The sequence below is a fragment of the Tyto alba genome, unplaced genomic scaffold, assembly GCF_018691265.1.
Source record: "Tyto alba isolate M040663 unplaced genomic scaffold, T.alba_DEE_v4.0 Super-Scaffold_20000042, whole genome shotgun sequence".
NCBI lineage: Eukaryota > Metazoa > Chordata > Aves > Strigiformes > Tytonidae > Tyto > Tyto alba.
In genome coordinates, this window is record NW_024881293.1 from 1,018,855 (window position 1) to 1,133,327 (window position 114,473).

A 114,473-nucleotide genomic window follows, 5' to 3' on the forward strand; every position below is an offset into this window, starting at 1 on the left:
GCCCTATAGCCCCCATATGCCCCTGGTGCCCCCCATAGCCCCTATAACCCTACCTGTGTCCCCTATAGCCCCCAACCCCCCCCTGCCCCTGGTGCCCCCTATAGCCTCTATGCCCCTACAGATCCCATACCTCCCCTGCCCCTTGTGCCCCCCATATGGCCTCTCTGGCCCCTATAGCTCCCATGGACCCAGTGCCTCGTATATCCCCATCCCAGACCCCATAGACCCTGTGTCCCCCATAGCCCCCATACCCTCCATGCATCTGGTGCCCCCCCTCTGACCCCTATGGCCCCCATATATCCCCCCATCGCAGACCCCATAGCCCCTGTGACCCCCATAGCCCTATATCCTCAACGCCCCTGGTGCCCCCCTATAACCCCCTGTGCCCCCTATAGCCCCCATAACACCCATGCACTTAGTGCCCTATAGTCTCCCTATAAACACCTGTGCCCCCCCTAGCAGCTGTGACCCCTATAGCTCCTATATGTGCCTCCTATGTATATATGACCCCTATAGCTCCTTGTGTACCCCATAGTGCTCCATGGCCCTGGTACCCCCACGGCCCCTATAACCCCCCTGTGCCCCCCACAGCCCCCGGTACCCTCAGAGCCCCTATAGCCTCCTGCGTCCCCTATAGCCCCCATACTGCCCCACGTGGCTGCGGGCTGTGGGGTCCCATGGAGGCACCGTGTGCCCCATGGGGACACTCGTGTCACCCCTGTCTCTCCGTACATGTTCCCAGAGGTGCCCCCCATGCACCCCCCGGTGTCCCCATGCCCCCCCCCCCCCGTGTCCCATGGAAGTTCCCAGAGGTGCCACACGGTGTCCCCACCCCCACCCCCCCCCCCCCCCCCCCCCCCCCCCGTCTCCCCGTGGGCATGCACAGACGTGCCCCACGGTGTTCCCAGGCCCCCCCGTGTCCCCATGTAACTTCACAGAGGTGTCCCCACGCAATCCCATATCCCTGTAAAAGTTCCCACTGGTGCCCCCCTGACCTCCACGGCATTCCCACGCACCCCCGTGTCCCTGTAAAAGTTCCCAGAGGTGCCCCCCCCACCCTCCCACGACCCCATGGGCACACACAGAGGTGTCCCCAGTGTCCCCACGCACCACTGTCTCCCCGTGAAAGTTCCCCGTGGTGCCCCCCTGTCCCCCACGGCATTCCCACACCCGCCTCATGTCCCCGTGCAACTTCACAGAGGTGCCTCACGGTGTCCCCACGCCCACCCCGTGTCCCCGTGCAACCTTCCAAATATGCCCCACAGAGACCCCACGCACCCCGTCTCCCCGTAAAATTTCCCAGTGGTGCCCCCACTATCTTCCACGGCATTCCCACTCCCGCCCGTGTCCCCGTGCAGCTTTAGAGGTGCCCCACGGTGTCTCCACGCACTCTTGTGTTCCTGCAAAAGTTCCCAGAGGTGCTCCCCGGTGTCCTCACGCCCCCCCCGTGTCCCCCTGGGCATGCACAGAAGTGTCCCCAGTGTCCCCACGCACCCCCGTCTCCCCGTAAAAGCTCCCAGTGGTGCCCCCACTATCTTCCACAGCATTCCCACGCACCCTCGTGTCCCAGTGCAACTTTACAAAGGTGCTCCCCGGTGTCCCCACGCACCCCCGTGTTCCCGTGCAAGTTCACAGTGGTGCCCCCACTATCCTCCACGGCATTCCCACGCACCCCCGTGTCCCCGTGCAAGTTCACAGAGGTGCTCCCCGGTGTCCCCACGCCACCCCGTGTCCCCATAAAAGTTCCCAGTGGTGCCCCCCGTGTCCTCCACGGCATTCCCACGCCCCCCCCGTGTCCCCGTGCAAGTTGCCGCAGGTGCCCCCACGGTGTCCCCACGCAACCCCGTCTCCCTGTAAAAGTTCCCAGAGTTTCCCCGGTGCTCCCCCCCGAATCATTTCCCGCTCCCCCCACCCCCCCCCTCCCGCCCCCCGTGGGCGCGCTCTCGGGTGGCCCCGCCCCACGCGGGCCGGGGCGGGGCGTGGCGGGCGCGGCGCGGAGCGGAGCGGGCCGGGAGCGGAGCGGCGGGGCCGGAGCGGGGCGATGGGGCCGGGGGGAGCGGCGGCGCTGGGCGCCCTCCTGCTGCTGGGACCCCTCCTCGGAGTGAGTGACACCCCCCCCCCCCGCCACGGCCCCCCCGGGAATAGGGGTCCCCCGGGGGCGGGGGGTGGTGGTGGGGGGTGTCCCGAAAGGAGTTGGGGGTGTCCTAAAGGGGTTGGGATCCCCCCCCGCGGCGTTGGGGCGCTTTGAGGGAGTTGGGATCCCCTGAGAGGGGTTGGGGTCCCTTAAAGGAGTTGCGGTCCCCCCGCGGGGTTGGGGTTCTTTGAAGGATTTGGGGGTCCGGTCCCCCTCCCCCTTCCCCCCCCCCCCCCCCCCCGCCCGGAGTTGCGGTCCTCCCGCGGAGTTGGGGTTCTTTGAAGGATTTGTGGTCCCCCCGCGGAGTTGGGGTTCTTTGAAGGATTTTGGGGTCCTCCCAAGGGGTTGCGGTCCCTCCGCGGAGTCGGGGTCCCTCGAAGGAGATGGGGTCCCGCCCAGAGGGAATTGGGGTGTCGTGTGTGTGTCCCCCTCCCCGATCTACAGGAGGTCCCCGCTGTTGTGCTCGGGTCGCTAAGGGAATTGGGGTTCCCCCCCCCCCGGGTACTGAGGGGATGCAGGGAACCCAGGATCTCGCCCTGTCCCGTCAGGGAATTGGGGTTCCCCTGGGGAATCAAGGGGAGGTGGGGTCCCCAACCCCTGAGGGATTGGGATGTCCCCTACCCCGTACCAGGGGGATGCGGGGTCCCTGGCACGCTGCCCCAGTCTCTAAGGAATTGGGGTGTCGTGTCGTCGTCCCCCCCCCCCCCATACCGGGGCATGTGGGGAACCCCCAGCATCCTGCCCTGGCCCCTGGAGGAATTTGGGTCCCCCCGGGCACCGAGGAGAGGGGGGTCCCCATCCCCATGCCCTGTCCCGCCTGGGAATTGGGGTCCCCCCCGAACCCGGGGTGCGCGGGGGCTCCGTGCCCTGTCCCCTCAGGGAATCGGGGTCCCCCGCGGAGGGGGGGGTGGGGTGTCCCCATCATCCCCCAAAGCCACCCATGGGCCCCCGACCGTGGGGGGCGAGCTGTGCCGCCCCCCCCCCCCCCAGGGATCCCACTGCTCCCCCTCGTCCTGGGTCGGGGCCACGTATAGGGGCACATCGTGCTTTTGGGGTGCTGCCCCCCCCCATTCCCCTCTCCCATCCCGGCTAAATTTAAAGGGTGACGGGTGGCGCCGGCCACCCTAAAAATAGCTCTCCGAAAATATTCCCCCCGGGGGGGGGGGTGGCGAGGCTGCATCTAGGGGTGCCCTGGGGGGGGCCACACCCAGCTTGGGTGCGGGGGGGGGGGGGGGGGGGGGGATGGGACACCTCTGGGTGTCCCCCAAGAGGGTGCAGAGTGGATTTGTACTGTGGGGCAGGGCACCCGCTATTTGAGGGGGGTCCCCAAGCAGGGTAGAGGAGGGGGGGGCTGGTGGCGATATGGGGGGGGGGGGCACCCCCCGTGGCGGGGGGGGGCCAGGGGGTGGTTTGGGCCTGGGATGGTGCCCGGGGCTGAGAACAGAGGGGGCCTTGTTGCTTGGGGCCATGCTGGCAGGGCTGCCGCCCCCCCACCTCCTCCGTGGGGCTCCCACCCACGTCCCGGGGGGGGCTGGTGGGGACGGAGGGGGCGGGGTCCCCACTTTACACCCCCCCCCCCAACCCCTTTGCGCTATGGGACAGGGGGGATTTGGGGACACCCTGATGGGGTAGCACCCCAATATCACACCCCCCCCCCACTCGGGATGCTGAGGGATGTGTCCCCCACTTAAAAAATTGCAAGGGGGGTGTCCACCCACTCCCACGGGGGGGGTCTGGCGGGGGGGATGATGGGGTGACCCCCCCCGAAGGCTGCAAAGGGTTAAAGTTGGGGGGCGGGGGGCGAGGGCGCAGCAAGAATGTGCAATAAGATCGCCAGGCCTGGGGGGGGGGGGGAAGGGTGGGGAGACGGGGGAAGCCCACGCACACGCACCCCCCACCCCCCCACTCCGGGGGCGCTCCCGGCACCCTCCCGCTTGCACGCGCGCTCTTGCACGCTCGCGTGTGCACCACGCTCGCGCCGGCTTCCCCCGCTCCCACGCCTCGCGGCGGGGGGTTTGGGGTTGCGGGGGTCCCCCCGTAGGGGGGATAATTGGGGGGGGACACCCCCCCCCTCCCCCCATGGCCCCCAGCGCACGTGGCCCCGCGCGCTCCCAGCGCTCCTTTCCCATCGCCAAAGATGGCCCGGCCGGGAGGAGGAGGAGGAGGAGGAGGAGGAGGAGGAAGAGCAGGAGGCGGCCGGCCCGGACTCCCGGGTCCCCTCGGCGCCCCTGGGGCGTTCCCGCCCCCCCCCCCCCCCCTCCCGCAACTCGGCTCTTTGGGGATAAATTAGGCAATGCCAGCAGGGAGGAATGCAGCGTCGGGGGGGGGGGCACACACATAGATTTTGGGGCCCCCCCCTTTTCCCCCGGTGGAGTGAGTTTGGCCCTGCAGCTGTTTTCACGGTTTCACCCCCAAATCTCCACGGAGGGGTGGGGAGGGGGAGGTCAGGCAGCTGCCTGTACCCCCCACCCCCACCCCCCCCCCGGGACCAGCATCCCGCCAGCTGTGCTGGCAAACCACCCCCCCCCAAAACCCAGGGGGTCCCGGCCCCCCCCAAACCCGGGGGGAGCTCAGCACCGTAGCGGGGTCCCCTCGATCCCCAGGGACCCCCAGGGGAGGACGAAGTTTTGGGGGCGGGGAGGGGGGAAACCACCTTTTAGCCACGACCTTGGGGGAACAATAAGTCGGGGGGGGGGGGGGCCGGCTATTAATAACCCCCCCGGTTATTATTCCTGCTTTGCGTCACCTCCTCTTCCTCGTCCGGATGAAGTAAAGGAGGGGGGGCACATCCAGATTGGGGGGGTGGAGGGGGGCACTTCCAGAATCTGGGGGGGAAAACCAGATTTTGGAAGGGGGGGGGGGGCACACATCCAGATTTTGACATCCAAATTGGCAGGGCGTGTGTTGAGGTTGGGGGGGTGTCCCCCCCCCCGGTTTGGGGCGCGAGGCCGTCGAGCGAAGCCGCACGTGGGCCAGGGTGGTGCTTCCTCACCCTCCTCTTCCTCAGGCCCCCCCCCCCCCCCCCCCTGAAGTTTTCCCCAGGGTGCGGGGCAGGATTTGGGCCGGTGAGTGGAAAATGTGAGCGGCGGCGGCAGCGTCCGGCCGGGCGCGGTGCCCCGGCGGCGGGGGGAACCCGGGCGTCCGGGGGTGCGGGGCCGCGGCGCGGGGAGGCTTCCGGTAACAGGAGAGGGGTGACCGTCCCCTCCCCGGCCACCGGCGGGGCCAGGACAGGCGGCTGCCCTTCCGCCCGCCAGGATGGGGCCCGCCGACTGCCAGGGCTGAGCACCCACCCGCTCGGTGCACGTGTGGGGAGAGCGAGGGGGGGGGTGGGGGGTGGGGGTGTGTGCAGAGACCCCACACGCTCAGTGCACGTGTGGGGGAGCCGACGGGTGAGCACCCACACGCTCGGGGGGGGGGGGGGGGCAAACGGCAGAGCACCGATGCGCTCGGTGGATGTGTGTGGGGCGGGTGGTAGCGGAGAACTGACCCACTCGGTGCACGCGTGGGGGGGAGTGGTGGCAGAGCACGTACACGCTCGGTGCGTGTGTGAGGGGCAGCGGCAGAGCACGTACACACTCAACACACGTGTGTGTGTGTGTGGGGGGGGGGGGGGGCAGCAGCAGAGAACCCACGCACTCAGTGCATGGAGAGGGGGGGATGGTGGCTCAGCGCACGCGTGGCGCCGTCCGTGCCTCAGTTTCCCCTTCTGCACCCCCCACCACCCCTTTCCCCAAGCAGCCGGGGCTGCGCTGGCACCTATGGGGCCCCCCCACCCAGAGCTGGACCCCGTTAGGGTGCCATGTCCCCCCCTCTTTGTGCGGGTGAGCAGCCACGTCCCCCCTTTTGTGTTTTTTCCCCCCCCCCCCCCCCGGGTGTCCCCCCCCTCCCCGTGTCCCCCGTCCCCAGCGCCCGCTTAATCCCCCGGCGCTTGTTTGCACAGCAAAGTGCTGCCCCGACGGATTCCTCACCCCGGCGGGCGCCAAGAGGGGGGCGGGGGGCACCCGCCGGGGCGGTGCACACGCGTGTGCGCAGCGGGGGGGGGGGGCGTGTGGGGGGGTGTGGGAATGCAGGCGTGCAGGAGTGGGCCGGTGCACACGCGTGTTGGCGTAGCGGCGCGGAGGCGTGCACGCGCTCGCCCGCCGGCCTCTGCGGCGTTGGCACACGCGTGTGTGGGGCCGCGTGGCAGCGGGCGTGCGCGTTGCCGGGTTGGTGCACGTGCGTGTGCGCAGCCCCACGCCCGCCATGCACGCGCGTCGCGCACCGGGGTGCGAATGCATGTGCACGGCCACATGTTGGCGTGCGCACGTGCACCCGTGTTGGTGTATACAGGCAGCGGTGCAAATGCGTGTGCACAGCCACATGCCACTGCACGCACGTGTCCCCGTGTCAGGGCACACATGTGCTGGTGCTAATGCATGTGTGCAGTCCCGTGTCAGTGTGCACATGCATCCCCATGTCAGTGCACACGTGTAATGGTGCAAACACGCATGCACTGCCCCATGCCACTGTGCACACACATCCTCGTGGCAGTGCATGCATGTAGTGGCGCAGAGGCATGTGCACAGCTGCAGGTTGGAGTGCACACACATCCCCGTGTCAGCGCATGCATACAGCGGTGCAAACGTGTGCAGAGCCGCGTGTCACTGTGCACACGCATCCCTGTGTCAGTGCGCACATGTAGCGGTGCAAACGCGTGTGCCCAGCCACATGTCAGTGTACACATGTATCCTCATGTCGGCACATGTATGTAGCAGTGAGAATGTGTGTGCACAGCCCCGTGTCAGTGTGCACACGTGTCCCTGGGTTGGCACACACACGTAGCAGTGCAAACGTGTGTGCACAGCCCCGTGTCAGTGTGCACACACGTCCCTGGGTTGGCACACACATGTAGCGGTGCAAACGTGTGTGGACAGCCCCGTGTCAGTGTGCACACGCGTCCCTGGGTTGGCACACACATGTAGCAGTGCAAGCACGTGTGCACAGCCCCGTGTCAGTGTGCACACACGTCCCTGGGTTGGCACACACATGTAGCGGTGCAAGCGTGTACCCAGCCCTCTGTCAGCGTGCACACGCGTCCCCGTGCCGGCACACGCACGCAGTACTGCAAACACACGTGCGCAGCCCCGTGTCAGCGCGCACACGCATCCCCGCCACGGCGCCCAGGCGTAGCGGCGCACACGCGTGTGCCCGGGCCCCGTGTCGGCGGCCCCACACCTCCCCGTGACGGCACCGCGGGCCCAGCGGCGCGAAGGCGTGCGCGCCCGGCCCGTGCGCTCCCCTCGCACCGCACACGCGTGTGCCCGCTGCCGTGGCGGTGCCGTGGCGGTGCAGGAATGCGGTGGGTGGGCGGTGAGCTCATCCCCACCCCCCCCCCCCCCCACCCCCCCGCGCGGCGCCGGCCGTGACTCCACCGCGCAGCTATGCGGCCCCGGCCCTGCCAGCGCCCGCCGGGTCCCCCCCCCCCCCCCCCACTCGGGCGGTGACGTGGCCTGGCACCCAGCGGGGGGGGGTGACGGGTGTCCCCCAGGTCACCCGCGGCACCCGGGGCGTGGCCGAGACCTCCTTCCCCGAGGACACAGTGGCCGACCACGTCGGGGACACGCGGGGACGCCGGTACTACGAGCAGCTCTCCGACGACGAGGACCTGGTGGCGTCGGGCGGTAAGGTGGCTGCGGGTGGGTGGGTGTCACCGTGGGCGGGTGCCACCCTGGGTGGGTGCCACCCTGGGTGCCGCTCACGCTGCCCCCCTGGCAGATGGCACCGGGATCTGGTGGCATCTGGCAGTAAGGTGGCACTGGGTGGGTGGGTGTCACCGTGGGTGGGTGCCACCGTGGGTGGATGTCACTATGGGTGGGTGTCACTATGGGTGGGTGCCACCCTGGGTGCCACCAGTGCTGTCCCCATGGCAGATGGCACCGGGACTTGGTGACATCTGGCAGTAAGGTGGCACCGGGTGGGTGGGTGTCACCATGGGTGGGAGTCACCCTGGGTGGGTGTCACTATGGGTGGGTGCCACCCTGGGTGCCACCAGTGCTGTCCCCATGGCAGATGGCACCGGGACTGGGTGGCATCTGGCAATAAGGTAGCACTGGGTGATCTGTGCCATGCTGGGTGGGTGTCACCGTGGGTGGGAGTCACCCTGGGTGGGTGCCACCATGAGTAGGTGCCACCCTGGGTGCCACTTCTGCTGTCCCCATGGCAGATGGCACTGGGACTTGGTGGCATCTGGCAGTAAGGTGGCACCGGGTGGGTGGGTGTCACCATGGGTGGGTGCCACCGTGGGTGGGTGCCACCCTGGGTGCCACGGGCGCTGTCCCCATTGCAGATGGCAGCGGGGAGGATGGCAGCGGTGTCACCTGGCCGCTGGTGGGCACTCCCCACGTACCCAGCGTCGGGCTGGCACCCACCGGTAAGGGGACGCCGTGGGGTGGCACTTGTCCCCTGGGTGCCACCCGCGTGTCACCGCTCTCAAGCTCTGTCATCTCTTCATCCTCCTCTTCCTCCTCTTCCTCTTCTTCCTCCTCCTCCTCCTCCTCCTCCTCGGCGGGCAGCGCCCGGGCCCCATCCCGCGCCGGCAGGCATGGTGGTGGCTGAGCCCGAGGATGACCCCCCGCTGAGTAAGTGGCACATTTTGGGGGACACCCCTCTTGCTGCACCCCCACTTTTTTCCCTCACTGCCTTATACTGGGGGGGGGGGGAACCCCAAAATATTGGGGAGCTGGATGAGGGCTCACAACTGGGTGGGGAGTTGCAGCCGGATGGGGGGCACAGGGAGATACTTTTTGGGGGTGCAGGTGCCCCCCCTCCCCCATTTTTGATGGCCCCCCTATTTTTGACACCCCCCCCTCAGTTTATTTCCGGGCGCTGGTGAACTTCACCCGCAGCATCGACTACAGCCGGCAGCTGGAGGACCCCGAATCTGAGGAATTTCGGGAGATTTCCGAGGCGGTGGTGGATACGGTGAGGGAGGAGGGCACGGGGGGGGCGATTCTGGGGGTGGGGGGGCACCCAAAGAGCACCCTGACCCCCCATTTTCTGCTTCCCCCCCCCCCCCCATCAGCTGGAGTCGGAGTATTACAAGGTGCCCGGGGAGCAGGTGGTCAGCGTGGTCTTCATCAAGTGAGCTGGGGGGGCTTGGGGGGGCTGGGGGGTTTGGGGGTTTGGAGGGGCAGGAGGGATGGGAGGTGCAGAGGGGGTTTGGGGGGGGCAGGGGGAATTGGGGGGAGGGGGAAGGTTGGGGGGGATGGGGAGATTGGGGGGGGCAGTGGGGAGGTTTGCGGGGCTATAAATTGGGTTGGGATGATGGGGAGGTTTGGGGGTGCAGGGGGTCGGGGTGATGGGGAGATGTGGGAGGTGATGGGCAGGTTTGGGGGGCTGTGGGGCGGTTTGGGGTGATGGGGAAGTTTGGGGGTGCAGGGGGTTGGGGTGATGGGGAGGTGGGGGGCTGTGGGGAGGTTTGGGGTGATGGGGAGGTTTGGGGGTGCAGGGGAGGTTTGGGGGTGCAGGGGGTCGGGGTGATGGGGAGGTGGGGGGCTGTGGGGAGGTTTGGGGTGATGGGGAGGTTTGGGGGTGCAGGGGAGGTTTGGGGGTGCAGGGGGTCGGGGCGATGGGGAGGTTTGGGGCTGCAGGGTGAATTGGGGTGATGGGGAGATGTGGGAGGTGATGGGCAGGTTTGGGGGGCTGTGGGGCGGTTTGGGGTGATGGGGAGGTTTGGGGGTGCAGGGGAGGTTTTGGGGGTGCAGTGAGGATATTTTTGGGGTGTTGACCCCCCCCCCCTTCCTACCCCCCAGAGAGCTGGAAGGCGATGTCTTCGTGGAGCTGGACGTGGGCTCGGAGGGGAACGGGGACGAGGCGCAGCTGGGGGGGGTCCTGCGGGACCTGCTGGCCACCGGCTCCATTGCCTCCTACCTCACCTCCCCCCACGGCTTCCAGTTCCGGCGCCTGGGGGCTGGTGAGCATGGGGGGAGGGCCTGGGGGGGTTTTGGGGGAGCTACGGGGGTTTTGGGGGGGGCTATGGGGTGGGAGAGCTCATATCACCCTATATACCCCATCACGTTGCTGGGTCCCCCGTTGCAGCGTGTCTCAAATCCACACCCCCTGCTCCCCCCTGGTTTCTGGTGGGTAGATATTTTGGGGGGTGGGAGGGGTGGGGTGTCACCCTGATTGTGCCCCCCCCCCCCCATTTTCCAACCAGTGACCCCCCACCCACGCGCCTGCACCCCCTTGGAGTTCACCTGCGGCAGCGGCGAATGCGTTGCCGGCGAATACCGCTGCGACCGCCGGCCCGACTGCCGCGATGCCTCTGACGAGGACGGCTGCGGTGAGACCCCCCCTGCTCCCCCGTTCCCCCCCACAGCCCCCCACTGCACCCCCATTTCCCATTATAATCCCCCATAAATCCCCCCTGCACCCCCATTTCCCTCTATAACCCTCCCATAACGCCCCTACCCCCATTCCCCCCCCGTAACCCTCCCTTGTGCCCTCATTTCCCCCTGTAACCCCCCGTAACCCCTCCACACCCCCATTTCCCCTCCATAAGCCCCCATAACCCCCCCTGTACCCCCATTTCCCTCTATAACCTGCCCATAACCCCCCCCATAAATCCCTATTTCCCCCATAACCCTCCATAAACCCCCCCGGTAGCCCTCCATAACCCCACACTGCACCCCCATTTCCCCCCATAGCCCCCCCACTGCACCCCCATTTCCCCTTATAAACCCCCCATAAACCCCCTGCACCCTCATTCCACCGCCAGAGCCCCCATAGCCCCCCCACTGCACACCCATTTCCCCCTATAACCTTCCCATAACCCCCCCCACCCCCATTTCCCCCCATAAACCCCCTTATATGCCCCCATTACCCCCCATAACCCCCCCACTGCACTCCCATTTCCCCCTATAACCCTCCCATAACCCCCCCACCCCCATAACTCCCCCCTGCACCCCCATTTCCCTCGCATAGCCCCCCATAAACCCCCTTATACGCCCCCCATTACCCCCCATAACCCCCCCACTGCACCCCCATTTCCTCTATAACACTCCCATAACCCCCCCCACCCCCATAACCCCCCTGCACCCCCATTTCCCCCTATAGCCCGTCCCCACCCCCATTTCTCCCACATACCCCCCCCCACCACTGCACCCCCATTTCCCATCCATAACCCCCCCCCCCCGCCCCCATCCCTGCAGACCCCCCGACGCGGACGCCCCCCACCACCGCCCGCCCCGCCACCACCACCCGCCCGGTGAGCACCGTCACGGCCGCCGTCACCCCCTCCCTGCACCGCCCCTTCACCCCGCGCCCCCCCAAACCGCCGATGGGCGGGTGCCGAGCGGGCGAAGCCCCTTGTGCCGACGGGCGCTGCGTCCCCCGCGATTACCTCTGCGACGGCGAGCCCGACTGCGCCGACGGCAGCGACGAGGAAGCTTGCGGTGAGTGGGCGGTGGCGCGGCGAGGGGGGGGGGGGCACCCTGTGGGTGCTGACACCCCCCCCCCCCCCATTCCCCTTCCTCCACCCTTTCCCCCCCACCCCAGGCACCCCCTCGCCCTGCGAACCCAACGAATTCAAGTGCCGCAACGGGCACTGCGCCCTCAAGCTTTGGCGCTGCGACGGCGAGAACGACTGCGGCGACGGCTCCGACGAGACCGATTGCCGTGAGTACGGGCTGGGGACGCACACGCACACGCACACGCACACGCACACGCACACGCGCGCGCGGTGCCGCGGTCCCGGTTGACACGTGTCGCCGTCACCGCCGCAGCCACCAAGGCGCCCGGTGCGGCGTGTGGGCCGGCGGAGTTTCGGTGCGTGGCGAGCGGGAGCTGCATCCGCGCCAGCTACCAGTGCGACCGGGAGCCCGACTGTCCCGACCGCTCCGATGAGGTCGGCTGCGGTGAGTGACGCCGGGAGGGGACACGTTCAGCCAGGGGAGGGGACGCCCCTGCCGGGCGCGGTGCTGGGCGGGGGAGCCGCCGTCGGGGCTGCGTGGCCGGGGATGCTGCGGCCGAGCCGCGCTGGGGACGTGGTGCCGTGGCACCGGGCTGGGGACGCCGCACCCAGGGACCCTGGACTGGGGACACTGTGCCAGGCTGGGACCCTCTGTCATGGCAGTGTGCTGGTGACAGCGCGGGGGACACTGTCCCCAAGCGGTGCCACGCTGAGGGGACCCTGTGCCTCGGCACGGCGCTGGGTGCTGCGCTGGGGGCCCTGTCCCCAGGCAGTGCCACGTTGGGGACCCAGTGCCACATCCCCACGGTGGGTGACATGGTGGGGGCCCTGTCCCCGAGCAGTGCCACACTGGGGACCCGGTGCCACAGACCCACGGTGGTGGCCCTGTCCCCAGGCAGTGCCACATGGGGGACCCGGTGCCATGGCCCCACGGCGGGTGACACGGTGGTGGCCCTGTCCCCGATCTGTGCCACACGGGGGACCCAGTGCCATGGCCCCACGGTGGTGGCCCTGTCCCCAGGCAGTGCCATGCTGGGGACCCGGTGCCATGGGTACATGGGGTGACACGGTGGTGGCCCTGTCCCCGAGCTGTGCCACACTGGGGACCCAGTGCCACATCCCGGCGGCGGTGGCCCCGTCCGCAGGCGGTGCCGGGGGGGTCCCGCGGGTGGTGACGGGGGGGGCGCGGGCAGTGCCCCCACAGGTGGTGACGCTCCCGCGGGAGTCGGTGCGGGCGGTGCCGGGGCAGACCGTCACCTTCACCTGCGTGGCCACCGGCGTCCCCACCCCCATCATCACCTGGCGCCTCAACTGGGGCCACACCCCCAGCAGCCACAGGTGGGGGCGGGGCCTCGGGGGGCGGGGCCCCATGGGTGGGCCCGGGGGGGCGGGGCCTAAGGGCGCTGGCCCGCAGGGGTTGGCCATGGGGGCCTGGGGGAGGGGCTTGGGAGGAGGGGGGGTGTGGCTTAACGTTGAGGAGGGGCTTGTGCTTTGGGTGTGGCCTGCGATGGGAGGAGCTTCTACCGGGGGAGGGGCCTGGGGGGCGGGGCTTGTGCTTTGCGGTGAGTGGTGGTTGTGCTTGGGGCGGGGTCTGTAATGGTGGGCGGGGCTTGCGAGGGGCGGGGTTTGTGGTGAGGGTGGGGGTTGTGCGGGGGCGGGGCTTGCATGCTGGGGGTGGGGCTTGTGGCAGGAGGGGGCTGTGGTGGGAGGGGCTTGCACTAGGGGAAGCACTGGTGGGAGTGGCCTGCACGAGGGGGCGGTGCTTGTACGGGGGGGTGGCTTGCGGCGGTGGGCGGGGCTTTCCAGGCGGGATTCCCAGCAAGGGCCAGCGGTAAGGACCACGGGGAGCTGCGCGGCGGGCGGGGCTTGCACGAGGGGGCGGGGCTTGCACGAGGGGGCGGGGCTGCGCTCCCGGGGCCGGTGCCAAGTGGTGCCGCGCAGGGTGTCGATCGTGAGCGAGGCCGGGCAGGGCACGCTGACCATCCGGGACGTGAAAGAGGCCGACCAAGGCGCCTACACCTGCGAGGCCATCAACACCCTGGGCATGGTCTTCGGCATCCCCGACAGCATCCTCACCGTCACCCGCCCTGGTGAGCGTCCCCCCAAGCCCCCCCCCAAGCCACCCCCCCCCCCCCCCTCGGCATCTGTGTCACCCTCACCCACCGTCTCCCCCAGGGCCGTGCCCCGAGGGCCACTTCCAGGTGACGGGGACCTCCCGCTGCCTGCCCTGCTTCTGCTTCGGCGTCGCCACCGCCTGCCGCGCCACCGCCCGCCACCGCCACCGCCTCCGCCTCCGCTTCGACCGCCCCGACGACTTTAAGGGTGAGCCGTGGGGACAAGGGACGAGGGACGAGGGACACACCCAGGGGCTGAGCATCTCCTTTCAGGCGTCAACGTGACGGTGCCGGCGGCGCCGTCCTCGACGGTGCTCTCGGCCCCCCAGCTCCACGTGGACACGGGTGCTGAGGAATTCCAGCTCTTGGATCTGTCCCGCCGCTTCCTGGCCCTCGACGCCTTCTGGGCGCTGCCGGACACCTTCCTCGGGGACAAGGTGACACCAGGGTGGGGCCGGGGCTGGGGACGCCGGCGGCACACAGCTGCTGACAGCCCGCCGGTGCTGCCAGGTGGACGCCTACGGCGGAGCGCTGAGTTATGGGGTGCGGTACCGGCTGGGGCGGGGACCCCCCGAGCCCACCGCCCACCCCGACGTGGTGCTGCGGGGCCACGGGCGGCAGCTGCGGGCGCGCGCCGGGGCCACCCGGCCCGATGTCCTCAACCGGCGGCACGTGCCCTTCACCGAGGTGGGTGTGGGGGGGGGGCGGGGGGGTGCTGCTGGTGGGGGTGATGGGTGGTGCTGGTGGGTGAGTGATGGTGGGGGGGATGGCGGGGCAGTGGTGGGGGCGTGATGGCAGTGACAATAGCGGGGGGGTGGCAGTGATGGGGGGGCGGTGATGGGGGGTGGCAGTGATGGGGGGTGACAGTGATGGGGGGGCAGTGATGGGGGGTGGCAGAGATGGGGGGTGGCAGAGATGGGGGGAGGCAGAGATGGGGGGAGGCAGTGATGGGGCAGTGATGGGGGGGCAGTGATGGGGGGGTGGCAGTGATGGGGGGTGGCAGAGATGGGGGGAGGCAGAGATGGGGGGAGGCAGTGATGGGGCAGTGATGGGGGGGCAGTGATGGGGGGGTGGCAGTGATGGGGGGTGGCAGAGATGGGGGGGTGGCAGTGATGGGGTTGGCAGTGACGGGGGGGTGGCAGTGATGGTGGGTGGCAGTGATGGGGGGGCAGTGATGGGGGGTGGCAGTGATGGGGGGATGGCAGTGATGGGGGGGGTGGCAGTGATGGGGGGGTGGAAGTGACAGTAGGGGGGTGATGCTGGTGATGGCGGTGGATGAGTGATGGGTGGGTGACGTTGGTGGTGATGAGCGAGTGCTGCTGGTGAAGAGCAGGTGACGCTGGTGGTGGCCGGTGGGTGGTGGCGGGTGGGTGACACCAGCGTTGGCATAACGCTGGGGTGACACCGGTGTCCCCATCCCGGCAGGACCACTGGGAGGATGAGGAGGGTGCCCCGGTGAGCCGGGAGCTGCTGCTGCTGGTGCTGCAGGGCCTGGAGGGCATCTTCATCCGGGCGGTGTACGACGGGCGCATGGCCAGCGTGGGGCTCAGCGACGTGGCCATGGATGTCACCAGCCCCGGTGACACCAGCCTGGGGCCAGCTGGGGACGTTGAGGAGTGCAGGTGACCTCTGGTAGCGAGGACGCGGGCTCGGTGCCCCTGCCGCCACGATGCCACCGTCACACCGCTGTGTCCCCAGGTGCCCCGTGGGCTACGCGGGGCTGTCGTGCCAGAGATGTGCCACCCGCTTCGAGCGGGTGACGAGGGGACCCTACCTGGGGACCTGCTCCGGTTGCGGCTGCCACGGCCACTCCAGCACCTGCGACCCCGTTTTTGGGCACTGCCTGGTAAGGGGAGGGAGGGTGACAAGGAGACGGGGGTGTGGTAGGCTGTCACCACCCCCCGTGGTGCCACACGCGTGTCCCCCTCAGAACTGCCAGCACAACACGGAGGGTCCCCAGTGCGAGAAGTGCAAACCCGGCTTCTTCGGCGATGCCACCAAGGGCACGGCCACCGCCTGTCACCCTTGTCCCTGTCCCTACACCGAGCCATCTCGCAGGTGGGTGCCAACCCCACGGGGCCCCCCCATGGTCTTTCCCCCCCCCCCCCCCCCCCAAGATGTCACAGCCCCACTGTGTCACCGTCATTGTCACCCGCAGGTTTTCAGAGTCGTGCTTTTTGGACACGGACGGCCAAGCCACCTGCGACGCCTGTGCACCCGGTTACGCCGGCCGTCGCTGCGAGAGGTGGGCGGGGGGGTCCCTATAACCTCCCCCCCCCATCCGAGACACCCCCCCCCCCCCCATCACCTACCCATCCCCATAGGTGCGCCCCGGGCTACGAGGGAGACCCCATCCAGCCGGGTGGCAAGTGCACCCCGATCGGTGAGTGGTGGGTGCTGGTTGTGGGGTGCCCCCCCCCCCCCCTCCCAACCTCCACCCAGGGGTGCCCCCACCCTCACCCTCACTGCTCACAGGCCAGGAGCTCATCAAGTGTGACGCCCGCGGGGGCAAGGATGCGGCCGGTGGCACGTGCCGCTGCAAGGTGCGGGCGGGGTGCTGGGGGTGGGGGGGGTGGGGGGGCCGGGTGCTCCCATCTTCCACAGCACCCAGTGGGATCCCCAAAGCACCCAGTCTGAGCCCCTCCGTGGCACCCAGTGGGATCCCTCAGGGACACCCAGTCTGAGCCCCACTATGACATCCAGTCCAGCCCCCCAGAGCCCCTTTTCTGACCCCCTCAGAGCACCAAGTCCAGTGCCCAGGGTACCCAGTCCAATCTCCCCCCAGCACCCATGCCAACCCCCCCCATAGCACCCAGTCTGACCGCCCTCCCCCAGCACCCATTTCACCCCCTTCCCTCCAGCACCCATTCCAACCCCCCACGGCACCCAGTCCTATCCCTGGGGCACCCACTCCCACCCCTGCCTGCCCCCAGCGCCCATTCCACCCCCCACTCCATAGCCCCCAGCCCAACCCCCCCCCACGGCACCCAGTCTGATCCCCCCTGTGACACCCAGTCCAGCCCCCCGGCACCCAGTTTGTCATGCCCCCCGCCCCTTCATTTCCACTCCCCAGCACCCCCACCCCAGCATCCCATCTCCCAGCACCCAGCCGGTCCGATCCCCGCCAGCAGCACCCGCCCCACTGGCACCCCCACCCATGACACCCCCTGTCCCCCCCCCCCCAGCCCAACGTGCGGGGCCGGCTGTGCGACGCCTGCGCCGCTGGCACCTTCCACCTGAGCGCGGCCAACCCCGAGGGCTGCCTGCCCTGCTTCTGCATGGGCGTCTCGCGGCACTGCGCCAGCTCCGCGTGGAGCCGCCACCAGGTACCCCCGCGCTGTGTAGTGCCATGCCATGTTACGCCATGTTACGCCATGTTATGCCATGCTGTGCCATGCTGTGCCGTGTGTTACCGTATTACATCATGTCAAGCCATGCCACGCCATGCTCTGTCACGTCAAGTCATCCCGTGCCGTTAAATGCCGTGTGATGCCTTGTTGTGCCTCGCCGTGTCAAGCCATGTTGGGCCATGCTATCCGCTGCCATGCCACGTGGTGCCGTGCTGTGCCGTGTGATGTCATGCCACGCCATGCCACGCAATGTTGTGCCGCGCCGTGCCTTGCTGTGCTGGGCTGCGCCATGCCGTGCCGTGTCGTGTCGTGCTGTGACATGTCATGTAGTGCCACAAGTGCTATGCTGTGCCCTGTAGTGCCGTGCCATGCCGTGTGGTGCTATGCCGTGCTGTGCCATGTCATGTGCTGTGACATGTGTAGTGCCATGAGTGCTATACCGTGCCCTGTAGTGCCGTGCCATGCCACGTCATGCTGTGCCGTGCCACGTTGTGCTATGCCATGTCATGCCATGTAGTGCCGTGCCATGCCATGCCTTGCTGAGCTATGCCGTGCCGTGCCGTGTCATGTTGTGTTGTGACATGTAATGCAGAGCCATGTAACGCCGTGCCGTGTTGTGCTATGCCATGCCGTGCCACGTCACGTGCTGTGACATGTGTAGAGCCATGAGTGCTATGCCGTGCCCTGTAGTGCCGTGCCATGCCATGTAGCGCCATGCCGTGCCATGTTACTCTATGCCATGCCATGTTATGCCGTGCCATGCCATGCCTTGCCGAGCCGTGCCGTGCCGTGCCGTGTTGTGCCGCGACATGTCATGTAGAGCCACGCAGCGCCGTGCCGTGTTGTGCTGTGCCATGCCGTGCCCTGCTGTTCCACGTAGCGCTCTGCCACGCCGCACCATGCCATGCCCACCACCGATCCCTTCCCAGGTCCTCCTCACCGCCGAGGAGACGCCGCCGTTGAGCCTGGCCAACCTGGCCGGCACGCGGACGGTGGGCGACGGCGCCCGCTTCTCCTCCCCGCGGGAGCTGCTCTTCGCCGCCTTCCAGACGCTGCCCCGCGACGTCTACTACTGGGTGCTGCCCGCGCCCTTCGCCGGGGACAAGGTGCCAGCGCCGGGGCCGGCTGGGGGACAAGGTGGGTGTCCCCAGGCCGGGCTGAGCCTCGCCACATCCCACCCCCACAGGTGACATCGTACGGCGGGGAGCTGCGGTACACGGTGACACACCGGGCACCGGCGGGTGCCCAACTTCTGCCGCGCCAGCCCGACGTCCTGCTGCAGGGCAACGGCATCCTGCTGGAGCACTTCTCCGATGCCAACCCCGCCTCCGGTGTCCCCACCACTGTCACCGTGCCCTTCCGCGAGGTGAGGACCGCTGGGTGTCGTCGTCGTCCCCCCTCCCCCCCCCCCCGAGATGCGGCTGGGGACACGGCGGTCACCCCCTGGTTGTGCGCCCACAGCGTGCCTGGCGCCGGGCGGACGGGCGCGATGCCACCCGCGAGCATCTCCTGATGGCTTTGGCTGATGTTGACCTCTTCCTGATCCGGGCGTCCTACTCTGATCAACCGGAGGAGAGCAGGTACCAGGGCTGGGGAGGGGACGCTGGGGACGTGGGAACCCGGGTGGGCAGGGTGGTGGGGACGTCCCCTCTCGCCCCCGCAGACTGGCCGACGTCAGCCTGGACGTGGCGGTGCCACACGCCACCGGGCGCCCGCCGGCGCTGGAGGTGGAGGATTGCGCCTGCCCAGCCGGCTACCGCGGTGCCTCCTGCCAGGTGAGACCCCCGGGTGTCCCCTCGCTCCAGCCTCGGGGACGCCGCGAGCGGTGGCCCACCCTGCTCGTCCCTGTGTCCCCTCCGTAGGACTGTGACACCGGCTACACGCGCAGCACCACCGGGCTCTACCTGGGCACCTGCGAGCCCTGCCGGTGCCACGGCCACGCCAGCGACTGCCACCCTGAGACCGGCATCTGCCAGGTGAGCTGGGGACAGTGAGGGGACACCCCGAGGGTCCCCACGGCCGCGCCGCCGACGCCGTCACCCCCCCCCCCCCCCCCCCCCCCCCCCCTTCGCAGGGCTGCCGGGATCACACAGAAGGTGACCAGTGTGACAAGTGCCAACCGGGCTACTACGGCGATGCCACCCGGGGCACCCCAGCCGATTGCCAGCCCTGTCCCTGCCATGGACCCCACGGTGACACCCAGTAGGTGCCACCCCCTGGTCCCCTACATCCCTGGGGACACCGGCGGGGGCCCACCCATCCCTCTGTCCCCTCCACAGGGTGAGCAAGAGCTGCTTTGAGGACACGGACGGGCAGCCCACCTGCAGCGCCTGCGCCCCGGGACACAGCGGGCGCCTCTGTGAGAGGTGCCAGGGGAGCCTGGGGTAGGGGGGGGGGGAGGGTTTTTTTTGGGGTACAACCCCCCCTCATTGGCTCTTTTTTTGGTACCCCCACCCCGTAGGTGCTCGCCCGGGTATGTGGGGGACCCGCTGCGGGGAGAGCCGTGCCGAGGTGAGTGTTACGGGAAGGGGACAAGGCAGTGTCCCCTGTGGTGGCACTGGGGGGGGGGATCACGCCTAACTGCTGTCATCCCGTGTGTGTGTGTGTCCCCCCCCCAGAGCCAGGTGTCCCCAGCAGGCCGTGCCAGTGCGACCCGCGCGGCAGCACCGGCGAGGGCTGTGACGCCGAGGGGCAGTGCCACTGCAAGGTGAGTCCTGTCCCCCTCCTCAGCGTGTCCCCAAGCCCTGGGAGGGGCTGGCAGGGCGATGTCACCCACTCCGTGTCCCCCTTGGCCTGCCCCCCCCCCCCCCAAGGCCAACGTGGAGGGTCCCCACTGTGCCACCTGCCGTCCCCACCATTTCCACCTGAGTGCCAGCGAGCCGGCCGGCTGCCTGCCCTGCTTCTGCATGGGCATCGTCCAGCACTGCGCCAGCACCACCTACGCCCGCGGCACCGTGAGTGTCCCCCCCACACCCCAATGCCCCCCCCCCCCCCCGATGCTGTCCCCAGATGTCCCTGACCCCACTCACCCCTATCCCCATCCCCCAGGTGCGGACGCCCTTCGGTCCCGGTAACCCCCAGGGATTCGCTTTGGTGAACCGCCAGCGCAGCACCCGGGTGGGCACCGGCTTCAGGGTGGAGCCGGCTGCCCCCCAACCCCGACTGACCTACGACCGTTTCGGGGAGCTGCCCCCCGACTCCTACTACTGGCAGCTGCCGGCCCCCTACCAGGGGGACAAGGTAACGGGGTGCCCCCCCTATGGGGACAGGGGTGGCTGCAGGAGCACCCAGCCTGGTGCAGCACCCCTGGGTGCTCACCCCATTGGCTCTGTTGGAGGGGGAGGTGGGCGCAGCCTCCCCCCATCTCCTGCCTTATTTTTCCCTTTTCCTTTTTCATTTTTCCTTTCTCCCTTTTCCCTTCTCTGTTTTCCATTTTCCCTTTTCCCTTCTCCTTTCTCCCTTTTCCCTTTTCCCTTTTCCATTTTCCATTTTCCCTTTTCCCTTTCTCCTTTATCCTTTCTCCTTTCTTGTTTCTCCTTTCTCATTTCTCCTTTTTTCTTCTTCATCCTGTTTCCCTTCCCCATCCCTATTCCCATCCTATTCCCATCCCCTTTTTCTTCCTCTTACCTTCCACTTTCCCCATCCCCTTCCTTCTCCCTTCCTCATCCCATCCCTTCCCCATTCCAATCCCTACCCCTATCCCTATCCCATCCTCTTCTTCCCTTTCACTTTCCCCATCCCCTTTCTCTTCCTGTTCCCATTTCCCATCCCTGTCCCACCCCCATCCCATCCCTATCCCATCCTCTTCCCTTCCCTCCCCCCCTTCCTCCTCCTGTTCCTACCCCATCCCACCTCATCCTCACCCCATTCCCACCCCATCTCCCCATGCAGGTGGGCTCCTACAGCGGGCGCCTCCGCTACACCCTGACCTACACCCCGGGGGGGCAGGGAGCCCCCCTGCCTGACGCCGACATCCAGATCACGGTACGGGGGTGCCTGGGTGTGTGGGGGGGGACAGGGTGACACCAGGACACCCCCTGAACCCCCCCATATCCACAGGGCAACGACATCACGCTGGTGGCGTACCAGCCCGACCTGCCCCCGCGGACCCCCCAGGCCTTCGAGATCATTTTTCGGGAGGTAGGAGGGGGGTGGGCGGCTTTTGTCCCCGATGTCCCTCATCCTCAGGATGTGCTAAGCGGGTGTGTGTGTGTGTGTCCCCCAACTTTGGCACCCCCCTGTGCCCACAGCAATACTGGCAGCGGCCGGACGGGCAACCGGCGACGCGGGAGCATCTCCTGATGGCTTTGGCCGACCTGGATGAGATCCTCATCCGAGCCACCTACTCCACCAGCACAGCTGCATCCAGCATCGCCGACATCGCCATGGAAACAGCCGTGCCCCCCCAGCCCGGCCTCCCCCCGGCCCCCGAGGTGGAGGAATGCCGCTGCCCCCCCGGGTACCACGGGCTGTCCTGCCAGGTGAGTCCCCAGAATCCCCCCGCCCCCTCCCAGGGATATTTTTGGGGGTGGGGGTGTGTGTGTGTCACATCACTGAACCCCCCCCGCTTCTTTTATCCCCCTGGCAGGATTGTGCCCCCGGTTACACCCGCACTGGGGGGGGGCTGTACCTGGGGCACTGCGAGCTCTGCGAGTGCAACGGGCATTCGGAGAGCTGCCACCCCGAGAGCGGCGTCTGCTCCGTAAGCCTTGATATTAAGCAGGTTTTTTTTGGGGGGGGCTGGGGTCTCATCCCAGCCATAACCCCCCCCACCCCCCTTTTTGCGTATGCCCCCACCAGGGATGCTTGCACAACACGGCAGGGGATTTCTGTGACCAGTGCGCCCCCGGTTTCTACGGGGATGCCACCGCCGGTACCCCTGAGGATTGCCAGCCCTGCGCCTGTCCTCTCCCATACCCCGAAAACCAGTGAGCGCCAGTGCCGGGGCGGGAGGGTGCTGGGGAGGGGACAGGTCCCCACCTTGCCCTGTCCCCTCAGGTTCTCCAGGACCTGCGAGAGTTTGGGGGGCGGTGGGTACCGCTGCACCGCCTGCGAGCCGGGCTACACCGGGCAGTACTGCGAGCGGTGAGAGCCGCGGCGGGGCGGCCAGCAACCCCCCAGAAACCCACCCCGATGGGCTCACCCCCAAATACCCACCCCAAAGTGTTCACCCCGATGGGCTCACCCCAATATACCCACCCTGATATACCCACCCCGATGGGCTCACCCCGAAATACCCACCCCAAAGTGCTCACCCTGATGTGCTCACCCCAATATACCCACCCAGCTATACCCACCCCGATGGGCTCACCCCGACATACCCACCCTGATGGGCTCACCCCCAAATACCCACCCCAAAGTGCTCACCCCGATGGGCTCACCCCAAAATACCCACCCCAAAGTGCTCACCCCGATGGGCTCACCCCAATATACCCGCCCAGCTATACCCACCCCGATGGGCTCACCCCGACATACCCACCCTGATGGGCTCACCCCAAAATACCCACCCCAAAGTGCTCACCCCAATGTGCTCACCCCAATATACCCACCCTGATATACCCACCCCGATGGGCTCACCCCAAAATACCCACCCCGATGGGCTCACCCCGAAATACCCACCCCAAAGTGCTCACCCTGATGTGCTCACCCCAATATACCCGCCCAGCTATACCTACTTCGATGGGCTCACCCCGACATACCCACCCCAATGGGCTCAGCCGGAAATACCCACCCTGAAATACCCACCCCAAAGTGCTCACCCCGATGGGGTCACCCCAATATACCCGCCCAGCTATACCCACCCCGATGGGCTCACCCCAAAATGCTGACGCTGATGTACCCACCCTGACGGGCTCACCCCCATGTACACACCCCGATGTACCCAACTCGATGGGCTCACCCCAAAATACCCACCCAACTATACCCACCCCGATGGGCTCACCCCAAAATACCCACCCCAAAGTGCTCACCCCGATGTGCTCACCCCAATATACCCACCCAGCTATACCCACCCTGATGGGCTCACCCCAAAATGCTGACGCTGATGTACCCACCCTGACGGGCTCACCCCCATATACCCACCCTGATGTACCCACCCCGATGGGCTCACCCCAAAATACCCACCCCGATGGGCTCACCCTTATACCCACCCCCCAACACCCACCCTGATATACTCACCCCAATATACCCACCCCAGTATAACCACCCTGATGGGCTCCACCTCATACGCTCACCCCGATACACTCACCCTGATGTTCTCCTGCTATACCCACCCTGGCGTGCTCACCCCCCCTGTACCTACCCCGACCTAGTCACCCTGACGTGCTCACCCCAATATACCCACCCTAAGGGGTTCACCCTGATCCGGGCACCCCAACACGCTCACCCCAATGTACCCACCCCGCTACGCCCGCTCCAACATGCTCACCCTGCTATACCCACCCCCATGGCTCACCCCACTACATGCACCCCAACACGCTCACCCCAACATACCCACCCCGATATCCTCACCCTAATACGTGCAACCCAATGGGATCACCCCATTATACACCCCCCCCCCGCCCCCACTATACGCTCACCCCCTTTTCCCCTGCAGCTGCGCGCCCGGCTACGTGGGGGACCCCACGGTGCGTGGGCAGGCGTGTATCCTGGGGGGGTCCTCGCTCCCCCTGGCCGTCCGCGTCCACCCGCCCCGCACCACGGTGGCACAGGGCAGCGCGGTCACCCTGCGGTGCCAGGCCAGCGGCGACCCCCCCTTCTATTACCACTGGGCACGAGAAGACGGGCGACCCCTCCCCGAGGGCGCCCAGAGCCGGCGACAAGGTACCGGGTGGCTTTGGGGGGACACACACACACACCGGGCTGTCCCCAAGGTGGACGAGGGGGTTGTGGGGTGTCACCCGTGTGTGTGTGTGTCCCCTCCCCAGGCGAGGAGCTGCACTTCGCCAGCATCCAGCCCTCCGAAGCCGGCGTCTACATCTGCTCCTGCCGCAACCTACGGCACAGCAACGTCAGCCGCGCCGAGGTCATTGTCACTGGTAGGTCACTGTCACTGAGAAGGAGGGGGGGGAAGACACACGGGGGGCAGGGGGGAGGAGCGGGGTTCAGATCTCCCATCTCGGCGCAGAGACCCCCGGCAAACCCATCACCGTCACCGTGGAGGAGAAGCGGGTGCAGCGGGTGAAGCCCGGGGCTGACGTCACCTTCGTCTGCACCGCCAAGAGCAAGGTGAGCCGAGGGGGGCACGGCGCGGCGGGGGGGATGTGGGCACCCCTGGGTGCCCACGGGGATGTGCAGGGCACAGGGATGGCCTTGGGTGCTCACCAGGTCACACAGAGGGACACCCCTGGGTGTGCACAGGGACATGCAGGATGCACAGGGACACCCCTGGGTGCCCACAGAGATGTGCAGGGTGCCCAGGGACACCCCTGAGTGCCCACAGGGACTTGCAGGGTGCACAGAGACACCCCTGGATGTGCACAGGGACATGCAGGGTGCACAGGGACACCCCTGGGTGCCCCCAAGACCCTGCAAGGCATGTGGACACCCCTGGGTGCCCAGAGGGACGTGCAAGACACAGGGGCACCCCTGGGTGCCCACATGGTCCCGCAGAGGGACACCTCTGGGTGCCCATGGGGATGTGCAAGACAGAGGGACACCCCTGGGTGCCTACAGGGACGTGCAGGGCACAGGGTCACCCCTGGGTGCCCACCTGGTCACACAGGGCACGTGAGCACACTTTTGGGTGCCCATGAGGTCACGCAGGGCGGAGGGATACCCCAGGGTGCCCCTGGAGACGTGCAGGGTGCACAAGGACATCGATGGGTGCCCACCTGGCTGTGCAGGACATGGAGGCACTCTGGGTGCCCCCAAGACCCTGCAAGGCATGTGGACACCCCTGGGTGCTCACCTGGTCCCGCAGAGGGACACCCTTGGGTGCCCACAGGGACATGCAGGGTGCACAGGGACACCCCTGGGTGCCCACAGAGACATGCAGGGTGCACAGGGACACCCCTGGGTGCCCACAGAGACATGTAGGGTGCACAGGGACACCCCTGGGTGCCCATGGGGATGTGCAGGGTGCCCAGGGACACCCCTGGGTGCCCACAGAGACATGCAGCATGCACAGGGACACCCTTGGGTGCCCACAGAGATGTGTAGGGTGCCAAGGGACACCTTAGGGTGCCCACAGAGACATGCAGGGTGCCCAGGGACACCCCTGGGTGCCCACAGGGATGTGCAGGGTGCCCAGGGACACCCCTGGGTGCCCATCCAGCCCCCCCTCCCAAACACCCTCGGGCACCCACGTGCCTCTACGGGACACACCAACACCCCTGGGTGCCCACCGCTCCCCCCGCGGGTGCCCAGGTGGGCGCGCAGCCCAACCCATCCCCAGCAGCTTCCCCGGACGCCGTGTGCCCATCCCCGCGGCCTCAGGCCTCCTCCCTCTGTCCCCGCCAGTCGCCCGCCTACACCCTGGTGTGGACGCGGCAGAACCACGGGACGCTGCCGCCCGGCGCCGTGGACTTCAACGGCATCCTCACCCTGCGGGGCGTGCGGCCCGAGGACGCCGGCGTCTACGTCTGCACCGGCTCCAACATGCTGGACATGGACGAGGGCACCGCCACGCTCTACGTCCAGGGTGAGCCCAGGCGCCGGGGCGATGGGCACGCGCGGCGCCCAGATGCCGGGGTGATGGGCACCCCCCAGCCCTGAGCCCCGCGCCTTCTTGCAGCCCCCTCCAAGACGCAGATGTTTTACGGACCCGTCGAGTTTATGGAAGGGCACAGACCGGGTGAGTCACCGCAGACGGGGGGGATCCACGTGCTCCCCCCACCCGCTGCATGCCGGGGCTCCACCGCGCACCCCGCCACCAACCGCGCCACGCTGTGTGTGTCCTGTCCCCCCCCACCCCGGCTTCCCACCGCCTGGGGTCAGCGCCATGGGGAGGGGGGGGCCCCCAGCGAGCCCTGAGCTCCTCCCCGGGTCTCACCGCAGCCGGCACCGCCGCCGCCCCCACCGCCGCCGTGGAGCCGGCGCAGCTGAGCGTGGCACCGGGGCAGCCGGCTGAATTTCGCTGCGTGGTCACCGGCAGCCCCCCCCCCACCCTCGAGTGGCTCGGTAGGTGCCTGCTGGGGATTGGAGGGGGGTTGGGGGGGGGGGGGGGAACCCGGTTTGGGGACACAGCGGCTGGGGGTGACAGCGGGCCGCGTCCCCGCAGGCACGCTGCCACCGCGGGCGGTGGTGCAGGGCGGGACGCTGCGTTTCGGCACCGTCGAGCCGGCTGACGAGGGGCACTACGCGTGTCGGGCGCGCAGCAGCGCCGGGCAGCACACGGCGCGGGCCTTCCTCCACGTGCAAGGTGAGCGTCGTCCCCGTCATCCTCGTCCCCATCATCTTTGTCCCCGTCACCCCCATCCCCATCATCCCCGTCCCCTCCCATCACCCTTGCCACCCCTCTTGTCCTCATCGTCCCCACCCTTATTGTCCCCATCATCTCCGTCCCCCCCCCCGTCATCCCCATCACCCCCACTGTCCTCATCACCCCTGTCACCACCATCCTCATCACCCCCCCTTCATCCCCCATTGTCCCATTCACCCCTATTGTCCCCATCACCCCTATTGTCCCCATCACCCTCCTTGTCCCCATCACCCTCATTGTCCCCATCACCCTCCTTGTCCCCATCACCCTCCTTGTCCCCATCACCCTCATTGTCCCCATCACCCTCCTTGTCCCCATCACCCCCATTGTCCCCAACAGCCCCATCTCCTCCGTCACCTATCCCCATCATCCTCATCATCTGCCTCACTCATGTCACCCCCCATCGTCCCCACCACGCCGCTACCCCCACTGTCCCCATCCCCCCCCACGGCCCCTGTGTCCCCGGCACCACCCTGACCCCCCACTTCCCGCAGCCGCCGGCACACCCCAGGTGCAGGTGAGCCCGGAGCGGACGGAGGTGCAGGAGGGTTCCACGGTGCGGCTCTACTGCCGGGTCTCGGGGTCACCCACCGCCACCGTCACCTGGGAGAAGCAGGGGGGCACCCTGCCGCCGCAGGTGAGCTGGGTGCCGGCACCCTTGGGTGCTCCCGGGGGGTGGGGGGGTTGTGGGTGCACCGCGGGTGCCACTCACGCCCGCCCTGGTGCCGCAGTCCCGCGCCGAGCACGCCGACATCGCCACGCTGGTCATCCCCTCCGTGACGGCGGCTGACGGCGGCGTCTACCTCTGCGTGGGCACCAGCGCCGCCGGCACGGCCCGTGCCGCCATCGAGGTGATGGTGGTGCCAGGTGAGGGACACCGGCGGGCTTCGGGAGGGGGGATGGTTTTGGGGGGGGGGGGGCCCGCAACCCACCCGTGTCCCCCGCTTTCCCTCCCTCCAGGGACGGCACCACCCGTCCGCATCGAGTCCTCGTCCCCGTCCGTCACCGAGGGGCAGACCCTGGACCTCGACTGCGTGGTGGCAGGATCCGGCCCCGCCACCGTGACGTGGTACAAGCGTGGCGGCTCCCTGCCCGCCGGCCACCAGGTAGGGCGCTGGCAGCACGGGCAGCACCCCAAATCCTGCCCTGTCCCCCGCTACGTGACACTGATGCGTGTCCCCAAACCCAGGTTTCGGGGTCCCGGCTCCGTGTCCCCCACGTCACGGCAGCTGATTCGGGGGAGTACGTGTGCCGGGCGAACTTGGGGACCACTGTCCGGGAGGCGTCCGTCATTGTCACCGTGGTGGCTGGATCCGGCTCATCCTACGGTGAGACCGGGCTCAGTGGCACCGGGGGGGGGACACGCTGGTCCCAGCCGGGTGACCACAGCCCTGCCCTTCCCCCCCCAGGACCACCGGCTTCAGGTGTCCCCGTCCGGATTGAGGCGTCCTCGTCCACTGTGGCCGAGGGACAAAGCCTGGACCTCAACTGTGTGGTGGCCGGGCAGGGACAGGCCACCGTCACCTGGTACAAGCGCGGGGGGGCCCTCCCGGCCAAGCACCAGGTAGGGGACAATGGAGGGGGGATGTCCCCAAGGGGGTGGTTGGGGTTGATGAACAGCCTTGTGCGAGCCCAGGTGGTCCCATGTGAGCCCAGGTGGTCCATGCGAGCCCAGGTGGTCCCATGCAAGTCCAGGTGGTCCCATGCGAGCCCAGGTGGTCCCATGCAAGCCCAGGTGGTCCCATGTGAGCCCAGGTGGTCCCATGCGAGCCCAGGTGGTCCATGCGAGCCCAGGTGGTCCCATGTGAGCCCAGGTGGTCCCATGCGAGCCCAGGTGGTCCATGCAAGCCCAGGTGGTCCCATGTGAGCCCAAGTGGTCCCATGCAAGCCCAGGTGGTCCCATGTGAGCCCAGGTGGTCCCATGTGAGCCCAGGTGGCCCATGCAAGCCCAGGTGGTCCCATGCAAGCCCAGGTGGTCAGTGCAAGCCCAGGTGGTCCCATGTGAGCCCAGGTGGTCCCATGTGAGCCCAGGTGGCCCATGCAAGCCCAGGTGGCCCATGCAAACCCAACTGGCACTTTTGCAAGCCCAAGTGGCTCTGTGCAAGCCCAGGTGGCACTTGTGCAAGCTTGAGTGGTCCTGTGCAAGCCCAGTGACCCCTGTACAAGCCCAAAAGGCCCCATGCAAGCCCCAGCAGCCCCATGGAAGCCCAAACGGCCCAGGTGACCCCCATGTCCCGTCCCTGCAGGTGTCCGGCTCCCGGCTGCGGCTGCTGCAGGTGACAGCGGCCGACTCGGGCGAGTACGTGTGCCGGGTGACCAGCGGGGCCACCACCAAGGAAACCGCTGTCATGGTGACCATCCAGCCCAGCGGCGCCAGCGCCTACCGTGAGTGGGGACACGGGGGTGACAGCGCCAGCGGAGGGTCCCCATGGGCCACATCACTGAGCCCTGTCTTGCATGCTTGTGGTGGCGGCACTGCTGTTGTCACTGGTGTCACCCTCTTGTCTCGGTCCCCAGCCCCAGGTGGCACGACCCCCCTGCGCATCGAGTCCCCGTCCTCCGCCGTGGCCGAGGGCCAGACCCTGGACCTCAACTGCGTCATCGCCAGCCCTGCACAGGCCACCGTCACCTGGTACAAGCGCGGGGGGTCCCTCCCGGCCAAGCACCAGGTAGGGGACACGGAGGGGGAACGTCCCCAAAGGGGGTGGTTGGGATTGACCCATGGCTGTGGGCAAGCCCAGGTGGCCCCATACAAGCCCAGCAGCCCCATGGAAGCCCAAGTGGTTCCATACAAGCTCTGGTGGCCCATGCAAGCTCTGGTGGCCCATGCAAGCTCTGGTGGCCCATGCAAGCTCTGGTGGTCCCATATAAGCTCTGGTGGCCCATACAAACTCTGGTGGCCCATGCAAGCTCTGGTGGTCCCATGCAAGCTCTGGTGGCCCATGAAAGCTCTGGTGGTCCCATGCAAGCTCTGGTGGCCCATGCAAGCTCTGGTGGTCCCATGCAAGCTCTGGTGGTCCCATATAAGCCCAAATAGCCCATGCAAGGCCAGGTGGCCTGTGCAAGTCCAGATGGCCCCTTTTAAGCTCTGGTGGCCCCATGCAATCTCAAGCGATCCCATGGATGCCCAGGTGGCTTGTGCAAGCCCATGTTGCCCCATGCAAGACCAGGTGGCCCATGCAAGCCCAAGTGGCCCTGTTCAAGCCCCAGCAGGTCCATGGAAGCCCAAATGGCCCCGATGTCCCCTCCCTGCAGGTGTCCGGCTCCCGGCTGCGGCTGTTGCAGGTGACAGCGGCCGACTCGGGCGAGTACGTGTGCCGGGTGACCAGCGGGGCCACCACCAAGGAAACCTCCATCATGGTGACAATCCAGCCCAGCGGCGCCAGCGCCTACCGTGAGTGGGGACCAGAGGGGACAGGGGGACGTTACCCATGGGTGGGTGACACTGGCCTGTGGTGTCCCCGGCTCTGGGATGAATTGCTCCCTGGGGAAGCCACCCACGTGCATGCCCATTGTGGCTTCCTGGTGTGTCCCGTGGAGGCTCACACGTGGCGGTGGCCATGGCCTCTAACCTGTCTCGGTCCCCAGCCCCAGGCAGCACGACCCCCCTGCGCATCGAGTCCTCGTCCTTGTCCTCCCCCGTGGCCGAGGGCCAGACCCTGGACCTCAACTGCGTCATCGCCAGCCCTGCACAGGCCACCGTCACCTGGTACAAGCGCGGGGGGTCCCTCCCGGCCAAGCACCAGGTAGGGGACACGGAGGGGGGACGTCCCCAAGGGGGGTGGTTGGGAGTGACCCATGGCTGTGGGCAAGCCCAGGTGGCCCCATACAAGCCCAGCAGCCCCATGGAAGCCCAAGTGGTTCCATGCAAGCTCTGGTGGTCCCATGAAAGCTCTGGTGGTCCCATGCAAGCTCTGGTGGCCCATGCAAGCTCTGGTGGCCCATGCAAGCTCTGGTGGTCCCATTCAAGCCCAAATAGCCCATGCAAGGCCAGGTGGCCTGTGCAAGTCCAGATGGCCCCTTTTAAGCTCTGGTGGCCCCGTGCAATCTCAAGCGATCCCATGGATGCCCAGGTGGCTTGTGCAAGCCCATGTTGCCCCATGCAAGACCAGGTGGCCCATGCAAGCCCAAGTGGCCCTGTTCAAGCCCCAGCAGGTCCATGGAAGCCCAAATGGCCCCGATGTCCCCTCCCTGCAGGTGTCCGGCTCCCGGCTGCGGCTGCTGCAGGTGACAGCGGCCGACTCGGGCGAGTACGTGTGCCGGGTGACCAGCGGGGCCACCACCAAGGAAACCTCCATCATGGTGACAATCCAGCCCAGCGGCGCCAGTGCCTACCGTGAGTGGGGACCAGAGGGGACAAGGGACCAGGGCGTGGTGCCCTGGCCCTTGGGGTGACCCTCCCATCTCTGTCTCCAGCTGCTGGTGTCACCCCGCCAGTGCGCATCGAGTCCTCGTCCTCCTCCGTGGCTGAGGGACAGACCCTGGACCTCAACTGCATCGTGGCCGGGCAGGGTCAGGCCACTGTCACCTGGTACAAGCGTGGCGGGTCCCTCCCAGCCAAGCACCAGGTAAAGGACACCAGAGAAGCGTTTTGGGTTGGAAAAGGGATTTTTGGGGGTTGTGAGGGGTCTGTGTCTCCCTTCTCATGTGTGTCACCCCCCCAGGTATCAGGCACCCACCTGCGCATCCCCCAGGTGACGGCAGCCGATTCGGGGGAGTACGTGTGCCGGGTGACATCGGGAGGTGTCACACACGAGACATCCCTCATTGTCACCATCCAGACTGGCGCTGGCTCCTCTTATGGTACTGGGATGGGGAGGAGGTGACGTGGGGACATGATGGGGACGTGGTGGCTGCCCCCACTGACCCCATTGCCGTCCCCAGCCATCGGCGTCACGCCACCGGTGAGGATTGAGACCTCGTCTGCTGCTGTCACCGAGGGACAGACCCTGGACCTCAACTGCATGGTGACAGGACACGGTCGCCCCCATGTCACCTGGTACCGGCGTGGGGGAGCTCTGCCCCCCAACAGCCAGGTGGGACACGGGGGGAGGTGGCATCACCCCGCAGGACACAGCCCCACATCAGACACTGACGTGTCCCCAACTTGTCACCTCCCCAGGTGTCGGGGACCCGCCTGCGCCTCGTCCAGGTGGCGGTGGCTGATTCGGGGGAGTACGTGTGCCGGGTGACCCTGGGGTCCGTCACACAGGAGGCATCTGTCATTGTCACTGTGCCTGGCAGTGCCGGCACCTATTACCGTGAGTGCGAGCAAGAGGGCAGCGCTTGGGGACAGTCGGGTGCCACTTTGGTGACAAATGTCCCTTTTCCCTGTCCCTCCTCCAGCCTCCAGCGTCTCCCAGCCCCTCCGCATCGAGTCCTCGTCCTCGGCCATCGCTGAGGGACAGATCCTGGATCTCAACTGCGTGGTGGCAGGATCCGGCCCCGCCACCGTGACGTGGTACAAGCGTGGTGGCTCCCTGCCCGCCGGCCACCAGGTAGGGCGCAGAGGTAGGTCACCCTGAATTTGTCCTGTGCCTGGCTCTCCGGCACTGATTAGTCCCCAAATTGTCCCCTCCAAGGTGTCAGGCACCCGCCTGCGCATCCCCCAGGTGACAGCAGCCGATTCAGGGGAGTACGTGTGCCGGGTGACATCGGGTGGTGTCACACAGGAAACGTCCCTTGTCATCACCATCGATGACGGAGCCAACCCATCCCACTGTGAGTGCCACCCTTCGGGGGACGGGTCCCCACCGGTGGGGGGGACCAGTGGGGACATTTACCCTTGACTGCCCGCACAGCCACCGGCGTCACGCCGCCCATCCGCATCGAGTCCTCGGCGTCCTCTGTCACCGAGGGACAGACCCTGGACCTGGACTGCGTGGTGGCCAGCCAGGGACAGGCCACCATCACCTGGTACAAGCGTGGTGGGTCCCTCCCGGCCAAGCACCAGGTAGGTGGGGACACTGGTGGGGTGGGCGGTGGTGGCCATGGGTGGCTGGTTGATGCCACCACCCCCTGCCATTGCATCCCCAGGTTTCGGGGTCCCGCCTGCGGCTGTCACAGCTCTCGGTGGCCGATTCAGGGGAGTACGTGTGCCGGGTAGACACGGGCAGTGTCTCCCGCGAGGCCACCGTCACTGTCACTGTCACCTCCCGTGACAGCTCCAGCTACCGTAAGCGTGTGGACGCCGGGGGAAGGTGGGGGAACATGGGTGACCTCGGTGGCTTCCCTGTCCCTTTGTCCCTGCAGGTCTGCAGAGCCCCATCATCTCCATTGACCCACACAGCATGGCGGTGGCACCGGGCGAGGATGCCACCTTCAAGTGCCGCATCCATGATGGTGCTCAGCCCATCAATGTCACTTGGCGAATGGGACCTGGCCAACATCTCCAAGGTATGGTGGTCCCCAGGGCGGCCCCATTGTGGTCCTCAGGGTGGCCCTGGTGCTGACAGCTCCTCCTTGCCCAGACAACGTGAAGATCAGCACCAATGGCTCCGTGATCTCCATCGCTGGCGCCCACGTGGGCAACCAGGGTGCCTACCACTGCGTGGCCTCCAACCGCTTCGGTGTCGCCAGCAGCGTCGTCAACCTCCTAGTGCAAGGTGCGAGGTGGCCGGAGTGGCCCTGGCCCTGGCCCCATGTGCTTCAGATGCCCCCTGGGGTGGTGGTGTCCCCATCCCCATGTTAGTGTCTCCCACGTGCTCCAGATGCCCCTGGGGTGGTTGCGTCCCTGGCCCTGTCCCCATGCCGGTGTCCTGTGTGCTTCAGATAACCCCGGGGTGGTGATGTCCCCATCCCCGTGTGCTCCAGGTGCCCCCAGGGTGGTGATCTCCCCATGCCCATGGTCCTCTCCATGCTTCAGGTTCTCCTGGAGTGGTGGTGTCCCCATCCCCATGCCCCGTGCTGATGTCCTCCATGTGCTCCAGATGCTCCTCGGGTGGTGGTGGCCCTGGTCCCACCCCCATACTGGTGTCCTCCCCATGCTCCAGATGCCCCCAGGGTGATGGTGTCCCCATCACCATGCCAACGTTTTTAGTGATGGTGTCCCCTCCCCCACCCTGATGCCCTCCCCCTTCTCCAGGTGCCCCCACGGTGTCAGTGATGCCACCGGGCCCCGTGTCAGTGAAGGAGGGCAAATCCCTCAGCCTGGAGTGCCTTGGCCGGGGTGAACCGCGGCCGCTGGTGCGCTGGAGCCGGCTGGGCTCCCGGCAGAAGGTGGAACACCAAACGCTGCTGCACATGGACAGCCAGGCCATCCTGCAGGTGAGCAGGGCACCCCGGGGTGCTGCGGGGTGCCGGCGGGTGCCCGGTGCTCACCCCCCACCTTGTCCCCCCTCCACCAGCTCTCACCGGCCAAGCTGGAGCACGCCGGGACCTACGTCTGCACAGCCCACAGCGCCTTGGGCTCGGCGCAAGCCCGGGTGGACGTCAGTGTGGAGACGGCACAGCGGCACCCCGGGGCCCCTGAGGTCACCGCGCCGCCCGCCGTCACCGTGGTGGCTGGGGACACTGCCACACTGCACTGCACGGCCAGAGGTATGGGTGGAGGACGGTGGCGGAGGAGGGTTATCCTGCCGCGGCACCCTGATGCCACGGTGATGGGCACCTGCGTTGCCCATAGGCGAGCCAGCGCCCCGGATCGAGTGGTCGAAGCTGCGGGCGCCCCTGCCCTGGCAGCACCGGGTGGTGAACGGCAGCCTGGTCATCCCCCGCGCCGCGCAGCAGGACTCAGGCCAGTACATCTGCAACGCCAGCAGCCCTGCCGGCTCCGCGGAGGTCTTCGTCACCCTCGACGTGGAGAGTAAGGGGGGGGGGGGGTGTGGTTGGGCTGCCCCTAGGTCCCTCCTGCCATCTCCACTGTCTCCTTTCCCCCTGCTGTTGCCATCACCCATCCTTGGCTCCTCTCTGCCCTTCCTCCACACATGGCCATCTCCACAGCCACTCCTACCCTCCCATCCAGCCCTTCCTCCTGGATCCGTCTTCGCTCCATCCTGGCACTCATCCTCATCTCCATCTCCTTTCAAGATCTCTCATCCAGCCCTTCCTGTGGATGTGTCCATCTGTTTGTTCCATCCCTGCACACATTCATCTCTACTTCTGCTCTCTTCTCCATCCATCCCCTATTCCTGGATTTGTCCATCACTCACTCATCCCAGTTCACACCCATCTTTCCATCTCCTTCTCACCCTGCTCCATCCATCTCTTCCTCATGGATCCATCCATCTCTCATCCATCCCAGCACACACCCATCTCTCCATCTCCCCTCAAACTTCTCCACCCACCCCTTCCTTGTGCTCATCATCTCAGCTCACATCCACCCCTCCGTCTCCTCACACCCCTCCATCCATCCCTTCCTGGTGGATTCATCCATTATTCATCCATCCATCCCAGCATATGCCCATCTCTCCATCTCCTAACTCCTCCATCTGCCCCTTCCTTGTGGATTCATTCATCTTTCAGCCATCCCAGTACACACCCATCTCTCCATCTCTGCTCACACCCTTCCAGCCATCCCTTCCTGGTGGATTCATCCACCTCACCCATCCCAGCACACACCCATCTCTCCTTCTCCTCTCAAACTCATCCATCCATCCCTCCATCCCTCCATCCATCCCTCCATCCATCCATCCCTCTATTCCTCCATCCCTCCATCCATCCATCCCTCCATCCATCCCTCCATCCATCCATCCCTCCATCCATCCATCCCTCCCTCCCTCCATCCCTCCCTCCATCCATCCCTCCATCCATCCATCCATCCCTCCATCCATCCCTCCATCCATCCCTTCATCCATCCATCCCTCCATCCATCCCTCCATCCATCCCTTCATCCATCCATCCCTCCCTCCATCCATCCATCCATCCCTCCATCCATCCATCCCTCCATCCCTCCATCCATCCATCCCTCCATCCATCCCTCCATCCATCCATCCATCCATCCATCCCTCCCTTCATCCATCCATCCATCCCTCCATCCATCCCTCCCTCCCTCCCTCCCTCCCTCCCTCCCTCCCTCCCTCCCTCCCTCCCTCCCTCCCTCCCTCCATCCCTCCCTCCATCCATCCCTCCCTCCCTCCCTCCCTCCATCCATCCATCCATCCATCCATCCATCCATCCATCCACCCATCCCTCCATCCATCCCTCCCTCCCTCCATCCATCCATCCATCCATCCCTCCACCCATCCCTCCATCCATCCATCCATCCATCCATCCATCCATCCATCCATCCATCCATCCATCCATCCACCTCTTCCTTGTGGATTCATCCATCACCCAACCATCCCAACTCACATCCGTCTCTCCACCTGTCAAACTCATCCATCCATCCCTTCCCTCATGGATCCATCCATCTCTGGTCTGTCCCAGCACATTCCCATCTCTCCATCTCCGCTCAAGCTTCCCCATCCATCCATCCCTTCCTCATGGATCCATCCCAACACACGCCCACCTCCATCTCCACCCACACCCTCCCACCGATGCCCTCCTCGCCCCGTTGACCCATTTACTGCCCCACCCCGACGATGGCCGGGCACTGACGGTACCGACTGTCCCCACAGCGCCGCCGTACGCCACCAGCCTGCCGGAGGAGACCGCAGTGCGCGCCGGCGACGCGCTGCAGGTGCAGTGCCTGGCCCACGGCACGCCACCGCTGCTCTACGCGTGGGACAAGGTCAACGGCAGCCTCTCGGCACGCGTCATCCACCGTGCCGGCCTCCTCCGCATCAGCCCGGCGCTGCCCGCCGACGCCGGCACCTACCGCTGCCTCGTCACCAACCGCGTCGGCACCGCCGAGACCTTCGCCCACGTGGCCGTCCACGGTGAGCCCCCCCCCCAGCCCCGCAACGGGGACGCCGTGGGCCGGGGCTGCCCGCACCGCTGGGTGCCATCAGGGCTTTGCATCCCACCCAGGTGATGCCGGTGACGGTGGGGACGCCGGCGGCGGTCCCCTGACGGTACGGGTGACGCCGGGGAGTCTCGTCACGGGGGTGGGCAGCACCGCCGAATTTGCCTGCGTCGTCTCGGGGGACCCACGGGCACGTCTGGAGTGGCTGAAGGATGGCGGGGAGCTGCCCCCCACCCACACTGTGCGGGATGGGGTGCTGCGGTAAGGGGGGGGGGGGACACGGCTGGGACGGTGGGGTCCCCCCGCCTGTCCTCCCTGCCCCACCGTGGGGTCCCACACCCCGACTGTGTCCCCGCAGGATTCCGGAGCTGGCGTGGGGGGCGCAGGGGGTGTACGTGTGCCGGGCCAGCGCCCCGGGCGGGCAGGCGGAGGACAGGGCCACCCTCAGCGTCCAGGGTAGGGGCAGCACCCGTGCGCTGGGGGACGTGGGCACCCCCCCGACCCATCCCCCCCATGCCCATGAGCACCCTGAGACCCCCCATCTCCCCACCCCTACGGGCACCCTGGTAGCCCCCATTTCCCTCCACCCACAGGCACCCTGGTGCCCCCCATCTCTCCCCACACCCCCGTGGGCACCAATACCCCTGATTTTTTCCCCTGCCCATGGGTACCCCAAACCCCCCACTATTTCTTCCCACACTCACGGGCACCCTGGTACCCCCATCTCACCCAATGCCTGTGGGGACCCCCATACCCCAAATCTCTCCCCATGCCCACAGGCACCCCAATACCCCCAACTTCTCCCCATGCTTGTGGGCACCCCAGTATCCCCCACCTCTCCCCATGCCTATGGGCACCCCAACACCCTCAATCTCTCCCCACACTCATGGGCACCCCAGTACCCCCCATCTCTCCAAACACCCACAAGTACCCTGATACCCCCAATCTCTCCCGGTGCCCATGGGCACCCCAACACCCTCAATCGCATGGAGACCACAGCCACCCTGGTGGTCTCCCCATGCCCACGAGCACCCTGTTTCTCCCCATCTTTCACTCCTCCAGTTGGCAGCCCAGACTGCAATGCCTCCCCCATGCCAGGGGGCACCCCGAAAACCCCACTGTCCCCTCTAAGCTCTCCCCAGGGCCCTGATCAACATCCGGACAGCGGTGCAGACAGTGCTGGCAGGGACAGCGGTGGAGCTGGAGTGCGTGGGCTTGGGTGAACCCCGTCCCCATGTCACGTGGAGCAAAGTGGGGGGCCATATCCGACCTGGGGTGCTGGTCCGTGCCGGCACCCTCACCATCGAGCAGGTGGAACGGGCGGATGCCGGGCAGTACCGCTGCACCGCCACCAACGCCGTGGGCACCGTCCAGTCCCACGTCATCCTCCATGTGCAAGGTGAGGATGGGGACACGGAGCTGGGGATGTGCCACACGGTGTCACGGCGGGGAGGTGACACCCCTGTGTGTCCCCAGCCACCCCCCAAATCGCCGGGCAGCCGGAGGTGAAGGAGGTCTCGGTGGGATCGGCGGCTGTTTTGCCCTGCTTGGCATCTGGCTTCCCGGTGCCGGAGATCACCTGGAGCAAGGTGAAGTGGAGGGATGCAGGGATGGGGGTGCGGGGAAGGGGGGGGGCACCCCCTGGGTGCTGATCCCCCCGCCCCGCTCTGCCGCAGCTGGAGGGGGAGCTGCCGGCGGGTGCCAGGGTGGAGGGGAACGTCCTGACGCTGCCGGCCGTGCGCCACGAGGACGCCGGCGTCTATGCCTGCACTGCTGCCAACCGCCGCGGCCAGGAGAAGGCTTACTACGTCCTCAAGGTCCGAGGTGAGGACAGACAAATAGACAGACGGACGGGAGGGGGAGGGTGATATACCCCCGCCCCTCCTGATTGCTCCGTCCCCGCAGAGCGCCTGGTCCCCTATTTTGGGCAGACACCCCGCTCCTTCCTCCCCCTGCCCACCATCAAGGACGCCTACAAGAGGTTTGAGATCCTCATCACCTTCCGGCCTGACGCTGCGGACGGTGAGCACTGACGGGGCCCCCGTGTCACCCCAAGTGTCCCTCGCCAGGCCCCCTCCATGTCCCCTCCCTCGTTTCCTCCTCCCTTCCCTCTCCCTCCCTCCATCCTTCCCTCCTTCCATCCTCTCCTCTCCCTCTTTTAGCTCTCTCTATTCAACCAAATCCCCCACAACTTCTGAGGGTGGCTCTCCTCCATCCTGGAAGTCTTTTGGGGTCCCCCGGAGTGTGCCCCCCCCTTTCCCCGGGGAGGTCCCCATCCTGCCTGACCCACTGCCACCCCACAGGGCTTCTCCTCTACAACGGGCAGCGGAAAACCAGCGGCGCCGACTTCATCTCCTTTGGTTTGGTGGGCGGTCGCCCTGAATTTAGGTGAGACCCATGAGTGGGTGCTACGGGGGAGGGGGGAGCAGGTGGGTGCCAGCACCCACCCACCCCCTTTATACCCCCCCGAAAATAAGGTTTGACGCCGGTTCGGGCATGGCCACCATCCGGCACCCGACGCCGCTGCGGTTGGGCGAGTACCACACCGTCCGCCTCCTCCGCAACCTCACCCGGGGCTCGCTGGCGCTGGACGGGCACCCCCCGGTTAACGGGACCTCTCAGGTATTTTGGGGGGGGGCGGAGTTGATGTGTATTGGGTGGGGGTCAGGGTGCTGGAGGTGGTGCCCACCCGCTTGTGCCTGCAGGGGAAGTTTCAAGGGCTGGATCTGAACGAGGAGCTGTACCTGGGCGGGTACCCCGATTTCGGCGTCGTGGCTAAGACGGGGCTCAGCCGTGGTTTTGTGGGTGAGTGATGGGTTTTTGGGGGGGGCACTGGGCTGGGGGTGGGGGGGCTGAGCATCATGTCACCTTCCCCCTCGCCGTATCTCCATCCTTCCACAGGCTGCGTGCGCCAGCTCCGCATCCAAGGGGAGGAGGTGGCCTTTGGGGACATGGACCTGCAGGCGCACGGTGTCACCAGTTGTCCCACTTGCCAGGACCGGCCGTGCCAGGTAAGGATGGGGGGTGTGGGGGTGTGGGGGTGGTGTGATGCCCACCCATCCCCACCCATCCCCACCCATCGTTGACACCCGTGTCACACCCCCCCCAGAATGGTGGCGTGTGCCAGGACGCCGAGAGTGGCACCTACATCTGCCGCTGCCCCCACGGCTTCACCGGCAGCAACTGCGAGTACTCGCAGGCTTTGCATTGTCACCCGGGTAGGTGCCTGTCCCCCGGGGATGTCACCCCAATGTCCCTCCCCAGATGGGTGCTCATCACTTGTCACCCTACAGAGGCGTGTGGGGCTGATGCCACCTGCGTCAACCGGCCGGACGGGCAGGGCTATACCTGCCGCTGCCACCTGGGCAAGGCTGGGGAGAGGTGCACCGAGGGTGAGCTGGGGGACACGGGGACGGGGCTGGCACCACCCTGGGGACACGGGGACGTGGCCGGGGATCGCCCTGGGGACATGGGGGCAATGTGGGGACCACCCCAGGGAAATGGGCGTGGGGCTGGGACCACCCTGGGGACAGGGGCGTGGGGCTGGGTACTACACCAGGGAGATGGGCACAAGGCTGGGGACCCCGCTGGGACACGGACGTGGGGCTGGGGACCAGCCTGGGGACACGAGCACGTTGGAGACAGGGGATTAGGTACCATGTGGGGAGACGGGCATCGTGGATGTGAGAGAGATGGGCCTTTGGGTGCCATCCCGGGAAGACGGGCACGCTGGGGAGGGAGGATTGGGGGCCACCCTGGGGACACAGGCTGAGGACCACCCTGGGGAGATGGGCGTGGGTCTGGGTGGCACCCTGGGGACACAGGGGTGGGGTTGTGGACCACCCTGGGCGGATGGGCGGGGAGCGGGACACCGTGGGGATGGAGGGTGGGGTCCCACCAGCCGGGCACTGACTCGGGGGTGCCACAGGCGAGGTGGTGAGCGTGCCATCCTTCGGCGAGGCGGGCGCCTTCGTCTCCTACCCACCCCTTACCAACGTCCACCACGAGCTGCGGGTGGAGGCCGAGTTCCTGCCGCTGGCACCCGACGGGCTCCTGCTCTTCAGTGCCGGCAAAGCCGCCCCCGTCGAGGACTTCGTCGCCTTGGCCATGGCCGGCGGCCACCTCGAGTTCCGCTACGAGCTGGGCTCAGGTGGGCTGGCACGGTGACGGGGGTCCTGGTGGCACCGGGGTTTGGGGGGTGGTGGCACTAGGGACCCCAGGGTATTGGTGGGGTGGCCTGGCATCACCAGGGTCCCTTGGGATGCCGCTGCAGCGGGATCCCCTGGCAGCACTGGGGTCCCTTGGTGTCATTGAGGTCCCCAGGCATCACAAGGGTCCTTTGGCACCACCGGGGTCCCCAAGTGTCACCAGAGTCCCTTGTCATCACTGGGGTCCCCCAGCATCGCTGGGGTCCCTTGGTGTCATTGGTGTCTCCCAAGTGTCACTGGGGTGTCTTGGCCTCATTGGGGTCCCCCGGTGCTGCCAGGGTTCCCAGACATCAGTGGGGTCCCTCAGTGTCACCAGGGGGTCCCTTGGCATTGTTGGGGTCCCCAGGTGCTGCCAGGGTTCCTGGGCATCACTGGAGTCCCCCTGGCATCCCTGGAGCCCCCTGGTGTCACTTGGGTCCCCTGGCACCACATCACTGGGATCCCTCGGTGACACTGGCATCCCCAGGCAGTGCCAGAGTCCCCGGGCATCACCAGGGTCCCCAAATGTCACCAAGTTCCCCAGATGTCACCAGGGTGCCCTGATGACACTGGCGTCCCTTGGTGTCACTGGGGTCCCCTGGCATCATGTGGCACCCCAGGCACTGCCAGTGTCCCCAAGCATGCCTGTCACACCGCTGTGGTCCCCTGGCACCACTCCGGTCCCGAGACACTTCCAGTGTCCCCAGACATCAGTGGGGTCCCCTGATGTCACCGGTGTCCCCCATCACTGCTGGGGATCCCCCAGCATCACCCAGGGCACCCCTCAGGTCCCCAAACATCCCCGGGGTCCCCCCCTTGACGCCACCATCCCAATCCCACAGGCCCAGCCGTGCTCCGGAGCGCCGAGCCGGTGACCCTGGGCCGCTGGCACCGGGTGACGGCCGAGCGGGTGCACAAGGACGGGACGCTGGCAGTGGATGACGCCACCCCGGTGAAACGCTCCTCGCCCGGCAAGAGCCAAGGCCTCAACCTACGCACCCCCCTTTATCTGGGGGGCACCGAACCCCCGCTGCACCCCCCAACCAACGCCTCCTTCCGGGGCTGCATCGGAGAGGTGAGTCCCCCCCCCCCCACCCCAAACGGGGTGCCTGGGTCCTCTTAGTGGAAATGGAGGGAGGGTGGGGGGGCGGCACAGAAGTTTGACACCACCACCCCCCCCCAAAACTCGGTGTCCCCTCAGGTCTCCATCAATGGGAAGAAGGTGGATTTGTCCTACAGCTTCCTGCGGAGCCGGGGCGTGGGGCAGTGCGGGCAGAGCTCGCCCTGCCCGCAGGCTGCCTGCCTGCATGGGGGCCGCTGCCTGCCCCTGCCTGCCGGGCCCCCCCACTACCGCTGCCTCTGCCCCCCCGGCTACGGCGGTGAGCCCCGCGGGGGGGGGGGGGGGGGGGGGGCAGGGAGCAGCAGGCTCACACGCGTGTGTTTGCACGTGTGCGCCGTTTGCTGGGCGTGCGTGCCGGGCAGACGTGCGCCAGGCACGTGTGGGCGCAGCGGGCGGGGTGTGCTGGGCACGCGTGTGCAGCGCTGGGCGTGCAACGTGGCCCATGCGTGCACGCGCGTGCGGTGCAGGCGTGTGCGCCATAGCGTGGGGTGGGGTGGGGGGGGCGTGTGCCCTGCGCACGCACGTGGCCGCACGGTGCGTGTGTGTGTGCGTCTGTGTGGGCGTGTGCGCGCCGCGCGTCCACGTGCCCCGTGCGGGCACGCGCGTGCTGTGCAGGCGTGTGCTCCGCGTGGCGCGGGTGCGTGCACAGTGCACGCGTGGGCGCGCTGCGGCTGCGGACGTGCTGGGTGCTGGGTGCGCGCGCACGGGGTTCGCAAGCGGGTGCATCTGCTGCACGCGTGCGTGCCCTGGGCGCGTGCCCGCCGGCTGCAGTTTGCACGCTCTGCGGGCGAGCGGGTGCGTGCGCTCGCCTTGCTCCTGCGTGGGCACGCGAGGGCCACCCTCGTGCCCACCCGTGTCACCCTCGGTGTCCCCAGGGCCGCGCTGCGAGCGGGAGGAGGACCGCTGCCTGCACCACAACCCCTGCCTGCACGGTGGCACCTGCAAGGGCAGCACCTGCCTCTGCCCGCCGGGCTACACCGGCCCCTACTGCCAGCACAGTGAGTCGGGGGACACTTGGGGACACCTGGGGACACTTAGGGATACTTGGGGACACCTGGGGACACTTGGGGACACCTGGGGACACTTAGGGACACTTGGGGACACCTGGGGACACTTAGGGACACCTGGGGACACTTAGGGATACTTGGGGACACCTGGGGACACTTGGGGACACCTGGGGACACAGGGATACTTGGGGACACCTGGGGACACGTGCCACCCTGTCCCCAACACCCCTTCGCCTGCAGGTTTGGCGCTGGCAGAGCTGGAGCAAGACTGGCCGGAAGGCAGCGGGGGAGGCGGTAGGTCCCTGCGCCCGTTTTCCCCCTTTTTTGACCCCAAAAGCAGCGCCGTGGGCGTGGCCGCCCCTCACACCCCTCCCGCTCCCCGCAGACGCCCCCGGACAGTTCAGCGCTGCTTTTCGGGACGGCTCCTACCTGGCCCTGCCCGGACACCTCTTTCCCCGTGGGTGAGTGACACCAGGGACAGGGCACCCTTGAGCAGGGTGCTGCACCCCCACCCGTGGCACTGCACCCTTCGCGGGGTGCTGCAACCTTCCTGGGGGAGTCGCACCCTTTCCCACGGCGTTGCAGCACTTCCTGCAGTGCTGCACCCATCAGCGTTGCACCCATCGCAGCATTGCACCCATCACAGTGTTGCACCCATCAGCGTTGCACCCATCGCAGCATTGCACCCATCACAGTGTTGCACCCATCGGCGTTGCACCCATCGGTGTTGCACCCATCGCAGCATTGCACCCATCACAGTGTTGCACCCATCAGCGTTGCACCCATCGGTGTTGCACCCATCGCAGCATTGCACCCATCACAGTGTTGCACCCATCGGTGTTGCACCCATCGCAGCGTTGCACCCATCACAGTGTTGCACCCATCAGCATTGCACCCATTGCAGCGTTGCACCCATTGCAGCCTTCCCGCCACGTTGCACCCCATCGTGGCGTTGCACCTTCCCAGGGTGCTGCACCCCTTCCAGCAGTGTTGCACCCATCACACCATCGCGCCCTTGCCACGGCGTTGCACCCACTGCAGCGTTGCATACTTCCTGGGGTGCCCCCCCACCCGTCCCACTGCGTTGCACCCTTCCTTCCTACAGCACTGCACCCTCACAGGGTGCTGCACCCCTTCCCGCAGCATTGCACCCACTGCCACTTAGCACCCTTCCCGGGGTGCTGCACCCAGAATGGCACTGCACCTTTCCCAGGGTGCTGCACCCTCCCCGGGGTGCTGCATCCCTCATGCTGTTGCACCCTTCCTGGCTTGCTGCACCCATTGGGCCATTGCACCCTTCTCGGGGTGCTGCACCCATCGCGCCACTGCACCCTCCCAGGGTTCTGCACCACCCCGGGGTGCTGCACCCACCAAGCTGCCCCCCCCTCTCCTTGCAGCCCACCCGAGGCGCCTGAGACCATCGAGCTGGAGCTGCGGACGGGCAGCGCCGACGGGCTGCTGCTGTGGCATGGGGCGGTGAGCGGGGCGGGGGCACGGCCAGGGAGGGGACCAGGGTGCTGACCCCCCTCAGGGTGGGGGTCAGGGTGCTCCCCACCCAGCTCACCGCCCCACTGCACCCACAGGAGCCCAGTGAGGGTGGCAAAGCCAAAGACTTCATCGGCCTCGGCTTGAAGGACGGGCACCTGGTGTTCAGGTGAGCGGGGGGACCCGGCGCCACCCAAGGGTGCCCCGTGCCACCCAAGGGTGCTCCGTGCCACTCAAGGGTGCTCCCTGTGCTGAGCCCCCGTCACCCCTGCAGCTACCAGCTGGGCAGCGGCGAGGCCACCATCGTCTCTGAAGACCCCATCAACGACGGCGAGTGGCACCGTGTGACAGTGACAAGGTGGGTGGGGGTCAGGGTGGGGGTCAGGGTGGGGGTCAGGGTGGGGGTCGAGGTGCAGGTGCTGATGGGTGCCGTGCAGGGAGGGCCGGCGCGGGTGGCTGCAGGTGGACGGGGAGGAGCCGGTGAGCGGAGAGTCACCAGGAACCAACGTCATGGCCAACACGCAGGGCAGCGTCTACGTGGGTACGGTGGCACCTGGGGGACACGAGGGGACACAGGGTGGGACATGGGGTGAGGCATGGGGTGGACATAGGGTGGAAACTTGATGGGACATGGGGTGGGACACATGGTGGGACATGGGGTGGGACATGGGATGGACACGGGATGGACAGGGGATGGACAGGGGATGGGACATGGGTTGGGACATGGGCTGGGACACATGGTGGGACATGGAGTGGGACAGGGGATGGACACGGGTTGGACATGGGCTGGGACACATGGCGGGACATGGAGTGGGACAGGGGATGGACACGGGTTGGACATGGGCTGGGACACATGGTGGGACATGGGGTGGGACAGGGGATGGACACGGGTTGGACATGGGCTGGGACACATGGCGGGACACAGGATGGGACATGGGATGGACACGGGATGGACAGGGGATGGACAGGGGATGGGACATGTGTTGGGACACGGGCTGGGACACATGGTGGGACATGGAGTGGGACAGGGGATGGACACGCATTGGACATGGGCTGGGACACATGGCGGGACACGGGGTGGGACATGGGATGGGACATGCAGTGGGACACAGGACATGGGACAGGGCAGAGGGTGGGACATGGGATGGGTCATGGGAGGGGTTACACGATGGGACATGGGATGGGATCCAGGACATGGGAGGGGACACAGTAAGGGGTGGGACATGGGAGGGGACAGAGGATTGGACATTGGCTGGGCCACGGGGTGGGACATGGGATGGACACGGGATGGGGACACGGGAAGGACATGGGATGGACACGGGATGGGGACATGGGAAGGACAGGGGATGGACATGGGATAGGGACACGGGATGGGGACACAGGGACACATAATGGAAAATGGGGGAGGGCACGACACAGATGTGGGGTGGGCACAGGACGGGACACTGGGTGAGCCCAGCGGGTGTCCCCTCACCCCCGTGTCACGTCCCCCGTGTGTCACGTCCCCCCGTGTCCCCCCATGTCCCCCCAGGCGGAGCCCCAGACCCCCGTGGCCTGACGGGCGGCAAGTTCACCTCCGGCATCACCGGGTGCCTGCGGGGGCTGGCGCTGGCGCCCACCGCAGCCCCCCGCCACCCCATCGACCTGCGGCACGGTGCTGGGGGGGGCTCCCCCGCTCCCCCCTGCCCCTCCTAGCCCCCCCCCCCGAAACATATTTGGGGGGGGAATTTGGCCAATTTTATTATTTTCAAAAAAAAAACCAAACCAAACCAAACCAAACCAAACCAAACAACCCCAGGAGGAAATGGTGCTTCGCTGCCCCGGGGTGACTCCGGGGAGGGGGGGGCCGGGACCCCCAAAAATGTTTACACCCGTCTCCCCACAGGCCCCCCTGAAACTGTGCCGGGGCGGCCGGGCCGCCTGGGTGCCCCCGGGCCGGCAGCGGGGTGGGGGCGCGAGGGACAATCGGGGTGCTGGGGCCCCCCCCCCCCCCCCCCACGGGGACAGCTATTAAAGGAGAGAGACAACCAGAGCGGCTGCTGTGTTTGGGGGTGCTGGGGGGGCGGCGGGGGAGGTTATGGGGGTAAGGTATGGGGGGGGTATGGTATGGGGGTGGGGGGAGGATGAGGGTCTGGGGGGGGACAGTGAGGGGGGTCAGCAGGGGGGGGGGTAGGAGTACAGGGAGGTGTGGGGGTACTGGGGGGTGCAGGAGTGATGGTGTGGGGGGGTTACGGTATAGGGGGGCTAGTGTATGGGGCAGTTATGGTATAGGGGGGTTATTGTGTGAGAGGGGTTATGATATAGGGGGGGGTTATGGTATGGGGCAGTTATGGTATAGAGGGGTTATGGCATAGGGGGGTTATGGTGTGGGGGGGTTATGGTGTGGGGGGGTTATGGTGTGGGGGGGCTATGGTAAAGGGGGGTGATGGTGTGGGGGGTTATGGCATAGGGGGGGTATGGTGTGAGGGGGGTGATGGTGTGGGGGGGTTATGGTATAAAGGGTTTTCGGTGTGGTTGGGGTTCCGGTATCGGGGGGGTTCCGGTATGGGCGGCACGTGGTCTCGGGCCACGCGCCCACCCGCGCAGGGCCGCAGGGCCCCGCCCCCGGGCCTGTCGCGCGTCGCAGCCCGTAACCGTCAGCGCCTCGCGCCCGCTCGCCCGTCGCGTCCGTGGCGTCACCGGCCTTGACGGCGGCGGCGGCGGCGGCGGGAGGGGCCGGGCGGGACCGGGACCGAGACCGGGGCCGGGGCCGGGGCCGGGTCAGGCCCGGTCCGGAGGCGGCGGGGGGGGGGGGGGTGGCGGCGACCATGGCGCCGCGGCTGCAGCTGGAGAAGGCGGCGTGGCGCTGGACGGAGACGGTGCCGCCCGAGGCGGTGGCGCAGGAGCACATCGAGGCGGCCTACCGTGTCCGGCTGGAGCCCTGCCAGCGCGGCGCCTGCCGGTACCCGCGGGCCCCCTCCCCTCCCCTCCCGCCCCGCACCAGCTCCCTCGGCGCTGTGGGGCACCCCGAGCCCTTGGGGCCTGGGGGGGGGTCCCCTGTTCCCTTCTCTCGGGGCTGAGGGGACCCCGCGTCCCTTCTCCCTCCCCTGGGGCTGGAGAAGCACCCCGCCCTCGCTGAGTCCCGCAGGGGCGAAGGGGGGGGACCCCCGTGCTCTCTTCTTTGGGCTCCCTTTCCCTGGGGTTGTTGGGGACCTCTCTCCCTGCCTTGCCTCGGAGGTGTAGGGGACCTCCCCCGGGGTTGGGAGGGACTGCTCTCCCTGCCCGTCTCCCCCTGCGTACGGGACCTCCGTGGGTTCTCTACTCTTCCCTGGGGCCCCCCTTTTTTCTCCCTCTCTAGACCTCCTATCTCTTTGTTTACCCGTAACCACCATCTTTCAGGGGTGGAGGGCACCTGTGTCCCACCCCGTTCACTCCCTTTGGCGTTACGGGGTCCCCCTTGTTGTCCTCGCCCCCGCCTTCCCACCTCCCCCAAGGGACAGCAGCATCCCTTCCATGCAGGGGGTGACAGTTGGGGGGCGGGTGCTGCCTCCACAGGAGGAACTGCCGGGGGAACCCCAACTGCCTGGTGGGCATCGGGGAGCACATCTGGCTGGGCGAGATAGATGAGAACAGCTTCCACAACATCGACGACCCCAACTGCGAGCGCCGGAAGAAGGTATCGCTGTCCCCCCTCCCCAAAAAAGCATCACCTGCCCTTCGTGGTCCCCGGGGGAAGATGGGGACAAGGGGAGGTGACACCTCACGCCCCCCACCCCGTACCAGGGAGTTTGGGATGCGGCTGTTTGTACAATGCCAAAACAGCGTTTTCTTGACAAACAGCCGTAATAAAGCAGCCGCCCCAGCTGCTGGGTTCCTGCTCCTCGGCAGCGGCTGAGTGACGACTGTTGCTTTCTCTCTCACGCCAGAACGCGTTCGTGGGCTTAACGAACCTCGGCGCCACGTGCTACGTGAACACTTTCTTGCAGATGTGGTTTCTTAACTTGGAGCTCCGGCAAGCCCTCTACTTGTGTCCCAGCACCTGCAGCGAGTACGTGGCTGGAGAGGGCATCTCAGAAGACAAAGGTGAGTGAAAGGCCGGATGCTGAGAATGGGAATCTTGCACAGTGTTGTCGGCTTTGAGATAACAGTTATCAGGAGAATTGATGGGTGAAGCTACAGCTGCTCGTCCAATCTCAACCCCATTGTTTTGGAGTCCATCACCCGGCTTTTAGGAACGACAACCTTTATCCGAGTCATTTCTTAAATCAGAGTGATCTGATCTGGTTGAAAAATCTGATTTGGGTTTGTTCCTTGCCGGGCTGCTTCCTAAACTGGTTCCCAGTGTAATGATGGTGCTGGGGGTGGAACATGGAGGTTGGGGCTGATCTTCATGACCGTGGAGCCGCTCTCATCCCGTGGGAGGATGAAAACTTAGGGCCCTGGTACGAATGAAGCTCCCAGTTGCCAGCACAGTGGATGTGATGGCCTCCGGTGATGTACCTTTATGTGTGATACGGCACTATAGGTGCACCCTGGGTCAGGGCAGTCGCCTGATCTGTTTTGTTCCAGTTTTTATGGCATTTTTAAATGATATCTCACTGTTTAGAGTAAAAAAGAAGCTGTTGCTGTGGGGTAGTTGGCATACGCTGCTTAAACTCTTAGCTCACAACTCGTGCTAGGCACTGCGGCATATTTACAGTTGGATTTAATGATCTTAAGGGTCTTTTCCACCCTAAATGATTCTGTGATATTTGGCCTGCAGTGAGACTTCTCTGTCATCATTGACATGAACCGCTTCGGTTCTTACGATAATCTGAAACAGCTTTTAAAAAACGTACCATTTCTAATCATTAAATTTACCCATACAAAGAAAGAATGAGCGAATTACTTGGAACAGTTATCTCTTGCCTTGAATTACTTGCTGTAACTTGTTGCAACTTGCCGTTTTTAATAGGCTATGAACCTCAGTCCATTTGTGAGCACCTCCAGTACTTGTTTGCCTTGCTGCAGAACAGCAAAAGGCGATACATCGATCCCTCTGGGTTTGTCAAAGCACTGGGCTTGGACACCGGACAGCAGCAGGTAGGTTTGAGACAAGCCCCTCGAGTAACTGCCTTCTTTAAAAGTGTGAAACTGTCCTTTTGTGTTATTTTAGCATCTCTGAGCTGGGTTCTACTGCTTGCTACAAACACAAAGGGAGAAGCCCTGCTCTGGGCCCTTCCCATTAGTGTGGGAGAGCAGGAGGAGCTCAGGAAGCAATGGGATGGGGATGGGGAGTGTTGTTAGCGCCTGATTGACCCCATCACTGGGCGGGGTGGGAGCCAAAGCTGCCATGAGGGTCCTTTCACAGCTGCTTTATGGGCTGCTCCTCCCAGGGGGAAGGTTCAGCACGGGTTGAAGGGCCTTGGCAAGGCGAGGAGACGTTTGGTTGGGTCACCAGGAGCCAGCCGAGGTCCAACGTGAGTGTGTGGTGCAGAGAGAATGTGGTTAAGAGAGGGGTGAGGGCTGTAGACAGGTCCTGTGGGGCTCTGGGCAAAGCCAAAGAGGGCTCGGGAGAATGGCATGGCTCAAAAATACACTTTGAGAGGTTAGAGAGAGATTGCTGGAGGAAGAGCCTGAGCGCTGGCGTGCGTTTCCTCGAGGATGCGGAGGGGGAAGGAAGCGGTCACTACCGGCCAGTGATACTAAAGGACAGCTGGGAAAGGTCAAAGCCTGTTTGCTTTCGGGAGAGGAGAGCAAAGAAGAGCCAGGGTGGGAGGGGAAGGCCCCGAGATGAGCGTGGGGAAGCTCCTGAGCCTTGCAGGAGGGGACAAATCCACAGGACAGCTTCTTATTTTTGGGGTGTTTTTATTTTTCATCTCACCTATAACGCAAGCAGGGGCAGCTTGAGTTGCGGTCTGAGCTTTTGAAAAACAAGCATTAATGGGATAGAAAGCTCTGCAGGAGTGTTCTTTTTCTTCCAGAGCCCTGCGAGGAGCGGGGCAGAAGTCAAACCACCCGGCGTGGCTGGCCAGGAGCCAGGGTAACTCCCGCCATGGTCTCAGCTGGGGGCCTCGTGCTCCTTTTAGGCAAATTCCTCTTTTTCTTTAGTTCTCCCGACTGGTCTTTTTTTTCTATTCAGTGCACGCAGGAGCCTCTGTGCAGCCTGTGTGTAGGGCTGCGGGTAATTTGCAGTAAATTAGCGACAAGGTTGTGATTGGGCATTGTGCTGTGGCGTATTGTTAACGGACTTGGCTTTCTCTTCTAGGATGCCCAGGAGTTTTCAAAGCTGTTCATGTCACTGCTGGAAGATACTTTATCCAAACAAAAAAACCCAGATGTTCGAAACATAGTGCAAAAGCAGTTCTGTGGAGAGTACGCCTATGTCACGGTGTAAGTATTTGGTCTTCAGGAAGAAGCTTTCTGTAAATATTTACACATTTTAGAAGAATTTGAGTGGGGAAAAGTTCCCTCCTAACAACCGGAGCAGGCAGGTAAGCTTCTACTGAAACATTTTGTGAGATGTTTTTAGCTTTTAGATTTCCTGATTCTGTGTGCATGGTTTTGTTGCAGTTCTCCAGTTGCGTTTAACCTCTTAATGAAAATTTACCAATTAAACCTGCAAGTGAGTTAATGGAACGTAAAGTCCTGCAGCCAGAAAATAGCATACTTGGATGACAACTTTTCATTCCTGCATTCTCAGAGCTACGGGTTTTACCTCAAAAATGATATAAAATAGTGTATGCAAGTTGTAAGCAGGTGCTCCTGTTTTTCTCAGTAGATGCTCTTATCCTTTTTACAGCTTCTTGCAGAGTTTTTGTGGTGTAGAGGCGTGAACTGCATTAACTGTGACTTAACTTTCTCCTGGTTTTATAGCTCAAGGAGTAGTTTTCTAGTAGCTGGGGAATTCAGACGCATGAACCAGTGAACCGTCCTCATGTGTTTTTCTTTTTTTTTTTTGCCTTTTATTCCTAGCTGCAACCAGTGTGGCAGGGAGTCCAAACTCGTGTCTAAATTTTATGAACTGGAGTTAAACATCCAAGGGCACAAGCAGTTGACAGACTGTATAACGGAATTTCTTAAGGTACAAGCTCATTGGTTTTTGAATGCTTCTATTCTTAGCAAGGTGTTTTAATTCCTTCCTTCACTTAACAGCCTTTGAGGTTGGTATGGGAGCAAAGCGACTGAGTTGCCTCAGTGAGATGCATCCAAAAGGAAATGTTTTTTTACTTTGGACCCAGAAAATGATTAGTTAAGTCATTCAAGGAAGGACCCGAGCAGAGCACAAGCCAAGTGCTTTAAAAAGCACTTGAAAGTCCAATGCTTAGTTAAAATACTTTCCCAGTAATGTTGGGAAAAAGTCTCCAAAGTCTGACAAAAAGTCCCCCAAAAGTCCCCTCCTGCTTTGTCATGGATAGCACCAGGAGAATGGCTGCTTTTTGTGTTTTCTAAGTTGATGCTCATCTGCATAGCAACAGGAGACATTCCTGGCTCTAAAATGTGCTCTTAAAGATACTAGGAAGGGCTGGGAATAGCTGTGGAACAGCTGCAAGTGCTCTTAATTCGACCTGAGAATTTGCCTAGATCTTAAGTTAAGATCTGGCATGTTAAAGGTGCGGGGTGTGGATTCAACTAAAAGTATTTAGGACAGAACTAACCTGAAACGTGACTCTCTACCTGAGCTGACTGGCTGTTGGGCAGCAGCTTCCCTGATGCACTCTGCAAACCGGCTGCTCTGCTTGCAGAAGGTCTGTTATGAAAAAAGACTGGTTTGTGTACGTGCATTAAAATCCTGAAATGGTGAACTTCAAGTTTGTCTGCTCCTCCTGTAAATCAAACAACCCGGTGACCTTGTTTAGGGCAGTTGGAGTTCTCCTCTGGCCTAATCCTGCCACTGGATTGGCTTAGGTGTAGACAGTGACTCTTAATTGGTGGTGTTTGTGTGCAGGATTGTAGTTTCCAGGCTAAAACGTGGCTTTACATTAACTTGGTCCATGTGAGCTCGTAAAAGGACAATTTAATTATTTTCTTTTTCCATAGCCCTCATTGGTATAAACCAACTCAGTCAAGCGGGGAGCAAACCTGACTGTCTCATAGGCAACCTGAGAACTACGAATAGGGCTTGATTAGGTCTAAAATTTTTCTTAAAGTGAGAGCAGCCTACTATGGCCATGTGGTAAAGCAAACTTATTAGCGTGCGTTTTTAACCAAGAGATTATTTTAGAAAGCAGCTGGGCAGAGGCTTTAAGTAGTTAAAATAACTGGTGCCTTTCAGTTTCCAACTGTTGAGTAGCTTGGACCGGTTGACTTTTCAGTGGTAAGCTTTTCTCAAGACCTTTTTTTCTGCCCCCCCTCCCCACTCAGGAAGAAAAATTAGAAGGTGACAATCGTTATTTTTGTGAAACTTGTCAGAGTAAGCAGAACGCCACGAGAAAGATCAGGCTGCTGAGTCTTCCCTGCACACTCAACCTGCAGCTGATGCGTTTCGTGTTTGACAGGTAAGCACCTAGCTGGAGCCTGTGCTGGAGAAGCGGGAGCGCCCTGGGTTGTGTGGAAGCTCTTTGGGAATTTGTCTGCTCTGCTCTTTCTGCGTTAGAGGGATTGAGGATTGAGTGCGTGTGTGACCGTCTCGGGGGGGGCTTGGCGGGTTTCGAGGGGAGTTATTTTGAGGTGTGAACTGTTACTGCTGTCCCCTGAACCGAAGCTTTGCTTCTGCACAGACAAACTGGCCATAAGAAAAAGCTGAACACCTACATCGGCTTCTCCGAGCTGCTTGACATGGAGCCTTTTATGGAACAAAAAAGTGAGTTTTGTGTACAGTTTTATGCATTGGTACCCACCGCCCCTCGACAGACAAGGGTAGATCTGCTCTGAATCCCCTTTTTGATGGAAAATTATGTCAAGAGTTGTTCGAAGCCTGCGTTTCAGATAACTGCCTTGCTAAGTGCGTCGCAGAAGCCACAACCTACTTAGCGATGTCTTTGGAGAGGTGCAAGTTCAAGTGCAGTCTTTGTCTGCTGCCTTGCAAGAACGTTGAGAGCTAGGAAAGAAGAGATCTGTGCTGTTTCATCCAGAGTGCTCTCTAACTGCTGCTTCCCTTCCAGATGGCGTCTACGTGTATGAACTTAGTGCCGTCCTCATACACCGAGGCGTGAGCGCGTACTCCGGGCACTACATCGCCCATGTGAAGGATCCCCAGACGGGCGAGTGGTACAAGTTCAACGACGAAGACATAGAAAAGATGGAGGGGAAGAAACTGCAGTTGGGGATTGAGGAAGATCTAGGTAAAACCTTTAAGTTGTGAGTGCCCTTTTAAAATAACTCTTTTCACCAAAAACACGGAGGCTGAATATGTGGAGGCTCTGTTACTCCTAAAACAAAAGTGCTCCTATGCGTGCTGTCACATCTTAGGAGTAATGAATGAAATGGCAATTCTGTAAATTGCAGCCAGATTTTCTTCGTTTCAGCCCCGTGTGTGTTTACACACACCTTGTAATCAGTTCCTCTAGTATTTCTCTTGCCTGCTGCATGCCAGATAGGCAACTGCTGCCCAAGTTATCAGTGTCTTATCGGGATGAAACAGGCAAGTTGCCGCTTCCTTGGCTGATGTGCAAAAGGAGGCTTAGGGACAGATAACAAGATTACTTTCAGTTTCCTCAACGCGTTATATTTTTATTTCCACTGAGGTGTTTTACTTGGAGGCAGTAAAGACTCTTCGTTTAAAAAAAAAAATCTTGATCCAAATAACGGCTTGGAAGTCAAAACTGCCTTTTTATTTTGCACTTTTTACTTCTCCTTTGCACTCTTCTGTTCTACATCAGCTCATCTTGTGCCAGTGTCCTGGTGCTGCCCAGATAACCGTGTTCCCTGGACGGGACAAGGTCTTGATTTCTTGGAGAGCTTGGGCTGAGGCTGGACCTGTAGGTTTCTTGGTCTGCGGTCGATATATAGGAGTGGTTCAGCATTAAATTGGCATTTTGAGTGTTCGGATTTGCAATCGCTCAGAGTTCCTTAGCACAAGACGCTTTGCAGTATCAAGAAATGGGGAAGTTAATGTCAGAAATTTCACTTACAGTGCAAGCAATGCATTCCTAGAAACACTGGCCCACCAGGATGCTCGTGCTTTGCTGCAACTGGATTTAATGAAACGTTGCCTTTCTTTAAAGCATCCTTAAGTAATAGGTTAATGAAAAGACACCCTCAGATTTATTTGCTCCCTTAGTTTGTTGTAAAGCCATGTCAGCCTGAGGACACCCTTGAGCAGGCATGGGGCATTAGCCTCCTTCTCTCATTTCCTTCCGTGCACACGTCTGCATCGTGCTGCTTTATTTTCAGCTCTCTTGCTAGTAAACACCTTCCTGCATTTCATCACGACGTACATAAACGCTGGCTGCCACCGGAGCAGCTTTTTCATCCTGTTAATGTTTGACTACCACTTGCTTCCAACCAAATTGTGAAGCTGGCTAGACATCTAGTGGTGTAAGATAGAAAAATAAGCCTCAAAAGGAAATAAGAGCTTCTCAGCCTTTTTAACCTCCCACGTTACCCAGTGTAGCAAAATAAGATGCAAATAAACTGCTGTGGCCTCAAGCTTGTAAAGGTTTATGCTTAACTGCAAGTAAGTGTTCTTGCTGAAATACAAGGCTGCTTGAAGAATGTAAGTAAAGCATGTTTAGAAGCCTCTGTAGGCTGGGAGCCCTAATGTATTTACCAAGGGTGATGTTATTTGCCTACTTCAAGAAAAACTAAGGTTCTTCTTTGTTACAAATGCATGCAACAGCAGGAGAAGGTCGCTAATGTAAAGCAGAGGTCTGCTGTGGGGAGAGTCCTGTGGCCTGGCTGCACAGATGGGAACAATTTAGAAAATATCTGGAGAAAATGCAAATAAAGAGTGTTTAGGAAGTCCCCTGGATGGTGTGGTGGGAGAGGCACGTGAAGTTTTCAAGAATTTGGGAGACAGACGTTTTTCTTAGTATTTCAATGTTTCATTTAGAGTTTGACTTACGGAGGGTTTTTCCTTTATTTTTTTAAATAAATGTTTTGTTTGTTTGTTTGTTTGAAGCTGTAGCTGTAGATAAGTGGTATTTCCTTGCCTGGCAGTCCGTCTGGAAATGGCAACTCTTGCAACACAAGTTTACATCGTACCACCAGCTGCTCTGAAATGACTGTTTCCACGGTTGTTCATTCCATAAAAGCTTTGTTGCCTAACAGAAGGGCATGTGTTTTTTCACATATGTAATCACCTGTAAATAAGATTTATTTTTTTATTGTCCCCTGAGAACTTGAGACTGTACTTTGGTGTTAGGACACCAGAACAAGAGACAAAGGGGAGAAAGGATGTTTTTGCAAAAGTTGCTTTTGGCTCGGTGAGGTTTAATTGAGGAGAGAAGAAAGGCTCTTGTAGAAGGGTGGTTCAGAGCAGGCACCTAATTTTGGTCCCTTTGAATTACCCTGCCTCCAGAAATGCTGGAGGGATTTGGGTCTTGCTTTGGGATACAGTTTTGGCTCATGCCAAGCCCAGTGCTTGGCAAGAAGAGGCCTGGCAGAGCTCAGCAGGGAGAGGGAAGCCGGCTAGGTGGCAAACTCGTCCCGTTAATGGAGACTCAGTAAGCGAGCTTGTGTGTTTATTATGTTTTGCCTTCTGTACCGCAGCGGAACCTTCTAAATCCCAGACTCGTAAACCTAAGTGCGGGAAAGGGACGCACTGCTCACGCAATGCTTACATGCTGGTATACAGGCTGCAAACCCGGGAGAAATCTCTGACAATCGAAGTACCAGGTAAGTGAGCTTTGACTCTCTTGGCCTCTCCATCTCGTCTTGTGGTGCTCCAGGTGGGCCAGGAGTTGGGTTTTTGCTCGAAGCCCCGTTTGTGACCGCTGTCCACAAGCCCCCCCAAAGGTGCCGTGTAGCAACACACTGTCATGACCAGTGAAACCCCTGGGCTTTCCTAGCACTTAAATAATATTAGCCTGATGATGCCACCCCTGTGCCCGCTCGGGCCTCGCCATCGTAACCAGCGAGAGGAGATGGGAAGGGGTTAGGGGGAGATGGTCCCACAGGGAGCCGCGTGCGGCAGCAGGAGCGTTGGGGTTCACAGCCAGGATCCCGCAGGAACCGCTCGGGGTCCTGAAGGCAAAGGCAGGCAGCGTGGTTAAATGTCATCGGCAGCGCACGTTCTGTGCTGGAGGGGAGCAGCTCTGACAGATGTCAGGTTTCTTCTGCGAGCGCTTAATCTTTGCCATATTGTGAATAAATGGCATGAAAACAAGAGGATTCAAGCCCTTAACAGGAGTTCTGTACGAGCGCAGTCGTGTCTTGCTTTAGAATGACTGGGGGTGGCAGAAATCCCTGTAGGTTTGGCCTGTGGATTTAACGATGCTTCGCATTTGCGTGCTACTTGATTAGAAATATTAATTAGGTCCCGGGTGCTGATGAGGATGAAGGGTGTGTTCCACCTTCTTCCCTCTTCTGCTGTTTGCTTGGGTTATCTGGATGCAGAGAGGGTAAATCGTACAGCTTTTACACTGCTAATACCAGCACCAAAACTTTTCCAGCACACCCCCCCCCAATAAAACCCACCCTCTGAGCCACACAGCTTTGGGAATTAGTGCTAATTTCTGCCTCAGATCTGCATTTTCAGCCTGCTTCCTGAGCTCTCTTACGTTTTCTTTCCTCCTACCCCTCTGCCCAAAACAATAACTCGGCAAAAGCCTCTCCACCCAGCTCCAAATTCCTGCGCAGCCCCGCGGTTGCCTTTGTTTCTCGTGGAAGCCTGCCAGGGAACGGGGAGCGAAGGGCAGCAGTCGAGCTGTGCGGTTGCGGGGAGGTTTCATGCAACTGTAAATTTGAGGCATTTTGCTTTGATGCTGTTAAAAGCGGCTTTTCCGGGACGGTGGAGAGATGTAACTTGGCTCTGGCCTTAAGGCAGTCAAGCTGGTTGTTTTTTAATACTGTATATTCTCCCAAGGTGGATGGTGTGCTCTCTGGCTGCACAAGTGTTAACCTTTCTAGAAATATTTTAGCTCTTCAGAATACTGCTAAATAGGAAAAGGCTTCAGATAAGCAGTGCTTTCCCCCTCCTGTTCACTAGCCCTGCAAAGGAAGTGTTTTATCTTCTATTTTTCCCTGTTGAGGTTTGGTTTGTTTGGGTTTTTTCCATCAGCGACAGCAAAAATTCCCATTTCCCTCACTGTTCTGTCGACACCAGGATTTGCCCCAGCTTATCTCTCGTGTCCTGAGGGCTTTTTGTCCTTGGGCTTGCAACGTGCCTCACTGAGATCACGCGTACCCATGGGGCTGCACATCGGGACAGGCTTCAGGTATATCTGTAAGGTGAAAAGCTCTTGCTTCCCCCCTGGGAACGACAGGTCCTTGGCAGCACAGAGGAGCTGCTCTCAGTGGGAGGCAGAGAAGTGGCTGGAGCGAGAGGAATAGCAGGGAGGGATTGAAGCAGGCAGCAAAGCGTCCTGCCACGTTCTGGCTCTGCAGCCTCTCGCCGAAGCCCATTGCACTTTGCACGACGGCCAGTGCTCAGCACAGGCTTGTTAGCAAGCAAAGGATTTCTCTTAATGCAGCAACCAACCTCGAGTAAATTATTTTCTTGGGCGCCGTTGTGTTGCACAGGACATTTAATCATCTACAACCATAAATACTGCAGAGAGTAATGTCCATGCGCTTGGCTTTTGGAAAGACCACCTATGTCAGTAGCTGGGGGGGGGGGCAATTTTTAGGCTTGCTTGTTATCCCCAGATAACCAGTTGCAGGGATAATTAACATAATTGGCATTTTTCCTTGAAATTACTACTTTTTCTTCTTTCCCAACAGCTTTTCTGCAGGAGCTGGTAGAGCGTGATAACTGCAAGTTTGAGGAGTGGTGCAACGAAATGGCCGAGATGCGCAAACAGAGCGTGGCCAGAGGCAAAATCAAGCATGAAGAGGTGAAGGAGCTCTACAAAAGGTTACCTGCTGAAGCTGGTCTGTAAGATATTGTGGTAGTATTTTGTAGTAGACTGTTGTTAAGATTCGTAATGTTTTGTTACTAACCCACAACTCACTTCTGTGGCCTGAACACTTCGCTGGAAGGCATTAGCTGTAGTCCTCTCAAAGAGGAAAGCGATCGCTGTCTATTGTTGCTGTGTGCATGCTTAGGATTTGCTTTCCCTGTTTTGTTTTTCTGCCTTAACCTATTTTTCTCCTTTTTGCCTCGTTCTCATGGCCTCTGGCATCACTAATTCCCTCTTGCTCCTTCCCCTGTGCTTCCATGCATTGTGACTGTTTTCTTCTGCCCAGTGAGCAGCTCGTCTCGTTAGCGGTTAGTAGCATCAAGGCAGAATAACTGGCCAGTCTCAAATTGCCAACTCATGGCAAGTTTGGGACCTGTTGATCCCAATTAATCAGCAGGTAACAATACGAGAATGCCTGACCTCCAGTAGAAAATTACTTGATTTGTCCCCACCAGCACTTCAAAGCCCCATGTCTAAGCTTCATAGTCCGTCCGACGAGTGACTGTGGTTGATCCTTTCCTACTACTCCTTGTGTCTTGTCACTTTAACAGATCTGAGCACAAGAATTTTTATCCCCCCCGCCTTGTTTTTCTCTCCCATCTCCCTCAAAACAAGCGTAGGGGCACTTGTTTTGTCCATCCACCATGGGGAATTTTTCTCCACTGTGTGCATGTCCTAAAATCTCCAGGAAATTTGTAATTAAAGACTTGGTTTAACTGTGTAGCCTGTTAGGCAGTTTGATGTTTAGCTTTTAGTATTCATTGCTTGATGCTCAGAACCAGCAGAGATTGGAGTAGCTGAACTGCAGACTCCTCGGCTCCCATAAACGTCTGCCTCTTCAATTTATGAACCCCTGTTTGCAGACAACGGGCGCTTAACTCACGAGCAGGAGGGTGTCACAGCTCATCTTGCAGGGTCCCAGCAAGTCTGAGCGGTGTTAAAATGTCACTGTTAAATCAAAGTTGTGGAGGTATGAATCTGCAGTGAGTCACCATTAAAAAGGAGCCGCAAGCACAACTTTGGTGCGTTTTCTCTCCCCCTTAAAAACAGAATAGTTTGCTCTTGGCGTTTCTGACAGAACAGAGGGATAAATCTCAAAAAGATATTATTTTTTTTACAGGTGCAGGTAAAAAAAAAAGCTCCTCTGCCCCAGTTTGAAGATGGCAGGATCTGAAGCACTGTCCTGAGGGCACCCACTGCTTTCTGCTGGGCATGTCCTGAGCGCAGCGGCTTGCTGGCACAGCTGAAGGCAGCGATATCCCAGAGCTGCTCCGGGTCTGATCCCGCAGGAGCCCGGGACTCTCTCTGCAGCTGTGCAGACACATTTTTCTGCCAGCTTTGTGTAGCCTGCCCCAGAAAAACGTACTTTCTGGGGGAGGCAGCTTTCATCCCAAACTAGCAAACCATTTCTGACAGCATTGCAATTCTCTGGAGGTCATGGCTGTGTGTATCTGATGGCGTTGCATAAGATGAAAATACCACTGATTTATGCCGCAGAAGAGAGGAGGGTTTGAAGCCCATTTTCACAAAGATCCAGTGCAAGCTGGAAGGAGCAGTATTTTTCTGTAGCTTCTCTGTTGCTCCTCTGTATGAGACATTAAGGATTTGTGTTCATTTGATAAATGTAACTAATGTCTACGTTTTCCCTCAGTTTCAGAGCTGCCCTCCTCACATCAGCAGAAAGGGTTTCATTTCCTCCTAAATTGCCAGTCGTATTGCAGAAGGGTTTCCACGTCAATACTGGGTCTTGGTATCAAGAGACAGGGCTTTTACCCAGAGCTGTTTCGCTGCTCATACAGACACTGACCCGCTCCTGAACCTTAGCTTTGCACAAGGTGTTTCTCCTTTAGCAAACAAGGGCGAGCCTGCTGCTGTGTTTCAAAAAAAATCATGTTCCTGCTAAAAAATCGGAGCAAGTGTCCGTTTGCACTGTTGATCTTAAAATGTGCAAGTGTTTCTTACCCACAGTTACAGAGCAGCCCAGAAAACCACTGAAATTTTGGGTGCTGGAGGGACAGAGCAAACACTGACCTCGTCTCTTTGCTGTTGTTGCCTTTTATTTTTCAATTTACCCCAGTGAGCTCGATTTGTGATAGAAAGAGCATGTAATGTATGATCATAATTTAAATATGGACGATGGGAGAACCTTCCCCTTTCCTCAACTACTCTCCAGTAAGCCCCTAAAAGTTTAGCAGTCTGAAAGCACTCGCTTTCTTACTTGGAGTGCTCTGCCATTTCAGATCGATTACTTCAATTCAAAATGACTGCTTGTTCTTGCATATCTTAATTTCACATAGCTTCTGTCTTCTAAATCTGCAATACGGAGCTGAGAATTGGGCGAGGGAAGCTGTATCAGATGTTTGAAAACTTGTACCACAGAGATTGAATCAACAATGGTAGCCTGTTAATTTTTAAAAGTACCGTTGAATATCAGAGTAATTATAAAATACCATCTGCTGTAGTCTGTATTAGCTGACACGTACGGGCTTGTTTCTCTTTGTGTTTTTTCTCCTCCCAGGTTCCCCGTACGACTTCATCTCTCTCGAGTGGCTGCAGAAATGGCTGGACGAGTCCACTCCACCAAAACCAATAGATAACACAGCCTGCCTGTGCTCACATGGCAAACTTCATCCGGATAAAATATCTATTATGAAGAGGATATCGGAGTACGTGGCTGACTTCTTCTACAGGAGATATGGAGGAGGGCCCAGGCTGAATGGTAAGGTGTCAGGCTAGAAAACGCCCTCTCCAAGTCACATTCTTGTGTGCTGAATGTGTTTTAGAGCCTTGTTCTGGTCCCAGCCCTGTTTTGAGCCATCCTTTATCATCGCAACTTTATTTTTGTGCATAGCTTCTGTCCTGCACTGTTAGTTCCGGGTGATTTTTTTTTTTTTTTTAACACCACTTAATTATGTTAGCATTCAGATACAGTTAGTCTGATTGCAGGGTCTGTTTCATACCTGAGTTCTGCTCTGTTGAGGAAGAGCTGTGCATAGAGGAATTTCTGAGAAAGCAGTGGTGCACTTAGGTTAGAAACCATAATACTTGAAAGGTTTTATGAAGTTGATTCTAGAAAATAACTAAACTTGCACATGCAGCCCCCCAGACGCTTGAAAATTATTTTTCCGTGCCTGCAGCACCTACAGATCCTGCGTGGGCAGCATTTTGTGGAGCGTGCGGATCTGGGCTGCCTCTTGCCAGCAGCCTGCACTCCGGAGCAGCGTGGATGTGTGCAGGCCAAGAAAATCACTCACTGCCTTTCACCTTTAGCTTATCCCAAGCTGCCTCATCCGAGGCAAGCGCATACCTGCTAGCCCGTGTACTTGTGTTGCAGGCATCTGTCATGCATTTTGTTTTTTGGGGTCAGTTCAGCCCCTACAGTCTTTGGGCATCCCTTAATCAAGCCCCAGGCTCTAGTTTCTCTTATAAAGGAGCTCAATAACTCCCACTGAGACCAAATTAGCTCAGCTCCTGCTAGGAGCTTATAGGGAAGAAACGCAACCAGCAGAAACTGCTGTGACGCAGGCAGCCTTTGTAAAAAAAAAAAAAAAAAACAAAAAAAACAAACCAAAAAAAAAAAACCAGGCCAATGTTTATTAGTCAACTGGAAGATCGCCTGCAGGGTTTTTCATTGAGTACAGCTGGGAGGGATGGATGGACACTCTGCATCCTCGGACTGGCTTCCCTGCATGCGACCCTCTTGCTCCCAGATGAAAATATGTGCCCAGCTGTAGGATTTCCACTCCTGTTGGTCCAGTGTACCTTTGCAGGAGGGTTGTTTTTTTTCTGGGTTTGTCTGGAAAACTGCCACGGTACAGGTTTTTTCCTTGCATATGCCTAAACTGTCCTACCTTTTGACCCCCATGGCTGTGGGTTTGCATGACCTGGCTAACAGCTGTAATTGCAAACTCTTGATACCAACTGCTGAGAGCTGTGAAGCTAGTACAGATCACACCTCATCTGAAGCATTTTACACTTATTTAAGCTTCAAATGTAGCCTGGTCTGGCACTAACCCCAGGAATCTCCTCATTTGCATATGAAATCTCTGGTCTTGAGGCAGAATAGTTGGTACATACCTGTCTGAGCACTTTCAAACCAGTGAGAAACTCAGCCAGGCTTGCAGTAAATTTTCCAATAAACTCTGTTTCTTTTTCCCCCCACCCCAGTCAAAGCACTTTGCAAGGACTGTGTGGTAGAAAGGTGTCGAATCCTGCGACTGAAAAACCAATTAAATGAAGACTACAAAACAGTTACGAACTTGCTGAAGATAACAGTGAAGGGGTATGTAAGTCCGGATACTTTCAAACGTTGTCAGAGATTTTTTTGGAAGCGCTTAAATAGCGTTTTCCTAAAGATTTTACTGTTTGGGCTCTGAAGGAGAATGGAGTTGGGATTCACATGGCCAACGCTGTTCTCCCCCTGCAGGAATGATGGATTTTGGGTTGGAAAGGCGTCCTTGCGGAGCTGGCGTCAGTTGGCTCTGGAGCAATTAAATGAGCAAGATGAAGATGCAGAGCACAGTAATGGAAAAATGAATGGAAACGCACAAAACAAAGGTAATTCTGCTGCTGTAGAGCCGCACCAGCTCTGACTGATACATCCTAACAAAAGACACATCAGGTGTTCTTGGAGCTGTTTTGTTTCCCTTGTATGAGTAGGGAGGAAAGGATAATAAAATAAAATAAAAAGCTCCTTCATAAACTTCAAAACTCCTGGGTGATCTTTGTACCCAGAGAAGATGAGGTAGTGAGTAGTTTTACAAAGCTGTGTAAAATTACCACCCCAGACACGTGATCTTTTCATCTGCTTTTGTCTGAATGGGAGAGCACAGGGGAGGAAGAAACATGAAAATTAACTTGGGCAAGGGATGAAGATGGTTATTGCGAAGGTCTGTGGATGAAACAGCACAGCTGGTAAAGTGGCAGTGGCAGAACACAGCCTAGGGGAAAAAAAAAAAAAATCATGAACTCTCTTCTGCGCCCATATCATGAGTCTGTGAAGACTTTTATTTGCTTTCTGCTCTTTAAACCTTTGGAAACTGGATATTTTGTTGAGCTTTTTGTTTCGGAACTGAGGGCAAGGAGCTTGCTTGAATGAAAGTGGAGATGATGGGCTAATAGCACTGATCTTGGGCTTGAAGGCCCGGAGATCACCACAGCCCTCCTGATAGTATCTGTAAGCTGGCGCTGCGGGTTGGAGCCATTCATTGAGAAAAAGGTGCTTCTCTGCTGAGTGACTGGCCCACCTTCCTTCCTGGTGACCCCGGTTTCACAACAGGTTGCAGCTCCCAGTAGTACGCTTGGAATTGCTCACGAGCCAACTTGCTCATTAGGCAGGTCGTTAGAGACTCTGACTGACACATTATTGTGTTTATGATGCTCCCGTTCAGCGACCAGTGCTTCTGTCTGTGGAGCTACAGTTCTTAACTATAATTTACACGTTGATTAGGGCTTGTCAAACCCCTGGCAGGCTCCCTCTTCGTTTGTCAGGCAGCATCTGGTTTAGATCAGTATCCTCAAGGCAAAGAGCAGACTAATATTTTGCCAGGAAGGTTTCTGCTCCCTGCACTCTTACCTACACTTGTGTTTAGGTTAAACTTGAGATCTCTGGGAGCAGTGAACCCCCGTGGTGTTTCAGCCATAACAAATGTGTCCTTTGTAATCTCACAAAGGACCGGCTTGTGCTCCAGGTGCTTCAAAGCACTCCTACATGGCCTGTAGGCTGTAATCCCGCCTGCCCAGAGGCCAAGACATCTGAGAATAGCAAATTTCTTTCCAAAGTCTCCCTTGGGTTAAGGGTTTTGCCACATTTGAAAAGCAACTGTGCTGCTTTTCCCCCAAAGGTTTTTCCTTTCTTTGGGAGAGGAACTCTGTGCAATCTTCTTCTATTTTTATTTATTTTTTAATTAGACGAATCCAATGAAGAGAAGAGAGAGGAGGAAGAGGAGTTAAATTTTAATGAGGACATCGTTTGCCCACATGGTAAGTCTCCACAGGGGATGGAGCTGAATATATCTGTTGCTGCCCACTGCTCAAGACATTAACCTTGTAGCCTTTGCTCCATCTAAGGCCAGCATGAATAGTTACTGAGGAAATGTGCTTAATTCTCGTTTGCCTGGTGTTTCTTGACACTCAGGCTTTGAGCGTTATTTGCGAGCGCTATCACATGGCAGCCCAAGTTTTGTGAGGCAGTGAACGGGGGTGTAAACACAGAGGTGCTGGGCTGCAGAAACCAGCATCTCTTCCTCTCGCACCTGACGGGGCAAGGGCAGCACCAGGGGTCTGCAGCCACTTGAAAGCTCGTGAAGTATTAGGAGAAAAACAGAGGGTGTAAATCAGCCAAGGTGGGAACTGAGAGTATCCATTTATTGTCTTCGTTTACATGAAAACAGGAGCACTTGCCTAACAACTGTAGAAACTGTGGGCTGATCCGGGAGTGGCTGGGACCGCCAGGGATATTGATTTACCAACCTGCTGTGCTTTGGTGGCCGTTTACATAAGATTTTGCCCCGATGATAGTTGTTTTGCTAAGTGACGGTTCATTAGCTACATCCTTGGCTACCCTGTTGTTGAAATCTCACTTTTTTAGCTTGTATGTCACTCCCAGACACAACTGTTCCAGTAAGCTCCTGTTTGTAGGCATCAGTTTCCCTCCCAGGGATGCTTGATCTTAGTTCTAGTAAGAAAGAAACATGCTATAAATTAGCAACACACCTCCTGTCATCAAGCTAATCAAGAATGCAGAGTAATGGCATGATAAATCGTCATTTTAAAGCAGAGTGTTTAAGCACTTTGTCACAGCATTAGCTGATTTTCAGAGTCTTTAACGCTGCCATATTTCTCATTGCTGGGAGGCTGCTGCTGTTAAGTAAGAGCATGCAGCGTGGTGATGAAACATTTCATGTAGCCAGACATGATAAAAATAGGCCAATAGGCCTTTGAAAATATTATGCTGGTAAATTGCTAGTTGATCTGTGACTTTGAGTCGTATCAGCATAAATAATATTAAATATGGGAGCCACTGGCAGGTCAGAGCTCATCATCCTCGGCTAACCTCCGATTACTCATGGAAAATAACCTTTCCATCTTTAACATTTCCCTCTGGAGTGTATCAGCAAATCTGTAGTCTCGGTCCTACAGCCTTGATTTGGCTGTGGGGGAAGTTCCTGCCTTCATGGTAGGCTCTGGAAAAGCCAGCGCTTTATCTGTGAGGTCTGGCTGGCCTCCAGAAATGCCATCCGGGTGTTCCCTTAAGAAGTCCCTTTGCATCTTTGCTGCAATTTCTTGCTCTCTGCTAGCTGCCCGACCCCAGCGAATAATTTTTTCCAGATACCAAGTTAAGACTCCTTTGATGTCTGTGCCCAAAACATGTCCCTGGACAGTGGGAGGGGGAAGCAGGGTCAGCAGTGGTTAGAATCATCATTTTCCAGATGGCAAAGCACTTGTTCCCCATACACCCAGATCTGATTTTTTCCACCTCTTTTGCTCAACCACGTATTAATCTGTTTTCATTAATCATGTGGTGTCAAGGCACTTATTTGTACAAGCTCAGTTATTTTTCACCATCCTTGCTGGCTCTGGAAAGCAGCCTGGTTCTGCCTCCTCATATGGTAAAGCTGGGCCACTTGGTCGTGTTTGATGAAGAATTAAGTGGCCAAGTGCCACGTCGAAGCAGTCCAGCCCGACCTTTGTTTATTAGAGGGAAAGCAGGAGGGGAGCGTTGCTATTTTTTCCCTTTGGGGCTGGCAGAGATCCAGGCTTGGCTGGAGCGAGGAAAGCCGACGGGTCCGTGGGCCCGAGGAGCTGCTTGTAATGTTAAAGAGCTACCGGAGGGTGGGGAGGAAGGAGCCTTTCCTCCCCGTCTCCTTTCTATAGCTCTTCAGGCTATAGAAAAAGCAGATAATAAGGTATTGCGCCCTTTGGTGGACACTGCTTAGCACCACGACTTCACAGTTGCTGTTTTGCTTCCCTCTTGCTGGTAAAATCCACCTCGAGGCTTGAAGGTGAAGATCCCCTGCCGCATCCACATCCAGTTTGCATCTCTGTGTTGCTGTTCCTCTTGCTTCTCGCTGCGACTGCGTGTGGCACAGCCGTGCCTCGACTACCCACCCGCCGTCTCACCGGGCGTTGTGTTTTCCCCTTGGCGATAGTCGAGGGGGCAGGATTGCCAAGCCTGCGAGCGGGCGGCTGCTCGGATCCCCGAGCTCTCTCCTCCCGTTTTCCCAAGCCTCGCCTGTCCGCAGGAGCGCGTGTCGCCATCCGCGCACGTGTCCAAACGCCTGAGCGTGACCTTTCTGCTCCAGCTGCTGCTGAAATGACAAATGTCTTGCGCTAACCCCTTCTTTGGGGGTTTTCTAGGCTCCTTGAGCATCGGGATAAATAATACAGCGGTCAAGTTGTCTGGGGGTTAGCTGGAAAATCTTGCTTCAGGTCTGGAGTGCAGAATCCGTCCTTTCCAGATTGCGAGGTGCTGGGAGAGGGCACGTGAAGCCATCTGAGATTACACCGCGGGAATTTTGTTTTTCAAGGGTGCAGAAAGCACCTGGCTCCTGTTTCACGGGGCCCAGGATTAGTCTGCAGCTTGGTAAATGGAGTTGCCATCAAAATGTAGCTATGGATAGCTCAGATCAGAAGACAGTAGCCCTGTGCCCTCTTTGGCTTGTCCTTGCTTTTCCAAGCATCTCTTTACCGCCACTTGTATTTGATCAGCTGCTTGGGTTCATGAGCCTGGAAATCTAAAGGACATTTACATGAATTAAAGTCGTTTGTTTTTGGTTTTTTTTTCCTGTGTAAACAAGGAAACGATAAAGAAGTTGAAGGTGACTTTGTGTATTAGTTGCGCTCTCTTTTGCTGACATGGTGTTGGCTGATAAGGGCATGAATATCTTCCCCCACGTTTATACCCTGTAATCTCTTAAATCTAGTTAGGGCTGCAAAACAGCGCTGAGCGCATCAGGAGCAAAGCCCTTCTCTTGGCTCTCTCTCTGCAGGTGACCTGTGCATATCCGAAAACGAACGGAGGGTGGTTTCAAAGGAAGCCTGGGAGAAACTCAAGCAATATTTTCCAAAGGCCCCTGAATTCCCAAATAACAAAGAGTGCTGTTCCCAGTGCAAGGTATTTGAATGCCAAATATTACCCTTTTGTTGACTGTAAATGCACGGTCCTATTGCTGTTTTTAACACAACGAAGTGCAGTAAAGTAATGTCACCTTTTAATAGCAGCTAGGAACTGAAGCTGGGGTGTGGTTAACTGTTTCGTGCAGATTTTGGAGCGCGAAGGGGAGGAGAACGAAGCTCTGCATAAGATGATGGCCAGCGAGCAGAAGACTTCTCTCCAGAACCTGTTTCACGATAAATGCCGGCCTTGCCTGGGCAGCTGGCCTCAGGTACAGGAGGGAAGGGTGACCAGGGGAACACAGCAGGGCTCTGGGGGAGGTTTTTATTAGCTTTTATCCCTTTCTTTAAGAAGTTTCATTTCACCTGTGAGAGAGAGTGCCTGATAATCATTCACTGAGTCCAAGTGAGACGGTGCCTGCGCTGGGAAGCCTGTGCCAGCAGAGCTTACACGTGTGTTGTGCCGAGGTGTGATTTCCCCCGATTAGCCGTGCTGGCACAAAGCCCTGCTAAAGATACACGAGAATGGCTCGTGTGCCAGCATAGCTGCTGCTGGCCCAGCGTCAGCTTGATAAGCCGCGACAATATTGCTGCTGCGGTTGCATCCGCCCCTCGAAGGGCTTTCCACTGCCCTTCAGACAAAATTCACCTGTGCTCTGGCATCCCCCCTCCGTCCCGAGAGCTCAGGGGGAGCTTCCCTAAACGCCGAAGCCCCACAGATAGCAACAAGGCTTGTGCAAGGCCTCTCGTACCAGCTTCTCCCCGGTGCAAGCGTGCGGCTCTCCAGGGCTTTCTTGGGGCTTTGAGGCGGCTCAGAAGAAATGGCCCGAGCTGTTGGCTCCACGCCTTGGCTCCCGGACGTCTCGCGGCGCTGATTTAATGATTGACTCTTAGATCCTGCCAAGCTGCTTTGGCAGGTGTCTGCCTCGGTCGCTCCTACGTGTGAGGGCAGCTTGCCACCCTCGGGTGCCTTCTCCAGCCGTGAATAAATATTGAGGTCAGCACGGATCCATGTCTCAGAACCGGGGAGTCCCAAAAGGGTTTAAAGAGGAAGCGCTCTCTGGAGAGCTGCCAGGTCCTACGGGTGGTATTTAGAGGTAGTATCTGGTCGGGTCTGCTTTTGGAACTGGAGTAGGTGATAGAAAGCTGGAGCTCATCACCATGGGTCAGCTTGAAATATAAGGGTCTCTCCAGACAGTGAGGCTACATCCTCCGCTCTTTGACTTTCCCAAGGGAGCATGATAAAAAAAGAGCTGAAGATCGCTCCCTCGAGCTTTGTGAGTTTTTCTGATCGAAAACAGTTGAGGTTCAGGGGGAAAAATAAGCAGAGCAGTTTAATCTAGAGGAGATGAAGAGAGATTCAAAAAAAAGAAAACCCAAAACCTCAGGTATGCTGAATTTTCTTACAGAAGGATGAAGCAAGTCATTAAATCTACGTTGGGGAAGGTGGTGAGGATAGGTGAGCACGGGAATTAGTTTGTCACCCAGCTCTAGGGATCTTAGTGGTTTCTTGTCCAGGAGCAGACTATTTCACAGCAAATCATCCGGGGTAGCAAAACTGGTTTATCCTAAAACCGCTGCCTCGTTAGAGTACACGGCCGTGGTTTTGAATCTGTGCTGCTGTCATAAGGAGAAACTTCGGGGTTTTGATGGGTGAAGCAAATGAGGGGGGTCGGGGTGGTCTGACCCCACACCCGTGGGGGTGCAGGAGCACATCTGCTTTCGACCCCGAGTACCCGGCGAATCGAACACAGAGCTGGGGAGTCTTAGCTGCTCCAGGGGAAATGACCGTTTCTTGCCGTGAATTAATAGTAATTATATCTAAAGCTAAACTAACTTTGTAATCACGAGACTAGTAATGCAAGTGCTTAGTACTTGATCCCAAATTATTTTACTTGGCTTTCCCAGCGCGCTTGGATGGAGTTGTCATGGTAAAAATGCTGAGGTCTCGAAGAGAATGAGTGTTGCAGAAAAAGCTGAACAGTCATCGCTTCTCTATTGTTGGATTAATTAAAAAAGATCCCTTTTTTTTTTTTTTTTTTTTTTTCCCCCTCTTTTCACCTCCAGGAGACAGATGAGCTGTATATTGTTTCACAGTTCTTTGTAGAAGAATGGAGGAAATTTGTCAGGTAACTTGGCTTGAGGGTTTTGGTGCTTATTATTCCTACTTTTGGGGGACTGTAGATAATGATTTTGCTTTTGAATCCTGGCGTGGTGTGTAGTTACGTGCGGTTTGCCTTTGTGGAAACAAGGAAGCTGATTTTTTTGCAGGACTCATATCAGTTGTAATATGTTGTAAGAAACTGAATTTCCTTGTTTACCATGTCTTAACCAGATGGTTGGATTAGATAGTAACCTGATTAGTTTTTTCATCTCTCTGGAGCTGTATCCTAGGCAGGGTCACTGCTCAATCCTGTTTCCATGGGCTGCTGGTGGTAAGAGATGGAATTCTGCTAGATAGGAGAGTAATTTTGCAACACACAGGAACGGAGATCTGATTTCCTCATCGACAGTGGTTTAATATTCCCCGTTGGAATGTCTTCCGTAAATATTCACCTGTGATTTCTTCTTGGCTGCCTGCAGAGTTGTGGGGTTTGTGAAATAACCTGCCTGAGCCTTGCAAACCTCTTTCCTTTGCCTGTGCAGGAGGCCGACGCGATGCAGCCCCGTGTCCTCGGTAGGAAACAGTGCTCTTCTCTGCCCCCACGGGGGGCTCATGTTCACCTACGCTTCCATGACCAAAGAAGACTCCAAACTGTGAGTTTCTTCTCTTCATGCATCTGTCTTTGCCAGGTGCCTTTGTCTCTTGTGAGCCTGCAGGGAAACATTCCGGGAGGCTGGCGGAGCTGCAGCAACATGAGGAGCAAATGCTTTCCCTTGAACAAAACTAACACGGACAGGTCCACCTTAGCCTTCGTGCAAGTCAAGACTTAAATTGTCAAAGGATGCTGGGTCAGGAGAAAAGAGAGCTTACTTCAGCTTGGCTAGTTCCTAACAATAAACCACCCTGAATTTGACCGGGGCACAGAAACATCTGGCTTCCTTACAATTTGCTTTCTGGGAGACTTGCCCCCGGAGTGCTGGGCGCTGGGCTGGAGTTCATGCTCTGTAACGTTGCTTCTGCAGTGACGCAGAACTAAAAGCAGGAGATCTTCCACACCTCTCCGAGTCCATCCTCCCTCCGGCATGCCCGGAGCGGTGCAGTGTCACTAATAACACGCTACTGTTCCCCTGTTAGCTCGGGTGTACAGGCCCTCCCGTGTCGCTGGAGTTACGGGTTGATTTTACAGCTTTTCTTTCATTAGCAGCCTGAAAAGAAAAGGGGGAAGCTGTTCGGGAGCTCGGGGCTTGGCTTTTCCATGTCACAAAGCACGTTTTTGTTCCTTTGCACAGTATAGCTCTAATATGGCCCAGTGAGTGGGAGAGGATTCAAAAACTCTTCGTCGTGGATCATGTCATCAAAATTACCCGAACGCAAGCTGCCGGGGCAGACCCCGAGAGCGCACTTTACACCTCTGAGCCCCGTGAGTGAATCTTTTGCCACTGTCTGTGCTCTCTTCTTTTGCTAGTTGGTGCCCACTCCCTGGGAAATGGCTCTTTTTTTGAATGAAGGGTCAGAGCTAAGGGGACCGGTGGTAAATGTGGAGATTGGCAGAGGCCCCTGGTTATGTGATCCCCTCCGGGTTAGCGGTGAGAAGCTTTGGGCAGGTGTCTCCGAGGAGCTGAAGCAATGAAATGCATTTTTCCTTTGTGCCTCCCTAGAACTCTGTCCAGAGTGCAGAGAAGGGCTCTTATGCCAACAGCAGCGGGACTTGCGTGAGTACACCCAAGCGACCATCTACATCCATAAAGTGGTGGATAATAAAAAGGTACGGGCTCTCTCCCTTGGTCCTTACTCGTCCTGGCTCCGTTTCATTTAATAGAAAGTGCACCACGTACCCAAGTAACGATCTGAACGTGGCAGCGAGGCGCCTGTCGCAGCCAGCCACGTCCCCGCAGGGCTGGGACCTGCTGGGCAGCCCGTGGTGGGGGTGGGCAGGGCTGCTCGCTGCGGGCCAAAAGCCCCCACCTCCGTGGCTCGTGAAAGCTATCGCTTTGGCAAAAATAGCAAATGGGAAAACTCGGGCTGTAGCCGCTCTGAAAAGTTGGTCTCCTCGAGGCTTCCTTTTGTCAAACCGATGCTTTGCGTTATCAGGTATCTTCATGACTGTTCCCAGCTTTGATGATTTTAGGCAATGTTGTAGCTGTTTCTGTCTTCATAATGCGTTATCAGGCTCTGCCTGTTCTCCCCCTCCAATATTTGTCATAGCCTGTCTCGGTTGTTCAGTTGGTAGAAATAAGCTTTTAACCTCCGTGCTGAAATAGCAGTGGACTTAGAGGTGGTTTTCAGGATCCCTTACGAAGCTGTGCATTATGTCTCTGCTTTACTGGTGTCTTAAGGGATCAGTATCAGGTCTAGGATTGGCTTTACAGGTAAACAAAAGCTGGTTACAGTAAATCTTCCTCCCTAGGGCTTGCTTTATGCTTTAAGGAGGAAACCAAGGCTCGTGGGCAAGCTCAGATAAAGATGTTCCCTGCACCTTTGCAGTGTGGGGTTGTTTTGGGGTTCGGGATTTTTTTGGTTTGGGTTTGGTTTTTTTTGTTGTTCTTGTTGGTTTCGTTGGGTTGGGTGGTTTTTGTTTGTTTTTTGGTTTTTTTTTTTTTGCATTGTACTGATTTCCACCTTCTTGCCAATCTAAGGGAGGAGCTGGAGCCCGGGGAACTGCAGGGTGCCACAGGCTGGCGGGGTTTCTGCCTTGATTATGAGATGTAGAGCACGCAGCACAGTCTTGAGCCATCAGCTCTGGGTTTTCAGCCCGTCTTGAGGCTCAGTCCCAAGGCTGTATCTTGGCTCTGGTGCAGAGAAGGGTTGTTGTTCAGTTGTGCGTTTGTGGTTTTTTTTTTTGTTTTTTTGTTTTTTTGTTTTTTCCTGGTGCTGGACAGGCCCATGCTCACACGTGGGGCTGGCAAAAAAAACAGGCAGCTATTCTTTGCTGAGCAGCTGGAGTTGGGAGAGAGGGGGCGAGAGCTTGCCTGCAAGATCCCTCATTAACAGGGCAGGCTCGGCACGATGCGAGGCGGCGTTAATGCCCGCCAGCAGCGCGGCAGCACCGCCAGCGAGGACTGCGGACAGCAGCGAGCAAAGCCACCGCTCCCTGCCCTGCTGGATTTGATTTGCAAAGTCAGGGAGCGTTTTCTGTCCCCTCACCCCGGCTTTTGCCCCCCCCTGCAACCCCCGGGGTACGTCCTGCAGCTGATGCTGCGAGAGGGAAGCCGTGGCCATAGAAAACCAGCATAGGGCAGCACTGCTGGCATTCAGAGGGCTCTGGGGAGGCTGCGGTCGGTGCTTGGGTGTTTGGGAGCTCAGATTGCATCATTAATAGCAAATACATTGATGGAGAAATGAGTTCTCAGGCATCCAGGATGGAGAGCGCGCCAGTCTCCTGGGCTCCTGCAAACCCCAGCTCCGGGCGAAGCGTAGATGTGAATTCACGTCCAGCAGATCCATGCCTCCTGGAGTGACTTACACAGAACTGAACATCCTTTTTCTTTATATGTTTGTGTAAATTATTTAGATTTCATTTACTTACAGCCTCCAGACCCATAAATAATGGTGCTGAGTGCCTCTGTCAGTCGGCTGCAGGGATGGATAAGTGTCTAATTTACAGATAATATTCCTTTCTCCGTGTTAGGGCTTTTGTAATACACTTAGATGAACCAGAGAAGCAGCTAGCTAATGGGAAAGAAATCAGTCCAGGCCCCTGGAGACTTTGCCTTTGCCTAGAGAGGAGGGTAGGTCCTGAGCAACAGGAAGCACCTGCAATGCAATAGAGAAGCTTGTTCTCCGGAGCCTAATCCCCCCGTGGCTCTGTGCAGCTGGGAAGGGGCAGAGAAGACGCTGCAGAGCACGTGGAGCAGATCCCTGGGTTATTCCTGCTCTGCCTCTGTTCCTTGGGTCAAGGTGGTGTCCTGGAGGTCTCCGCAAGCTGTTTGCTGCGATGTGACAGTCAGTCTGGGTCGATGGTGTCAGCTTAGTTACAGAGAATGATTTTTTGTGACTTCAGGTAATGAAGGATGCTGCTCCAGAGCTGAACGTGAGCAGCTCAGAAGCTGAAGAGGAAAGGGAGGAAAACAAGCCAGAGGGGGAGCAAGACCCAGATTTTAACCAGGTAGAGATCAAAAATACCGCCAGGTCCCTTCGGTTTTGCATCATCCTCTTGACTCAGCGTGAGAGGATAGCCCTCCCCCTCTGTGTGCCACTAACAGCCAAAACCAAGCGTCTTGGATTGTCGTTTTAGCAGCCATACCCCACCATCGCTGGGTGTTTGGAGAGATCAAACACTGATGGGGACTGGCAGGCTCGGCTGGTAGTCGGCTGTGCGCTGGCGGCAGCAGCAGGAACCTCTTGGCGGTTTGCTTCCGACGGGGCTTTTCAGCGCTTTGTGCCTCCCCTCGCGTGACCGACACGCCCCAAACACAGCCCGGGGTGTGGGGAGGTCGTCTTTTCCACCAACCACGAGCTTGGGCTCCTGATTTCTTTTTTTTTGCCTCTTGTTTCTAGACCAACGGTGGCGCGAAGCGCCAGAAGATCTCGCACCAGAACTACATCACTTACCAAAAACAAGGCATCAGGCGAAGCACCCGGCACCGGAAAGTCAGAGGGGAGAAAGCACTGCTTGTTTCTGCTAACCAGACACTGAAAGAGCTGAAGATACAGGTAAGGTGTTTTTCCTCCAAGGAATCAATTGCCTCAAGTAAGAAAAGACAAAATTAGGAGCACGTGGCTGGGAGGGGATGGAGGGGAAGAGTATAAAAGCCGCGCGTGGCATCGAAACGCGTGCGTTGCTCTTCTGAACAGGGTGTTTTTGTGTAGCTCGGCGGTATGTTTTTCCTCCGCACAAAACCAGCGTGTCTCATTGTGTTGGCACAGATCATGCATGCATTTTCAGTTGCTCCCTTCGACCAGAATTTGTCGATTGACGGAAAGATCCTGAGCGATGACACCGCAACGCTGGGCAGCCTGGGAGTCATCCCCGAGTCCGTCATTTTATTAAAGGTAACGCGAGAGTGTGGCTGCCCAGATAAAGCCGAGAATTTAAGTGGTTTCTGTACAACCAAAGAGAAACACGTTGTGGGGTGTGCGAAGGCTGCCGTGCAGAAGGCATGCCCCCCACCATGGCTGCTCAGTAGCATAATTTAATGAGTTCCTCTTGGAGGAGGAAATTCCTTTTTCTCCTTTTAAAGAGCATTTATTAGCCGGCCTTTGCTGCTGAGCTGTGTGCGTAGCAGCCCGCAGTACAGCTAAACTGGGGAGCGAGTCCTCCCCTCTTGTTCCCAGGTGGTGTTTGGGCAAGAGACCTGTTCCCTGCTCCCCTCCAGAGCAGCGCCGTGAACTGATGGGGCTGTGAGCTTCCACGCGAGCTCACTTGCCCCTTCATCCCCTGCTCCTCCTTATTTTCCTATTTTTCCTATTCTATTTTTCCAGGCTGATGAACCACTTGCAGATTACGCGGCGATGGACGACGTTATGCAAGGTGAGGGGAGGGGGGCACCTGGAAGGTTTTGGGGGCTCGGGGCAAAGGCGCCTCCACCACCACTGTGGTTTTGGGGCAGGCATCGGTGGCCAAGGGTTGTGCTGGATTTGGGTTGTAGGGGTAGAAAACAGACGTGGAAGCTTTCCTGTCACTGTTGACGGGAGGTTCGGTGGTACGCCGCCACTCAGACCAAAGATCCTTTTAGAAACGACTGTCAGGAGGCTTCTAATGCCATTTCTGTTTCTTTCCATCCCCAGTTTGTATGCCTGAAGAAGGATTTAAAGGTGAGTCTGGGTGTTTTTCCCCCGCCTTCATGTAAGCGCACACTAACTTCATCTCCATCCCGTAAGTGTCATCATCTTTTGGTGGCTGTCTTTTCTCCTCAGGGACTGGTTTACTTGGACACTGATGGTTTTTCTAAACGCTGGCAACAGAGGAGCGACTAGAAGGGAAGAGGATTTTGACATGGTAGGGCATTAAAAGAAAAAAAAAAAAAAAGTGGATACAGGACTGAACTCTTTGACTCTTCCAGAAGGCAGAAACCCATTCTGAAATGCCTGCCCCCGCCCCCCCCCCCCCCCCCAAATGCCTTATGTCAAAGCAGATTGCACTGAAGGACATCCTGCCTTCAAGAGAGCGCTCCCGATTTTATATTTAATAAAGCGACAGGAAGGTTGGGAAGTTTAGCAGCAGTAAGAGCGTATCGTGTTTACAGGCGAGGGAGAGGGAGGCATTCCCGTGTGTCCCCTGACTCCGCGCCCGCACCGCGCTCCTCTGCCCGGCCAGGGGTTGTAATCCAGGAGATCAAACACGTCTTGATCTGTTCTGAGTATCTGTTTAGGTGTAACCTGCTTACAGATAATCCTGTCTTTGATCCACTATTACTCTTTCAGTACAGCATGGAAGTAAAGAAATTGTTACTTGTGAGGAATGTCTAGCTCTTTCCAAGGAAAAAAAAAAAAAAAACACAAAAAAAAAAAAAAGCCACACTTCATCTATTTAACCCAAACTGTAAGCTGTGGTCTGCCTCCGAACGCCTTCCAGCGCCGAGGGGCCGGGGAGCCGCCCCCGCTGGCTTTTCAGCCGCTCGCCTTCACCTCCAGACGTTTGATGATCTTTCAATAACCACCTGGTCTTTTCTCCGTGAACTGTGTTTTTTTTAGAAACGTGGGGTATTTTAACGACTTTTGATAACATCTTTTCCTCTGGTCCAGGACTGCGCTGGTACCCACGGCCTGGGGGGAGCCCGAGCTGGAGGTGCTGAAGGGGGTGCGGGTGGGTGGCGTGTTTCCCATGGGAAGAGGTTTGGTTTTTTTTTTTTCCCCTCTCTATTCTCATTTTTTATTAGTGCATAGGAATGCACTAATAATTATTAATTGTTTTTTTAAATCTGTAGCTCCCAGAAAAGATCTCTCCCCGTTGCCTATTAGCAGCAGGAACGAGCGTGCCACTTCCAGACTTTTCTAAAAGGGCGCTGTCCAGGTCGCTCCGTAATAAAGTTAGATGTTTCCTTTTTCAGCCTTTTAACTTGTTTCCGTGGCAAAATGTTGATGCAAAGAGTCCAGTTGCTGCCACGTCAGTTTTGTTTTCAAAAGGATTGCAGGAGTGGGGGACACACACACATCCCACCCCACAGCTGAACTGGTGTTACGTTTTACCCGAAGAATTGCAGCTGCCGCTGGCCGAGCGCAGGGGCTCCGCATCCTCCTCTGCCTCCCTGCTGGGTTTTGGGGCGAAGCAGCCTGGGCTGGGGGGGGGACATGGAGCTCCTGAAAGGTGGTTTTTGGGGGACAATTTGGACCCGCATATTCTTTCCCAAGGTAAAGACGTCGGCAGGAATTTGGTGCGCCAAAGCTGCTCCATCCTTCGGGAGTGGGCAGGAGGTTTTCTTCTTCTTCCGAGACTGAAGCACTCGCTTGTGTACATATTTCCTGGAAATTTTTTTTTTTTTTTTTTTCAAGTTGCTGTTAGTTTTTTTTTTTTTTTAATGTTACAAAAAAAATCTCTTCCTTGAGCTTATACTGTTGCAAATTTAAAGTCTTTAAACTCAGTGGGGAAGGAAGTAGCCGGGGCCGTGGCGGTGTTCCCAAGCTGTGCGGCCGCATCGCCGTGCCTCGCGGGGGGGGACACGCAGGTACAAGATGTGATCAAAGGCCCAGTTACCGTTTTGTCTGTTATTTGCAAACATTATTGGATTAAAATTGTCATTTGAGCTGTGGAAGCCTTATTAAAGTGCATACACATGCCCCCTGTCTGGTATTTTAAACACCTCGCCTAAAGGCTGGGGGGGGGGGGGGGGTTGGTCTGTGGCAAATCCCCCTCCCAAAACGGGGCTGGGGGGTGGGGATGGGAGCAGGGGGGAGCCCTCGGGATGCGCCGCGGGGGGGCTGGGTGCCAGCCCCCCCCCCCCCCCCCCTTTCCGCCCAGGGAGCCTGTGGCAGACTTTTCTCAAGGGCCCCAGAGATGGGGTGTCCCCCCTTTGTCACCAAAATGGGCCTTTGGGGTGCAAGGGGGGGGAGATGGGTGCTGGTGGTGGGTGGAGGAGGGCTTGGGGGGGGGGATGCTGGGTGCCAGGGTGGGGTGCGGGTGCTGGATTGGGGGGGGATTGGGGGGCTACCCCGGGGGTGGGGACCCAGGGGGCGGGACACCCGGGACAGCGCGGGGGGGGGGGGGCTGTGAGTTCCCCGGGCGGGATCCCCGTTGCCGGTTCCGAGAGGGGTTTTTCCCGGCGGCTTTTTTTTTTCCCCCCCCCCCCCCCCCCCCCCCCGGTTCCGGGGCCGGTACCGGCCGCCCCCGTTGGGGCCGCCCCGCCCCGCCGCACGTGACGCGGCGCCGTGGCTGCGAGCGGCGGGGGCCCCGCTCCGCTCCGGTACCGGCCCCGGGCCCGGCCCCGCCGCCCCTCCGGTAAGTGCCGCGCCGCGGACACCGGCAAACGGGGTTCCCCCCCCCCCACCCCGGGCTGTGTTGCCCCCCCCCCCCCCCCCCGGGCGCAGCACCGTCCCCCGGTGACCTTCAGCCGTTGCCGGTACCGGCAGCGCGGGGGTGGCGGGGGACCCGGGAGGGAAGAGGGGGGGGGATGGGGATCAGCCCCCCCATGAACCTCCCCCCCCCAACCTGCCCCTCCCCAATATATCTACCCCATGAATTACCTGCCCCCCCCCCATATCTCCCACATTAATCACCCCCCCCCTCAACCTGCCCCCCTCAAACCTGCCCCCCCCCCCCCCCGGCTAGCCCAAAAATCATCCCCCCCCCCCCTTCCGCACCCCCTCATCCTGGCCCCATCACCTGCTCCTCCCCCAGCCCAGTCCCCCTCAATCTGCCCCTCATGGCCCCCCCCAACCCCAATCTGGCCCCACATTCGTGTCACGGCCCCCCCCCCCCCCCCCGGGACTGCCCCCACCTTGAGTGCTGGGGGGAGGGCAGCGGTGGGGGAGCCCCCCCGGCCCCCACACAGCCCCCCCGTGCCCGGCGGGGGTCACGCTGCAGCCCACGGGTGCGCAGGGACGGGTCACGTTTGCACGGGGACAGGTGACACTGTCACATTTGCACCCAGGGCGCGTTTGCACGCGGGTCATGTTTGCACGGGGACCGGTCGCGCTTGCACGAGGGTTGTGCCCGCACAGGGATGGGTCACCTTTGCACCAGGGTCACGTTTGCAGCGGGGTCGTGCTTGCGGCAGGGTCACGCGTGCACAGGCGTGGGTCACGCTTGCACCAGGGGCGTGCTTGCATGCAGTCGTGTTTGCACCACGGTCGCGTTTGCACAGGGCCAGGGCTCGTTTGCACCAGGGTGGTGTTTGCACCAGGGTGGTGTTTATGCAGAGACCGGCCACGTTTGCACGAGGGTCCCTTTTGCACCAGGGACCGTCGTGTTTGCACGGGGATGTTGGGGGGGGGGGGGGGGCGGCGTTTGCACGAGCGTTCGCGTTTGCACGAGGGTCGCGCGGGGGTGGGACCCATTCGCACCGGCGCCGGGTTTGTTCACACCGGGGCCGGGTTTGTTCACACCGGGGCCGGGTTTGTTCACACCGGCGCCGGGTTTTGCACCGTTTGTCTCCGCGGCCCCGGCGCTGTCCGTGGTGCTGCCCCGCGCGGCGCCGCCTCCCGCCGGCAGAGGGCGCCCTTCGGGGGGGGGGGGGGGGCGGGGCTGGGAGGGTGGGGGTGCGATGAGTTTGGGGGGTCTCAGCAGCCAGGCACCGCCCCCCCCCCCCATGGAGTGAGCTGACCCCCGCCGCTCCCGGCCCGCTGGCTCCCGGCAGGCAGCGAGGTGGCGCTTGGCTCGCTGCCATCAGTAGGCTTCAGGGGTAACGCCACTGGCCGAGCAGCCGGGCGGCACGGCGAGGGGCTGCGGGGGAGCTCTCCTCACCCCCCAGGAAGCGCCATGGAACCCCCTGGGCCCCCCCACGCCACCTAGACACATCCCCAGCCGGCACCACCACCCCCCTCGGTCCCCCCACCCCGAGGTAAGCTCCCCACGGGTGCTCCCCACTCAAGGGTGCCCACCCCAAGGCGGGGTGACGGGTACCCCACAGCCCCCATCTCCCGCAGGGCAGCAGGATGGCCCAGCAGCGTCACGCCGTCCCCCCGCCGCTCAAGGTAGGCGTCGCTGGGGGGGTGGGGCGGGCACCCAACCAGCACCCATGGGTGCACCCAGCACGGCCTCCCCCCCACCCCGTTGTCTTGCAGACGGAGGAGGACTACATCCCCTACCCCAGTGTGCACGAGGTAGAGCACCCGCTCCCCTCCAGAGATGGGTGCGAGGGCAGGCGAGCGGCTGGGGGGCGATGGGGGGGGGGTTGACGGGTGGGTGGCCAGAGCACCCACCTCGGTTGTGGGTGCAGGTGCTGGGCCGGGAGGGGCCGTTCCCCCTCATCCTCCTGCCGCAGTTTGGGGGTTACTGGATCGAGGGCACCAACCACCAGCTGAGCGGGGCACCCGAGTCCCCCCCGACCCCAGCACCCAGCACCCGGGCCCGGCTCGAGGGCAACCACACGGCCAAGATCTACCGCAAGCACTTCTTGGGCAAGGTGAGGCCCCGTGGGTGCTCCAGGAGTGGGTGCTTGGGGTGGGTGGGTTCCTCAGCGGTCACGGGCGTGGAGACCTCGGAAACGTGGGTGCTCGTCCATATGGGCACGGGTGCCCCCACGGCGTGGGTGCTCATGGATGTGGGTGTGGGTATCTACGGGCACGGGAGCCGTATGGGTGCTCATGGACCCGGGTGTCCTCTGGCGTGGGTGCTCAGGGACAGGGGTGCCCCATGGGCATGGGGGCTCCGTAACTATGGGAGCCCATGGGTGTGGGTGCTCAGGAACCTGGGTGCCCCATGACATGGGTGCTCATGGGTAGGGGTGGCTCGTTGCGTGGGAGCCCATGAGTGTAGGCGCTCCGTAGGTGGTGGCGTGGGTGCTCAGGGACACGGGTGCCCCATGGGGATGGGTGCTCAGGGATCCGGATGCCCCATGGCAGGGGTGCTTGTAGACATGGGTGCCCATGGGGCACGGGGAACCTACGAGTGTCTGTCGGATGGGTGGCCCATGGACACGGGTGCTCGTGGATATCGGTGTGCGTGCGCATGGGCGCTCCGTGGCATGGGTGCCAGCGTGAGCACCCGTTGGCCTGGGCGTGGGTGCTCGGCCCCCTCCCCGCAGGAGCACTTCAACTACTACTCCCTGGACCCGGCGCTGGGTCACCTCGTCTTCTCCCTCAAGTACGACGAGCAGGAGCACCTCCACCTGCTGCTGCGGTGAGCAGGGTGCCCGGGGGCACCCATGGGTGCTGGCTGGGGGTAGAGGGCCCCCTCCCCGACCCCTGCCTCGCCCTGCAGCACCCGCACCCGCACCCTACACGACGTGGTGCCCATCTCCTGCCTGGCTGAGTTCCCCAACGTGGTGCAGATGGCCAAGGTGGGTGCAACACCTCCGGCAGCACCCATGGGTGCCCCCCACCCCGGGTCACCCATCGCATCACCCGTCCTTCCCGCAGCTGGTGTGTGAGGATGTCAACGTGGATCGCTTCTACCCCGTGCTCTACCCCAAGGTGAACAGGGTGCGGGGGGGAGGGGGGGGGAGAGGGGCATGAGCACCCATGGGTGCCCTGGGGTGCCCCCACCCAACCTCCAGCCCCCCTCCCGACCCCGCAGGCGTCCCGCCTCATCCTCACCTTCGACGAGCACGTGCTCAGCAACCACTTCAAATTTGGGGTCATCTACCAAAAACTGGGGCAGGTATGGGGTGGGGTGGGGTGGGGGTTAGGGTGGGGGGGTCCCGGGTGGGTGCTGGCACCCATCCCCACCCCACTGCAGACCTCCGAGGAGGAGCTTTTTGGCACCACGGAGGAGAGCCCGGCGTTCGCCGAATTCCTCGACGTCCTGGGCCAACGGGTGCAGCTGCGGGACTTCAAGGGGTACGTGATGGGGTGCTGGGTGGGGGGGCACCCACGGACCCCAGGTTCAGGGTGCCTGTCGCCCTCACCCACCCAGGTTTCGGGGGGGGCTGGACGTGACCCACGGGCAGACGGGCAGCGAGTCGGTTTACTGCCACTTCCGCGACAAGGAGATCATGTTCCACGTCTCCACCAAGCTGCCCTACACCGAGGGGGACGCCCAGCAGGTGGGGCACCCATGGGTGCTGGGGGCGGGGGGTGCAAGAAGGTGTGGGGGGGAAGGGTTTTGGGGGGAACGCAGGAGTGCTTGGGGGCAGTGGGGGTGTAGGGGCACCTGTGGGTGCTTTGGGTGTGTCCGTGGGGTTCAGGGGCTCCTGGAGCACCCGTGGGTGTTGGGGAGGTGTTTATAGGGTGCAAAAACTCCAGAGGCACCCATGGGTGCTGATGAGGATCTGCAGGACATAAGGGCTAGTAGTACACCCCGTGGGTGCTGGAGGGTGTCTATAGGGTGCAGGGGCTCCTGGAGCACCCATGGGTGCTGGGGGGAGTATCTATAGGATGCAAAAGCACCAGGAGTACTTGTGGGTGCTGGGGGGGCATCTATAGGATGCAAAGCTCTAGGAGCACCCATGGGTGCTGGGAGAGTATCGATGGGATGCAGGGGCTCCTGGAGCACCCATGGGTGCTGTGGGAGTATCTATGGGATGCAGGGGCTCCTGGAGCACCCATGGGTGCTGTGGGAGTATCTATGGGATGCAGGGGCTCCTGGAGCACCCATGGGTGCTGGGAGAGTATCTATGAGATGCAAAAGCTCCTGGAGCACCCATGGGTGCTAGGGGAGTATCTATAGGATGCAAAAGCACCAGGAGCACTTGTGGGTGCTGGGGGGGGCATCTGTAGGATGCAAAGCTCTAGGAGCACCCATGGGTGCTGTGGGAGTATCTATGGGATGCAAAAGCTCCTGGAGCACCCATAGGTGCTGGGGGGGGCATCTATAGGATGCAGGGGCTCCTGGAGCACCCATGGGTGCTGGGAGAGTATCTATGGGATGCAGGGGCTCCTGGAGCACCCATGGGTGCTGGGAGAGTATCTGTGGGATGCAAAAGCTCCTGGAGCACCCATGGGTGCTGGGGGGGCATCTATGGGGTGCAGGGGGTTGGCAGAGCGCCCTTGGGTGCTGGGTGGGGGTTGTCTACAGGCTGCAAAGTCTCCAGGGCCGCTCCTGGGTGCTGGGGGGCGCCTATGGGGCATGGGGGCTGCCGTGTCCTTTTGCGCCCTTTGGTGTCACCACCCCCCCCGTGTCCCCCATGTGTGTCCCCCCCCCCCCCAACGTCCCCGCAGCTGCAGCGGAAGCGTCACATCGGCAACGACATCGTGGCCATCGTCTTCCAGGACGAGAACACCCCCTTCGTCCCCGACATGATCGCCTCCAACTTCCTGCACGCCTTCGTGGTGGTGCAGCTGGAGCAGGGCAGCTCCCAGGGGACCCTCTACAAGGTGCCACCCCGGGGCCTCGGTTTCCCCATCGCCCTGGGGTGCTGGGGGCACCCGGGGTGCCCCGTCACCTCTCCCACCTGCTGCAGGTCTCTGTCACCGCCCGTGATGACGTGCCCTTCTTCGGCCCGCCGCTGCCCGACCCTGCTGTCTTCAGGAAGGTGAGCGCCCGTGGGTGCTGCCTAGAGGAGGGGGGGGTCTGTGGGCGGCACCCACCCAGGGGCCGCCCTTCGCCCCCCCGCAGGGCCCCGAGTTCCAGGAGTTTCTGCTGACGAAGCTCATCAACGCCGAGTACGCCTGCTACAAGGCTGAGAAGTTCGCCAAGCTGGAGGTGGGTGCAAATGTGGGTGCTGGGTGCTGAGCGCGGGGGGTGCTGAGGGTGCTGGGCATCTGCGGGGGGGGGGGGGAGCCTGCACCTGCAAGGGGACTGGGCATGCCGTGGGTGTGGGTGCTGTGCCTGCAAGGGGACTCTGGGTGCTGTGGGTGTGGGTGCTGTGCCTGCAAGAGGGTTGTGCCTGCCATGGCACCCGTGGGTGCTGGGCAAAACGTGGGTGCTGTGGGTGTGGGTGCTGTGCCTGCAACGGGGCTGTGGGTGCTGTGGGGCCCGTGGGTGCTGGGCAAAACATGGGTGCTGTGGGTGTGGGTGCTGTGCCTGCAACGGGGCTGTGGGTGCTGTGGGGCCCGTGGGTGCTGGGCAAAACGTGGGTGCTGTGGGTGTGGGTGCTGTGCCTGCAACGGGGCTGTGGGTGCTGTGGGGCCCGTGGGTGCTGGGCAAAACGTGGGTGCTGTGGGGCTGTGGGTGCTGTGGGGCCCATGGGTGCTGGGCAAAACATGGGTGCTGTGGGTGTGGGTGCTGTGCATGCTGTGGGGCCCGTGGGTGCTGGACACGCCGTGGGTGCTGTGCCTGCAAGAGGGTTGTGCCTGCTGTGGGGCCTGTGGGTACTGGGCACAACGTGGGTGCTGTGGGTGTGGGTGCTGTGCAATGCTGTGGGGCCCGTGTCTGCAGTGGGTGCCATGCCTGCCCTGGGTGCCGTGCACGTGGGCGCCGTGGGGGGGGGGGGGGGGGGGGGGGGGGCACAACACCACGTGGGCGGTGGGTGTGTGGGAGCGGGGGCGGGGGGGCGGGTGTTGCGGGTCCCCAGCGGGGGGGGTGGGGGGGGTTGTGTCGCGCGTGGGGCGGTCGCGCGTGGGGCGGTGCAGCGGTGCGGGGCGCGCAGGAGCGGACGCGGGCGGCGCTGCTGGAGACGCTGCACGAAGAGCTGCAGGCGCGCAGCCAGGCCATGCTGGGGCTGGGCCCCGACGACGAGCGCCCCGACAACGGCGCCGCCGCTCCGGGCTTCTTCGAGTCCTTCAAGGTGGGGCCCGGGGGGGGGGGTTCCGACCCCCCCTCCAATCCCTTACACCCCAAAAAGAAAAAAAAAAAAAAAAAAAAAACAAAAAACCCACAAACATCGGGGCGGGGGTGCCCGGCGGCACCGGGCGCTGCTGGCGGGGCGGGGGGGGCCCTGCAGCGGGCGCTGCGGGGCCGCAGCCCGTCGCTGTGGGCCGTGGGGCTGGGACCCCGCCGGGCCCCCCCCCCGGTGCCCCCCCCCAGCGCCGCCGCCGGAGCCCCGGGGGCCGCCTGCGTGAGTGCCCCGCCCCTGGACACGCCCCCTCCGCGCTGGCCACGCCCCCCGCCCCGGCCTGACAGCGGGCGCCTGGGTGAGACCACGCCCTCTCGGCGAGGCCACGCCCCCTACGCGGGACAAACCACACCCCTGAAGCGCCCTGGTCCCGCCCCCTCTACCCCACAAGCCACACCCCCCGCTGCCCAACCCCCGCCCACTCATACTCCCCGCCCCGCCCCTCCGCGCTAGCCCCGCCCCTCCCGGTGCCCCGGTGCCCCCCGGGGCCGGTGACGCGGTGCCGCCCCCAGTCGCTGCTGGTGCCCGGGAGCCGGCGGGGACGCCGCGGCAGCGCCATCGGGCTGGGCTCGGTGGAAGAGGTGGGTACCCCCGGCACGGAACCTCCCCCCGCCCCCCCGCCGGTGTGTCCCCCCCTCTCCGGTGTGTTCCCCCCCCACACTCCTCCGCGGTGTTCCCCCCCGGTGTCCGGTTAACGGCGACCCGCAGGCGCTGCTGGTGCCCGGGAAGAGCCCGTCGCGGCGGCGGCCCGGCCCACTCGGCTCCCGCCGCTCCAGCGCCATCGGGATCGAGAGCATCCAGGAGGCGCCGGCCGGCAGGTGAGCGCCGGTACCGGAACGCGGGGCCGGCCCCTCCCGGGGCCACCTCACCGCCCGCCGCCTCCCCACAGGGACGGCCCCGCCGCCGCCCCCGCCGCCCCCGAGGGCGCCTGCTCCGCAAACAGCTCCCCCGAGAGCCACCGGCACCCCGACAGGTCCCGGCACCGGGACAGGGTGACACGGGGACTGGGGGGCACTGGGATGGGGCAGCACAAGGACGGGGGGACACTGGGGTGGGGAATATTGGGGTGATGCGGGGACTGGGGGGCACTGGGGTGGGGAATATTGGGGTGACGCGGGGACTGGGGGACACTGGGGTGGGGAATATTGGGGTGATGCAGGGTCTGGGGGGCACTGGGGTGGGGAATATTGGGGTGACGCGGGGACTGGGGGACACTGGGATGGGGAATATCGGGGTGACACGGGGACTGGGGGACACTGGGGTGGGGAATATTGGGGTGATGCAGGGTCTGGGGGGCACTGGGGTGGGGAATATTGGGGTGATGCGGGGACTGGGGGGCACTGGGGTGGGGAATATTGGGGTGATGCGGGGACTGGGGGGCACTGGGGTGGGGAATATTGGGGTGACGCGGGGACTGGGGGGCACTGGGGTGGGGAATATTGGGGTGATGCAGGGTCTGGGGGGCACTGGGATGGGGCAGCACAAGGACGGGGGCACGCGGATGGGCAATATCGGGGTGACAGGGGGACACTGGGATGGGGAATATCGGGGTGACATGGGGATTGGGGGGCACTGGGGGCAGCACAAGGACAGGGGGACACTGCAGTGGGGAATATTGGGGTGACGCGGGGACTGGGGGGCACTGGGGTGGGGAATATTGGGGTGATGCGGGGACTGGGGGGCACTGGGGTGGGGAATATTGGGGTGATGCAGGGTCTGGGGGGCACTGGGGTGGGGCAGCACAAGGACGGGGGCACGCGGATGGGCAATATCGGGGTGACGGGGGGACACTGGGATGGGGAATATTGGGGTGACATGGGGATTGGGGGGCACTGGGATGGGGCAGCACAAGGACAGGGGGACACTGCAGTGGGGAATATTGGGGTGACGCGGGGACTGGGGGACACTGGGGTGGGGAATATTGGGGTGATGAGGGGACTGGGGGGCACTGGGATGGGGCAACACAAGGACAGGGTGGCACTGGGATGTCACAGGGTTGCAGTGGGCCAGGGTAGCACTGGGATGGGGTGACATGGGGACTGGAGAGAACTGGGATGGGGTGGCAAGGGGACAAGGTGGCACCAGGATGGGGTGGTGAGGGGACAGGATGACATTGGGGTGACACAGGGACTGGGGGGCACTGGGATGGGGTAGCACAGGGATGCAGTGGGCCAGGGTGGCACCAGTACGGAGTGGCACCAGGATGGGGTGACATGGGGAGTGGAGGGCGCTGGGATGGAGCAGCACACGGGTGGGGTGGCACTGGGACAGGGTGACACTGGGATGGGGCAGCGCGTGGACAGGGTGGCACCGGGATGGGATGACACCGGGACCAGGTGGCACCAGGACTATTGGCACAGGGCAACGTGGGGACAGGGTCACCCAGGAACCTGGTGGCACAGGGACAAGGTGGCAGGGGGAGGCACTGGGGGGGGGGGGGGGGTGGGGGGGTGGCATGGGGACTGGCCGGTGTGACAAGGGACGTGGGACTGGGACATCAAAGGGGTGGGATGGTGTGGGGACGGGGTGTCCTGGGGACGGGGTGTCCTGGGGACAGCGCAGCGTCGCGGCGGGCCGTGGGGGCCGTGGGGGCCGTGGGGGCGGCCGCACGGCGCGGTGCCAGCCCGTCCCCGGCGCTGGGGACTGACCCTCGGCAGGGCCGAGAAGCCGGAGCCGCCGGATTTCTCCCGCTCCTCTTCCAGCACCAGCAGCTTCGGCAGCGCCAGCGAGGAGCCCAGCGAGCCGGGCAGGGTACCGGGGTGCCGGGGGGAGGGGGGAGGCTGGGGGGTGGGGGGTGGGGGGGGGGGGGCAGCACCCCTTTGACATCCCCCCCCCCCCACCTTGCACCCTTAGGAGAGCCGCTCACCCTCGGGGACCCACCGTGACGCCTTCACTGACACCCCCTGGCCAGATGACCCCCCCGGTATCCCCCCAGGTAGCCCATCACCGGGGCGTCAGGCCGCCGTGGGGCTGGGGGACCCCCTGGGGTGCTCATAGCCCCCCCCTTCCCCACAGGCCGCCGGCCCCCTGACCCCCCCTGCCCCGAGATCAAAATCCAACTGGAGCGGCCCCCCCCCAATCCGGTGAGACTCTGTGTGTGTGTGTGTCCCCGGCGTACCCCAATATAGGGGCACCCATATTGGGGTGCACCCATTGATGTTCCTCCACACAGGGCTCATAGTCACCTCCAACCCCGGGGGGGGGTCACCGCTTCGCCCCCCCTGCCCCGTGTGCCACCCCCGTGCCAGGAGCTGAAGCCATCGTCCCCGGTGCAGGATTTGGGGGGAACCTCCCCCCCCAGACAATCTCCGTCACCCCAAATACCCCCTGGGGGGGTGATGGACCACAAAGGCCCCCCCCCCCCCACTGTGACCCCAATATCACACAGGGGGGAGCTCTCACAAGACAAAGAGCGAGTCCAACCCAAGCATCACCCCCTCCCTAAAAAAAAAAAGTGGGGCTCAAATCCGGGGCAAACCCAAAGTGGGGGGTCCCCCTGTTTCCCCCCTTTTATTTTAAGGGAAAAAAAGTTTTGGAATGGGTCAGATGCTGGAATTGGGGAGGGGGGGGTATGGGGGGATGGATTATTTTTTCAAGCCCCCCCAAATCGTGTTTGTGTTCCCTGTGAGGTCCTGTATAAAATAAAGGTTTATTTATCGCTACAGCTGGGAGTGCTGGGGAAGTGTGTGTGGGGGATGTGTCCCCAAGATCTGAAGTGGGGTCCCCAAAATCGGTGGGGCACGATCTTAAAAACACCCCAAATTCACCCACTTTGAGGGGGGGGGGTGTCACCAAAATTTTGAGGCTTTCACAGCAGCCAGGCTCAGCAAAGCTTTTCTTTGATTTTTTTTTTTTTCTCTGGTTTTGGCATGCTGCAGGTACCCCAAAATTTGGCAGGCACTGCCCTCACACCCCCCTTACCCACCCCCCCCAAAAAAAAAAACCAACAAAACAAAACTCTTTTTTCAGCTCCAGCAGCCAACCCGGCGTCGGGAGCGGCACTTGGCCGGCAGCCCCCGTGGGCGCCGGCTTTGCGCCAAATCCCCAGCCAAGAAAAAGCAGTTCCCCCCCTCAACCCCCCCCCCGAACCCCCAAAAACCACGAAGCACCCCGGGACCGGTTAAACATAGCTTGGTGCCGCCTGGTTTCTGGGAAGCCCCAGCGCCAGGGACTGGGTCGTGGTCGGGGACACCGGCGATGCCCGTGCGGGTGCAAAGGGCGCCAGGCAAAGTAAGGGTGTCAGAGCCCCCCCCCTCACCCCCCCCCCAAAAAATCCAGCACCACCCGGGTCATCGCCTTCGCCCGCTCCAAAGTTTGCCGGTTAATAAAAAAACCGGAGCGGAGATTTATTTATAAAGCTGGTAAATAAATAAAAAAGGGGAGGATTGGAAGGGCCCACTGGGATTTTGGGGGGTGCTCAGCTCGGGGGGGGGGGGGGCGGGTGTGTTGCACAACGCACCTGGGGCGCACGAGGGGCTGCTCGTGCACAGAATTTGCACAGACAAAGTGGCGTTGGCACCGTTGGCGCCGCCGGAGAGGCACTTGGGCGTGCGCGGCGCTTTCCGCGCGTGCAGGGTGCTGGTTTGCAGGGTGCTGGTTTGCACGTGCAAAGGAGCGGCGTGCACGTGCGCAGCGGCTTCTGCACGCCCGCGGCGGCGTTTGCACGCGCAGGGCAGCGTCTGCTGAGCCGGGGCTGCGTCGGGATTTGCACGTGCGAGGCACCGTTTGCACGTGCACAGTGACGTGCACGTGCACAAGGTGACACTTGCGCAGCCAGGGCGGCATTTGCACATGCACAGTGACATTTGCACACGCACAGTGACATTTGCACACGCACAGTGACATTTGCACGCCCAAGGCACTATGTATGTGCCTGTGCACAGTCCTGTTTACACGGTCGGAGCAGCATTTGCACACCCAGGCCCCCTCTCCCGTGCTACCGCAGGCCTCAACTCCCCCCTACCCAGGCACCTTGCAAAGCCCCTCTCCCCTAATCACCCTCCCTAATTACCCAGCCCTACCAAAGGCACCCCAGCGAGTGCCATGCCCTAAATCCCTGCAATTCCCAGTCCCCAAACCACCCTGAATCCCTCCTCGGGCAGCAAGTTGCCTTAAACTGAAGGCCTTTAAAGCAAAATAAGTCACTCAGGAGGCAGGAAAAAAAAAAAAAAAAAAGTTTTGGGGACAAATTAACCCGGTGAGTTAATTTTTTTTTTTTTCCCATCTTCATGTGGTTTGTGGGTACCCACATATGTGATGAGTTGGACACCGGGGTCAGTCCTCAGTCAAGGGACCGGGAGGCATTTTGGGACCCAGTCCCATCGCGTCTCGCTCAAAGAGGGGGTTTAATCCACTGAGGCTCCGGCTCCCATCCCAAATCCCGCGGTGGGTTCGGGATGGGGCAGGCAATGACGCTAATTATAGGGGAAGGAACCGTGTATTTACAGAGGCAGCTCCCAGCACGAAACCGCCGGCGGCTGCTTTTACTCCGCTGAGTCTTTCTTTTTCTCTCCTCTTTCTGGGCGCTGCTATCCACAAAATTAAAAAAAAAAAAAATATAAAAAAAAAAAGGGGAGGAATTAAAAATAAATCCCCCTCCATGGTTTGCAAGAGGCTCTTTAGCAGAGGAGGACGAGGAGGGTGAGGAAGGGCAGGAGGATGGTGGCGGCGGGGCGGACGGCAGCGTTGCAGTGGGCTCGGTTGGAGCCGATGCAGGCGGCGTAAGCCATGGCGTGGGGGATGTAATTTTGCTCGTGGACCCCGTGGAGGAGGTGGGCCATGGGCCCGCGGGCGAAAACGGCCACGTCCTCGCCGCCGTGGGTCTCCTGGCGCAGCGGCACGGCCGATTGCGCCTGGTAGTTGGCGTGTGCTGAGGGGGAAAAAAAAAAAAAAAATAATCCCAAATTACGAATCATTTTTAATTTTAGCCAGGCTGTAATAATTTAAGGGGGGGTTTTCCCCGAAATACACTCACCAAAATCCACAGCGGAGACATTTTCTCGCTCGCCCGCCACGATTTTATAGCCGGGGCCATTGCCGTAGAGGATGGAGGTGAAGGGTTTGCGGTCCACGTCGCTCTGCATCGGGGCCAGACCTGGCAGCGGCGGCACCGTCAGCAGGACGGGGACGTCCCTGGGGTGTCCCCAAGGCTGTGCCACGTGTCGTCGTGTCCCGTGTCCCCCCCCCCCGGCAGGGACTCACCGAAAATGGGGTTCCCGCGGGGGGTGTAGCCGCCGAAGGTGAAGACGTGCGAGTGGTCGGCGGTGACGACGCTGAGGGTGTCCTGGGCCGAGGTGAGGCGGGTGGCCAGCCCGATGGCCCGGTCCAGCTCCACCGCCTCGTGCAGCGCCTGCTTCGCCTTCCCCTCGTGGTGCCCGTGGTCGATGCGGCCCCCTGCGGCCCCCGGTACCGCTCGGCATCGCCCCCCCTCGGCCCCCGACAGCCCCCAGCCCCCCTCGGCCTTCCCCATCGCCCTCCTCTTCCCTGCTTTGCGTCCCCCAATGCCCCCTGGCAACCCCCTTTCTCTCCCTTTGCATGCCCCCCCAACCCCCCTTTATCCCTCCTGCTTTGCATCCCCTTTATCCCCCCTCTTTGCAGCCCCCCATCATCCCCTGCCCCCTTCTTTGCAGCCCCCCCATCACCCCCTCCATCCTTCCCATCTACCCTACTCTTTCCCTCTTTGCCCCCCTCCACTCCCCTTATCCCCCCCTTTTTTCATTCCCTCATCACCCTCTTTATCCCCCCCTTTGCACCCCATCACCCCCTTTAGCACCCCAAATCACCCCATCTATCTCCCTCTTTTTCCACCCCCCATCACCCTCCTTTCCCCCCAGGCATCCCCCTTTCTCCCTTTGCACCCCCATAGCCCCCCCCCACACCTTCAACCAGGAGGAAAAACCCCCGGGGATTTTTCTGGAGCATCTTGATGGCCACAGCCACCATCTCGGTGAGGGACGGATCCGTCTCGTTATTCCTGTCCAGCTCGTACACCATGTCACCTGGCTCGAAGAGGCCTGGGGACAATGACACTGCTGGGGACATCCTTTCCCACCAAAAAAAAAAATATATACAAAAGGGGCCAAATCCAGCACCGCCGCCTGCTTCTTGTGCTGCCTCAAGCATTTCACTCGCCACCGGATCCAGGGTGATTAGATAGGAGCCAGGGGATGCTCCCAGCCCTTCCTTCCTCCAGCCCGGCCGAATCCTGCAGCCTGGCTGGGCTGGAGAATCACACCATGGGCCAAAACCAGAAATTGCATCCCCAGAGAGGGGTAGCAGCATCCTTGGAGGCAGCAGCATCCTTGGAGGGGAGCAGCAGCATCCCCAGGGTGGGTACCAGCATTTCTTGGAGGTAACAGCATCCCCAAGGAGTACCAGCATCTTTGGAGGGGTACCAGCATCTTTGGAGGGGTACCAGCATCTTTGGAGGGGTACCAGCATCCCCAGGGGAGTACCAGCATTTTTGGAGGGGTACCAGCATCTTTGGAGGGGTACCAGCATCCCCAGGGGAGTAGCAGCATCTCTGGGGGGGTACCAGCATCCCTCGGGGGTACCAGCATCCTTTAGAGGGGGCAAACTGGCCACTCCAACTGCCCCAGCACCCTGGGATGGGCCAGGGGTCCCCCCAAAGCACCCCGTTGAGGCTGGGGCACCCTCTGGGTGCTGGGACTCACCCAGGAGGAAGTCCACGCGGCTGAGGTTGAGCGCCAGCAGGTCCTGCCGGTGCCACACGTACTTGGCAACCTGGGGACGGGGGACAGGCAGGTTGTCACCTCCCCGTCACCTCTGCCAACCCCAGGGCTGCTTTATACCCCGCTCCCCAAAACACTCCCCCCCCCCCCGAATGGCTTCGCATGGTTACAGTGGGGTGACACCCGTGTACCCCCCAAAAATGTCCCTGTCACCTTGCCAGGGGGCTTGACATCGTGCCACGCCTGGACGAGGTCCTTGCGGTCCAGGCGGGTGCCCCGATGCTTGTCCTCCTGGGGATACTCCACATCGCTGGCATTTTTGGGGAACATGTATTTCCTCCCGCCGCCTAAGATCACCTGCGAAAGTGGGGGGGGAAAAATGCATTTTTAAAATTATTTTTAATTATTTTTCATTATTTTCTCCCAATCTGGGGAGAAAACCCTAACAGGGCGCAGCGGGATATCCAGGAAAACCCTGGCAATGTGCAAAAAAGCGGGCGAAAACACCCGAGGAATTTCACCTCGCTCAAAATAACCCTGAATCTCTTCCTATTAATTAAACTCCAGGACAAAAATAACAATTTCCAGCAGCAAATTTGGCTTTTAAATTTCTCCCCCCCCCCCCTCTGTGGGAGGGATGCTCCACGTCGGGGTCCCCGCATGAACCCGCCGGGACGGAGCCCCATCCCGCGGCTCTTGCTGTTTGCTTTGGAGCCCGATTTATTTGGCCTCTGTTATTTATAACCAAGCAGAGATTTTTTTTTTTTTATTCCCCCCCCTCCTTTCTCTGCGTAGAAGGTGAATTATAAAGCTGCAAAACACCGCCGCCAAAATTATTAAGTGAAAAAAAAAGAGAAAAAAAATGTCTTTTCCCCGCTATATAATTATTTCCAGCCTGGGACAGAGTTAAAATTATATTAAAGGGAAAAAAAACAGAAGAAGAGGCTATTAAAGAGCTAAATAACAGGCTGAAATGTTTTGCTTTGGGGCTATTTTGAAGGACAGAAGAGTATTTATTTACAGGGCTGAATTTCTGCGTAAATCCGCAGCGAGGGGCAGAATCGGGGGGAAAATGGAGGGTTTTGGGTATGGGAAGTACGAGAAAGGAGGGGGTGGCTGTGGATGTGGGTGGAGGGGGGTTAAGCAGGATTTGGGGTTCTGGTCCTACGTGTGCTCGTGGTCCCAGCCCAGCATCCGATGGTCCTACTGGTCCTGGTCCCATATCCACCCAACAGTCCTGGTACCCCACCCACGGGTGGTCCTGGTCCCACATCTGCTGGGGGTTCTGGCTCTGCACCCATGGGTTGTCTCGGTCCAACATCCTCTGGGGGCCCCAACTCTGCACCCATGGGTGGTCCTGGTCCCATATCCACCCCCAGTCCTGGTCCTGCACCCACTGGTGCTCTCAGCCTCACATCTACTGGGGTGGTCCTGGCCTCGTACCCACTCACGGTCCTGGCCCTGCACCCTTTGGTGGTCCCTGCCCAACACCTCCTGTGGGTCCTGGCTCTTCACCCACTGGTTGTTTCAGCCCAGCTGAGGGGTCCCAGCCCTTCACCCCTGGGTGTTCCTGGTCCCACACCTACCCATGGCCCTGTCCCCATCCCCGAGTGGCTCCGACCCACGCCTCTGGGGGATCCTGTTCCTGTCCCCAGCTGGCTCCAGCCCATATCCCCGGTGGCCCCATCCCTGGGTGGCCCCAGCCCACATCCCTGCTGGCCCCATCCCCGTCCCTACCTCAATGTCGGGGATGTTCTCCACCAGCTGCCGGGCGATGTCCTTGCAGCCACCCTCCAGCGCGTCCGGGGGCATCTCTCCATCCGAGTACCAGTCGCGGTTGGCGGAGTGGGCGTAGGCGGCGCTGGGCGTCGCGTGGGTCACCCGCGTGGTGGTGACAATGCCCACCGCCTTGCCTGCACCACGAATTCAGGGGACGATGGTGGGAACGGCCCCACACCCCACGGCTTTACCCTCCACCTCCGGCGCCCGCCAGCCCCTCACCTCCATCCTTGGCCCAGCGGAGGATGGAGGTCACCTCCTGGCCCTTGGTGGTGTTGCAGCGGTCGCGGGTGACGCCGGCGGTGACACCCACCGTCCCCTCGTTGGCTTTGACGCCGCAGAGGTAGGCGGTGGCCGTGCCCGCGCTGTCGGGCACCTGCGCGTTGGTGTTGTAGGTCTGGGGGGGGGTGGGTCGGGGGAGAGAGATAAACCACCACCATCACCACCATCATCCTCGCGACCACCCCCTGGGGCTTCATCAGCAGCACCGTTCCCATCATGGAGTTTGGCCGCACTGGACCCCCACTCCACCTGTGACCCCCTCTCTTTTGCCCCTTGCCCCCCCAGTTTGCTCCTTGTTCCCCCCACCATGGTTGCACATCACCCCGCCCTGCTGCATTTTGATGCTTTTAGCCGTTTTTCAGTCTGGTTTTAGGCAGGGAGAGAGAAGCCACCACCACGAGCATCCCCCGCAGGGCGAAGGGAGACAGCGGGAAGCAGCCGGGACTTCCAATTTAATAATTTAAAAAAAAAAAAAAAAAAAAAAAAAAAGCCTTTTGTTCAGCAAAATGACCCCAGGAGAAGAGAGGGGGGGGGTCCCGCAGCTTCCCACGGCCGGGCGGCCTCATCCTGCCCCCCCCCCCTCCCCGTTCCCACGGGCCGGACCCTGGCACGGCGAGCGGGCACCAGCGCCAGCTCCCTTCGCCCGCCCCTGACCTAATTTCGGCTCCCGGTCGATGCCACCCGCCCGCCTGTGACCTTGCGGTGGGGGTCGGATCCCCCGTGGGCACCCCGGGGTGCGTGTGTGTGTGGGGGGGGTCATGACCCAGCCCCCCTCACACCCCCCCCCCCCCCCAAGGGGACTCACCTTGGCCAAGGCGACATAGGGGAACTTGTCCATCTCCAGCAGGCTCTCCTCGCCCTTGCCGTTTTGCAGCTGCCCTTTGAGGATGCGGGCGGCCGTGACGGTGGAGACACCCATGCCTGCCGGGGGCACAGGTCAGCCCCCCGCCGAGGACGGGCCAGCTCGCTGCACGGGTGCTGTGCAGCGCTGGTGGGCACCCGGTTCATCCAGCACCCGACATCTGGCGAACCCCGACCGCAGCACCCGCTTCATCACAGCACCCGATGTGCCGTAACACCCAGTTTGACACGACACCCAGTTCACCACAAACTGAGTTTGTCGCGGCAACCAATTTATCGCAGCACCCGGTTATCGCAAGCATGGTTTCTCGCAGCCCCCAATTTATTGCAAACCCAGTTCGTTTATCACAGCCCCCAATTTATTGCAAACCCAGTTTCTCGCAGCCCCCAGTTTACTGCAGCACCCCATTTGTCGCAGCATCCAAATCACTGAAAACCCACTTTATTGCAGCACCCAATTTTTTACAAATCCAACTCACCGCAGCACCCAGTTTACTGCAAACCCCATTTCTTGCAGCACCCAGTTTATCTCAGCACCCAACTCACCACAGCACCCAATTTACTGCACACCCAGCTTATCGCAGCACCCAGCTTAGCGCAAACCCAATTTATCCCAGCACCCAATTTATCCCAGCACCCAGTTTATTGCGATCCCACTTTACCACCGCACTCGCTTTATCACGGCACCCGCTTATTGCAGCCCCTATTTCATGGCACCTCCTTGCCCCCCCCCGGGTGGGTGCCCCCATCTCACCGTCACCCAGGAAGAGGATGAGGTTCTTGGCCACGTTCTGGTTGAGGCGCTGGAGCCGCAGGGCAGCCCGCAGGGTCTCCTGTGCCTGCCCCCGCCAGTACTCGGGGTCCTTCTCCCTCTCTGTGAAAACCAGGCTCCATAGCACCCAACAGCACCCACTTTTGGGGTGCTGACCCCCCCCCCCCCCCCGAAACCTCACCTACCGGGGACCAGCGATGGCGAGCAGAGCTGGGCGAGGAGGAGGAGGAGGAGAGCCTTCATGCTGCGGTGCTGAGTGGGTGCTGGGGAGGAGAGAGCTGCGGGGTGGAGGGCACCGGCCCCGTGCCTCAGTTTCCCCACCAAGACCTTTGCCCCGGGGCTCGGCCAAGCGTGGCTGGGAGGGAAATGTCCCCTCCCCGCGTGGTCACCAATGTGACCCCCTGGGGACGCGCCAGCTCCCCACCCCTGGCCACCGGTCCCACGGGGCGTCACCTCGCTGCCACCAACCCGGGGCTGGGGAGGGTGGCATGGCTCCCACGCGCGCGTGGCACAGCGGGGTCCCTGCCCCGTGTCCCTGTCCCCATTGCGTGGCCACGGCCCCGTCACGGCCGGGTCCCCATGGCACCGGGGTCCCCATCACATGCCCGTGTCCCTGTTGCACACCTGTGTCCCATCACACCCGTGTCCCCATCCCCTGTCTGTGTCCCCAGCCCATGCCCATGGCCCTGTTGCGTTCCCGTGTCCCCCTCGTGTGTCCCTGTCACGTCTGTGTCCCCATCTCACGCCCACGTCCCCGTCGCACATCCGCACCCCCCCTGCACACCCGTGTCCCCATCGCACGCCCGTGTCCCAGTTGCCCGTCTGTCCCTGTTGCACACGCACGTCCCCGTCACGCACCCGTGTCCTTGCTGTGTGTCTGTGTCTCTGTCCCCACCACACACCCGTGTCACCACTGCACACGTGTGTCCCCATCACATGCCCACGTCCCTGTTGCACATCCACGTCCCCGTCGCACACCCGTGTCCCCATCGCACACCCGTGTCCCCATCATGTGCCCGTGTCCCCATCACACACCCATCTCCCCGTTGCACACCTGTGTCCCCATCGCACACCCGTGTCCCTGTTGCACACCCATGTGCCCGTTGCACACCCATGTCCCCGTTGCACACCCGTGTCCCTGTTGCACACCCGTGTCCCCGTCGCACACCCGTGTCCCCGTCGCATGTCTGTGCCCCTGTTGCACATGCATGTCCCCATCGCACACCCGTGTCCCCACGGCGTGTTTGTGTCCCCATCGCACACCCGTGTCCCCACCACATGCCCGTGGCCCCATCGCATGCCCATATCCCCATCACACTCCCGTGGCCCCATCGGACCCTCCCCCCTCGTTGCACCCCTCCCCGCCCCCCCAAGGACCCCCCCCCCGCTTCCCCGGGGGTGGCAGCGGTGGCCTCGGGGGGGGGGGGTCCTTACCGCCGGGGGGGGGACACACACACGTACCCGCACAAACTTGGGTCCCGACACCCACGTCCCTCCTGGGCGGCGGGAGGAGGCCGGGCCGGGGGGACAGCGAGCCCTTAAATCCCCCCCGCACCCGGCCTTCGCCTCCTCCTCCTCCTCCCCTTCCTCCACCCTCCCCCCGCTGCCAGCACGGGGGGTGAGGGGCGGGGGGGGGGGGGGAAGAAGAAAAGGCCACAAACTGGGCTTACTGGTGCCCTCTGCCGGGGTTTACTGGGAGGACTGGGAGGACTGGGGTGTTCCCAAGCGTGGCTGTGGGTGCTGAGTGAGCATCCTCCCCCGCAACACGGCGGGGGAAGCGGGGTGCAACTCGGGGGGGGGGGCGGGGTAGATGTGTGTTTTGCCGGATTTTGCGTTATTTTCACCCAAAACGTGCCAGCGACGTGACCGTGGTTTTCGGGTGGGGCTACTGGAGAAGTGGGTGGTCCCCCTGCCTCAGTTTACCCACGCGGGCTCGCGCTGCAGCCCTGCCCGAAGCGATTTTGCTGTAGGTCCGACAGTAAACAAGCTTTCATCACCAGGGCAGGAGGGTGAGGCTCCCCCCTGCCTCAGTTTCCCCATCGTGGGGGACCGTGGGGCTCCGCGGCCCGCGGAGCCGTGGGTGGCTTCCCAGAAGGTGGCGGTCTCAGCCCAAAAATCCGCTCCCCGAAAGCTTCGGGGTGCCACCGCGGCTGCCCCAACGCCGCCCCGGCGCCACGGGGATGGGCACGGCTCCTGCAGAGCCCCAAATCCCTCCGGCACCCCTCTCCCGGCACCCCCAAATCCGACCTTTCGCATCCCGCCTCCCCCCCTTCCCCATAGCGCCTTCCCAGCCCCGCAAAGCGGTTTGCAGCCCCATGCGTGAGATGAGCGTGTCAGCGCTCAGCCCACCGGCGTGGCGCGGGGGTCCCGGGGTGGTGGCACCACGTCCCCCCCATCCCCGTCCCCCCACATGCCACGTAGCTGTGGGGGCTGGCCGGTGACGGCAAGCTAATTAAACAGCTCGTTAGCCCGGCACACGGGAAGCCTCAATCTGGGGAACTCCTCGCTGCGAGGCCGCCTGCACCCCAAAACCCTTCGAGGGGCTGTTAAACACGCGGGGGGGGTGGGGGGGGAAGGGGGGGTGTGTGTGGTGGGGGGTGAGGTTGCAACTCGCGGAGCACGCTTGCACACTTGCATGCTTGCAAGCTTGCACGCTTGCAAAATCGCCCGGCTTGCACACCTGGGTGCGTTGCACACCGGCACAATCGCGCGCTTGCACGTTTGCCTAAAATCGCCGCCCACGGTCGCCCGTGGGCGTGCTTTACCCAATTGCACGAGTGACACCCCCCCGTGTCCCCGTCCCCCCCCCCCCCCCCACTTGCACAGCTGCGTGCTCGGATGCTTGCGCGGTCGCACGCTGCCGGGAAAAACACCGCGGGGATTTATCGGGGCGGGGGACACACGCGGGACGTGGGGACCCCCAAAACGGGGCTCGGGGCCCCCCCTCGAAAGAGTTAAAGGAGGCGCGGGAGGAAGCCCGGCCCCCCCGCCGGCCCCATTGGTTTCCCCAGCCCAGGTACAGCCCCCGCTCGTCCCCTCCGCAGGCCGCGGCAGCGTGGCGAGCTGCGCCGGGGCTCGGGCGAGTGCTCGCCCCAGCGGGGGCCGAGGCCGGCGGGAGCGGGGTGGCAGCCATGGTGAGTGGGGGGGGGGTGGGGGGTGTGTGTGTCCATCCGACCCCCCCCCCCCAAAAGCCGGAGGTGTCGGGTCTGGGTCAGTGGGGCGAAGCGGGGCGCGGGGAGGTGCGCCTCCCATGGGGTGACCGTTGTGACCCCAAGGGACCCCCATCCATCCCCCGTGGGACCCCACGCACCCCCCCCAAGGGATCGCCCATCCATCCCCGTGGGACCCCACGCACCCCCCCAAGGGATTCCCCCATCCCACCCCAAGGGACCCCCATCCACCCCCAAGGGACCCCTATGCGCCCCCCAGGGGACCCCCATTGCACCCCTGGGTGCCCCCCCCGCCATCGACTCCCCCAGTCCGGTTCGCTTTGCGGCCACCGAGGCCCCAGAGTGGGGACCCCAAAACAGGCGCCCCCCTCAAATCCTCCCCCGGCACCCAGCCCTTCCCCCCAAACCGCGGGGATTGGCAGCGGGTTTCGCTCTGCAAGGAGAGGGGTGCAGGGGTGACCCCCCCCCACCCAGCGACACCCATTTCGGGGGGCGTCCAGAGGGGCTGTTTTCCCCAACCCCTTTTTTTTAACAAAAAAAAAAAAATGCAAATTTTAACCCTTTTTTTGCTCTTTTTTAAGCTTCTTTTTTTTTTTTTTTTTTTTTTTGGTATTTATTTGCAGCCAGCTCTCCCTGCAAAACTGAGTCCTCACCCGGCACCCCCAGTTAACACCAGGGCCCCTAATTAACACCAGGGGTTGCTAATTACACGCCCCCCCCCTCCCTCCCCCCCCCCCCCCCGGGCATCCTAATTAAAGGACTGAGCCTCCGTGGGTGCTGACTCCAGGCCGTGGAGGTGCAGGGGGCACCCGTGGGTGCGGGGCGGGCGCCGCTTGGCTAGGTGGAGGTTCGGGGGTGATTTGGGGGGGGGGGGGGGGGGGGGGGCGCTGAGGATGAATTTGGGGACACCCACGGATGAGTCGGGGGGGGGGGGGGGGGGGAGGCGAGAGAAACGCCATCGCCCGCGATAGCGGCCGCGGCGGCTCCGAAATGGCGCCCGGGCGGGAATTGAAAGCGGCGGGTCGGGGCGCCCCGATGCCGCGGTGAGGGGCTCGGGGGGGGCAGGGGGGGCAGGTGACACCCCCTCCGCCCCCGGGACCGCCATCGGGGCCTCGGGGCTCGGGGCACGTGGGGTTTATTGTTTACGAGGTAAAGGGGCGATTTGGAGGAGAAACCAGACAATTTGAGGCCGTGCTAAGACTTTTGTAAGTTCTAAAAAGAGTGAAAACGCCCTGGGTTGGGGGGAGTTAAAAGTGTGGGTGCCCCCATCCTGGTGGAGGTGGGGAAACGCGTTTGTATTGTGTATTTAAGCAAACAACAGAACGGTTGGGGGGGTGGGAAAGAGAAACAAAAACCATCCTGTTTTGACCCCAAAAAAGGCTGTTCCCCCATTGCAATCTGGGGAGCAGCGAGGGGAGGGGGGGCCCACGGGTGCTGCTTTGCCCCCCCCGTGGTCCCAGTGTTGGGGGGGGGGGGGGTATGGGTGCTAAAAATACCTCCCTGACCCAAATTAAGGATGCTGGGGGTTGATCCCAGGGCCTTCCGGGGGTGTTTTGGGGGGTTCAAGCTCGGATTGGATTCTCTGATGTCTAATACGAGGTTGAGCCAGCACATCCTTAGTGAAAGGAAAAAAATGTAGGGTGGATTTTTCTTTTTTTTTTTTTTTTTTCCCTTTTCCTGCTATGTTCAGTCTGGGGTAGACAGATGGGGTGGGGGATCACCGAAAAAACCTCATTTCCTCAGGAAACAGAGTGAAAGCCTTGGCTGAAAGCTGGGACTCCAGGAATTTGGTGCTTTGGAGCCATAGGGGCTCCATGGGCAGCCCTCTGTGTGTGCAAGCAGGGGTTTGTGCCCAGAGCTGCAGATTTCAGCCATGTGCAAAGTGCGAAACCAAGGGGAAAAAGTGAAAGAGGATGGAAAAAAAAAATATAATGTAAACCAAGATTTCACCAGTGATAAAATCTTGCAGTTAAAGCTTTTTTTCCTGGAGGTATGCAGGCTGGAGGTGGGCACCTGAGGGAGATTTTTGGGGCTGGAAACGGAAAGAGGGAAACTGCCTTTTTCTTTTAACTCTTTTCCCTCCCCAGGTGGGTTTTGTGGCTAATTAAACCCACATTGCCATTCAGGATCTGGGGAGAGGATGGGATTCATTATTAATTGTGCAAGGGGAGGTTTGGGAAGGCCGTTATCGGAAACGGGGCTGAGCACTGGTGCTTTTGTTACATGTGCCTTCCTGCCAGGGGAAACTGAGGCACGACCGCGCCAGGATCGGATCAACTCAGTGTCCCTTTGGGGACGCTGGCAGCGGGATGGGGCCATCCAGATGGGTGCTCACCCCCCGCCCTGCGTCCCACTGGAGGCAAAGGGATGTGACCGGTGCTGCTCAGACCATCGGTGGTGGGGGTCAGGGTGGGTTTTGGGGTGCTTACCCCCTCGGCAGAAGGTGGAGGGTTGTTTTCCCTGACAGGAGACAGTCCGGCTGGGTGGTAGGGCCGTGCCAGGGGGGGAAGGAAACGGCGGCAGCACGATAAGGGCCGCCTGCCAACCCGGGAGGTTTCCCCTTGTTTTTCTGCTGGGGATGAGATAAGAGCTGGGCACCAGCGCAAGATAACGCCCGGGGGGACAAGGAGCCAGGAGGGAGCCTGTCGGCAGCCTAAATTCAAGGTGTCATCACCTTTGGGTGCTTAGAGGAGCCCCACGGGGTGTTTCAGGGTGCGCACGGTTCACAGACGGGGTGTGGAGCATGAACGAGCTGGTAGTTTCGGGGTGAAAAACCATTTTCTCGGCTACCGGCATTTCTCAGGTCCCCAGCACGCTGGGGTTCCCTGGCACGGGGGGGGGGGGGGGGGGTCCCCTCACCCCGTTGGGGAGCTGGTGGAGGAAGAACCGGCTTTATTCCAGGCTGAAGGGGAGGTTGCACAACCCGGCCCCGGGGGAAAGCAAGGCGGGTTCGGGCTTCGCTCAGCTTTTTGGCTCCGGCTCTCATTGCTTTCCATAACCTTCCTCCGGCGTTTGTTTAGTGCTTTACTACCCTGGAGCCATTCGGGATTTAGCTCCCCGGAGGAGGAGGTGGCTTTAGAGAGTGCATATTCCTTCCTCACCCTCCTTCCTCCTCTTCTTCCTCAACCCTGAGCCACTGAGCCCCTCCGTTTCTGATCTCCTCGTGCAGATGTCGACTTACAAGCGGGCGACGTTGGATGACGAAGACCCCCTGGACTCCATCAGCGAAGGCGATGGGTACCCCAACGGCTTCCAGGTAGGGCTTCCTGGATGTTTTTTTGGGGTGAGAAAAATGGGGATTTTAGGTCCTGGCAAGCAGCAAAGGGGGTTGCAGAAGGGTTTTGTGCCTGGGACCAGCCTTTCCGTGGGGCAAAGTCCAGCGTGAGCAGAGCAGTGTTGGCTCCTGCTGCCCTTTGCTCCCCTCCCAGCACCCGGAGCGAGCGATGGGGGAGCCTGTGGGGCCGGATCCTGGCTTGGTTGTTTGCAACGCCCCAGCACCCCGTTTTTCCACTGATCAAACCCCTTTCCTGGCATGGCCAGGGCAAGCAATTAACGTGGCAGTGGGAGCTTTGTCCCCACACAAAAGGGGATTAGGTTAATTCCTCTCTGAGCATCAGGAAAGCAGCTTAAAAAGAGCCACGGGTGGCAAAGAGGGGAAAAAAAAACAAAAACAAAAAAAAAAAAACCCAAACCCACAGCTGCCAGAGTCCTGCCTCCCCGGGAAAGATTTGTGGCTGGAGCGATGCTCTCGGTGCTGGCCCCACTCCCAGCCCCGTCGCTCTCTGCCTAAAATGATGTTTTCTGCCCCCAAAATCAAGAGCTCCGCGCTGTTTTTACTTTCCCCGGCGGGGCCACCCCTGCTCGCCGTCGCGTTGGGATGTTTCCTGGGGATGTTTTTCGGCTGAGCAGGAGTATCCTGTTACGGCACTTCCCGCTGCCGCTGCAGCCCCCACCCTGTCCCGGCGGTGGGGACGGGGACGCCCGGCGGGTTACCGCCGTGCTCAAGGAGGGGTTTGGGGTGGCACAGGGTAGCAGGTGAGCCTGCCGAAATGCTCGCCCTGCTCCCTTTCCTGCCATTGTGCTGCCCTTCCTGGCCAGTTTCTGGAAGGCAGCTGCTGCCTTTCCCAGCCTGAACCATGCCGGATCCGTCGCCGGGGGCCAAATTCGTGCCGTGAGCCGCAGGAGGCAAAATGGGGGGATGCGCGCGTGGGTTTTTCCACCGGTGGGGAAACGGTGCTGCTTTTCCCGCAGGTGAACTTCCGCGGCTCGAGGAGCGGCCTGGGGTGCTGGGCTGAGCGGACGTGCACCAAGCAGCAGCTCGTGGTGGTGGTGGGGGTGCTGGCGGCCGTGCTGGCGGCATGTCTGCTGGGTCTCATCTTCCAGTACAGAGCCCGTAAGTCCTCGCATCGCGCGGGGACCCTACCCCCTCGAGCGGGGTGAGTTGCTGGGGGTTCCCCCGGGGGCGGGATGTTCGCCCGCATCCTTCACCTCGGGGTGGGATTCTCGGGCATAAGATGAGACGCTCGCATCCCTCGCCCTGGAGCGGGATGCTTGGGCACGGGAGAGGGTGCTGGTCCGTATCCCCTGCCCTGGAGCAGGTTATTATGGTACGAGGCGAGATGCTCGAGCACCAGGTGGGATGTTTGCCCACATCCTTCACAGCACTCCCTGGGCTGTGGTGGAGGAGCTGAACCCGTCGTTCCCATGCCCAGGGCCGCCCGCTGTGTGCCTGTCAGAAGCCTGCATCTCCGTCACCAGCTCCATCCTCAGCTCGCTGGACCGGGCAGTGAATCCCTGCGAGGACTTTTTTGGCTATGCCTGTGGGGGCTGGATCAAGGCCAACCCCCTCCCTGATGGCCACTCACGCTGGGGCACCTTCAACAACCTCTGGGAGCACAACCAGGCCATCATGAAGCATCTGCTGGGTGAGTGGTGGGAGCGGTGGGGCCCCCGTGGCGCCGAGGAGCTCCGTTAGGTCTGGGGGATGCCAAAAACACCCCTGCGGGGGTGTAAGGTTGGACTTGAACCCCAGCGTCAAACCAATCCGTGACACACGCGCCGCGAGGACGTGGGGAAGCAGCTCCTGGCTGTGTTTGCTCTCCTGGGTGCCCCCTGGGGTTTTTTGACTGTGTTGTTGCAGTTCTCTGCGCCGAGTAGGGGAAGGGTCCCGGCCTTGGCTCTGCAAACCCCATGGCGGTGTTCCCAGGAGCTCTGAAATTCAGGATTTGCACCCCAGGCTGCATCCAGAGGCAGTAGCACCCCAAGAATATGGGGTTTTCCTCCTGCTATAGCTTCCAGTTTTTGTGAACAGCTTTTCGGGGGGGCTGGCTGCCACTCTGGCCATTTCTGGGGGCCAAAACTCCCCCAGGGGAGGGAAGATCCTGGGCTCAGCCTCTGCGTGCAAACACCAAAGTGGGGTGGCTTATCCGAGCAACCGGCGGGGACGGTTTGTTCAAGCTTTGAGCAAACAACTGGCTCCTTATCAGCACTTTCCACTGTGCTGGGGCTGATTATCTGAAAAGAGAAGGTTTGGGAAGAGTGTTGTCTTTTGGGAGAAGGGGAGTGGTACGGGAACAGCTTCGTCCCCAGCTCTTCCTGCAGAAATCTGGCACTGGTTTTTCCGGGAGAAGGGACCGGGGCCTCCAGCCAAGCAGTCGTGCTCGGCATTTCCTTGAATTCCTTGGAGCCAAGGGACCTTTAGTTAATAAAACCACACAGCTGGGAAGCCAAAGGTGCAAGCTGTGTCATGAGGAAAATAAAAAAAACACCCTCTGGGGAAGCAGAATTTTAGAGGGGGGGTGGGAAAATAAAAGGATGGTTTTGGAGACAGAGGAGAAAAATGGGTTTATTGTTCCTTCTTGCAGGAATAAGTAATAGAGGGCTGGGGAGCACCGGCACAGAGGCAAGGGCAGCACAGGGGGCTGGATGATGCTGGGAACATCAGAGCTGCTGGAAAAATGCTTGTTGTTTGTTTTTTCTTTATCTTTCTGCTCCAGAGAAGCTGGAGCAGTTGCTGCGGGTGGGAGAGGAGATGGGAGCAGGAGGCCAGGAAGGGCTGGGGGGCCATGGAATGCTCTTGGGGGCATGGAGGGGACCAGCGGGGCAGTCCTTGGCACCTTTTTGGAGCCTGGTTTTGTCTAAAACAGGGTTGGATATTTCTCTGGTGGGGCTCTGGCATGCATCAGCAGCCCCTGTGAGGGACCAGATGCCTGTCCCCAGGGACCCCCTGTGAGTCCCCCCCGCTCCGTTTTCTCCTGCAGAAAACACCACGGCCAACGTGTCGAGCGAGGCGGAGCGCAAGGCGCAGCGTTATTACCAAGCCTGCATGAACGAGAGCAAGATTGAAGAGCTGCGCGCTACCCCGCTTGTGGAGCTCATCCAAAAGGTTCGTCCCCTTCCTTGCAGAAAAGCCGTCTTCCCTCTGCAAAATGGGGGGAAAAAAGTTCATTTATGGGCGTCCCAGCACCTTCTAGACCCTGGTGCTTCCCAGGGCAGGTGAGAGGCCAGAGATTTATAAACAGGTTTTGCCTCTCCTGGGCTTTTTAGCCCCATTGCAAGATGTTTCCCCCCAGGATGGGTATTAGGGGAATATTTAAGCAGCTCCAGGTGGTCGTTTCTTACCCAAAAGCCGGCCGCTGTCTCTCCCCAGCTGGGTGGCTGGAACATCACAGGTCCTTGGGCAGGGGACAACTTCAACGCGACGCTGCGGGAGGTGACGGCGCATTACCGCACCTCGCCCTTCTTCTCCGTCTACGTCAGCGCCGACTCCAAAAACTCCAACAGCAACGTCATCCAGGTGGATCAGTCGGGGTTAGGCCTGCCCTCGCGGGATTACTACCTGAACAAGACAGAGAATGAGAAGGTAAGGTTGTTGGGGGAAATTTGGCTTTGCTGTGAGGTGCTGTGGGTAGGCGGCACCCGTTGCGTTGATTCCACCCCCCCCCCCCCCGTCCTACCACGTAGGTGCTTGCTGGGTACCTGAACTACATGGTGCAGCTGGGCATGTTCCTGGGAGGCACCGATGAGGAGTCGACGCGGCAGCAGATGCAGCAGATCTTGGACTTTGAGACGGCGTTGGCCAACATCACCATCCCGCAGGAGAAGCACCGGGACGAGGAGGTCATCTACCATAAAATGACGGCTGGAGACCTGAAGGTAGGGCCGGAGCTGGTGAGCCTCCTCGCTCCGCCGTGGCATGGGAAGTGGGGTGGATGGGTGGAGGTGACGCAGCTCGTTGGAGGCAGCCCGACGCCAGCCGGCATCACTTGGGAAGCTCTTGTGCAATCGCTTGGCCCGTGTCCTCCTTGGGGAAATCCCACCCTGAGCTGCTCCTCCCAGCTTCCAGACCACCCCCAGGGCCGGCGGCCGTCCCGCTGCGGCACTAACGCCCTCCCGGTGCTGCTGCTGCGGGCGGTCCAGCTGCAGACGTCAGCGCGGTCCCCTCCCCGTGTCCCCAGAGGGGCCCTGATGGGCTGGGTCAACATTTTTGACACCCGCCCCACTTTCTTTTCCTTTGCGGGAGGAAATTGTTTACTCCCCTCCGACCTTTCAAGGATGCTGCCCTTATGGGAACGGGTCTCTGCAAAATCAGCTGAATCCCTCAACCAGGGGCTGATGCAGCGGCTCCCAGCTCGGGAAGCGGCTGCCACCCCGCTCCGATGGTTTGTGGGCCTGTAGCAGCAGTGTGGCTTTTGCAGGAGTTGGCACCGGCTGTGGACTGGATGCCCTTCCTCTCCACGGTCTTCTACCCTGTGGAGCTCAATGAGTCAGAGCCCGTCGTGGTCTATGCCAAGGAGTACCTGGAGCAGGTCTCCGACCTCATCCTGGCCACTGATAAATGGTGAGAGCCCCCAGCCTGTGTGGAGGGTTGCCCAGGGTGGGCAGGCACGTCCCGCTGCCCGCTCACCACCTCTTGCCGCAGTCTCCTCAACAACTACATGATCTGGAACCTGGTGCGGAAAACCAGCCCCTTCCTCGACCAGCGCTTCCAGGATGCCGAGGAAAAATTCATGGAAGTGATGTACGGGACGAAGAAGGTGAGGGGGCAACCCCCAGCACCCCCAAATTGCCACTAAAATGGTGATGGGTTTTTAAGTGAAGTCCTCATCACATTGCATCCAAAAAGGAGAGATGTCGGGCAGGTTTTGGGGTGGCAGCTCCAGCACCGGGGGGGGATGGATGTGGGCTTCCTCTCCCAGCGGGGTGTGAAGGTGGGGGGTTTTGGCCGTGCCACCACTGAGGACCACCTCTTGTCCCATGCAGACCTGCCTCCCACGCTGGAAATTTTGCATCAGTGACACAGACAACAACCTGGGCTTCGCCCTGGGGGCCATGTTCGTCAAGGCCACCTTCGCCGAGGACAGCAAGCAGGTGGTACGTCCCCGAGCGAGCAGCACGTGAGCCACCTCGGCGGTGGACGGTTGGGGCAGCCCGCCTCTTGCCCACCATACACCTCCGTTCACCGGGCTTTTTGCCGTTCTGTGTGCCATCTCAGTCCTTCCCTTCCCACCAGTGCAAAGGGCCTTTGAACTCCTCAGGATGGGAAGTGGGCTCTCCAGACCAACGTTGCACCACCTTGTTTTGTCTAGGCGGAGGAAATGATCGCGGAGATTAAAACAGCCTTTGAGGAGAGCCTGGAGACCCTGCAGTGGATGGACGAAGAGACGAGGAAATCGGCAAAAGAGAAGGTGAGGTGCTGGCGGTGTCAGAGAGAAGGGTGATGGTGGAAGGTGGTGGAGCTGAGCGAGCCTGTCCTTCCATCCCTGGCACCAAAAGCACTTCGGTCCTTGTCACCCCCAGGCAGATGCCATCTACAACATGATTGGCTACCCCAAGTTCATCATGGACCCCAAGGAGCTGGATAAAGTCTTTAATGATGTGAGTTGGTCAGATATGTCCCCTCGGTCTCCTATTTCCTCCTCCACTAGCATGTGCAGGACCTGTGCCCATCACCATGGCCTCGGGGCAGCCTTGAACTCCAGGTTTCCTCCAGAAGGGTCTTGCTGATGTTCTTGGCCCTTCTCTGGGGACTTCTCAGAAAGCTGCGGGCTGGTCCTGGGGTGGCTGGGGTTCTCAGAATCCCTTCCCGAGAAGAGGAGGAACCGTTTTCCATAACAGTGATTCGTTGCCCTCCCAAGACTCTGCAGATGTTGGAGAGGAGGAGAAACGAGAGCGGCTGTAACTCAGCTCTGGAAGCTCAAACGTGACCAGGGAGGGAGGAGTGGGGCCAGGCAATCACCGCGTGCCACTCACGCCTTGCTCTTTTGCAGTACGAGGCTGTGTCCGACCTCTACTTCGAGAATGTCATGCAATTTTACAACTTCTCGGCCAGGGTCACCGCTGACCAGCTCCGGAAACCGCCAAACCGGGACCAGTAAGTCCTCCGCTCTGCTTCCCCATTGCGCTCAGTGGGGAATATCACAATATCTGGAGCACTGGGATTTGGTGTCCACCAGGCCACACTGGTTGTGGGAGTTAAATTTGGGCCAGCGGCTTTGCACCGTAAGGGGATGGTGTTGGAGCAAACATCAGCGATGGGTTTGTGCTGCCACGTTGGCCACGTCCATGTCCCTGCAGGTGGAGCATGACACCTCCGACGGTCAATGCGTACTACTCTCCCACCAAGAATGAGATCGTCTTCCCCGCCGGCATCCTCCAGGCCCCTTTTTACACCCGTGCATCTCCCAAGTAAGAGCCTAAAGGAAAGAAGAAGGGCAGCATGATGACATTTCCTCCCATCCCCAAATTCGAAGCTACGTGTCACGGCTGTGGGAAGCAGCAGCTGCTCTCTAAACCTCAGCATTGCTCTCCTGCAGGTCGCTGAATTTTGGTGGGATTGGCGTGGTGGTGGGCCATGAATTGACGCATGCTTTCGATGACCAAGGTATGGCCAGGGCCAGGTGGCAGTGGGCTGCCGGAGCGGTGGCCAGGGGGATGGCGAAGGATCTGCTGGGTTTTTTGGCAGGCCGGGAATACGACAAGGACGGCAACCTGCGTCCCTGGTGGAAGAACTCCTCGGTGGAGGCCTTCAAGCGGCAGACGGCGTGCATGGTGGAGCAGTACGGCAACTACACGGTCAACGGCGAGGCCATCAACGGCAAGCACACCCTCGGGGAGAACATCGCCGACAACGGGGGCCTCAAGGCTGCTTACCGGGTAGGGCCACGGGGCTGGGAAGAGGTGGTGGGTGGCACAGTGTGGTGGGGGGATCGGTGGTGTCCCCTGAGCCCGCTGTGCTCCCTGGCCTCCAGGCGTATCAAAACTGGCTGAAAAAAAATGGGAATGAGGAAACCCTGCCAACCCTCGGCCTCACCAACCACCAGCTCTTCTTCGTCGGCTTCGCCCAGGTGGGTCGCTCAGTGGTGGGCGGGGAGGGTGGAGGCACAGATTTCTGAGGGGTGCTCAGATGGTGTTGGGGAGGGCGTGATGGCAAAGCCGGGTCCGAGATGCTGCGTGGCGGCTGGAGAACTAGATCGGGGTGGTGCTGGTTTAAAAAGTGAGACAGAGCTGAAGCTGGTGGTGGTGCCCATCATGCCAGCGGGGAGGTCGGATTCGACACGGAGCAGGGCCCCCCGTGGTTGCGGCCGCCGGCACTCGTGTCTCTTGCCCTCCGTTTGCAGGTGTGGTGTTCGGTCCGCACGCCGGAGAGCTCGCACGAGGGGCTCATCACCGACCCCCACAGCCCCTCGCGTTTCCGCGTCATCGGCACCGTCTCCAACTCCCGGGAGTTTGCGGAGCATTTCGGCTGCCCCCTCGGCTCCCCCATGAATCCCCCCAAGAAGTGCGAGGTCTGGTGATGGGCGAGTGCCCGGGGGAACCAGCTGCTGGGTGCTTCGTCCTCTGCCGACAGCTGAATTTCCCCGCTCTTTTTGAGAGGCTCAAACCACTTCTCTGTGCAGCGAACTGCCCAGCTCTCAGCCGGAGCTGGGTATTGTCCGAGGTTCGATCCACTGTGAAAACTCTTCATCCCCTCGCTCATTTGTGAAATTACTTCATTTTGGGGGTCTTTTCTTTTCCCACCGTGACCAGGCCGTGTGTCAAGGCGCACGTGTCCTTGGGCTCTACCCTCTATTTACACCCACCGTGCTCCAGCCTGACCCACCGCCCCAGCAAAATGCCTCTTTTTCCAGAGGTGATAAAGGGAACGCTGCGACACCAGCAGGTTTGGCTGTGTGTCTATACACATCTGATGTACCTTCCTCTCTCCAAAGATGCGCACACAAGGATGGAAAATATTTTAAGATATATTTTTTTGGGAGGGAAATGCATATATTTTTTCATGCATTGTGGAATACACTGGAAAATTTCAGGGAAAATGCATTTAAAAGCCTTTTTTTAGGAAAATATTAGTATATTTATTAATTTTTTTTTTTTTTTTTAACTCAGTGCAGCTGTAGGTGCAGCACCCTGTGGTGACTGTCCCTTGGCTGGGGAGGCTGGATGGGGCTGCCCAGGCTGCGGATGCAACTAGCCAGCCCCGGATCCCGGGTTTCTCCGGGAGGGACCGTCCTCAGAGGATGCTGACAGGGAAATTGGGGGCAGCGGGCCTGGGAACGGGGCTGGAGGATGCTACGGGTCACAGAAAGGCTCTGTCGGGATGCTGCGGCTCCTGGGATTAGCTTTAATTTCGGAGTGCAAAGGGAAAAGTTGACGTGCCAAAGATGTAACCGAGGTGGTGACGGTGTGGATAAAGCACCCGGTTCTCCCTCCTGTCCTCTCTGAAGCGAGGTCAGTTGCGATTTCCTGGCCCAAAAGCTTCCCCAGACAAATGCAGGTGGTTCCTGCTGCTTCTTCACTCGCCGACGTGCCTGGCCTCTGCGCCCGGGAAACTGCAAGGCCCGAAATCACCGCGCGGCCCCGAACCTCCATCCCTCTGGGGCCAGTTTGGCACCGGAGTCAGATCTGGCTGGGATGGGGGCAAGGGGCCTTCTTAAGGTTTTTTTTTAATACTCCTTTTACGGTTTTGAGAAGAAACCACTAACAGTAGCTCAGGTGCTGCGTGTTGTTTCATGGGGCACCTTCTTACTCTAGATAGAAAGCAAAAATGTAGAGGGAATTTTAATATTTATATGTAAAAGGATGGGTGGGGGGGGATTTTTTTTGTAACTATTTTTTCACCCTATACATGGGGCTTATCATAATTGAAATAATAAATACTTTTTACTGGGACTGGAACTGCTCATGACTCATTTTTTCTGATAGCAGGAGAGTCTTGTATCCCTTTATCTGCATTTTTCTCCCCGTCCACACTGACGAGACCATCCTGTGCTGACAAAACTGAGCTGAGGAAGCTTTTCCCAGCCAGCGCTTGGCATCTGCCCCCTCTCTCAGAGGCTAGCGCCAGGCTTTTGTGCCCAAAAACCTCCCTCTCGCTGCGGGTGGTTGTTTGCTTTCCACCTCTATGGCACGGCCCCACACGTCTCCCCAGCAGGGAGGTCTTTCCTAGATACTTTTCTTTCCTCCCGGGTGAGTTTTTGGCCGGCCAGGCTGTCCTTGGATCCAGCGGCGCAGGCCCCGCACAGGTTGCTCTCCAAACAGCCTTATTTATAGCTCCGTGATGCCGGCTGGATGCTGCCAGCTCGGTAATGCAGGCCAACGCTCGCTCCCAAGCGGATGCTCCATGGCTTCCTCGGGCTTGCCTGAAAAATGCAAGGCAGGACCTGGACCGCAGGCTCCCTGCTGAGCCTCACCCCAGCACCTGGGAGGGCTGATGGCCATGAAACAAGTAAAGTGCTGGGTGCTCACGTGCTATTTAACCCTGGCTCCTTAGCAGGGGCTGGATTTGGGCTGCAGCCCCCTGGTTTTGCCCCATTGGGTGTATTTTGGAAAGGCAGACCGTTTTCACTGCTGGGATGGGCAGGACTAAGCCAGTGGTGTGCCTGGGATGTGCGTTGCATAAATTAAGATGTTAAAATTTCCCCCTTGCTCTTTTTGCTGTGTGTTCTCTCCCAGATTTAATAAAAATGCAATAGGAGAGCACTTGCTTTCTGCTCCCACACCTCGGTGCGAGGCTCTTGGTTTTCTGCACAGCTGGCAGAGCAGCCGTGGCCCTGGTTTTCCCTGGGATCTGGCTGGAAATGGTAACACAAACCCGCAGAGGGCGGTGGAGCCGAGAAAATCGCTGCCTCTGCTCTCCGCTCCTGGGCTGGCAGGAGTTAGCGAAGCTACCGGCGTGGTGTTTTGGCCTGGATCTGGCCCCGTGTGCTTAAAATGGGGTGAAATGCCTGTGTTCCTAGGGAAAGAGAGGAGCAGTGTGGGTGTAAGGCAAAGAGGAATGAAGTGAGGAGAGCGGGGCTGGGGTGAAAGGGTGTTTCCCCAGCTGCAAGAAGCAGGGAGAGGAGCACAGCCTGTCCCGTGGAGAGATAGGATGCTGTTAGAGGTGACTTAACCATCTGAAAGGGAAATATTTTGGCTCTCCGGGGCTTTCTGGCAGTGGGGGAGCGGGCAGGTGATGTCCTGGCCGCTGCTGTGTGGACAGCCCCAGCACAGGAAGGATTTCAAGGGCGAGCATCACGCTGCATGGTGACAGGGGGATGCCGCGGTCAAGGCTCCCTGCGCTGGGCTCGGAGCCGGCAGTGGATGTTTGCCTGTCTGGGAGGCTGCCGGGTGTAGGCAGAGCAAGCAGGAGGTGACTCATCCCACTCCTGTGCCAGCGCCTGGCGTGGGCTTGCCTGATCCTGGGTGGTATTTGCTTTATTTTGCTCTCAGTCGTGCCCTGGAGGGCCGAGACATTTGCTGAGGGCTGAGCTTGGGCAGGAGGAGGAATGGGGAAAGCTCCAAGCAACGCTGAGTTGTTTGGTTGTTTTTTTTTTGTTTGTTTTTTTTTTTTTTTTTTTTTTTTGTTGTTGTTGTTGTTGTTGTTGTTTTTTTTTTATGTTTCGTTTTTTGCCTGGAGGGTGTTGGAAGGGGATCAGTGGGGGGAAAAGCAGGAGGAGCCCTAAGAGGGAGGCAGTGCCGTGCCGTGCCGTGCTGGGTGAAAGTGGGTGCCTGAAGCTGGAGCCTCCAAAATGAGCTGGAAATGGTGGTTGTTCACAGGTTTGGTGGGGCCAAGCCAGCCTTCCAGGTGAGAGGCTGAACCTAACCATCTGAACTGCTCTTCTCCTTCCCAGTTTGCCCACTCCAAGCAGGATCTAACCCCCATCATGACAGTGCTGGGGACCATCAGGCTTTAGGGCAGCGAACATGCCAAAAGCTTCCTCAAACAATTCCTGCAGGAAAACAGCCCTTCTCCAGTGATACCCCCAATCCTTCGCTCTCTTTTCCTAAGTTCACCAACAGCTCTGGCAGTCCTACTACACCCTTCACCACGTGGTTGTGAGTGTTGCTGCTGTGCCAGGTACATGAGAGACTGGAAAAAGGGTTGGTGAGGATCTGAAACAAGAGCTCAGCACTGTAAACTCAAGCTGCCCATGGTGACACATCAGTTCCCAGGTGCTAATAAGGTTAGCAGGAAAAATAGGAGAAGAAATGAAATGGGGAGGAACCAGAGGCAGTAGGAAGGGTGTGAATCCAGCTGGCACTTGCTCAGGCTCGCCAAACCTGCAGATTTCACTGGCCAAATTATCCTGTGTGGGGTAGTATAGGAGAGACCTGTCTGCTTTTTCCTCTTGGGGGAAAAAAAAAAAAGGTAAAAAGATGGCTGTGGGGAGACACAGACTTTGGAGGAGCTTTAAGACAGAGCCAGGAGCCTGGCTCCTTCTCATGGCCAGCAAGCTTTGGGAGCTTCAGCAGATAGTATGGTGAAAATGTTGTTTTTTTCCTTTATAAACAGGCAGAAAGAAGTGATATATCTAAAGATACTGGAGCTAGAAGGCTCTTTCACAGCTGTGTTTACAGGCATCTATTTCTGTCGAACAGAGGGAGCCATAGATGTCAATTTGCTTTTGGTATGAATTTCGTTCCGCATGAAGGGGTGTAGCAGGAGCAGTGCCACGCCTGGGAGGCGGTCGATGGAGTGGGGCCAGGCACCGACCCCCCCGACCACACAGCTTTACTTGCACCCTCAAAATTATTACAGCACAGTCTTTATGAAGTGTGGAGGGGATCTGTCTTCCCAGCAGGCTGGGAAGTGTGATGTGCTGTGAGTGCAGCAGCTCTCCAGGATGTCTGGAGATCTATCAGTCCTTGGGCAACCCCCCTGCCATGCTAAAAGTGCCTCCTTTGTTCTCCCATTTTGGGGGAGTGGGGGAGTACTTGGCCTTTCTTTGAGATCATTCTCGTTTCTCTCTTCAGTCTTTCATTCTCCTGGTGGGAATCAGCAGTTCATCTGGCGGGTGGTAGGCTGCAGAGGAAAACTGGTTCAGAAGAAAATACCCAGAGCCCCCTCTAAATATTTATTCCTGGCTGCTGATGGAAATAGTCCCCCTTCAGGACTTCTTAACAGGCTGGCAAAGCTTGGTTGGGCTTTCTTCCTCCAAAAAAATCTCACTGTTTTCCATTTCACCCCATTTCCTACAAGCAGTTTGAGGTAGATGTGAGCTCACCTCATCCCAGGCATTTCCTTTACCCCAGCGCAGAACAAAAAGCACAGAGAGAGATGTTAGTCATCTTCCCTCTGCAACCGGCTCCACTAATAACTTCTGGCATTATGCAGCGCACTTGTTCAGTGGGACAGGACCCTGTGGATAGCACTTTAGTAAGTAAGAAATTATTCCAGTTACACAGCTGCTCTTACTGGAGACTGCCATGGTGGGTTAAACCGCATGGATGGCAGCTCACAGGAGCTTTTCTTCTGCAATCACACCTCAGAGGATGGTGAGCCTCAGAATACACCGTAGTCCTCATGTGTTAGCACAGTCTGGGGTCGTGTCCTAAACCTGACCTGCACAGACCCAACTGTTTAACAATTCAGAGTCTGACGCAAAAGGGGAAATGGACTCA

At 60.5% G+C, this 114,473-nt stretch overlaps 5 protein-coding genes across 29 annotated transcripts; 4 read left to right on the forward strand and 1 right to left on the reverse strand.

Moving 5' to 3' along the window:
* The first annotated feature begins 8,703 nt into the window (after positions 1 to 8,703).
* HSPG2 (heparan sulfate proteoglycan 2) lies at positions 8,704 to 46,140 on the forward strand. Of its 8 annotated transcripts, none has more exons than XM_042794669.1 (91): positions 8,704 to 8,751; positions 8,985 to 9,094; positions 9,195 to 9,253; positions 9,925 to 10,085; positions 10,329 to 10,454; positions 11,323 to 11,565; positions 11,669 to 11,788; positions 11,896 to 12,027; positions 12,776 to 12,920; positions 13,524 to 13,672; positions 13,758 to 13,904; positions 13,970 to 14,133; positions 14,207 to 14,383; positions 15,122 to 15,318; positions 15,395 to 15,542; positions 15,627 to 15,754; positions 15,855 to 15,941; positions 16,021 to 16,079; positions 16,172 to 16,239; positions 16,882 to 17,022; positions 17,976 to 18,152; positions 18,233 to 18,412; positions 18,508 to 18,626; positions 18,710 to 18,821; positions 18,909 to 19,022; positions 19,121 to 19,248; positions 19,326 to 19,412; positions 19,508 to 19,557; positions 19,665 to 19,753; positions 19,860 to 20,000; positions 20,095 to 20,286; positions 20,938 to 21,030; positions 21,106 to 21,186; positions 21,297 to 21,527; positions 21,635 to 21,748; positions 21,847 to 21,974; positions 22,045 to 22,131; positions 23,642 to 23,868; positions 23,973 to 24,083; positions 24,173 to 24,273; positions 25,507 to 25,687; positions 25,781 to 25,840; positions 26,044 to 26,166; positions 26,249 to 26,407; positions 26,962 to 27,104; positions 27,199 to 27,334; positions 27,428 to 27,573; positions 27,657 to 27,795; positions 27,877 to 28,031; positions 28,714 to 28,852; positions 28,985 to 29,136; positions 29,723 to 29,861; positions 30,056 to 30,213; positions 30,665 to 30,803; positions 30,884 to 31,035; positions 31,132 to 31,270; positions 31,352 to 31,503; positions 31,590 to 31,728; positions 31,814 to 31,965; positions 32,050 to 32,188; positions 32,269 to 32,420; positions 32,504 to 32,642; positions 32,720 to 32,863; positions 32,938 to 33,072; positions 33,552 to 33,733; positions 33,814 to 34,006; positions 34,092 to 34,271; positions 36,025 to 36,285; positions 36,377 to 36,572; positions 36,670 to 36,767; positions 37,444 to 37,710; positions 37,788 to 37,900; positions 37,988 to 38,135; positions 38,217 to 38,333; positions 38,615 to 38,699; positions 38,789 to 38,933; positions 39,017 to 39,116; positions 39,213 to 39,322; positions 39,421 to 39,529; positions 39,605 to 39,703; positions 40,240 to 40,461; positions 41,341 to 41,573; positions 41,700 to 41,877; positions 42,494 to 42,616; positions 42,866 to 42,919; positions 43,011 to 43,086; positions 44,023 to 44,101; positions 44,209 to 44,279; positions 44,385 to 44,468; positions 44,548 to 44,651; positions 45,642 to 46,140. In XM_042794669.1, the coding sequence occupies exons 1-91, from the start codon at positions 8,715 to 8,717 to the stop codon at positions 45,803 to 45,805; spliced, it is 12,363 nt and encodes a 4,120-aa protein (XP_042650603.1). In that variant the 5' UTR covers positions 8,704 to 8,714; the 3' UTR covers positions 45,806 to 46,140. The 8 variants fall into 8 exon arrangements, with proteins under 8 accessions (XP_042650603.1, XP_042650604.1, XP_042650605.1 ...); XM_042794670.1 differs by having other exon boundaries at positions 30,062 to 30,213; XM_042794671.1 differs by having other exon boundaries at positions 26,267 to 26,407.
* A 721-nt stretch (positions 46,141 to 46,861) lies between these two features.
* On the forward strand, positions 46,862 to 77,005 carry USP48 (ubiquitin specific peptidase 48). 3 transcript variants are annotated; one of them, XM_042794677.1, is made up of 28 exons: positions 46,862 to 47,051; positions 47,645 to 47,765; positions 48,016 to 48,172; positions 49,044 to 49,171; positions 50,337 to 50,461; positions 51,044 to 51,152; positions 52,433 to 52,566; positions 52,789 to 52,871; positions 53,173 to 53,352; positions 55,721 to 55,846; positions 57,893 to 58,042; positions 59,192 to 59,197; positions 60,590 to 60,790; positions 62,239 to 62,353; positions 62,498 to 62,628; positions 63,982 to 64,053; positions 67,062 to 67,186; positions 67,335 to 67,457; positions 69,253 to 69,314; positions 69,832 to 69,942; positions 70,579 to 70,709; positions 70,948 to 71,054; positions 73,290 to 73,394; positions 73,787 to 73,942; positions 74,156 to 74,281; positions 74,711 to 74,759; positions 75,017 to 75,043; positions 75,146 to 77,005. In XM_042794677.1, exons 1-28 carry the CDS (start codon positions 46,918 to 46,920, stop codon positions 75,166 to 75,168), a joined length of 3,117 nt encoding a protein of 1,038 aa, XP_042650611.1. In that variant the 5' UTR covers positions 46,862 to 46,917; the 3' UTR covers positions 75,169 to 77,005. The 3 variants fall into 3 exon arrangements, with proteins under 3 accessions (XP_042650611.1, XP_042650612.1, XP_032840080.2); XM_042794678.1 differs by having other exon boundaries at positions 48,076 to 48,172; XM_032984189.2 differs by lacking the exon at positions 59,192 to 59,197 and having other exon boundaries at positions 46,863 to 47,051.
* A 584-nt stretch (positions 77,006 to 77,589) lies between these two features.
* On the forward strand, positions 77,590 to 87,830 carry LOC116959453 (RAP1 GTPase activating protein). 7 transcript variants are annotated; one of them, XM_042794679.1, is made up of 22 exons: positions 77,590 to 77,663; positions 79,021 to 79,224; positions 79,310 to 79,357; positions 79,448 to 79,486; positions 79,603 to 79,788; positions 80,410 to 80,504; positions 80,586 to 80,664; positions 80,744 to 80,797; positions 80,901 to 80,984; positions 81,063 to 81,163; positions 81,240 to 81,369; positions 82,484 to 82,639; positions 82,726 to 82,797; positions 82,881 to 82,967; positions 83,854 to 83,991; positions 84,552 to 84,620; positions 84,748 to 84,857; positions 84,929 to 85,031; positions 86,697 to 86,785; positions 86,893 to 86,974; positions 87,055 to 87,122; positions 87,212 to 87,830. In XM_042794679.1, exons 3-22 carry the CDS (start codon positions 79,319 to 79,321, stop codon positions 87,813 to 87,815), a joined length of 2,385 nt encoding a protein of 794 aa, XP_042650613.1. In that variant the 5' UTR covers positions 77,590 to 77,663; positions 79,021 to 79,224; positions 79,310 to 79,318; the 3' UTR covers positions 87,816 to 87,830. The 7 variants fall into 7 exon arrangements, 5 of the variants coding, with proteins under 5 accessions (XP_042650613.1, XP_042650616.1, XP_042650614.1 ...); XM_042794682.1 differs by having other exon boundaries at positions 77,602 to 77,663; positions 79,087 to 79,224; XM_042794680.1 differs by having other exon boundaries at positions 77,621 to 77,663; positions 79,054 to 79,224.
* A 1,048-nt stretch (positions 87,831 to 88,878) lies between these two features.
* ALPL (alkaline phosphatase, biomineralization associated) lies at positions 88,879 to 97,011 on the reverse strand. Of its 2 annotated transcripts, none has more exons than XM_042794685.1 (12): positions 96,886 to 97,011; positions 95,610 to 95,702; positions 95,407 to 95,526; positions 94,597 to 94,712; positions 93,732 to 93,906; positions 93,468 to 93,643; positions 91,944 to 92,087; positions 91,713 to 91,782; positions 90,918 to 91,052; positions 90,241 to 90,432; positions 90,014 to 90,133; positions 88,879 to 89,908 (listed from the first exon to the last, which is right to left on the reverse strand). In XM_042794685.1, exons 2-12 carry the CDS (start codon positions 95,665 to 95,667, stop codon positions 89,658 to 89,660), a joined length of 1,557 nt encoding a protein of 518 aa, XP_042650619.1. In that variant the 5' UTR covers positions 95,668 to 95,702; positions 96,886 to 97,011; the 3' UTR covers positions 88,879 to 89,657. The 2 variants fall into 2 exon arrangements, with proteins under 2 accessions (XP_042650619.1, XP_042650618.1); XM_042794684.1 differs by having other exon boundaries at positions 95,610 to 95,687; positions 96,886 to 96,975.
* Positions 97,012 to 98,421: 1,410 nt separating this feature from the next.
* ECE1 (endothelin converting enzyme 1) lies at positions 98,422 to 110,762 on the forward strand. Of its 9 annotated transcripts, none has more exons than XM_042794930.1 (18): positions 98,422 to 98,440; positions 101,764 to 101,850; positions 102,846 to 102,987; positions 103,307 to 103,519; positions 104,855 to 104,979; positions 105,244 to 105,456; positions 105,558 to 105,749; positions 106,292 to 106,434; positions 106,516 to 106,630; positions 106,857 to 106,967; positions 107,183 to 107,281; positions 107,394 to 107,471; positions 107,864 to 107,967; positions 108,171 to 108,281; positions 108,410 to 108,477; positions 108,559 to 108,749; positions 108,845 to 108,940; positions 109,214 to 110,762. In XM_042794930.1, exons 2-18 carry the CDS (start codon positions 101,764 to 101,766, stop codon positions 109,388 to 109,390), a joined length of 2,265 nt encoding a protein of 754 aa, XP_042650864.1. In that variant the 5' UTR covers positions 98,422 to 98,440; the 3' UTR covers positions 109,391 to 110,762. The 9 variants fall into 9 exon arrangements, with proteins under 9 accessions (XP_042650864.1, XP_042650858.1, XP_042650860.1 ...); XM_042794924.1 differs by lacking the exon at positions 98,422 to 98,440 and adding an exon at positions 98,457 to 98,558; XM_042794926.1 differs by lacking the exon at positions 98,422 to 98,440 and adding an exon at positions 99,369 to 99,390.
* The last annotated feature ends 3,711 nt before the right edge of the window (positions 110,763 to 114,473 follow it).

Excerpts from the sequence above, each read along its gene's own strand:
- HSPG2 (XM_042794669.1), top strand. The coding sequence starts at position 8,715 with ATGGTGGTGGCTGAGCCCGAGGATGACCCCCCGCTGA. Across the intron at positions 22,132-23,641 it reads ACCGGGCAGTACTGCGAGCG|CTGCGCGCCCGGCTACGTGG; the intron begins GTGAGAGCCGCG and ends TTTCCCCTGCAG. Across the intron at positions 42,617-42,865 it reads CGGCCCCTACTGCCAGCACA|GTTTGGCGCTGGCAGAGCTG; the intron begins GTGAGTCGGGGG and ends CTTCGCCTGCAG.
- USP48 (XM_042794677.1), top strand. The coding sequence starts at position 46,918 with ATGGCGCCGCGGCTGCAGCTGGAGAAGGCGGCGTGGCGCTGGACGGAG. Across the intron at positions 48,173-49,043 it reads GGGCATCTCAGAAGACAAAG|GCTATGAACCTCAGTCCATT; the intron begins GTGAGTGAAAGG and ends CGTTTTTAATAG. Across the intron at positions 49,172-50,336 it reads TGGACACCGGACAGCAGCAG|GATGCCCAGGAGTTTTCAAA; the intron begins GTAGGTTTGAGA and ends TTTCTCTTCTAG.
- LOC116959453 (XM_042794679.1), top strand. The coding sequence starts at position 79,319 with ATGGCCCAGCAGCGTCACGCCGTCCCCCCGCCGCTCAAG. Across the intron at positions 80,798-80,900 it reads ACCCCGTGCTCTACCCCAAG|GCGTCCCGCCTCATCCTCAC; the intron begins GTGAACAGGGTG and ends CCGACCCCGCAG. Across the intron at positions 84,858-84,928 it reads CAGGAGGCGCCGGCCGGCAG|GGACGGCCCCGCCGCCGCCC; the intron begins GTGAGCGCCGGT and ends GCCTCCCCACAG.
- ALPL (XM_042794685.1), bottom strand. The coding sequence starts at position 95,667 with ATGAAGGCTCTCCTCCTCCTCCTCCTCGCCCAGCTCTGCTCGCCATCG. Across the intron at positions 94,713-95,406 it reads CATCCTCTTCCTGGGTGACG|GCATGGGTGTCTCCACCGTC; the intron begins GTGAGATGGGGG and ends TGCCCCCGGCAG. Across the intron at positions 90,134-90,240 it reads CCGCGGGAACCCCATTTTCG|GTCTGGCCCCGATGCAGAGC; the intron begins GTGAGTCCCTGC and ends CGCCGCTGCCAG.
- ECE1 (XM_042794924.1), top strand. Across the intron at positions 106,631-106,856 it reads TGATGTACGGGACGAAGAAG|ACCTGCCTCCCACGCTGGAA; the intron begins GTGAGGGGGCAA and ends TGTCCCATGCAG. Across the intron at positions 106,968-107,182 it reads CCGAGGACAGCAAGCAGGTG|GCGGAGGAAATGATCGCGGA; the intron begins GTACGTCCCCGA and ends TGTTTTGTCTAG.